The sequence below is a fragment of the Trichosurus vulpecula genome, chromosome 9 (genome assembly GCF_011100635.1).
Source record: "Trichosurus vulpecula isolate mTriVul1 chromosome 9, mTriVul1.pri, whole genome shotgun sequence".
In the NCBI taxonomy this organism is placed as follows: Eukaryota; Metazoa; Chordata; class Mammalia; order Diprotodontia; family Phalangeridae; genus Trichosurus; species Trichosurus vulpecula.
In genome coordinates, this window is record NC_050581.1 from 159430846 (window position 1) to 159575024 (window position 144179).

Below are 144179 nucleotides of genomic sequence, written 5' to 3' on the forward strand. Positions count from 1 at the left end.
CTACCCTCAAAATCAAAGGAGCTGCTAAATTTCAGTAAGAGATTAGCAGAAAAAGATACTTCTTACATTCAAGTTCATGGACGGGGCCCCTGATATCTGTACATGAACCCCTCAGAGATCTGTGGGCCTCTTTCTAAAAGAATTCTTGCACTGGATACTCTGTCCTCCCTTGTCTTCAAAGATGTCACCTTCTCAGAGTTTTCCTCCTGCCTTCCTATGTACCTTTGCAAACTACTTATCCTCTTCTCTACCTTTAATATGGGTGTGCCTGTCCCACACTCCTACTCCTGTTCCTTTGAGGATAATACGGGGGTCCATAGGTGAAGATAATTGCATATAATGTCAAATTCTTTCAATGTAATGATCAGTTTTGCTAAATAATTTTCTCTTCCTCTTTTTCTTTAAAAAAACTTTTTATTATAAAAAATGACTTTCTTTGAGGGAGAAGGGGAAGAAGAGAAATGTAGGTCATGTAAAACCAAAAGATAGCAATTAAATAAATTCTTAAAAAAAAAACAGGCTAGCCACAAACCACTTCACTTTGTTCTCACAATGACTTTCTTAAAAATTCAAATTACATCTAACATACTTCTTCAGCTCGTGTAGAAAACAGTGTGACAATAAATTGAGTGTTGGATTTGGCATACCACCTCTGACATTCACTAGCTCTGTAACCATGAGCAAGTCACTGAGCCATCCTAAGCCTCAGCCTCCTCATCCATAAGATGCATATAATAGTAGTATCTACCTAAGAGGCTTGTGGTGAGGTTCAAATGAGCTAATGTATATAAAGCACTCTACAAAGTATTATATTTTGTGGTTGTTCAGTCATTTCAGTTGTGTCCAACTCTTCTTAATTCCATTTGGGATTTTCTTGGCAAAGATACTGAAGTAGTTTGCCATTTGCTTCTCCAGCTCATTTTGCAGATGAGAAAACTGAGGCAAACAGGGTGAAGTGACTTGCCCAGGGTCACATAGCTAGTCAATGTCTGAGTCCAGATTTGAACTCAGGAAGATGAGTCTTCCTGACTTCAGGCCTGGAACTCTATGCCCTATGGCACCACTCAGCTGCCCCACAGTTCTGTATAAATGTCAGTTGTTCAATCTAATTCGTTTTATTCTAATTCGTATTTATTTATGAACATTGAAATCTTTTTTCAAAAAAAAAATCTCATTTTCTCTTTTCTAACAAACCTGGGTGACAGAGTCACAAGTCAACCCTGCCTCATGCACCTAGCTTGAAAGTGGGCATCCCCAACCTAGGACGGTGTTCAAGCAACTTTTATTGAATAATGTACACAAAAGAAATATGATCCTGTTGGAAAGGCCCTATAAGAATGCAGTGCCGTTACCATTAGTCATTTTTCAATTAGTATAATGTGTCATCCTTAGCCAAAGTGGTAAAAGACAAGATTCCAGAGGACCATGAAATTGCATTTTTGCACACTGTGTTTTAAACACTGCCAACACCATCCATTACCACTATAGCATTAGGTGGCTAAGCCTTTAAAGGACGACAGCATTACAAAGAATGAAGCAATAGTGGTCTCTTGTGGGAGAACACTGTATTTGCCACTGAAATGAAACACACACACACACACACACACACACACACACACACATACGACAGTCCGAGCTGTCTAAATCACAAGAACATGGAACAACAGGATAATCATTGATTTAGACCTGGAAAGCATCTTGGAAGCCATCGAGTCCAGGCCTTGCATTTTCCAAAAGATGAAATTTAGGCCCAGGAAGGTTCAGTGTCTTGCCCAAGGTCATATAGGTAATAAGGGTCCAAGCAAAGAACCTAGTCTTGACTCCAAAGCTAGTAAGGGGTCTCTTACTTTTATACAATTCTTTACCTCCCCTTTCTCCCTGCTCTTTCCCCCTTTTTTTTTCCCTTCCCCTTCCTCTTTCCTTTCCTCTTCCCCTTCCCTTCTTTTTCTTTTCTTTTTTATCACCTAGGCTAGAAATCTAATGACCACTCACTAACCCAATCCCACTACTGATCAGCACGGGCATTTTGACCTGCTATTTTCCAATCTAGGCCATTCACCCCTTTTTAAGCCAGGATTCACCATATTAATGCCAGACTTAATATGGATACTGGATTGGCTTCAGCCCTTAATACAAGCTCAGAATTCCTGAGCTTAAGTGATCTACCATCCTCCAGGATTACTGAGGTGGGCCCTATTTCCACATTTCTACCCATATGATAAAAGTGACCAATTTGATGATTAGGCCTTTTGCTGACTGGTATATTTATCCCTCCAGACAAAATAAAGGGCCATTCAAAACCATTAGTATTGGTGAATCTGTCTTCAGGTAATCAGGATAGATAAATCCCTAGTCAAGCGGTATTTCAATCCAATTTGATTCAAAGCCATTTAACAAGTATAAGATTTGTGTATATAAATCATGGTTCAAATGAAGCATGGAGCACCCTGGTAAACCATCTCAGCAGACCAGCTAAACCAGATTGAGAATACCGACAGGCCTAAAACCTGTCTGTGAGTTAGTTAGGGGCAGTTGGTCTACCCCAAGCATGTAAAAACTTCCCCTGGCAGAATGGGCAGATGAAAACAATTTGTTGCAATAGCCACATAGGCAGCTGAAGCAGGTTCTGTGGAGCACTTAGAGCTTGGTTAGACATTGAAGTCAGCAAGGCCATCACTCCATCAGCGCCTTCACCAGTCACCCTGACTTTTGTCTTGCCCCTGGACATTGGTGATTCTGCAAGAGAGAGTGAGGCTGAAAACTTTGTACAATTCTGCCTCACTTAAATCTGATACATGTGCAAGTCAAGACATCACTCCATGATATCACTAACATTCTTCAAAAACAAAGGACCAACAGCAATAGCTCAAGCAAGAAATAATCATTTAAGACAGGAGAACAGATGGCATAATGTCTGGCACATAATAAGAGCTTAATAAATGGTTGTTAAGTGACTGACTGACAGATTATATGGCCAGGGAGAAAACAGAAAAAAGAAAAGAGAAAAAAAGCCCAAGGAGAGAGCATTGGGGGACACCCTCTCCCCTCAGAAGAAAGGAAAAAAATGATGCATCATCGGATACTGAAAAGATGGAGAACCAAGAAAGAGCAGTGTCATGGGAGTAGGAAGAGAACCCTTCAAGGAATGTAGGTTAGTAACAGTGCAATATGCTGAAAAGTCATCCAAGAGGGTAAGGACTTGAATTTAGCAATTAGGAGGATAAAACAATGAATTCATGAGTATTCAATAACTATAAACATAGAAATAAAGGTACATTAATAACAACAAATCCCAGCATAAATATACAGAAAAAAAAGTTTAAAGAGGAAGGGGTGCCATGGAAACAGATGTTTTTTAAATTAATATACACAAATTTATACATTAAAATATATAACAAATTTAGAAGATCTATGCAGACTCTTTTTATAATCTTTTGTTTCATTTTATTTTTTTTTATTTAATGGGTTGTTTCAAAATCATGATTTTTTAAAAAGGGTGAGTCTGATCAATACTATTGTGTGGGAGTGTGGAATAATAGATGGACAGTCCTAGTGCTCTACTGGGATTCTCCAAATATAAAATGCTCTAAAGAAAAGTCCCCAGCTTACTTGGTTGACCCTTTGTGGAGGAACTGTGGAAGAATATAGACAAAAAGGCATGAATCAGCTGAGAACTAGACCACCAAAGCAGATCTCGGATCCATGGAAGCCCTAAAATAAAGGGCTTAAATTTTTTTCCCCTTATCCACTTTTTTCCTTGATTATAGTTGTAGATACTCATCCTTGGCAATGAAAGCTAAAATTAAATTCTTAATAAAAATATATTATTGAAGACCTTGTAGTGAGAAGTTCCTGAAAAGGGGTGAGAATGGAAACCAAGGAGAATGCTGGTGAGGGAAGCAAGGCATAGAGTATAGACTGTTTTCTCTAGAAGTTTTGCAGTAAAAAGAGAGAGATTGAGTGACCACAGGAGGGGATAGTACAAACAGGCAACATGGTGAAGCACAAAGAAAACCAAATGTGGCACCAGAGGATCTGGGTTCAAATCCCCTACTTATTACCTGAATGACCTCAGGGGAGTCATTTATCCTCTCTGTGCATCTAAAGTTTCCACATTCATGAAATGATGGAATAGGACTCAACGGCCACTGAGGTCCCTTCTGGTTCTTAGCCACTATGACCCTAGGAATTCGGAATCTGAGGGTCTAGATTTGGTTCTGGCTCTGTCAGTTAAAACCTAGGGGACCTTGATCACTGGACTTCTTTAGGCTTCAGGTTCTTCCTCTGTAAAATGAGGAGGTGGGACCAGATGACTTCTACTACTCCTTGCAGCTCTAAGCCTTCACTCTAGTCAGAAGTTTTTATTTCTTATTTTTTTTTTTAGGAGAGAGAAGACCTGAACATATTTATAGGCAGCGGGAAAGCAGTCAGTAAGAAAGAAGAAATTAAAGATGAGGGGATGGGGTAGGGTTGAGGAGTGGAAGCAATGGCAGATGAAGCAAGGGCTCAGAAGAGGTGGGAAAGGATGGGATCAGGAGCCACACATAGAGTTAGCCTTAGCCAGGAAGAGAGCCACCTCTTCTTCTAAGACTGAAGAGAAAAGGATAGGTCGGGTCATAAGGAGGTTACCTTTTCTACCTTGTTGCATACTGTGAAGACAATGGGTCACTTTTCATATACCCCGAGCCCTAATCTAAGGCCTTGCCCATGGTAGATGTAGTAGTCTGTTGACTCCAGCCAAAGTGTATAACAGAGGAAAAAAAGAAGATAGATGATGGGTGGCTTCAGCGTTCTCAGTAAAGTGAGAGATGGATCATTTACTAAGAATGGAGGCTGCTATTGTTCCAATAGTGGTCATTACTACTGATCTGTCCAGCCTCTCAAGGATTATGATAGGGCAAGAAAGAAGAGTGAAGCAACTGCCCCCACGCATATGGCCCAGGAAGAGGCCATCTCCAAATGACTTTGCCAACCACCAATTTTCCTGTCCCTCATCCATTTCTCTGGTCAACTGGAACTCTCAGTCTCATGGTTAGTAAATTCCCCAACTCTCTGTCTCTTTGTGTCTGTGTCTGTGTGTGCCCTATAAACTCATTGAGTCCATAAATTAAGAAACTGAGGCCCAGAGAGATAAAATTAGTAAATATGTGGGGGAGGATTTGAACTTCAGCAAGCCCAGCACCCTAAGCACTATACCACACTGCCCCTCTCCATGGATTGAACACATGGAAAGGAAACATTGAGAGAGATTTAAGGTCTCTGCCATAATCCCAGTAAGAATCTTGGGCCAGGCCAAGGCCACAGTACTAGCAGTAGTGATAGCAGCACCTCCTGGGCAAGAATGGCTCCCATTTTCCTAAACCCTCTGAGGGCTGAAAGATCTTATTTAAGATAACAGAAAAGGAAAACCCCGGTTTGGGAGGATGGGGTATGCGAAGGGACAACCTGCTACTGTAGGTTCAAGAATGCAATTGTGCAGAAGTCATCTACATTCACCATATCAGGGAGGCAGTCTGGTACAATGAATAAGAACACGGGCTCTGGAATCAGGCTTGGGTTCAAATTCCAGCTTTGCCACTCACTATCTGTCTCCTTGGAGAAGTCCTTTTTGCTATCCCCAGGCCTTAGTTTCCATCCTTGTAAAATGAAGTGGTTGAATTTGATGACTTGTAACGTTGACTTTCAGTTCCAAGTTTGTAATCATAGCTTAAGTATTCACTTGGCTTTGTTTCTGTAAACATAAACTCATGATGTTCAGCCAAGGGGAGTAGGTGGATTGTTAAGGTCCCTTCCAATTCTAAGATCTGAGGCCATCCAGTCCAAACCACAGCAGAACAAGACACCATTCTTTAAAATGTCTGTCAAGTGTTCATCCAGTCACTGCTTAAAGATCTCCAATGATGGGGTAATTTACCACCTCCTGAGCCAGCCAGCCTTTTCTACTTTTGGACAGCTCTTACTGATGGCAAACTTCTCCTTATGTCTGAGTCCTTTTTCAGCTAGAAGGCTTCCTGGTTTCATCTTGGTGCATTTAAATGATTTCCCAGGATTTGGAGTCAGACAGAGTTTACTTAAATGAGTCAAAGAGGGTGGGGGTAGGTGGGTGGGAATGGAGGGAAACATGACATTTTCATCCATAATGAATAGAGCAAAACTAAATTCTTGGCCAGGACTGGCTTCTGGGGACTCTTTAGACAGCCAACTCAGGGCTGTGACTATTACCTCCTTTTATGATAGATTTTTCTCACTATCATTTAGCTAGAAGTCATTTCTAGTATCTCAGGGGTTCTTCTCCACTACTCATTTTTCCCCTCATAGAGCCTCATTAGGACTAGTTAATTTATCAGTTTGACTCAATTCATAAATCTCTGCCACTCCCTTTGAAGACCAGACTTGTTTAATCAATCTCTAGGAAACTTGAAATTATATCATGTAACCAGATTCATGAGAGAACAAAATTCCCATATAAATGAATGCATAAAGAGCATTCAAATAAACAATTCTATCGTTTATTAACTTTTCAGGAAAATTATACAGGGTGTCCCAAAAGTCTTAGGGCTGTTTTAGAATATTGAGGTTTTAATAGCTATTATTCCTGTTATTTGGACACCCTGTATTTCAAAGTACCACATCACGATACAGCTTCCTGACATTGAAGAATGTCAGGATATTCTTCAAAGAATACATCTTTGAGGCCCAAGCACTTCAGAGAGCAACTTTGGTTTCATATTCCCAGAACACAGGTTCAGCCAGAGCTATAACCAGGATGGGGTAGCCCATCATGGAAAAGCCATCGGGGAGACCATCTGGTATCATGAGAATACAGGCTCTGGAATTAGAAAGCCAGGCTTCAAATCCCAGCTTTGTCAGGTCTTTCCTAGATGCTGACATGGGTTTGGGTAGGATTTGGGGAAGAAGGTAGGACCCAGGAAACGGTGAAGGAGCAGGGTCATAGGTCAGCAGAGGCCAAAGGGCAAAGTGAGAAAGCTACCCTTTTTCAAAACGTAACCATACAATACCATCACCACCCTATCTTCCTCTGTATGCCCTAATGGCTTTTGTCCCCAGTCTCTAGTGATATCTCTGGGTGAAGCTATTGGCTAAACTGCCCTCTAAAGAGCCCTCAAGGAGACAACTCGACCCTGGCAGCTTTTTTGATGGGAACTATATAAAGGCAAGCTCATTTTCAATTTTGGAGGTCAGTAACATGACTATGTTTTGCGCCCACAAGATGAGAAGCAGGTCCTCAAGTACTGCAAGGGGCTGGGGTTAGGTTGTGGTGGGAAGACGAACACTGATGTAGCCTCACTGATTCAATGGGAGGCATGTCGGATTTACAGCCACAGAACCTGGGTCTGAACGCTGCCTCTGCCAGTTACCAAGTCACTGCACTCCCCTAGGCCTGTTTCCTCATTTAGGAGGTTGGTCTACATAACCTTTAAGGTGTTTCTCATTTCTATGACCTTGTAATCATTCTCTAAGGTTCATGGCATTGACTTACCTGAGATGAAGTGAGGAGCTAGACAGAGGGTTCAGCGTCCCGCCACCTTGACAGGTATGGTAACTGAGGCCCAGAGGCATCAACTTACCCAAGTGGCCACAGCGGGATGTGAATCCAGATTCTCCAACTCTTAATCAGGCCCAGGGTATCCCCCAATGCAAAACTTAAGCTAGGGCCATTGATGGCAAGAAAAATTAACCCAATCATTTACGCTGAATAGAAACCAACAGGCCTCCTACTCTGGGTGGGGCTCTGTAAGCCAGAATGTTTAATTAGGCAGGCTGCTCTATTTCACCCTATTCCATATTACCAACCAAAATTTTCCTGGAAAGGGGAAGGATCTGTCATTCGCAGAGCTGGAAGCACCAGGCTTACTTCTTCTTTGCAGGAAACTAGGTCAGAATAATTGCAACCAGCTGAAAGGAAGTGAACTCAGGTGCCAACCTCAGAGAAACATTCTTTTCTTCCCTCACAATGAAGGGCTCCATTTTCGAGGAGTCAGTAACAGGGCTAAAGAACCAGACCTCAGAGATCTAGTCAAACGCCAATGATGAAGCAGCATGGTGTTGGGGAGAAGGCTCTGGCATTGGAATCTGTTTCAGGTACTTACAAGCACTCAGACTTTAGGTCAGGTATCTAACCTCTCTGGCTCTTGCTTGCCTTATCTGTAAAAGCAGGAAGTCGGACCTGGGGCTTTTCTTAGGCCCCTTCAAGCTCTATGAGACCTTATTTTATGAATGAGGAAGACAGAGCACAAAGGTGTGAAGTAATTTCTTTACCCAGGACCAACAGTGACAGAAACAGGTCTTCTGATTCTGGAGAATGTCAGTGTAGGATACTTGGAGTCAGCAACTCTCACTTCTGCCAGTTCCTGGCACATAATAAATGTATATTGATTGATTCTGACCCTGCTTTTAACCCTAATTCCAACCTTGCTTCAATATCTCACACACATGCATGCATGCAACAAAAAAAAGGTGACAACTAAAAAACAATCTTTTAATGAAAATTGTAAAAATTCTAATAAATTTCAAAGAGCAAGATATTCATTAGGATATTTATAAAAGAACATTTGGTCCTCTTACAAAACAAAAAAGCTCCCCTTTAATTTAAATCTATTTCTTATTTACATAGATTAAACATATCATTTATAGTTGCAAATTATATTGCACATTACAGAGTGAGAAGCACAACAGACCTGTATATTCCAACAAGTCGCCCCAGCCGTTTTCAATTCTCAGTTTTGCAAAAACAAACTTGCTTTTCTAGTGCATAATAAATAAAAATGTGCCCTATGTTTTGCTATTTAAAAACAAAAACACACCTTCCAAAATCCTTCCACCCTACCTCTCTCACCTCTAAGGATCAAGAGTTGAGGAATGGGGCTGACTTGGGAAGTGCCATGGCTACCTGACATTTGACCAAATTCACATTCATTTCAAGTGTGGTCACTCTTCAAGGCCTGCTCCATGGCCTGACTGGTGACCAGTTTATACCCAATTTGATCTCATCTTAGTTGGCTTGCTTGTCACTTATGGTAGGGATCACAGGACTGACCGAGCCTCTTACTTCTAGGAGGGCCCCTCAACTGCAAATCAGAGGCACAATGGTGGGAGTCAGAAGACTGGAGACAGAGGAGAGATGGTTATTGCAACCATGATGGGACAGCTCCTTGGACCTAGCAACAGACTTTCAAACCTTCGATTAAAAAAAAAATACACCCTGGAATGCTTAAGTAGAAAAGATGCAAGACATTGCACTCACAGCACAACACGAAGGAAGACTTTAAAATTCACCAGTAACTGCAGCTGGGATGATAGGCAAGGCTACCTTATACCCCTCCCACACCCACTCCTGATAGGGGAGAAAAAAATCACTTATTGGTACTGTTAAACTATTTGTATTAAAACATCCAAATTAAATAACTACTAAAGCTTTCCTTCAAATGGAACTGCATATATATTTCTTTAATCATTAGTTGTTTTGTGTGTGTGTGGCTTTGTTTTTTTTTTAGAGAAATTAGCTAAAGGTTTCAAAACACCTACATCCTAGTGCACTGTGAAAACCAAGAGATTAAGGGAGGCCACTACTTTAAGCAATTTGGAGGCAGATGGCAGCATGAGGCCCCCTGGCAATATTTGATATTAGGAAAGTTGATGGCACTAAGGGAAAGTCTGAAAGTGCAGTGAACCCTAACTTAAGGTCAATGCTGGAAGACACCTTTAAAAACTATAAAGAAATTTTTTTTCCCCAAAAATTTGGGGAGGTCTGACTTTGGTCATGTTTTTGATGTACAATAACTGTACACTATAATGCTTTCGGACTTTGGACAGAGACATTTACAAAACACTTACGGATGACCAATTGACTGCCCCCTGCTTCAGAAACATTGTATGCCACACAATCAGCATCACCATATGCAGATGACACACAATGATATCAATCCTCTCTGTGGCCAAATAAGCAAGAAAATGTCCTCTCTCTTACCTTTCTTCTGCCTTCTGAGAGCTACCTTTCACTGATGATACAGTGAAGTAGCAAGGTTAGTGACCATCGCAAAGCTGGGGGCAGCATTGTTTTTATTGGCTTGTACTGGCACTGATGAAAGTGGAAAATGAAAAGTTTACCCACACTCACACCTCATTAATATTGCCTCTTTTAAAAAAAAAAATCTAAATTCTAATAACAAACCAGTGACCCTATGCACCACAACTGATGCCTTCCCAGATTAATATTTGGGCCTAAACACCTAGTTAGGTAGGACATTTGGGCTTGGGTAGAGCTAAAACAATTGGGGTTTTCATGAAGCCACTCACCAATCCTCAATAACACTTATGTACAAAGGTGCAGTCCTGGGAGCTGTTTCAGGATTGGAGCAGTATGTCCCTGAGTTGCATAAATAGCTCAACAGAGGAGTGGATCATGATGCCAGGCACAGATTCCAACACCAGGAGAAGAAAAGAGGTGATAGACATGCTAGGGGAAAGGAAGACATGCAGAACAGAGGACTGGAAGAGGATGTTACATGACTGTCTCCCCACTTTGCCATGGAAACCTGGGATGCAGAAGGGACAAACCCAGAGGAAGAGAAAGTTGTCTACTCTGGTTCCTACCCAGATAATACACACTATCTGCTCCTCCTCAATGCCATAAAGGTTTTATCTTAAAGTTGGCTGGAGAAGGCAATGTGTGGGAGTAAACGTGGAAAAGGAAGGAGGAGTTAATTATAGAAAGTCAAGGAAGACTTTTTTTTAAAGCACAGTATAATGAATGAATGCTCTATCTACACAGCAAATAACTGTAGATAGCGATTCAGAACAGAATAAGGTTTTTGAAAATTAAACAGTGAAAAGAGCAAAACATTTTATGTTCCTGCTTTTAAAAAAAAGTGTATCCTACATAGTAGCAAAGAGTTTTAAAATAAGCTGACAGGTTTCTGAACCACATTATTAAAAATATCCAAGAGCTGAACCTTACATCTAATTTAAGAAAATTTAAACCCCTAAAACTTATAAAACTTATTCCCCCCAAAAAAGGAATGAAAAATACCCCAGTTGGTTGATAAATGTCAGGATTGGGATACCCTTTGGGAAAAGGGTAACAAAAATCTGAAGTGGCAGCAGTGACTAGGCAGGAAATACCAAGCAAGGTTGAAGTTCACTGTGTCTGATGGGCCCAGATCACAACCTCTGATGGTAATACAGTTTTCAGATCAGCTATTAGAGTTCATTTCTAGTTTGAGTTCGCTAATAACAAGTGTGAATCAATCCATGAAGGAAAAACACTACCACCAGAGTTTTTTGTTTTTTCCTAACAAGAGGAGGTTTTCACTTACTTCGCTGAAATGAAATATTGAAAGGTCCATGCTGTCCTTTTTCCCACCACCACTACCAAAAGTCATTCCTAAGGAATAACAATCTATCCATTTTTTCACTGTTTTATTCCAGCCCTACCTAGTTCTATGCTAACACCATGAGATCCTAACACAAACTGAGCCTGCTAAAAAGTAGAAGCAGCTTAGATTTTCAGTGACCCAGAATTGAGTCATCATAAGGCACTGACTAAAAACTTGGGCAGGAAAAATGCCCAAACCATGTAAGAGTATCATCCTGGTCATTTTCTCTCCTCATCTCCATTCAATGAGCACTAGAGATGAAATCGAACAACCAAAAAAAGGGGCGGGGGGAGATTTTTTAACCCAAACATGGTCAGGATCAAGAAGCATGGCCAGCAAGCATGACAACAATTGAAGCACTTGAAATCATGAAAAGCCCGGGAGGAGCACTAAGCAGTTCTGCTCTACCCAAAAGTTCTGAGACTACCGGAGTTCTTCTGGAGAGTCCATGTTACATTAGATTTTAAAACAAGGTAATTTCTTAGTTCCATGATATGATCCTTCAGAAGCTATTGGCTGAATTCAGACATGGCAGTAATGATCAGTGAGGGTTACTCGGTACACTGGTGGCAAAAGATGGATTTTCTTTTCTTTAAAAATAAACGTAATCCAAAAGCAGGACCACACAATGGCTTACTGATGAGCTAGGAGACAACCTAACCATTCCACAAGAGAAAATACTGCTGTTTCAAGAAAAGAAGTGAACCCAGTAAACCCTTCTGCAGCGGGATCTTAACCATAACCCCACTTCAAAGAGGTAGCGCCAGCCTCTATAACAACAGGCAGCCACTCCTCAATACTGGCCTTCACGAGCAGTCTACTGTAAAATCAGAGTCATCACTTCAGCTTTGCTCAGTGATGACTGTGTTCAATAAAGGGACAATCTATCAGCTACTCTTGATTTCAAATCTTAATAAAGAAATACAGGGGACCAATTTTGGTTGTGTTTTGAACTGGAGAGAATAATTAAAATATGCAAGAACAGAAAGCAAGTACGTTGCTGGCCAGACCTGCCATCATCATCATTATTCATGGCCAGACTTATAGTCCTTCTTCCACTTCAGTTAGAACTTTGTATTTGTTTGTTTAAAAGTCACCATACAAGGTGATAGCTCAAATCAGGCCGACCATCTGATCAATCTGTCTCATGTAGACACTCTTGAGGGGCAGAGAATACCTTCTCTCGTCGGGAATACGATTGCACTAGAAAGAAAAGAAAATTTTGGGGAAAATTAATGCTTGAATTCCAATCCCTGGCCCACCATTTGCATGTAGCATGACTGGCTATGAATTCCTACCCTTTAGTACAAAGAATCTATGGAAGAGGCAGCTAATGTACTGGACAGTGTAAAATGACGTCATAAAATATAACCTGAAAGGGATTTTTGAGAAAATTTAAGTCCAATTCCTTTGTTCCAGAAATAAGGAGACTTAAGGCTCAGAAAGCTCAGCTTCTCCAAATCACACAACTGTAGTTGGTGGCACAACTGGGCAGAGAGACTGGTTCTCTGACTCCACAATAAATCCTAGAATTTGAGATGGTAACTTAATTGTCTAAAAACACCCCTCCAACCCTACCACCGCCTATACTGGAATCCTGTTTCAAGTCTCTTCCTTTTGCCACACTGATATTCACAGGGCTAATCAAACACTAGAAATTGTGTGCTGAAAGCATTTTAAACAGCTATTTTGGAGAAAAGAAAAGGACAAAGCACAGGGTCCATCCTACAGGGTCCCACCCACAGGGTAGAACTGTCTCCTCTAAAGTTTTCAATACATAACATGGTTCAGATAAATAATCCCAAACACCTAGTATTGGCATTATTCTGACAAATAGGATTTTTCTGTTGGGAGATGGTGAAGAGATGAGACAGAGACATTCAGAACAGAGTAGAATTAAATGATTCTGTGAAACTCTGGTTTAGGCTGATTTTAGAGGCTGCCCCACCAAAAAAGACTAATTCCACCTTCAGTGAAATATTAATGGCAACCATATTAAGTCCTGCCTTGCTCCCATCAGAACCTCACATTGCTTAGTAAAGCATAGTTTTAAAACTGGTTTATCATACCAAACAGCCAAACCTGAAAACACCCACCTCCAATTTAAAATTCCAATTAATAGTAATTGCTTCCCTGTCCCTCCCTCCTCCCACCTCCTTAATAACTGGTCATCACCAGTATTTTTTCCACCTTCTAACCTCACTCTTTTAAAAATGCTTACATTTGGGGCAAATAGGTGGCGCAGTTAGTAGAGCACCGGCCCTGGAGTTAGGAGGACCTGAGTTCAAATCCAGCCTCAGACACTTGACATATTTACTAGCTGTGTGACCTTGGGCAAGTCACTTAACCCCAATTGCCCTGCCTTCCCCCCTGAAAAAAAAAAAAGTAAAATAAAAATGCTTACATTTAGGCTTGAATTGATAACTTTTAACTCCAAAGGTTTGGGTCTAGGCACATGTTTTTCTTCCTGGTGCTCCCCTCCCTCTTCTGAAAGGGATTTTTTCCAAGGAGAGTTCCGAAGATGTTTGTCCACAGACACGATATGTCCTTCAGTAGTAAACATGTATCTGTTTCCAGACTGGTGCACTGGATTCTCTTCATCAAACAACTAGGGAGGGAAAGGAACATGATGCAATCCTCAGGCAGAAAGCCATATCCCCAGAACTGACTTAGGTGCAAGACTTCCTCCCTGAACAATCACTTAAAGAAAAGGGGCTTTTAGGAAAGGATAGTAGCAATAGAAATGTACCACTGAATATGTCTGCTCTTAGTGTATAGCACTGTAGTTTTATAATAGAAGGGGAGGACAATCTGGAGTTGGTCATTTATAGGGAGGAGAAGGAGACATGACATGCTGGCTAATCATAAGGAATTCACTGAAGGTGATCAGTTTGACCAAGGGCATTGGAGACTCAGAACTCTCAGACACAGAATCTTAGGGATGGAAATGATTTCGAGTTCAATTCAACTCAACAAACTCAGGCCCCTGTGTACCAAGCACTGTACTAGGTGATCTTGTGATTCAGTTAGTAGAGAAGACCTTCCCTACACACACACACACACACACACACACAAATACCAATGACAAAAGCTGATTAATACTAACTACATCACAGAGATGGCAAGCAAAGTGCCATACGAAGTTTGGGGAAGGAAAAGATCAATAATTTGGAAAGGAACAGGAGAAAGATGAATAAAAGGGAAGATTTCTTGAAGGAGACAGTTGAATTAATTTGAATACATGGGATATGCAGCAAGAGTACACAGAATATCATAAGCAAAGATACAAAGGCAAAACAATACAAGTTTATATCAAGTTCTTCAGTCTAGTTAAGCGTGCAGAGAATGAAGAGGAGAGTGGTAAAAAAGAAAGCAGAAAAAAATGAAGTGGTCATTAAGCCAAAGAGTTTGATGTTTATCACTTGGCAATTAGGATCTAAAGAAGGGCTTTGAGCAAAGCAGTAGCATGATCAGATTCATGCAGAAGGACAGCCAAGTGAAAAAGTTTCACCAGGAGAAACAATAGAGCTAGGATGGCTGATCAAGTGGTTACTGCAACAGTGGTAATGACAACCTACATTCTGACAGCAGCAGTGGGAACAGGGAGGAAGGGATGCAGGCAAGCTGTTTCAGAGATGGAATCTACATGATTTAGTAAATGATTACAGAAAAGAGGTGAAGGAAAGAGAAAAGTAAAAGATAACACCAAGGTTTTGAACATGGGAGACTGGGCAGTACAGTGACAGAAATGATCACATAGTAAGGATTAACAGGTTTAAGGAGAAAGATAAGCATGATTGTGGACATGTCCACAGGACAATCAAATAGAGATGCATGTCGTTGATGGTAGGGGTGCAGAGCTCAGGCGATGGGTCCAACTTGGAAATCAGATATTGAGGTTAAGTAGCCATGGGAGAGACAAGATTGCCAAGGGAGAGAAGGAGGGGAGGAAAAGAGGGCACAGGCACACAATTCAGAGCTGGAAGCAATCTTGGAGGTCATATGGTTCAAGCCCCTCTATTTAGACTATAAGGAATTGAGACCCAAAGAAGAAAGTAGCCTGCCCAAGGTCACAGAGGTACTAACTACGAACCTGCACTCTGATCCCAAATGCAGTACTCTTAACCACTACCCCAAACTATGTTTTCAGGACTTACTGGAGAATGCACACACCAAAAGGTAACAGACAAGCAGCAAAGGAGAATCGATACGAAGGAGCATCCAAGAGGAGAGAGCAGCCAGCCTCAAATGCTGCCAAGAGGTCAGTGAGGATAAAGACTGCAGGATAAAGCCATCAGAGTTGGGCACCTGGCCACTTTGCCAGAGGGATAGGAATGTAAAGCAGATTTTAAAGTGTGGAGGAAGACAAAGCATCAGAAAGAGAGATCTTTTTCCAAGAAGCTTATCAGTAAAGAGGAAGACAGACAAGTTAGATTGTGACACAGGGGCCAACGGAAGACTCTTTAGGATTAGAGAAACCTCGGTACATTTGCAGGTATGAGAAGAAGCCAATAAAGGACATGTTTAAAAGAAAAGTATTGAGTGAGAGGAAGGGGAAGATAGCTGGAAAAATATTCCAGAAGAGGAAAAAGGCATGTGTTCAAGGCATAGACAGAAGGTAAGCCACCAACATGAAAATTCTGTCATCATGCACATTTACCTCACTGAACTGATGAGACACTAGAGGCTCAGAAAGGATAAGCTGTTTGATAGAGATGATCAAGTTAATTTGGGGAAGAGCCAGAACTAGCACCTAGTGTTCCAAATTCTTGGTCCAGTGAATTTAATTCACAAGTATGCACGTGTGTGCGTGTTCCTTTTTTTCAAGCTGTCATGGCTACATGATTAGCATATCCACATGCAGCTCTACACCAACACAGCTGCTAAGTGCCAGCATTTGGACTTGGCCTCAGATTTCCTGAATCCAGGGTATCTCACTTGTTCATATGTAAAGACAAAACCCATGAAAATCCACTGCTCTTTAATTCCTCTGAACCCTGGTACCACTGCCTCGGTTACGGTTTCTTGAGCAAGGGACTACAACACTGTTAGGCTTGGAAGACATTCTTGGTGTGTGCCCGTCCTGGATGTCCTCACTCCATTATTTTCTGTAAAATAACAATGGGAGTGGAGATGGTGGAAATCACAGTAGAAAGACAGAAGAAGGGGTGTGTGTGTGTGTGTGTGTGTGTGTGTGTGTATGTGTATGCACACGTGCGCATGTGTTCAAGTCGTACCTCTGACTTAACCACTCACTAGCTACTAGCTGTGTGACCCTGGGCAAGTCTCAGTTTCCCTATCTGTAAAATGGGAATAATAATAATAGCATTTTCCCAGGGTTGCTGTGAGGATAAAATGAGGCAAAATTTATAAAGCATTCTGCAAAGCTTAAAGCATTATATAAATGCTACCTATTATTATGCTGTATGGGGGGGGGGGGAATAAGGGAGAAGGAACAGTTATAAAGTAGAAAATATACCTGGATAAATGGATGGCTGGAGTGTATGACCCCAACAAGTTTAAAGATGGGCCAGGAACCAAACCAATGTCACAAACACTGCTCTAAGCTTTATTGAAAATGCTGTCATTAAGTGAATCACTTGAATGCAATACCTACCAGATACAAGTATTTACAGGTCTCACTCAGGAAGAAACTTTCCATCCGGTCCTCTTTTGATTTGTCTATGACATGATGTAATGTAGCATAACCACATCTGCAAAAGAATTGTGCTTTTAATCATTCTCTCTACGTAACTAGTAAGATAAATTTCCTAGATATAGTCTTCTAAGAGACTACTAACCAGACTCCACACAACCACATGAGCTTAAATACTCTCTACTCTTGTTTTGAAAGGGCAGTAAACACACTAATGGGCTAATCTAATGCCAATGGAATGTTCTGCAATACAGACAAGACCTGGTTTCATTTTTGGCCTCAATTCTTAACTGTAGTAACAAAAGACAATTTTAAGAATTTTTTTAAAAGCCACCTAGAATTTGATTGAGGAACAGTAATTAGGCTATAATTGGTAGCAGGTTATAACTTGCAAAGTAGTTACCAACAGCAAGATGATGCTATCATTGCAATCTGAAAGTTTACAAACTAGAACTGGAGACTTTACACCATGGGATCTTAGAGTAGGCAAGTACCTTCGAGGTCAACAAGCTCATGTTAAAGAGAAAAACTGAAGCTCACTTGTCCAAGGTCACAAAACCAATTGATTATGGAGCCTATATTAGAACCCAGGCCCCCCAACCCCTCATGCTGTGCTCTTTCAAAGACACTGCCTGCCTCCCCTTTTATTTGCAAATGCAATATAAAACAACATTTCACAAAACAACTTAAAACAGGGCCCAAAAGTGGCCAACAAAGAGAAAGGAAGGAACTTTAAAACTGACTTGACTTTTGTATACTTTTCCAGGCTCTGAAGAATATCCATTCCTACATGGAGATAAAAGGGATTCTTGGTTGCCTAAAAAGAACAAAAAAATAAAATAAAATAAAAGGAACATAATCTAGCAAAAGAAATAGAAAAATCACTTTAAAACATATATCAGAAAGCCTAGAGCATTGAGTAGGGAGATACTAATGCTGATCAAAGGAAGGTAGGCACAGAACAAAATTAATGTTTTGGGGTACTTCAACAATATGGAAGAATTAGGAAAAATTCATTTTTTTATATATCACCCTAATCCACATCTATAGTCTGTTTTGTTTACGTTTTCAATGGTCTCAGAACATCTTGCTCCAGGGATATTGACTTCTGGTCTCTGGTGAGCATAAAGTCAGGGTCAAAGATAAAAACACAACAATGCTGAAACACTCACTCCTCACCAGCACAGGGCAATGGCAGGAGCTGGGCCTTCGTTACCTTAAAGGCCAAACCCAGGTTCTACTTCTCTTTAAACAACTGGGAAAATAAGAAGCAGACAGAATGAACACTTTTTGCCTCCATCTCTGACCCGCCCCCAAAAAAAGTACACAATCAAGCTCTGTTGACAACGAGAACCAGACTTTCCAAGTAAGCTTAAAACCAGGCTCTGCTAGAACTCAGAATCACCAAATTTTGGTGTCAGGAGATCTTAGAGATCATCTTATCCTCAACATTTCCTCAGCAGTTTCCAGAAAAAAAGCCTCCTAGACACATCTGGTTGAGTGCTTTCACCACTAAATTACTATATTTATACCAAGGAACAAGCAGTTATTTTTCTAGTCATTAAAGTTGCAAACCACAAGTCCTATTGAATTCAGACACACATGTCATTTGGTGTCAAAAATGGTACCTCTCCTGTCATTAAATCATGCAGATCCAGAAGTTGCGGTAAAGAATTTGAGAAATGCTGTTTTTAAAATGTCAGGGATGTACTGGACAATGATTTAAGTTTGAAAAAGTTAAGAACAGAAATGAGAAAAAAGGGAATGGAGAGAAAAGATCTAAAAACCGAAAGGCAATAAAAATGACACAAAAGAGGAAAAAAACAGACCAATGCCAAGACCGTCAGTTAAAAATTTATACCTTCACCTTTTACTTATCACAAATGTTATTTTTAAAATTAAAAAAATTCAAAAAAATTAAGGGAATGGTGTGGTCATCTTAAAAAATTAAGACTGCTTTTCTTTCTGTTAATAAGTTCATACCCCATACCAGGCATAGGGAATCTGAGGCCTCGAGGCCACATGTGGCCCTCTAGGTCCTCAAGTGCAGCCCTTTGAATCCAAACTTGAGAGAACAAATTTGTTCTGTGAAGTTTGGATTCAAAGGGCCGCACTTAAGGGCCTAGAGGGCCTCAAGGCCTAAGGTTCCCCACCCAAGCTCCAAACCATTACATCAATCGCTACCCTCTCCTCTTCCTTGGTTTCTCCTCTTTCTTCCACCAGGGGAAAAACAGCCAGGATTCCACAGGTGCTGCCAGCTGGACCTGAAGCAACCACAGGCTCACTTTCTCCATGGCTTAAGTAGTGAGCTTTAAGAATGTGTATATCCTCAGGGAAATGTATACGAATGTAACACACTGGATTAAAACTGTAGCAAGGAGTGACATTTCATAATGAAGACTTCACTCTCAGCAACAATGTAATAACTTCCAAAGAAGCACTGCATCTATCTTTATACAAGGTTCCTAGTGTATTTCTGAAGTTTTATGAGAGGGTTTGCACAAAGAGAGGCACACTGATGTGTTGTGGGTGGAGCTCTGAATTTGGATAACTGTTTTGGAACCATTCTGCAAGCAAAGTGACTAAAGGCCTATGCCCTTTAACTCAAAGATTTTACTATTAGGCATACTTCCCAAGAAGGTCATTAATAAAACACAAAGTACTCACTTACAACAAAATATTTCTAGCATCACTTTTTGTGGTAGCAAAGAATTAGAAATAAAGTAGATGCCCACCAACTGGATGCAATAGAATAGTACTGTGCTGTAAGAAATGATAAATGTGCTAAATACAGAAGCACAGTGACACCTACACGAACGGATGATGGGTGAAGTAAACAGAACCAAGAAAACAATGTACACGACTACAACAATGCAAAATGTAAGGAACAATCATAAAACAATGTAAAATGAATGTTCTAGAAGTACAAAGACTAGGCATAGCACCCAAAATGAAATGAAAAGATAGCTTCCCTCGCTATTTTGCAAATGTGGAATTACTTTGCACAATACACATTACATGCATTTTACATGTGTGGAACATTGCACATGTTTTCATATATTTTAAATGTATTGGTTTTTCTTGCTGATTCTTCTTTCTCTCTTTTCCTTAAAAAAAAAATATTATGTAAGATGGTTCTCTGGGAGAGGGAGAAGAGATTTAAAGGGGAAATTTACGTGAAGTTAAAACAAAAAATTTCAATAACTTTTAATAAAAGAAAAAAAGATTTAAATGAAAACATCAAACAGGAATCCTCTAGGTTTCCTTTACAATAAAGGACACAAGAAAGTAAAAATGAATTCTCTGTCTGAAAACCTATCTCATGCTAGAAGACAATAATGTGGTTTTTTTGTTCAGTGTACAACAAATATTTGCTGAGGGCCAAATTTCCATGTTAAGTACTTGGTGCTCTGTAAATATTTATGGGTATGTGTATTTATATTGCAGTGTATACATACATACATACATACATATATATACACATATACACACACACACATACATATATACACACATCACATGCACATATGTACGCACATGCACATATATATACACACACACATACACATATGTATAGACACACACATGTGTGAATATATATAACAAGTCTGTAGTTCTGTGAGAGGAACTCTTTCCATCTATCCAGTTAAGCTTCAGAGAGTTACCTAAGACACATAAAAGTTAATTTGTCCAGGGTCAAAAAGTCTACATTTCAGAGTCTAAATATGAACCTAGACCTTTCTTGATTCCAAGTTCAGCCTTCATCCACTATAATATACTGTTCTTGTTCTCTCTCTCTACATATATATGTATATATGAATATCTATACATGTATGTGTTTGTATAGATATACATACACACATATACATACATGCATATATAATCCTGTATTATAAAACATATGCTCATTATAAATTATAAATATTTAAAATACAATCATATATTATATAATAATTATATTGAATATCTATCATACCATGAATATTTTCTGTATATTTACTTACACACACATATTATGTAACCCCAGACTTAATGCAAGTCACTTAAACCTCTTACTAAGACGATAACATACAGTCACAGCAGTTGTGGACTTGCATTCATAGAGGGAGTTTCCTAAATGAACAAAGCCCCAGGCCAGACCATACATATTTAGGTAATATTTTTACATGTCTACTAGACAGACATGTAAATGTGAACACATAAGCACATATATTTTTCCCTACTCTCAAATGAACTTGCATACCTGGTAAAGGAGATAGGTTGATTCCACCAGCTCTGGCCTCAGAGGGTAAAAGAGAACGTCAGGGGCCTGTAGTTGCCAGTTGTATCGCTCTGGGAGGGCACCATATCGCTTCCAGATGGCATAATAAAAGGCATGAAGGCAGATGGCATCTTCCACATCCCCTATTAATACCTAGAGAAAAGATTGAAAGGTAATTTGATGGTCACTTCTCCCAAGGAGAAAGCTCTTCACCCCAATTCAACAGGATTGATTTTCTACTCTTTAAACTTTACTATAGCTCATCTATAGACATGACTGGAAACATGCTGGCAATGAGGAAACTAGGCTGGACATCTGAGCAAATAGAATTGTTTGGCCTGTGCATGCTCATTTCATTAAAGAGTTTCAAATAGGAAGGCCAGGAAGTTTTCAGAGGTTCTATAAATGAATGGAGAACCATCTCAATTGCCTGTTACTGGAAGAATTCAAAAATTACTTCAGACTAGCCTGTGGAGTACATTTTTGTGCTTATCTAAGGTGAGAGCACTGGCCATTGCTGGAGGGGGTCATTTCAAACAATTGCTCTTCTGGACTAAGGAGAACTAAGAAGCTATCTAGTTTCTCTGCTCAGTTCCTTTCTGATGACAGGTGGCTTTGCCACAATTGATTCTCAGAGCCTGTCTACACAAAGTTGCCTCCACTCAAGCCTCCCTAGAAGCTCAGATTGGGGCATTCCAGCTGCAAAGAGCTTCCAAAGAGAGTGTGTGAGAGAGACAGATGCTTCACTATGTGCTTTAAAGACAAATAGCAACAGCACATCATCAACAGAGACTTGCCTTTCAGAAGTAGCAACAGAACACTCCATCAAGGACTCACATGAATGGACAAGGAAGCAAGCCGGCCATGCACTGCAAGTGAGAGACAACTGACCTATGACCCAAATACTGAACTAGACAGTAGGAAAGAAACCTGAGGAAGGCTTCTAGCAAGCTGAATGGATCCTCTATGGAGGATCTGCAGAAAGACAGCGACAAGATTTGCTTAGGATGATAACCTGAGGGGGGTCCAGGGTCAAGATTGGTCCTGGAAATAGGCAAACTCACACCAAGGAGATCTTCTGTTGTTGTTAACTAGACCTGTGATTTCCTCTATGGACAGAGCTCCCAGTGAGAAACTCCCTCCACCAATCAATACAGATATGCACCGACTCTGAAACTGGAGTCTTAGAGAATCTTCTAGAGCACTTGTCCCAGTTGACAGTGACAGCCTATGGCACAGTGGGACTCAACCCGAAGTCTCCCTGACTTTGTGCAGCTAGAAAGCCACTATGCTACAGAACCAGCACAAAGTGACAGGGACAACGGGGACTGTCTTCAAGTTCTGCCTTAGATAGGCTGGCCACTGAAAATCAAGGACCATAAAGCAAAACCTACTTTAAAGGCAACTCACTGTTTTCAAGTAGAACAGGAACAAATATACACCTGGCACATAGTAAGTGCTTAATAAATGCTTGTTTAATTAATTAACAGGTAGCATTAGACTCATAGAATCTCAAGCGTTGAAAGGAATCATAGAAGCCAGATTGTCCACCCCGCTGTCCAACAGAGGCCTCTGGGGCCTTCTCATCTTGGCTGACCACTCCCAGGGATAGGTAACTTACAACCACCCTTATGGGGCAGCTACGGTGCTTCCATATATCTGTGCTGAAATCTTCCTTCCTTTACCATTCACCCATAATTCTGAATGACTCTGCCTACAAGCCAAAGTACTCCAAATATATGAAGAGTGATCATGCCCCTGCGAATTGACTGTCCAGAGGTGAGCACTAAAAACTCTGTCTTCTGTGGAGATGCTATTCAAGCTGGCACAATCTCACAATGTTTACACACCTATGACAATATGACCAAAGATCTGGTAAATCTAATTATCCAGATCTCATTACCTTGTACATTCTAGAAATTCTCCTATCTCCTCTCAGCTCCCAAACACATTGGGCAGAGTCCGGCAAATTAGATCACCTGAACTTTAAATGATGTCCAATTTTGTCTCACCCAAAACAGAACAGCTGGACCCAGATCTCATTCTTTAACTGCCTACTTTGTCAACTCTGAGCAGTAACTACTGCTTCTCCCTTGCCCCAGCGTCCAGCTGCTAGAACTATAGAGCTAAGGGGCTATGAGGACAGTATCAGGGCCAAGCACGAAGTGTCTCAAATTTATTTCAGAGACAAAGAAACTTTTAGTTTACCTGTTTGATGTTATCTGTATTTATCCCTTTTCTACTGGTGCAACTAAAGATCCAGCTACATTTGAGAGAAAGCAATTCATAAAAAAACATTTTTGAGCTCCCCCCACTCCAAGTTGCATCTGAAAAATATTAGCTTCCAAACCCTTAGTCAGTGCAAGGACATAGCCTCAGACAAACCAAGGCCTGGGAAAGACCTTAATTTAGAAAGGCTAAGGTCACACCCCTGCATCCCAAGCCACTGCCAGTCATCTTGACTAATATCTTGCCACTGGACTGCAATGACTCTGGAGGAGAGAGAGAGGCTGATGACTTTGCATAGTTCTGCTTCACTTAAATCAAATTCGAGCCAAGACATCGCCCTTGTGATGCCACTGGTCTCTTTGAGAACAAAGGACAAAAACCAAAACAACAGCTTCCAAACTGATCTGTGTTTGTTATTCCAGTTGTGACTCATTCTTAGACACAAGCGATTGCCTATAAAGGTTGCAAAAAATAAAAAAGACCCTAAACAGGCCCTAAACAATTCTCAAAGGTCATTTTCCTGCTGGGGGCATCAAATTAGTACAAGAAAGGACAAAACCAAAACAAGGAGCATTCTCTATTCCAGAAGGTGGCATTACCTTCTTTTCTTAGAGAACTTAACAAACGTACCTGCAATCCAGGAAAAAAAGCTTGCAGAGAATCAATCCAGGTATTCATCAACTGGCCACTGAACATGTTCACATTCACATATAGTGGAGGGTCTCCTTCACCTTCATTACAAGCTTCCCGGCTACAAATTGAAACAAAGCAGAAAGTACTTTGATAGGCCCCACAATTTCTGAAGGGATACAATGTTTAACTTATCTACCCTTTTCTTTTAAAAAATGTATCCTTTTGAAGATAACTTTCATTTCTGGCTATAATTACTTTCTCTAGAGAAAGGAATTCAGTATAATGCAAATCCAAATTGGACTTTACCCAAGGAGGCTTGATTAATGAAGGTTCTCTTTTCAGGAGGCCTGGGGTTCTAGCTCATTAAACCATGGGCCTGGGTCCAGTCCTGGCTTCTCTAAATCTCAAGTTTCCTCATATCTAAAAATTCTAGAGTTGAAAGAAGACCTACCATATGTACCTAATAAACACTTCCTGAATTGAATGTAATCATCCAGGCCCCATGGCATGGACCCAAAGAATATGCTCTGGGAGTAGTATAGGATACTGAACTGGAGGTCAGAAAACCTGAGCTGTAGTTCAGGTTCCTGAACAAATGAACTCTGTGACCTTGAGAAAGTAATTCCACATCTGCGGGCCTCTTAATTTCCTCATCTATAAAAAGAGGGGGTGGACAATATCATCACTAAGTGCCCTTCCAACTCTGAAATGCTATAACTCTATGACTGCCTAAGCAAAGCTCAAGTTTATTTCCACTTTTTTCCCTCCCACAAACAAAAACTACCAATCCTAGTCTGCTATGGCATCATATCCAAATAAAGTGATTTAAGAGGGAGCTCCTACAATGCCAGAGATAAATACATTATGAGCCTAAGAAAACCTTGAGCACCACACAGCAGATTGCGGAGTCAGCCAGAGTCCAGACAAAACACTCTACATGGCCAAGAAAGACTCAAGGAAGAAAGCCATTACAGCATGGAAGGGGAAGGGAATAAGCATTGATACAGCAACTACTATGTGCCAGGAACTGTGCTAAGCACTTCACAAATATTACAAGTCAGTTATGTCCTCCACAGCAATAATCTCCTGACCTGTTGGACCCATATAATAAGCAATAAGTAACTGTGTACTAGAGAAAGAGAAAATGTGATAGATCATCTAGATAAGCAATGAAAATTACCTGAACTAATCTTTAGCAGCAGTACAAAGGCAAAAAGACCAAAAGGGGTGTCAAGTGTAGAAATGGAAAGAGGTGGGGAAAGGGAGGAGGAGCGGAAAGAAAAAAAAAGAAAAGAAAGAGGAAAAGGCAAGGGGAAAAGGCAAAGGAATGGGAAGGGGGAAAGGAAGGGGGAAAAGGAAGGGGAAGAGGATGAGCAAGCTGAAAGGGGGTGGGCAAGAGGAAACAGAAATGGAAGGGGAAAGAGGTGGCCAAGGGGAGGAAAGAACACAAACAGCTTGAAATCTGCAAGGCAATTTAGAATACCGCTCACTTATTTTTGCAATGGCCAAAAGAACTGAGTGTTAGACACACATACCCTCTTCTTAAATAGTTCTGAATACTCCGATAGGCAGCATTAAACATCTCTAGGTCATCATCTTCTCCAAAGAGAATGTAAGATTTCAAGAGGTATTCATAGAAGGAATCCAATCCAGCACCAAGGCCACTCTGCTTTCCAACCCAGTGGCCTGTTTGGATATTCACAACATTCCCTGCAAAAATACACAGCATGGGACATTTCAAGGTTCCATTACTCAATTCTTCTACCTCTCAACCACACACTGTCATCCGACTCATTGGGGTAATCCTAATTTGTAGCCAGTGAGAGAAGGGGGAAAACCTTGGTTGTTAAATTTTAATTCAGCATGTCACAGGGCAATAAACACTAAATTAGGGGTAAAAGGACCTAGGTTTAAAATCTAGCTCTGCTACTTGTGTGACCTTGGGCAAGTCACAACCTCTCTGGATTTCAATTTCTTCATAACAGACCAGATGACATCTGAGGTCTATTACAATTTTAAACTCAGATCTGAAGTCTCCTATGAGACTCCCAATTCTCAACTCTTCGGAGCAAAAGAAAAGTACCAAATCATCTGTCCCATCAGGCTATGCCAATACAGATGATGGGGGAGAAAGAAGGGGGCAAAGGGACAATTATGAAGCACAAGGTGACTAATTTTTTTTTCAATGATTAGCTATAGTTCACAAGTCTTCAGGTCAAGGATGACAAATATTTTACAATACAAAGAATAAAATTAGAAACAAAACCCATTTCGAAACTCTACCTTGACCTCTTAGACTACAAAATACACACACACACACACACACACACACACACACACACACACACACACACCCCTTTCAGATTTAATTCAGTCTAGTACTTGAGGTTTGGGTTTTTCGCCAGAGGGAGACACCCCTGCCACTGCCAGTATATGTTTAAAACCTAATTTTGGACATGCAGAAAATTCCCTCAGAGGCACTTCTTTTTATAGTGTCCTCACTTATGAGTCATTATGATTTATTTTTTAAAAGGAATGTGCTCAGAGACATCACTTCAGAAGACAGTCTTGACAGATCCCTCAGCCATACTCAAGGCAAAAGTTCAAGGGGAAAGGAACCAAAGGGGAATCTAAATGGATCCTTACTCCTGAGATTCCAATGGTCTGAGGAGGAGGTGCAGAGAGAAAAAAGAATGGGGAAGTCAAAGGCATTAGAGGAAAGGAAGAGCAGTCACCGCACCTAGGAGCCCAGTGTCATTGCTGCGCAGATTCCAAAGGGCCTTCACTGCCCGTCTGGCCACCCACTCAAACGTTGAGTCCCCCAGCAGCCGGCTAAGAATCCCAAACTCCACCAGCAAGGAGCCAGCACCTGCTGTACATGTCTCATTATTGCTGTCAGGAGGGACGCCGCTCTTGAGATTCACCTGGAGACAGAACAGTACAGGGGCTGAGTGGGCAAGGCCACTCAACAAGATTGTGAAGAATGCAACAGAAAATTGCTAGAAGGCCCTGATCAGCTACAAGTCCCTGAAATCCACTTGCGTGGCCTCCTGAAACAGCAATCTCTGCATACCAAGCAACTCTCAGCAAGATCAGTACCCACACCATGATACTAAGTTAGTAAGAAAACTTGAACCTCTTGTCCCTTGTGGGATTACATGTCCCTGGCACCCACCTGCATCCTCTACCCAGTTCTGGTAAATCTACTTTATTTTGCATAAAGGAATATTCTTGGTGTGTTTGTACCTACTCCTAGAGAGGGCCTCGACTATTCTTAGCCCTACTGGAAAGCACCCTCTTTACAGGTGGTTCAGCCACCTCTAGCCAGAACAGGCATAGGACCCCTGGAGATCATGGGTATACCCAGAGAAGGGGATGGCTTGGTATCACACATGACTGCACTCCTTTCCCTCTAAGTATGACTATGTTACTTTGGATATTTCTGTCCTTGCTGCTTATTTCCTTGAGGCTGCTGGCTGTGCCCAGACTCTAGCGCCGGGGCCCCTTCCTCTTCCCCTGACCTCACCCTGCTAATAAACTGCTTGCTGAAGTATCAGCCTGGCAAGTCAAGTTTTCTTTTAACAGGAATCCTGCACCCCTCCAGACTTTTCCAGGAACATTTGCCTACAGCCCTGAGTCAAATGAGAATGATTGTCACTAGGAATATGTACAAAGCAGGGAGAGGTCCCAAAAAGGAAGTTAATGAGAATTCTAGATTTCTATGTTATTAATGAAAGGCTAGGAAAATCAATATAGTGCCACTTGCTAAACTACATCACTGCAGATCTGGTGGATTTCTATAGCTACAGTGACTCTAAGCATATAGGTCCAAGACAAAAAAGAGTTATAAAATCACCAAGAATTTACAGGGTGTTATTGCAATGCTTTAAACTTACTCCCATGTACATCCAACGACACTTTATTTCATCATCAGCCAGGTTCTAGGCTCTGGCAGAACTCCTCACCACCCCCAGGGCCTGACTCACCCCCCAGAGGAAGCAGCTCACAGCTGTAATGCTACAAGGATAGTTCTCATATTTAAATCAGCACTGAGGCAGTGGATCTACTAGACTGTGGAAACCACATTTGAAAGACACTACCCTTAAGGCCTTAGTTTCCATATCTGTAAAAGGAGGAAGTCAGACCACATGGCCTCTAACCTCAGTTTTAAATCTGTGATCTTTTGAACTCACTTAGCAACCTTCACCTAGAACCTAGTGCATGCAGGAGTATGCTAAGAGGGTCTAGTCTAGAACAATAAGAGACTGAAATCAAGATCCCTGTCCCAGGAAACCTATTACCTAGTGAAAGATACACAGTCACATGAAGTGACTAAGGGACATCCACAAGCAATGCAGGCAAGCTTAAACTGTAATATTTGGAGGGAAAATTTCCAAGATATATTATTCCCTAACTATCCCATCCCCTACTCTGCTCTCCAGCTCCTCCACCACCACCCTGCAAAAAAAAAAAAAAAAGTTTTCAAGGAGTAGAAAGAATGTTACATTACATAGAAAATCTGAAGACCCAATGCAAAGGGGTTCACCTACCCGAGGATAGGGAATTCCAGTTTTTGTATTTTCAAAGGCAGGGAGCAATCTCAATGCCAGATCCCGAGCCATATGCAACAATTCATTATCATAATCTTTAATTGTCATGTCACCAAAGGGCTGTTTGGAGTCAGTTATTATTCTATGGGCAGAAAGGAGACTTCCAAGGACCCTATTGTGAAAAAGAAAAAAAGCAAAGACACTCATGTTACACCTGTGAATATACTTAAAACCCAAAAGAACTAGGCCTCAGTTTCATTATCTGTAAAATAGTTAGACTGGATGATGTCTACACTCCCATGGTGAAATCAGAATGGCAGAAGGCTGTATTTTTTATAGAACACGCGCAGGGTATGACCTGGAATCAGAGGAATGCACTTGGCCACCACCTCTGGACACCCATTTCAGTCCTAATGAGACACAACGCATTCTTGCTGATCTAAGTCACTCAAGTGGAGAAAAGCTGTTTCATGGGTAGGTCACTTCAAAGAATACAAAGTGCCCTGTTAATCCTGATCATTTACATAAATGACATTGACCCACCTTAACGGGTTCCAATTACTGCCAGGACCAAACAACAAGCATTTAAGTGACTATACTCCAGGCACAGTGCTAGGTACTAGAATCAAATATAAAGAATGAAGCAATCCCTGCTCACAAGGAGCTTACAATCTAACAGGGAGACAACAAATACATATGTAAGTGTATACAGAATAAGTAGAAAGAAATACAAATAAACATGAAACAGTTAGATGAGGGGGAGAGTAGAAAGGAATACAAATAAACATGAAACAGTTAGATGAGGGGGAGGGGGTATCAAGAAAGGCTTCACACAGAAGGTTGTGCTTGAGCTAGGTCTCAAAGGAAGAGAAAGATTATACAGGGCAGAAGTGAGGGGAGAGGCATTCCAGGCACAGAAGACAGTGCAGGGCTAGGCAGTGGAATGCTATATATAAAGAATAGAGAGGTCAGTTTGGCTGGAAAAGGAAATAATATCTAATGAAGCTAGAAACACAGGCTGGGGTCAGACTGTGAAGGGCTTTAAAAGACAAAAAGAGGAATTTATATTTATCCTGGGAGTAAAATGCAACCACTGGGGTAGAGAGGATAAGGGAGTGGCATGGCTAGATCCGGGCAGCTGGGTGAAAGACAAGCGGGCAAAAAGCAGGGGGGAACTTGAGGCAAGAAAACCAACGGGACAGCTATTGCCACAATCAAAAAGAGTCATGATAAGTGCCTGAACTAAGGTGGCTGCTGTGTCAGTGGAGAGAAGGGATAAGAGGGGAGAGGCTTGTAAAGACAGGGATGGCAAGATCTGATAACTGACTGGATATGTGGAAAAGTGAGAAGTCGAGGATAATGCTAAGGTTATAAACCTGGGAGACTGGACAGCAACAGGGAAGTTTGGAAAAGGTGATGGTTTAGGAGGAAAGTTAATGAGTTTAGTTTTGAACATGTTGAATTTAAGATGTCTTTAAGACATGTCCAGCTGGCAATTCCTGATGAAGGTCTGAAGCTCAGGGGAGAGACTGAGGCTGGATCGATTTATCTGTGAGTCAGCACATAGAGAAGATAGTCAAACTTATGGGAGCAGATGATGTTATGATATGTGAAAGTATGGCAAGAGAAGGGGAAGAGAAGAGGGTTTAGGATAGACCTTGGAGCACGCAAAGAAGCAACAAGATATGGAAGAAAAATCAGCAAGAGAGACTAAGAAGAAAAAGTCACATGAGAAGAAAAAAAACCAGGAGTGAATAGAATAGTGTGATAAAATTCTAAAGAGATGGTACTCAGAAGGTTTGTCAAATATAGCACATAGTTCTAGAAGAATGAGGACTCAGAAAAAGTCATCAGATTTGGCAACTACCAGATCACAGAAAAAATCATTTCAGCTGAGTTTTGAAGTTAGAAGCCAGGTTACAAAGGACTGTTGAGAAGTGAGTGAGAGAAGACGTGGAGGCCATGAGCATAGACAGCTTTCTTCCTAGGAGTTTGATCAGGAAAGGGAGGAAAAGTATGGAACAATAACTTAACAGGATAGTTAAGGTTTTTAAGAACTAGTGAAGGTTTCTCAAGGTGGGGGAAGACCTGGAGAGGTTTGAAGGCCATAGAGAAGGACAGAAGTTGAAGACAAGATTAGAGAAAGGGGATGATTAACTCACAGGTGAGGAAAGAGGAGTAGAGGAAAGGTCAGAGTAGACACCGAGAAGGGCTTGGAATAGCTTGAACGAAGTGAGGTAGGAAATCAGTTAGGGAAGAATAAAAGGATTGCCTGCTGGAGTGAGAGCTCAGATGAAGCTGGGTTACAACAAGTAATAAGGTGCCCAAGTGAACAGAGGTGTGTGATTTCCTCCTACTCTGTTCTCCAGCACATTACAAATAGGAGCAGAGGAGGTAGATAGCTGGGATGGAGCAAGGGATGAGCAGCAACAGGACAAGGGGTCAAACAGACAAGGGGCAGAGAGACTTGGGAGTTGATGACAGGGTGGAACTGAAAAGGTTAACTACAGGATTGAGAGCTGGGGAAGAGAATGAAGGAAAGTGAAGTCAAAGCAGGGGGAGTGGCCTGATGAAACAACAGAGAGAGGAGAGACAGAGGCATAAGAAAGAGGAAATGATAGCTACAATCAGACAGAGGAATGTCGGGAGGTCTTGATAAAGGAAGTGAAGGACACTCCTGGGTGAGGCTGAGATCCAAGGTCTGACCACACACACGGGTGGCTGAAGTGAGATGACACAAGATTAAGGCCATGGAAAAGGACTGTGGGATTAAGAAGGTCATGGGGATTAAGGAGATTTAGTGAGTCTGAGGGAGCATCAATATGAATGCCAAAGTGCCCCAATAAATGGGAAGAAATAGTAGAGGATAATACTCAATCTTTTTTATTAAAATACTCCTAGTGTGAGCAATAAAATTTATCTCCACTGAAGCGCTAACATATTTCCCCAAAACTTAAATTCCTCCTCTTTGGGAAGATTTAGACATCCAAGAAAAACAGAACTATGTAGTCAACTAAAAGAAGCCTCCATCACCCAGGGCCCACCTAGGGAGGCTGGTTTGTCTGAGAAGCAGTCAGTATCCTCCTAACCACTTCGGCTGAGCAGCCATGAGAAGGGGAGAGGAGAAATGAAAAAGTGACTTCTGAGGAGATAGGTGTTTCCTAAGTTAACTTAGCCCTGTTAACTTAACTTCTAAGTTAACTTAGCCATTAGCCCAGTGATTTCTCAGAATGGGTCTCCCTATGACAAAAATAAAAAGGGTACTTGAAGTTAAAAAATAACAACTCAGCTTCTAGCACTACATATAAGGAAAAGCAGGTCCACAGTCTGTAGTACTTCTTAAAGATAAAGAAGGTGATACACAGAGAGGATTCCCTGCTCTCAGGCTCGCAAAGGCCTGGGTCCAAAAGGCCACAGGCTGGGGGCCAGACCAAGCTCTGAAGCAACAAGAGACGTGTCCCTTTGCTTCTGTTGAAACTCAATTTCCTCAACTGTGAAATGGGGATTTTAATACTTGTCTACTGGCCAGGACTATCATACAGAAATATCTTTGTAAGCCTTAGAGCACTAGAAAAATGAGTTATTATCATGAAAGGAAAACAAGACTGGTCATCGAGGGAAACAATCTAAATCTGGCAATTCTAGAATGAAGTAAACATTTTTTCTTTAAAAAGCAAACAAAAAACATTCTTCTAATCCCATATTTAGCTAGTTTGAAATTTTTTGCTTACCACTTGTCTAAGTTATATGACCTTTGGGTCACTTCAAAATAAGGCAGCAAGGTGGCACAGTGGTTACAGCACTGGGTCTGGAGTCAGTAAGTCTTAAGTTCAAATCCAGCCTCAGACACTGTGTGACTCTGGGCAAGTCACTTAACTGCTGTTTGCCTCAGTTCCCAACTGTAAGATGGGGATAATAATAGTATCTACTTCCCAGGGTTGCAGTGAAGATCAAATGAGATAATATTTGTAAAAGGGCTTAGCACAGTGTCTGGCACACAGTAGGTACTCTATAAATGCTTGTTTCCTGCCCCTTCCCTTCCCATCCATTCACCCCTTCAATTAGGGGCACCTTTCATTCTACACACAAAAAAATTTCCTCAGTCTTGTTTATGATTACCTGATTGTAGCCTCAAAGACTTGGACTGTGGAGTCTTTGTCAAATGAAACTGTGTTGATCACTAATTTCACTGCCTTCTGGAACTCTGATGAATTTCCCATTATCTTGAAAGAGGAACATAAAACATTAAAACCACTTAAATTGAAATGGAGGCTGCAGATGTTTTAGACAGTTGGACTACTCCCACATAAGCATCTGGATGTGGTGTTGCAATCCACCCAGGCAAAAACAAGAAACCAAGAACTGCAAAAGGTCCCATTTATGTAATGTGTCCTATCAAAAAGCAAATTTATCCTCTTGGGGAACCCAAGTCCCCTTCCCAAAAGACAAAAGCATAAAATTACTCTCCCTTCCCACTCACCCATTCCCTCCTACTCAAGGTCAGTCCCATCAAAAATCTTACTATCTTGCTCATTTCTCTACAAATAAATGTATAGGTTATGTCTACAGGATGCCAAATATCTGGCTTATGATATTAGAGACAATTATCTCAAAGAATGAGTGAATTTAAAAAACTTTTTATCTAGACATACAGACATCATGAGGAACAGTCAGTTTGGTGTTTCATGTTGTTTGTTTGTTTGGTTGGGTTTTTTGCATACAAATCCAAATACCTAACTCCTTTTCTTAAAGAGTAACCTATGGCAGTCATTTCATGTTGGTATGAAATGAATGGAAACCAATTCACTTTACTAAGAATGTCATGACATACATCAAGGGTGTTACAAACCTAAAAATCTACAGACATATTCTTTTTGATTCTGGAATCTGGCAGTATAGCAGGCAGAGCAGTGGGACACAGTCAAAGGGCTTAGGTTAACGTGGAACAAGTAACGTGGCCTTTTTCAGTTTCCTCATCTGTGAGACGTAGATAGTGATACTTGTGTTACCTATCACGCAGGGTTACGAGAGATGAGTGCTCTGTAAACGCTAATGCCCAGAGTTGTGAACCTCAAAATGTCATATGTGAGTTGTTACTGCTGTTGTTTTGTATTACTGTCTACTTCTAATTCAAGACAACCATCTTCTCCTCCATAAACTTTTCCACCTCTTCCTTTGATTCAAGCCAGAAAAATGACTGTTCTTTTCTCAGTTTTCATTCCCGCAATATTGTTAAAGTCAAATTGAAATGAATCTCTGTGGAAGGATATTGACTAAGAAAACCATAAAGTAACATTATCTTTGTTGCACTGTATTTGTATTTATTTGTTAAACATTTCCCACTGGCTCTTTAATCAGGTTCAGGCTGCACTCAGACCTGCAAGGAGCTGAATCTGGTAACTCTGCTTGACAGAACCTGTACCATCTATTTTAATCTTATTTTACAGATGAGGAAGCTGACTCCCTCCAAAAAGGGAAGTGGCTTGTCCAAGGTCACATCACTAGGAAGTGGCAGAGTCAGGATTTGAACACAGGTCTCCTGCTTCCCAGTCCCATGCACTTTCCACATCAAAATCAAAGAGAAACCATCTTTAATTATCCATGCCACTGCTTTGGTCCATTGTCCCAGAAAACAAGGAATTAGAATCAGAACCCAGGCCCCCAACTCCCAGTGCTTCATTCTTTCCCTCTCTTTAAGGACTGTGCAGCACATTGAACATTGCTGCAGTGTCTAGAGGACCCCCGACCCCCACAACTCATCTGCGGCATTCCTATGACATAATGGTTACAGACTATTTAACACACCACAGATAAGGATCAGCTCAACAGTGAAAATGCACCTGCAAAACAAGGATTATTTTAAACATTTAAAGTCCAAGTCTTCTACAAAGAAAGCCACCCAATGAAGAGTCTTTTTTTTCAAAGGGATAACTTTTCTAAGCAAATGCAGATAGCTAGAGAATGAAGAATCTTAGCATGAGGACTCAAACTCAGAATTGCTCATCTGGATGAGTCATCATCCCAGGGGAAGTTCTGGGTGGCACCTCCCCTATAAATCACTTTTCAGACAGCCAAAATCAGATGAAAACGAAGGCCACGGGAAGTCACAAGGGCCCAAAAACAAGTAACCTTTGGGTGGGCTTGGCTGGGGAAAGAAGAGGTTCAATAAGTGCTTAAAACATATCGTTTTTAAAAGTGTATGTCTTTCTCCCTTCCCCTCCACAATGATAACATCTACATAATAATAGCTAGCATTTATAAAGCACCTACTATGTGCCAGGCACTGTGGTAAGCACTTCACAAATATATTCTTATTAGACGCTCATTACAACCCTAGAAGGTAGGTACTACTATCATCCCTATTTTACAGATGAGGAAACTGAGGATAACAAAAGATTAAGTGACTTGCCCAGGATGACACAGCTAGTAGGTGTCTAAGGTGGGTTTTGAATTCAGGTCTTCCTGACTCCAGGCCCTGTACTCTATCCACTACACTACCTAAATGCCCTATTTAATCAATTCTCTATGGCTAGGAGGCACAATGGAAAGAGTGCCGGACCTGGAGTTACAAAGACTCATCTTCCTGAGTTCAAATATGGCCTCAGACACTTTCTAGTTGTGTGACCCTGGGCAAGTCACTTCACCCTGTCTGCCTCACTTGGAAAATGAGCTGGAGAAGGAACGGCAAACCACTCCAGTATCTTTGCCAAGAAAACCCCAAATGGGGTCATGGAGGGTCAGATACGACTAAAATAACTCAACAACGACATACTTATATCATTAAATCCTCACAATAAACCTAAAAGGTATCACCCTCATTTTCTTTTTTTATAGAGACTGAGGCTCAGAAAGGCTAATGCAGCTGCTTTGGTCACCCAGAGGCACACTCTAACTCTCTGATTCTCAAAGTTCTCCTGACTCTCACTATCAAGTTGCCCTCTCCAACCACCAACCTCTCTAGCGTCAGCAGTAACTGCCCAGTTTTGTATCTTCTATTCTATTCGTGTGTGTGTGTGCGCGCACGCATGCATGCATGCTGGAAGGGAAGGCAGCAAGCTCTGGATAATGAATGGCTCAGAGTCACCGTTAACTTTAAAAGACACAAAACTGTAATTGTCATGGGTACACTGGTTCCGTAAAGGATGGTGAACAGGAGTGAAGGAGGATAAGAGCTGGGGCAGGGAGGGCCCCTGCTAACTAAGCTAGAGGAGAGCAAATGAGTCAACAAAAAGATTCCAAATTCTTCCAATCCCCCCACCTGGCTGGATACTGAACAACTTTCCCCCAAGCTTACTCAGCCCAAACAGCTTCTAGCACACCCCCTGAGGCCTAGGAGTAAATGAGTTTAAACTGTGAGACTAGATCAAAGGAAGAACTTTCTGATCCTAAATGATAACAAAACAGGAAATGACACTTTGGCTTTCAGATGGCAAACTATTCCTGGAAACCATGTCAGAAAGCAATCCAGCTTCAGAAAATAGGCTGAGAAGGTGGGAAACCCTGTTTGCTTTCCTTTCCCCTATTAAAACATCTCTGCTACTATATCACCATAAGAGGTGAGGCCTGCCTGGATAGGATCCCGTCAGTCTCAGACACGGTCCTGCCAAATTCAAGATCATAGGGGTTTGTCCACTTGTCTGTTAACAAGGGCTAGCTCCTCATATAATTTTGAAAACTGGAAGAAAAGTCTTTCCTTAGTGCTTTCTTATCAAAGCACAAAACAGGTGAGCTAAGAGAAAAGGGTGCTCCCTCAAAACCTAGTCTATTTAGTTTTTAGCATGTTCCCATATTCTCCTCCCCTCTGAAAAACCAGCTATTTATTTTCCCATTTTCTCAATTCCCAAAGAGAGTGACAATCTGAATGCATTATCTAACACTGCTACCTCGTGTAGCTGTCACCTAGGTTGTTTTCTTCTTATGCATAAGATATCCTCTGGGAAGAAATAATGAAGGTGCTATTGCAAACCAACACCTTAGAGATTTTTTTTAAGTACTTAAGTTAGTCACTTACTGCAAGTGTGTCCAAGGCATCGACCAGGGTTAATGAATAGTTTCCTAGAACATCGTTGATGTTCAGATTCGAACTGAAACAGAAACAAAGTTGAAAGTTGTAAGAGTCAATAGTACCTTACATTCATACAGGGACTTACGTTTTCACAGATTATCTCATTTGATAAGCACAACAACCCAGTAGGGCCAAGAGTGAAAGTACTATTGCCTCCTTTTCACAGATAAAAGAAACTAGGGCTCAAAAGAATTAACTGACTTGCCCAAGAACACAAAGCTGGAAAGCAACAAGACTCCAATCCCAGGCTTCTGACAAAAAGAATGTTTTGTTTTGTTTTTCCAGTTGGTCCATCCCGCATCAAGTTAAGCTAGGTACTTCAAAACAAAGACCCAAAACTACAGGTTTCTTCTTGACAGGCATCAGGTTAAGTTCACAGTACTAAATATTTCTAATATGACAGTGTCCATACCAGCAGTACTCACAGTTACTCAACTCTGGAGCCATATTTGAAGGCTGGTGGAAAGAACACTAGACAGCGAGTTAGGAGACTAGCAATCTTGTAGTTCCACGTCTCTCACTATCCCTCTTTGTGAACTGGACTAATCATTGGGTCTCAGTTTCCTTATCTGTAAAACAAAAATGACTGGACTAGGTCTCCTCTACCTCTAAAATCCTATGATTCATCATTACTACATGTCTATTATATTCTCTAATCTAGTATAATATTCAAATCAGAAAATTAGATGTCCCTAGCTAGTTACACATGAAAGAACCATTTTCTGTCACTGTCATTTGGGTATCACTATTCCACATTTTGATTTCTGGCATGAACACAACAAAACCTCACTGCTGTTTCATCCAGAGTGACACCATTATTCTTTTTATGCAGATTTTTTCGAATAGTGGCTAAGTAGAGATACGGGTATTAGGCTATTGCTGGAGCACCCCCCCCCCCAAGTGGGTAAGGTATGAGGCTTAATAAACATTTGCTGATGGCGGTAAAGATGATCTAGTAGCTCTGGTTTTCCTTCATTCCCTTTTCTACTTGCTTATTCCTAGATACTGCTGGAGAACAGGAGGTCTCATCTACTGATACAGATACCCCCATCTACTTATGCGTACTGCAGACTATAATTCACTCACTTTGTTATTCTCTGCTCTTCTTGTCCACATCCTCCCAAAAATCTTCCATTAAAAAATTACCACACACACACTGAATGCCTTCTTCTAAGCCTTTCGCCATCCCATGGGGACCTACAGAGCCTCAAGTGTTCATCTTTTAACCCTGCATCTCTCTACAGGACCAGCTAATCTTTGTTTCTAACCATCATAGGTTTCCCTGATGAGTTGAAGGGTCACTAAAGTCCTCCTTTGGTGCCCCATTAGGATACAGGGGTGGGGAACCTTCACCTCGAGTCCACATGTGGCCTTCTAGGTCCTCAAGTGCAGCCCTTTGACTGAATCCAAACTTCTTTGGATTTGTTCTGTAAAGTTTGAATCCAGTCAAAGGACTGAATTTGAGGGCCTAGAGGGCTACATGTAGCCTCAAGGCCACAGGTTCCTGATCCTGGGTTCTCAAAAGTAATGCCAGCAGAGCACGAAGTCTGATTAAGTGACTTGCCTAATGTCACACAGGTAGTAAGTGATAGCAGGGTTTCAAATTGAGGTTTTCTGACTCTAAGACTCAACACTTTTCATTGTATCAAAGATCAAATGAAAAAAGCTGGCAGTTTTGGTGTACCACAAGCAGAACACAAATCGAAAGAGTGATACAGCAGCCAAAAGCAAAACTAAACTAATGCAATCTTAGGCTGCATTAATAGAAATGTCTCGTGTCACCAAAGTTAAAGAACAAATCCCTCCTCTGGGTTAAAGATCAATGTTTTCTGAATATGTACTTTGTGGGGGGCTTAGGGTTATGGTAGAGACACTGGGAGTTGGTTGGAAGTGTCTGTAACGTCAGAACAGAATGCATTCGCTTGGTAGTGTTCAGCAGGAGGGAAGCAAGAGTTCCCCTGGCTGCCCCTTACTCTGATCAGGCCACATTTAAACTACGGATGTCCAGGCTTAAGCACCACATTATATGAAGGATTCAAAGGGTGGGGATCAAAATGGTCAGAAACCATTTTTATCTGAGAATAAGCTGAAGGAAATGAGAGGGTTTAGAATGGGGAAGAACTCTTGGAGTAGAGAAGGAGGTTTGTGTTGAAATAGTTAAAGGGCTGCTATGTGGAAGTGGAAGAAAAGACTTGGGGGAGTTATAAGAATGCAGATTCTGATACAATCAACAGCCCTGTGATTCTATGGGAGGAGGGAGTGATCCTTCCACCAAAGTAGATCACAGACCCTCTGCCTTAGGTGCGGCTCTTCCTGTCTGTTTTTATGTCTTCAGTCATGTGTTGGGTTTGCTTCATGAGATGGCAAACACTTTAAAGGGCAAGAACCTGATCATCTATTTCTGCTGTACAGATTCTCAACTACACACCTGCAGGAAGTGCATGGCCTCCATTGATGTTATTAACTGACTAAACTGTTAGAATTTGGAATTGGGTTTGCGACTTAATTACAGTGACAGTGTGTGAACTTTTATAGCATTCAAATTTGTTTCAGTTTTTAATGGTGCTTTGTCTTTGTATCCAGTGTTTAGCACAGTGCCTGCAAATACTAATTTAGGGTTATATCATTTTATTTGTGTGTGTGTATATATATATGTGTGTGTGTGTGTATGTATATATATGTATATATGTGTACACATATATACACACACATATATACATATACACATATATGTAAAATTTTATAAATGCCTGTTGACTTGAAAAAGAGAAAAACCTTTGTTTCCAATTGAAAAATAATTTTGAATAATTTGTCATCTTAATGAGCACTGATGAACAAATAGATCCTCAGCCTCAACAGTCATGCAGAGGAGGGTTCAAGGCCAACCAGGTACATATACTGTCCCTATGTCCCTTGGCCAGTCACTTAATCTTTGGGTGCCCTAGGCGGCACCCCAAAACAAGAAATTACAGAAAACATGCCAATCTGTTAAAAGAGTTCTCTAGGCATGGGAGTTCCTAAGGCTGATGAAAACACTTTCAGTCCAAAACCAACAAAAATCAACCAATAAAACTGAGAGCTTTCAATGTTAGATGTTTGGCACAAAGCATTAAGCAGCAGGGGCTGGGATAAATATGGGCATGTTAGAAATAGTCTCCTGGTCTCAAGTGGCTGTAAGCAAGGAGACAAAACAATAAGGAACCCACTGAAGAACATAAGGAAATATACAATTAGTTCTTAAAATACATGGTCCTGGGACTCATTAGGAGCAGTCAGGGAGGGGCATCAGGGAAAAACTGGATGAACTGAGTTTTGAAGGCTGAAGAGCACTAGGTAGGTGTACAGAGGAGTGGGGAAGACATCCCAGGCAAGGAAACAATCCTAAGGAAGGCAGGACACTGAGTGTAAAGGGACCGTCATCCATCCTAAGACCTGAACAAGAATCCTCCTTCTGCCACAGCTTGAAGACTTCAGGTCTCTGAGGTGGTCCTTTCTATTTCTGGACAGCTCTCATTGTAGGAAATATTTCATTACGTTAAACAGAAACCTGCTTTTAATATGCATTTTTCACCTATGGTTCCTAATTCTGCCCTTTGGAGACAAGCGGAACAAATGTAATCCCTCTTCAAATACTTTGAAGAACACAATTATGGCCCTTAAAAAAAATAGCACTGTGTTGGGGGAGGGAAGAGAGCATAATTCACATACTATGATGATCAGCAATGGACTTACAAATAACAATCTGCATAATTTGCACTAGACTACAGCAAAGCGTCCAGAAGGACTATTTCTGTATCCAACTCAAACAGAAGCATAAAAACAAACTTTGTGACAAGTGCTCAGTAGCCCCAGTACCTGACATGGCACTTGAATGAATGCATTAAGGATCCATGATTTATGAGTCGTGGAGAGAGAGCGGCTCTGGTTCAAATCCTGCTTCTGATACTTAATACCTCAGTGATCTTGGGTCACTTGCCTCCCTGGGCCTTAGCTTCCTCAACTATAAAATGAGGAGAAGGCTGGACAAGATGCTTCTGAGGTCTCTTCCAAGCTCAAAACACATGATCCTATGACTTAGTCTTCAGGAATTGACAAAGGCTGAAAACTCTCTGTGGCCAACTCAGTAAAAAACCTGCAACTAACATGAATCTCAGCAAGCCTTTCCAGAGTAGCAGCTCCTACCTAATTTACGCTTCAGGAACCTAGGCAGCCAACAAGTCCTCTGTTTTTTTTTTTCAATTTATTTTTTATTTTTAGTTTACAACACTCAGTTCCACAAGTTTTTGAGTTCCAAATTTTCTCCCTCCCTCCCCCCCCAAGATGGCATGTAATCCAATATACAATCTACATATACTTTCACATTAAACTTATTTACCTTTGGTGGGGGGGGGAGTTTTGATTAATGGGGCCATTCCTTGATTAACTTCTTAAAGAGGTCTATTCACTGAATGGGCATTACCTCACTCAAAGTGAAAACCTGAAAAGACCTTAGCCTGAAAGGGCCAGGGTCTCAAAAATGTATCCTGGGTCACCTCCAGTCATCCTGGTAAACATCAGACCACTGGCCCCAGATGGCTCTGGAGAAGAAAGTGAGGCTGGTGACCTTGCACAGCCCTCCTTCACATAAATCAAAGTCAACTGCAAGTCATGTCATCATTTCCCTGATGTCATGGTCCTCTTTGAGAACGAGGGACAAACACAACCTGTGAGAAGCCTCTGCCTCTGCCTTCTCCCCTTGCTCCATTTCCATAGCTAAAGGCTGCCTCCTTAACTTCCAGTTTACTGGCTAGATTTCTTTCTCAAAAACCAAGCCATAAGGTAGAGCCAAGATGACGGGTGGAAAGCAGGGACTTGCTCAAGCTCTCCCCTAAATCCCTCCAAACACCTGTAAAAAATTGCTCTGAACAAATTCTAGAGCTGCAGAACCCACGAAATAGCAGAGGGAAGCAGGTCTCCAGACCAGGACAGCCTGGATAGTCACTGGGAAGGGTCTATCACACAGTACTGGCAGCGGAGCACAGACCAGCATGGTTGTGCCAGGACAGACCAGACCCGGAGTCAGCCCAGAGAAGGCCTTGGGGCCATAAATCACTGAGCTGTAGCAGTTACCAGACTTCTCAACCCACAAACGCCAGAGACCTTGGAGTAGGTTAGTGGGTAATCTGCTAGATCGGGTTAGAGATCGGTTTAGCCCCAGCCCTGGGGGTGGAGGAGGTGGTGTGGAGGTGGAGCTCTAGCTTCCAGAGTCCCTGGCTCACACAGTGGGAGGAATCAAGCAGCAGACCAGATCGGGAGTACAGGACTTGCTCTGCCCTGCTTGAATCTGGGTCACAATCCTGGCTGTCGGTTCTTGGGGGAGGAGGAGCACTACTGTGGCAGAGCTTGAGGCAACAGTGGGGTAGAAGTAGCTCTGAAAACAGCAGTGCAGCCCCTAAAGCTTGGGACAAAACACTCTCTACTCTACAAGCAGTCATACCCTGACAAAAAGCTCAAAGGTCAAGTAGCTGGCTGGGAACATGGCCAGGCAGCGAAAAAGGATGCAGATTCAGACTCAGACTCACACTCTAGAATGTTTTTTTGGTGACAAAGAAGATCAAAACATACAGCCAGAAGAAGTCAACAAAGTCAAAGAGCCTACATCAAAAGCCTCCAAGAAAAATATGAATGGGTCTCAGGCCATGGAAAAGCTCAAAAAGGATTTGGAAAAGCAAGTAAGAGAAGTAGAGGAAAAATTGGTTAGAGAAATGAGAGAGATGCAAGAAAACCATGAAAAACAAGTCAATGACTTGCTAAAGGAAACCCAAAAAAATACTGAAGAAAATAACACCTTAAAAAATAGACTAACTCAAATGGCAAAAGAGCTCCAAAAAGCCAATGAGGAGAAGAATGCCTTGAAAGGCACAATTAGCCAGATGGAAAAGGAGGTCCAAAAGACCACTGAAGAAAATACTGCCTTAAAAATTAGATTGGAGCAAGTAGAAGCTAGTGACGTTATGAGAAATTGAGATATTATAAAACAGAACCATCAAGATATTATAAAACAGAACCAAATGAATGAAAAAATGGAAGACAATGTGAAATATCTCATTGGAAAGACCACTGACCTGGAGAATAGATCCAGGAGAGAGAATTTAAAAATTATTGGACTACCTGAAAGCCATGATCAAAAAAATAGCCTAGATATCATCTTTCAAGAAATTATCAAGGAAAACTGCCCTGATATTCTAGAACCAGAGGGTAAAATAGAAATTGAAAGGATCCACAGATCACCTCCTGAAAAAGATCCCAAAAAGAAAACTCCTAGGAATATTGTTGCCAAATTCCAGAGTTCCCAGATCAAGGAGAAAATACTGCAAGCAGCCAGAAAGAATTGTGGAAACACAATCAGGATAATACAAGATCTAGCAGCTTCAATTCCAAGGGCTTGGAATATGATATTCCAAAGGTCAAAGGAGCTAGGATTAAAACCAAGAAACACCTACCCAGCAAAACTGAGTATCATGCTCCAAGGCAAAATATGGACTTTCAATAAAATAGAGGACTTTCAAGCTTTCTCAGTGAAAAGACCAGAACTGAATAGAAAATTTGACTTTCAAACACAAGAATCAAGAGAAACATGAAAAGGTAAACAAGATAGAGAAATCATAAAGGACTTACTAAAGTTGAACTGTTTTGTTTACATTGCTACATAGAAAGATGATGTGTATAATTCATGAGCCCTTTCTCAGTATTAGGGTAGTTGAAGGGAATATACATATATATAGACAGAGGGCACAGGGTGAGTTGAATATGAAGGGATGATATCTAAAAAATAAAATCAAATTAAGGGATGAGAGAGGAATATACTGAGAGAGGGAGAAAGGGAGAGATAGAATGGGGTAAATTATCTTGCATAAAAGTGGCAAGAAAAAGCAGTTCTGTTGGAAGGGAAAAGGGGGCAGGTGAGGGAGAATGAGTGAATCTTGCTCTCATCGGATTTGACTTGAGGAGGGAATAACATACACACTCAATTGGGTATCTTACCCCACAGAAAAGTAGAGGGAAGGGGATAAAAAAGGGGGGATAATAGAAGGGAGGGCAGATAGGGGGAGGAGGTAATCAAAAGCAAACACTTTTGAAAAGGGACACGGTCAAGGGAGAAAATTGAATAAAGGGAGACAGGATAAGATGGAGGGAAATATAGTTGGTCTTTCACAACATGATTATTGTGGAAGTGTTTTACATAATGATACATGGGTAGCCTATGTTGAATTGCTTGCCCTCTTAGAGAGGGTGGGTGGGAAGGGAAGAGGGGAGAGTTTTAAAATCAGATGCTCAAAAATAATCAGATGCTCAAAAAAAAGTTGTTTTTGCATGCAACTGAGAAATAAGATATATAGGGAATGGGGCATAGAAATCTATTCTGTCCTACAAGAAAGTAAGGGGAAAGGGGATGGGGTGGGGGGAGTGGGGTGAAAGAAGGGAGAGCTGACTAGGGAATGGGGCAATCAGAATATATGCCATCTTGGAGTGGAAGGGGAGGGTAGAAATGGGGAGAAAATTTGTAACTCAAACTCTTGTGGTAATCAATGTTGAAAACTAAAATATTAAATAATAAAATAATTGTTAAGGAAAAAAAAACCAAGCCTTAAACCCAGTTCACTGGGGAGCACAGACTAGACAATAGGTCCCTGCCGGCCTAGCACAGAGTGAATGTAGATACCAAATAGTAACAATGTCTCCATGGGCCAGGGACCCTGAGGGGCTTACCCTCCCAGTTAAGATTTTTTTTTTTTTGGAGTTTGGATTAAAGGGGCCATCCCTTGATTAACTTCTTAAAGAGGCCCATTCATTGAATGGGCATTACCTCACTCAAAGTGAAAACCTGAAAAGACCTTAGCCTGAAAGACCAGGGTCTCAAAATTCATCCTGGGTCATCTCCAGCCATCCTGGTGAATATCAGGCCACTGGATCCCGATGGCTCTGGAGGAGAAAGTGAGGCTGGTGACCTTGCACAGCCCTCCCTCACTCAAATCAAAGTCAACTGCAAGTCATGCCAGCATTTCCCTGACGCCATGGTCCTCTATGAGAAGGAAGAACAAATACAAACTTATTTACACAATAGTCAAGTTATAAGGAAGAACTATAGCCAATGGAATGAACCGTGAGAAAGAAGAAACAAAACCAAAAAAAGAAGAAATAAAAGAGAGCAAATAAGTCCTTTCATTGTTAAAGGCAGTTCATGTTTGTTTAACTGAATGTATACCTATGTGTGTTAAGAATCAGGTGAAATGGAAACGTTCTTTGTTAAATGGTTAGGGGTTATTTACTTAATACTGACCCTTCCATTCTCCCTAACTCTGGCAGATAAACATAGAAAATGGTAAGCCATAAATGCAGTAACAGATTTTTAAGAGAGATTGTGTTTAACTTTGTGCCTAAATGCTGTTGTTTGTTAGTCAGTCGTGTCTTCATGATCCCATGGACCATAAATTCCATGGGGTTTTCTTGGCAAAGACACTGGAGTAGTTGCCATTTCCTTCTCCAGTGGCTTAAGGCAAACAGAGGTTAAATGATTTGCCCAGGGTCATATAGCTAGTAAGTGTCTGAGGTCAAATTTGAACTTGGGACTTCTTGACTCCAGGCACAGGATTCTATCCAACATAGCTGCTTCTATATTATTGTTCTTTTAAATTACTTTTAAGTTAAACAGAACAAATTCTAGGTAACAGCTGTGTGCACCTTAAGAAAAATATGAAGCCCTATTACTGGAACACAAACATGCCCTTTTTGGGAGGAGGGAGGGATTCTGGATAGCCCTATATTGAACCTCAGTCCCCCCCACAAAAGTCTAAATGCTTGTCTCAGAGGCAAGTTTTTAAAAGGATCAGTAATGAGATAAAGGAAGGAGCTTCCATTACTCCGATCATATGACTGCATGCAAAGACTGGCATTCTTTTAAATGAAGAAATGGAGAAGAGAACTCCAGCCTATTTTGGAGACAGTTGTTTGACCATGTAATGTCAACACTACTAAAAATTATACCACAAGCTAAGCAATTGCCCCTTAAAAAAAAACAAAAACAAAGATAACCACTTTATGGGTCAATAGAACTATTCTTCCCAACAGGCTATAAGTAATCCACGATACTGATACATAATCATATAATCTTAAAGACCACAGAACATTTCAGCTTTTAAAAACCTTGGAGATGATGGAATGTTTGACCTGATATATGAGACCTCAGAGACCTAAGTCCAACACTCTCATTTTACATATCAAGAAACTGAGTGCCAAGGAGGTTACTGGCTTGCTCAAACATTACTCAACTGGCAAAACCTGGACCAGAATGCAAGGATTCTAAATTTATTTAATACTGATCTATAATTTCCCACTCCCTCTCTATCCATTTTATCGCCCCCAAAATTCTATCTGATCTTTTCTGCAAAAAGTGGGGGGAGGGAGAATGTTACCGAGGTATTCTGCTTCTTAAGAGTAGGGACTTTAGTTTTTTGCGTTGTAAACTACCCCCTTATGCCCCAGCCTAGAGCATACAGTCCCTGGCATGTAGCAGGGGTTTAATAAATGCTTGTTGATGGAATGAATGATATCCTACTGAGATAAAGGTCCAGATCAGAAAGTTTATCAAGTCAATACATATTTGCTCTGGGCCCGCAAATGCATCCATCAGCCAAAACCTCACCCCAACTTAAAAGAGGTAAGTCTCCAGAGATTTCAACAAAACACATTAAAGTTCTATCTAGTCTCTCCACACTCTCATCACCGGGAACTGAAAATGTTAGCACATTTCACTACTAGTTCCTTTCCTTTTATGGGAGGTCAGAAGGGAAATAACATATTTGACATTAAAAACAAAACATTCATTTTGGCCACTGGGGGGAAAAGTTTCTTTCCATTTGCCTACTACCCCCTCCACCCAAAAAAGTGAGAGAAAAGTTAAAACCTAGGATGATGCATTTGAATAAGACAAGAAAAATAATTTCGTTTCTCTACGCCATTTTCCTTTCTCTCTGAGAGCCAAAAATACTTTGGAATGTCTTGTTGCTTTGAAGTCATCATGGAATTAAAAAATAACTCTTAATAACAATTCAAGTGGTTAATTTTTAGATAACCAAAAAAAGTTTAAAGCCAACTTCTCTGGAATGAATGGACTGCACAAAAAGGGGATTCTGGCTGGTTCCACTTTATTTTTCCAACTCAGGAGATTAGAAAATGTGTTAATTCCAAACCTACAACGATTCAACATTGGCACAGGCTCCACAGACATCTCAAAAGCAGCAGGCAGCATCAGCCTATCCCTCAGATCTCACTGGAGAATACAGTTAAAAGGAACATCCTCAGCAATCCATAAAAAAGTAGCACCTTCTCACCACTAACTTGGACAACTTACTGGGGATGGCAATGCCGCTAAGAGAGACCTAGAATGGCCTTTGCATTCTTGGACTTTGGTGTTAGCGGTAATGAACCATGAACACCCAGCTCCAAAAGGGTAACAATCAAGAGTTAGCCTCTCTCCCCTCTCTGTGTTCCACCATATGGCACATGGGGATGCGATCTAAGAAGGCGGTTTTTAGGCAAGCCTGGTGCCAAAATTCTAACCCTCTGACCCATGTGGAGGTCTCAATTTTCTTCTAACTTGTAGTGTCAGAGTCCAGAGTACCAACTAGGAGCCTGGTCCTGGGAAAGACCCAGTTCACATCATCCCAGGGCTGACTCATCACACCCCTCACCGCCACCCTAGGAGTCTCCGAAGGAAAACTAGGTCCTCACCCTGCCAGAAGACTGGACTTAGATAGGGTCACGCTCCCCGGGGGAGGGATTCAGTCCAATCTGGGGGCAAGGGAGCTTCCCACCTCCCTAGTTTTCCGGGAGCCATGAAAATAGGTAGGAAACGAGGGCTATTTTATGGGAGAGAGGTTTGGCTGGGGTTTTAAAATACTATGTAGGGACGCCCCTTAGGTCGGGTGGGAAGGTACTCGTACCCGCTGCCCCGAGGATCGCCAAGGAGGCTCTCAGTGCCCCTACCTGGGCAGTCCGCGCTGCGGCCGGAGAGCCGGAGGGTTGGTCCCTCACTGCCAGGTCCCCCCGACCCCCGGACGTCCCAAGTCCCTTCCGGTGCCCCCCGACCCCCGCGTACTCACGGGTCCCCGCGGTCCGGCCCCCGGCCCCGGCAGTGGATGGGGTTAAGCTCGTCCTCGGGGAAGGCGTGCGCCATGTAGTTGTCGTAGCCGAAGGCGAACATGCCCCGGGCCAGGTCGCGCATCTGCGCCCGCAGCTGCGGGGGGAAGGCGCCGCTGTAGCGCCGCTCGTACTCATCGCCCCCCGCGCCCCGGGCCCGGCCGCCCAGCAGCGACGCCCAGTATGACTTAGGGCACACGCCCGGAGCCGGCGGCCCCGGGCTCCGCTCGGGCCGAAGCCGCCGCCCCGCCTGCGCCCGCCGCGGAGGAGCCAGCGGCAGCGGGCGCGGACCCCGGAACCCCGGCGCCTCCAGCCAGGAGGGCTGCGCGGAGGAGGCGGCCTCGGCGCGGCCCTCGGGGCCCCTCAGGTACTGGAAGCCGAAGCTGATGGGGAAGCGCTGATAGAAGCCCAAGCTGGGGCCCAGGCCGAAGACAAGCCAGAGGGCGCCGTGGAGGCCGAGCCGCAGCAGCAGCAGCCCCAGGACCAGCGACTTCCATTGCATGGTGGCCCGGGCTCCGCGGGCATTCTCCCCGAACGCGGGGCCTCCCCGCCGGCCCAGCGAGCGAGCGAGCGGCGGACAGACGGGCGGACCGAGAGAGCGAGCGAGCGACGGACGCAGCCGGCCACCGACCCACCGAGCCTCGAGCTGAGCCGCCTGCCCGCCCGACGGCGCCGCAGCCACTTCCCCTTTAAGGGGCTCCCCCGTGACGAACCAGGAACTGGCGCGCGTAAGGCCTCCCGGCCCAGCCCTCGCCCAACGCCCGCCCCCGGGGGTCTGGCCCCGCCGCGGGGGAGGCGGGGCCCGACAGGGGATTCCCTCCGGTTTCATAGGCCCGGCCGAAAGTCAGTAGCCCCTGCCAGATCCCGCCCCCTTAAAGGGCAGAGCCGCCGAGAGGGGCGGGGTGGAATGCGGGTACTGGGTTGTCGTGGCAAGTTGTGACCACTCGGGAACTTCCGACCAATGGCAGCCGGGCGGGTGGAGGCACGCCCCAGCCTATCTGCTCCGGGCTCCGGGGCGCCCGGGACGCCCCGCCCGAGGTTGAATAGGCAGGCGCCTGCATCTGGGCAAGGCTAACCACCTTAACATTGCAGCATCACCTTAGGATCAGAAACGGAGAGCTGGAACTCCCCCAGGTTGACAGAGGAGGAAACTGAGGCCCAAAGGTCTAGTGGCTTGCCCAAAGTCATCCACGCAAGTTAAGAGGCAGAGTCGGGATTTGAGTTCGCACGTGCTGGAGCCCCCAGTGCCTGCCTCCTCTGCCTTCCCAAGCTCTGGGAGGCTCCACCCGATCGGTGATGTGCCGGCGTCGGATCCTCCCCCATCTGTCCCCATTTCAACAGGATCCTTCCCTTCTCTGTTGTAGATCAGGGCCCGAGGGAATTGAACAAGAGGGAGGGAGGGGCTGGGGGGGGGGGGGTCGCACGTGGAAGGGGGTACTTGGGCGAGTGGAATCTGGGCAAGACGATGAAAAACTGGGTAACTATTCTCATCCAGAAGCAGGACGGTGAACATTTCACCCTGTTCCCATCAGCCCTTCAATGTTTAATAATACTCCCACTGCCGCGCCCAGCTTGTTCCCTCCCCCCATCGCCCACTTCAACAGTAAATGCCGACAATACTCATACATCCCTTGAGATTTGCAAAGTACAAGTGTATCTCGTGTTTCTCACATAACCCCTGTTGTATAATGGTTCAGTCGTTTTCAGGCGTGTCCGACGTTTGTGACCCCATTTGGGGTTTTCTTGGCAAAGACACTTAAGTAGTTGGCCATTTCCTTCTCCCGCTCATTTTACAGATGAGGAACTAAGGCAAGTAGGTGACTTGCCCAGAGTCACACAGCTAGTGTCTGGGGCCGCATTTGAACTCAGGTCCTCTGCGACACTGTATCCACTGCACCACCTGCTACTAGTATTCCTCTTTTATGGGGGAATAGAGAGAGGTTAAATGATTTGCCCAGAGCTAGAGTGCAAGGCAAGATACTTAGAGCCCAGGTTTTCCAGACTCTAAATTCAACACTTTAACAACTTTGCCACAGACACATCCTATGATAGGACAAAGATCAGGGCTGAATCTGTGATTCCATTGATCTTGGAGGAAAATCTCTATATCACTTCAATAGCCTTCTGGTTGGTCTGCTCTCCACAAAAATCTCCCCACCCCCTTCCAATCCATTCTCCATTCATCTGTCAGTGAACTTCCCAGCTCTCACTCCCCTATTCAATAAACTCCAGTGAGTCCCGAATACCTCCAAGACCAAATATAAAATCCTCTGAGAGGCATTTAAGGCCCTTCAAACCCTGCCACCCCTTCTCTCTCTCTCTCTCTCTCTCTCTCACACACACACACACACACACACACACACACACACACACACACACACACCATACCAGGTACTTAATAGGTGTTTAGGGGCTGATTGAGGTCAGTAACTCTACAACTTATATCTTAGAGAGCTGCCAGAACTCTGAAAAGTTTAGTTGACTTGTGCAGGGTCACAGAGCCCTTATGTCAGAGGCAAGAGTCAAAGGCCATGTTCTCAGCTGCAAAGCAGATGGAAGGCAAAGCAGATAAAGGGAGAAGGGGAAAGGCTGATCATTTGTACAGAGTACACTATGTGCCAGGCACTGTGCTTAAACACTTTACAATTATTATCTTCATTTGATCCACACAACCCTGACAGGGAGGTGCTATAATTATCCCCATTTTACAGTTGAGGAAACTGAGGCAAGAAGAGGTTAAAGGTAGCCCTGTCACAAGGCTAGTGACTGAAGCTAGATTTGAACTCCGGTCTTCCTGATTCCAGATCCTGACAAGCTACATAGTACTAGGCAAACCTTAAAGCCTTTATGTTAGCTATTATTACTGCCCTGGGTCAGCCATCTGCTATGCCATGGATTTCCCTACAATAAGACACTAAATTGAAATCTTGGATTGCTCTGTCATTCCTATATTCTCCATGCTTGCCTATCCAAATATGGCTACTTAGCACCGCAGCCCTCTCTCACTCAAATCAAAGTCAACTGCAAGTCATGTCATCATCTCCCTAATGTCATGGTCCTCTTCAAAAACAAAAGACCAACACAACAACCACAACTTAGCACCCACCGGTAGAAAGAGCATTCCCTTTGGAACCTTTGGAATCTAGGTTCGATTCCCAATTCTTCGAGGGTGTAGACTTGGGCGGGCCACTTATTATCTCTTTATGCCTGTTCCCTTGTCAGTAATATGAAAAGGCTCAACTAGATGATCTATATCTAAGATCAAATATGTGAAGCTAAATACTTTTAAAAATAAGAATAGAGCTCAGAAGATACAAATGACACTTAAGTTATGTTAAGAGAGAGTCACTTAACAACATATTTATTAATCTTTTATTTTGTGCCAGGCAGAAGGCTAACATGGGGGAATTTGTGCTGGACCAAGTCAGACTAGCTGCATTAACTAGCTACATGAGTTTGGGGAAGTCACTGTGATTCTCAAGTTTCTCTTTCAGCAGAATCAGGCTGTTAAACTCGTGTGTCCCTCAGGTCTCCTCCAGTCCTCCTTTAGGACTCTTAACCATGTGTACCCACCACCCAAGGGGCCAGAAAGGCTGCAGAGGTGGGAGACGAAAGGGATCCCAGAACCCTAGCCTGCAAACTGAAGTGGTGATTACAAGAGAAACAATGGGGTGTGGTATGGTACACATCCAGTCCCACCCTTGAGGTCAAGGGCTCCTTAGCTACATAGGATTGGCAGTAGGGCAAAGCAAATTCTTCTGTGGATTCTGTCATGGCCATTATAGTCCCACAATAAAGCACGGCTTACTAAACACCAGCTAAGTGCACACCACTCCCTCTAGAAACCTGGTCCTGCTGACTTATTACACATCAGAGGCCCTTGACCCTGGATTTGCAGGTTCTATCCCTGCTAGAATTAGTAAGGCCAGGGATTTTAAAGTGCATCATTATACCTTTTGCTGGATGCTTTATCATGTGACTTTAACTGCAACTTAAAATTTATATAGCATCCAAGAGAGACACAGCAGCTGTATACACTAATAACACAAAGCCTATCCTCACTAGAGGGCCAAGCTCTAAACTGTATCATCATGAAAAGAACACTGGATTTGCAATAGGAGGACCCAGCTTTGGATTCTATTGCTATTTTTGTGACCTTGGGCAAATCACTTTAGTATCTCAGGTACTCAGTTTCTTTATCTGTAAAAAGAAGGGGATGGATCAGTTGATCTTTAAGTCCCCTCTCAGCTCTAAATCTTATGCTTATTCAAAATTGAATAGCAGAAATATTTTTCATATGTAAGTCATAACGGTTGGTTACTTTCCTTAAGAAAAAAAAACTAGCACAACGTGGCACAACTTTAACTAGGTACTACCTCAAAATTTAGGTTCAAAGTCAGAATATACTGGCTTCTGAAACTGAAGCCAACAAGAATCATTTTCTAAAATGGATTATAATTAGCCATATGTTATTTGACCAGGAGAGGGTATTATTTTACAAAAAAAGAAACTGAGACTAAACAATCTGTTCAAGTCATCAAAAAAGGCAGAAAAATGGCAGAACCAAAACTAGAACCCAAGTAACAACCACCACAATGGTTAATAATAATAGCTAGCATTTGTATGGCACCTACTATATGCCAGGCACTGTGCTTTTCAAGTATTAGCTCATCTGATCCTTATAACCCTGGGGTGTAGGTGCTATAATGATCCCCACCTTAGAGCTGAGAAAACTGAGGGAAACAGATGAAATGACTTGCCCATTGTCACACAGCTAGTAAATGCCTAAGGCTGGACTTGAACCCAGTTCTTTCTAAATTTAGCTTTGTGGGAGAACACAGGTATAAATGCTAATCATGGAATGCACTATCCAAAGAATATACCAACTGGTGGAGCCAGAGAACCCTGGTCATTAGAATAATATTCTCTACAATGCAGTGGCAATGATTCTGAAGGCTTTCCAACAGAACCTAGTTCAAGCATCCTCATAAGATCACCCAACCCCTCTGGTTTAGAGCCCATGCTCACCGAACAGCCCTCAGACAGCTAATTCAGCTTACCAGGAAGCTAATACCAGAACTAGGACATAGCTGCTAGCCAGGGTACACCAGCCAGTAGAAAGGTATGTCCAAACTGTAAACATGTATCTCTCTGAATGCTAGTTTGAGCTCATGAACTTGGGTAGCACAAATCCGTTCCTAAGAGCTTGATTATAAAGATCCCGGACCCATGTTAACACCATCCAGACTGTGTTTTCAGGCAGCGCCCAACAGTCCCAAGCATCTTCAATTCAATATACAAGGATTAAAATTCATCCAACCGGAAGAAAAGGGGATCAGTTCTGATTAAATGAGATAAAATATTTAGACACACTGCAAACCTTAGCACTCTTTACAAATACTGTTAAATATTGTTACCGTTGTTACACTTTTTTCATTCACTGTAAAAAATGTGAATGATAAGCTCCTTTACACTACTTTCTACAAAAGTGCCAAGGAGATTACAGCAAGCACACCAATAAGAGTACCTGGCATTTGGCAGGCTCTATGCAAACGATAACTATTATTAATATTATTGCAGAATGGCTGGTAGATAATTAGTGCTTAGTTACCACGTAGCATTAATGGAGAGGGGTTAAGTAGGTGGATTCCCTGGCCTTAATTTGAGTGGTGAGGAAGAACCCAAAAAGTTCACTGGGTAAAAGCAACACACCATTCTCTCTCTCTCTCTCTCTCTCTCTCTCTCACACACACACACACACACACACACACACACACACTCTCACACACTTTAAATGATGGCTAAATACTTTAAAAGAAATCGGGTAAACTTTTGTTGAAGAACATAGGTATAAGTGCTAATCACTTTAGATGCTGAAACAGGAGTGCTATATAATTGTGACTTGCTGTAAAACATTTAGGAATGGCAGAGTTTACAAGGTTACAAAAGACCTAGCTGAACCAGTCATGGTAGACAACGCCTTGAGTTAGAGTCCATTGTCTACTGTCCATATTACAAACACAAATCTATGCTTCTCCTCTTTGATATTTTGAAATGAAGCATTTTCTTACCCATTTTTCCAGGACCATCTCAAAAGGTGAGGGTGTGGGTCAAATGTATTCTTCAGAAACTGCAGTCTCCCTTTTGTACTCACTTTCTTCCATCTTGTAAGTTAATGGGCTCAGGTCATTTGAAAACTAACTATATGTTACAGATCTCTGCTATGGGTTAGCAAATTACTTACAGAAAAACAATGCCAACATTAAAGATGTTCAAATCTAGCAAGTAAATTAAACATCCATTAAATATCCACAAACCCAGTTAAAGTATTACACAATAAATAAAGACTTGTGAGTGTCCACCACCCTTTTACCTGTTAGGGTTTAAAGCTAGATACATTTAAATAAAGCAGCCTAGGTAACTGCTTGGGTTTTTCTTTTTAAATCCCTACAAAGTGAAAAGAAATTAAACTTCTTAAAACAAGTGGCTTACTCTTATTTTCTGCCCTGGGACATAATACAAATGTCACTAGGGAAATTAATATAGCTTACCTGGAAAATAAACTTTGAAACTATAGAATTTCAGAACTACGTCCTCTGAGGGTCACCTTGTTTAACTCTCTCATCTTACAGTACGGAAATTAATGCCTAGGATGGGTTCACTGCATGGAATACTGGATGAAACACTGGCTTTGGAGGCAGGGAGCCTCAGATACAAAGTAGCTGTTGAAGGCTGAGCAAGTCACAACCTCCCTGGGCCTCACTTTCCTCATCTGTAAAGATAATAGCACCTACCTCAAAATAGATGCTGTGTGTAGAGGGCTTGTCAGACCTGAAAGCCCTACACTTACACGAGCTATTTTCTAGAAATACTCAAGATCAGAACCAAAACCCAGGTTTCCCTCCTCCTAGTCCAAGAGCTCCTACTCTATATAAATCATCCTGGTGCCTTAAGATTTTAAGAATCAGCCTTTCTTCCTAAGCATATTAACAGATGTGTCTTCTTGATAAACTCACGGCTGTTTCATTTCTCTAGTCATTTCCCCACTGCTGATCCCCAGAGAGTCAGTTGAGGATCAGCTTCAAGTCGCTACATGCCTGAGCACTCAAAAGAGGTATTTATATACCATAATGGCTTGTTTTATGAGTAAAAATCTGTTTAGGTTCCAAATGGAGATGGCTGCATGGTTGGTTGATCATACTAAGATTATGCCCAGCAAATACATACCTACGTGCAGTTGCTGCTGACACTAAAAAACTTTGTTTCTATTTACAAGCATTAGCTGCTTCTCTGTTACTCTAAATATGTCAGGTGACTAGTTTCATGACTTTAAATAGCATTCGCTAAGTAGCAACAAGTACTGAAAACATCTAGTTTTAAACAATTGCCAATTCCAAATAAGAAATGAATAGGGGACAACATTTACTATTTATTAGCAAACACCTGCAGTGAAGTGTCCATGTCGCTTTGTGAGGCTCGTCAGACAGGTTAAGCTCCCACGATGGAGTAGGAGGCATCTCAGTTAGTCCAGGGGAACCCGAATTTTGTATGTGTCGCGGGGTTGTTGTGACAATAAAATAGTATCTGTAAAGTATTTTGCAAACCTCAAAGCACAACATAAACTCTAGCAGTTACTATTATTGTGGACCCCTTTGGGAATCTGGGGTTTAAAATAGTTGAAGGAAAAGTCCTAGATTGCAGCTAAAGATGGGAGAGGGAGATGAGGCACATTTTCCATCCAAGTCCATAGACCCCCTTCCCCCAAATCTATACACGGACCCATGTGGTGGGGGGGAGGTCCATGGACCCCACATTAAGAACTTCTCATGTAGTCCAAACCATTCAGTTCACAGGTAAGAGCATTTCCTGATTCAAAGTCACAATAATGATACATACATAACAGAGAATAGCAACAGCCTGAAAAAAGAATCACAGTATCAGTTTAGTGGGTTATGTATTTTAAAAGGTTTATTTCAATTTTTATTTGCCTACAACCCAATTTCTTGGAGGGCTAACAATCTTTCCAACCCTGGATCTCTGGACCTTGTGTTAACCGTGTCTTTACATCTTTTCTTCAATAAAGTCAGCATCTTCCATCATGATTCACATTTTGAACAATTCAGCAAGTTAAAATTGCTAATACAACCCTTGAAAAGCAAGTTTATTGAATTAAGCTGAGAAGTGCAATAAACAGACAGATGCATCCACCTAAATAAAAAATTCACTTATTTACAAAGTTCAGTAACTGTAAGTTTTCACATGCAAAGGTTAATAAATGCACAGGGAAACAGTTGGTACTAGTAGTGTCTGGATGCCTCAAAATGCTGAAAAGCAATGATTTCGACACAAACACTTCAAGTTCGGCTATAGGTCAGTTAATAAAATGTGACCTGGTCCCCACATAGAGATTCACGCATTTTAGTTCAGTTTCCTCCTTTTAGGCACAAGCAAGTTGCTAAATTAACTGTCGCAACTCATAGTGAACATTAAAGATGTTCAACTATAGCAGCAAGTTAATATCCCCATATCTAACAGAACCCCCACCCCCACCCTGCCAAAATCATCCGGGAAATATGCAACATGCTTTAAGGAAAAAAAAAGAAAAAGGACAATTTCATAAAGCCCCAATTTTTTTCTTTAAAAAAAATGTAAATGGAGAGAAACCAAGTAGTGTCTGTGCAACATGGTGCAGTAGTTTGTACAGAATATTAAGGCCATGGCAGTCTATAAATTAAAACGGGTACTCGTTAAAAGAAGTCATTGTTGACCACACTTTGAGTGCTCAACGATTTTGGAAATGCACTGTCTATATTTAAGTGCTGCTAAAAAAAAATCACACACAGTGTGAGGCAACACATAAGCAGGTGTACCAGAGAGTTTTATCTCCTACAGTGGTCTACATCAATATTTTACGAATGAACCAGAATTAACATGTGTCCCTTTAAATATACGGAGATCACTAAGCTACAAAAACATGTCCATTTTTCATTTTAACCCACCCATCTCTATCTTATAGAAGTGAATCAATTAACAGGATCAATTAATCAGCTCTCTTGTGCTTAGACACTTCTGTCTCATACATCCTACAACCTGTCCACATAGCGCATGATTACATTACAAAAGCAAGCAGGTCTAGAGTTGTCACAATAACCAAGATGTCTAGGGGAACCAGGCAGAGTGGTGCCAGGCCTGAAATCAGTAAGAGAGACAAAACACGACAGTTTTTATAGGTATCTTTTGTGCTGAAAGTTCTATTATGACTGGATATAAAAATTCAATAGTTTGAGTCATGCAGCAGCACTGACTTAATGACATGGAGATAGAAAAACATACAGGGCTTTGAACAAAGTGACATTCTTCATAAGTTTTATTATTTGACTGGAATGCTCTAAACCCTTGAAAGTTTTTGAGAAAGTCAATTCCCATCCCCTTAAAAAAGTGTTAAACCAAAAAAAAGATACAAGTAATGATCTGGACAGCTACAAAACAGCATGCCTTAGTTTCTCCCACATCATCCCACCACTATGTACGTGGCTATTAAGCATCACCAGAAAGTAGTTCATTTCTAAAAATCCCTGGGTAAGATCTCACCAGTAGAGAACAGAAATGGTGACATTGACCTAATAGAGCCTTTTGTGCCCCCTTTTCAGACAATTTCCATTTCTATGGCTTAAAAATATACATTTCACATGCATGTGTGAGATAAGACAAAGAAACAATAGGCTTCTATCCCACAGGAGTCAGGCTTAAAGGGTTTCTAAATACTGTAGGTGGTGCTAGAATCCTCATGCTGTCTCAGTATCAAGCTACTGAAATCTAATTAAATATCATAAACACTTGCTGAAAATCAATATAAAATTCTGGCCAGAATGACCCAAATTGAAATATGCAATTTCCTTGATTTAAGATGGTCAAGGCTGCTTCAACAGCTCTGTGTGCTGTTTGTGACAAGCCTTTTTGTGCTGACTTTATCATGACAACTCTAGGTGATGCTTTGTGACAGGTGAAGGATACACGTCTCCAGCAGCGCACAGGAGAAATTAACTCAGACAAAAGGCCATTTCTTGGATGTAGGAAGGACCATATTCTGGGTAGCACGTCAGAGGAACGGACGACAAGTCTGGGATCACAGCCAGCGGGGTGGGGGGAGGGGCTCCAGGGGCTGAAGACCTCAGCTTCTTCTAGATTTCGAATGCTGAATAAGCCACTGAAGCGTGATGTCTAAGGGGACAAAGGGAAAATGGTAGTAAGATTAGCGACTGCTAAATAAAACCCTGAAAGGAGAATGCAAAGTACAAGGAGAGCATCAGAACAGAGTAACAATCTCTCAATGACATAAAATCAAATCTAAATTAACTAGAACATCTGAACCCAACTTTTAGAACAATAAAGCAAAATAACATTGGAAATCATGACTGGGAGACACTCCTAACACTTCACCAGAAGTCATTTTCCAAAGCCTTACTGTATCAAGGAAGTGAGGTCAGCCTGTTTGACCTGTTTTTGTTTTTGTTTTTTGAGGCAATCAGGGTTAAGTGACTTACCCAGAGGCACATAGCTAGGAAGTGTCTGAGGCGACATTTGAACTCAGGTCCTCCGGATTTCAGAGCCAGTGCCCTATCCACTGCGCCACCTAGCTGCCGCCATGACCTACTCTTGCGGAAGCTCTTTGGGATTACTACTTGTTTTTCTAGATGTTTGATAGCTATCCCCTTAATAAGACATTATGAAATTATGCCAGGGGCCTACAGTCTGGAGGGCCTATTCTTTCCCCTTTCTGGCAAGTTAGGAAATTTAGCCTTTTCAATCCTGCAGCATATTTTTTTACAATCTTTCAAATATCAACAGCAGTATCTCAATAGTCACATATCCAAATTACTTCAATATCCTAACAAGTAGCTATGTTCTACCAGGTAGAGATATGTTCAGAGGTGAATAAATACAAAACAAATACAAAATATGTTGAAGGAAGAGGGAATAGGGCAGGAATAACAGGAAAAAACCTCACAGAGCTTCTCTATGTTCTAGATGTTGCAGGAGGTCCAAAGCCAAGACTTGGGTTGTTGCAGAGCCCAAATGCAGAATATATACATCAAACAGTAAAGCAAGGAGGATATCTCCTAAAGACTAAGAGCCAAACACTTCATTGTCCAAAATTAAGCACAATCACTATCCCCTGTGAAAGGGTACCCAATAATGGGTATTATCTGTGACTCCAAGCTCTCAAAATAGGATCCTGCTTACTGAGCTCTAACTCAATGGCTCCATGGATGCACTTGGGCTCTTTGATGGTACAGGCAAACAGGCTGTGAATAAGACTTGAGTGAGCTCCAAAATGTTACTTAAGAATCCATACAATGCAAGACTCTGAATTCCCATTTAAGGGACACATTGAGTCACCCAGGTTTTATTGAGCACCTGCTTCGGCTACATCCTTGGCACTCAGCACTAATTCAAGGTGGGATCATGGGCAAACACCCTGGGTTCAAGTCCTACCTGCCTATGTCAGTCAACAAGCATTTTATTAAATGCCTACTAAGTACCAGGCACTGGGCTAAGTGCTTAGGCAGGTCATTTTCCCTTCATGGGCCTCAATTTCTTCACCAATAAAATGAGGGAGTTGCATGAGGTGTATTCTGAAGTCCCTTCCAGCTAGAGATCTGATCCTATGATCTACAAAATGATGGGGTAGAATTAAATGACCACTAAGGTCCCTCTCCACTTCCAGGTACCTACAGGCTTATATTCAATCAAGCAGAATATTTAAGTGAACAGAACACTTCATGCCCTAATCATGTAGGAGAAACAGAAAGTTAAAATCTTGGTGATCAATAATCAATGCATACTAGATAAAGTCAAAGTTACGGTTTAGATAGGTGAATGTTTTCAAAGGTCTTAGACATTCAACTGGTAATTATACAAAACTATCTGTCCTATTCAACAGCTACAATAGGTCATTGAGGTATAAAAGTGGCAACCTAGAATCTTAACAATTAAGGAGTGGGGCAAGACTACATTAGTGAAATGTCTGAATTTAGCTGCTTTTCAATTGTTTTAACCCACACTTATAAACACTGAACACACAAGTAAGATGGACTCCTAACCTGAGAGGAGAATAAGAAAAGTCATCAAGATATATATCTCTTTGTTTATGAAAGCTAGTAAGAAATAGTACTCCAAGGATGAGTTTGTTATCCCAGAAATAAGCCATTAAAGACCAGGATTTGGAAAAATGGTACTGTTAACATTCTCATAGGAAAGAACCAACCTAAATCCATGAAAAATGATGAGCCACTATAAAATTAAAGCATGTTATTAAAGCAAGCTGAAATGAGGAATAAGAATGATAGTATGGTGACAAATGCAGAGACCAACCATTATGCTGATACGGAACAGCAATGGGAATGAGAGTGCATTTAAGAATGTGGGTGCTTCTCTGGCATTACCCCAAGGGAAAGAAGTGTCCTAACCAGTCAACATAAGTACTTCAGACAACTCATGAGATATTTTTCAAGAGAAATAAAATGACATTCTTATTTATAAAGAAGCCCTAAAGCAAGTATTAATTTGCTGAGGCCCTAAGTGAATTCAAACAAAGTTTCTGAAATGCAAAAATTAGGGATCAGACAAACCTGACTCCACAAACACCAAAGCATACTATAACTTGTAAAGCATTTTCACATAGGCTATCATATGTGATACCCTGAACAATCCTGAAGATTAAAGATGAGAAGGGATAGAGAAAGTAAAAAAGGAAGAAATGAGAGAAAAAGCTCAAACTTCCCTAAAAGCTACAAAGCAAGGCTAACAAATCATCTCTGAACCGTTTCTGAAACACTATACATTCATACTTTTGTTTATTAAATAATCCTTCAACAGATTAGTTTAAGTGACTGAATATCAGACAGAAGTGATTATTCAAGTACATTAAAGCTAATGGGTATTTCTAGCTTCTGGCTCCAAAAGAATGCTAATATATTATAGCAATATACTCAGTTTTAGCGAGTGAAAAATTTTTATAGGGCCTCCTGACCAGTCTTTATAAACTACTACTTCAATAGTACCATTTTAATACACAACACAACTGGATACCAGCACCAAAAAGATTACTACAATAAATATCATGCAACACCTAGCTGCATGGCTTTACTGAGTTAATCTCTTTAAATAGTTGGAAAGAAAGTCTAGTGTCAAGGGGCTTAAAGTCACTCTTCGTCACGGAGGAAAAAAACAGTACACTTTTAGAGTCCCTTCACCTATAACGAGGAAGGAGAAAAGTTCGAAAACAAATAGCAAATAATTCTGTAAGAAATGCTAGACATTACTTACCTATATTATCCTTTTCTTTGCAAGAAATTGAATAGCAGCAAATTTCTCTGTCTTGAATAGCAGAGAGATTCCTAGAAAAGACAAAATTTAGAAATAAATTTGTGTTTAAGAACTGGCCAATTTTGTTTCGGTACTTGTGCTAAATGGAATTAAGACAATGGCTATAACCACCACTAAATACATATAAGCATCTATGATATCTCCAACAGGCTGAGGATTTTCAGCTACAAGGAGAAAACCACTGCAAATGCTGAATAAATCTAGAGTTCTAAACAATTAAAAGAGTATGCAAAATATGCAAGAGAACAAATCATGAAATATGAATGAAATAGCACTGTGCTCAAAAAAATGAAAAATATGGGGAATTCAGAGAAATCAGCAAAGATGTGTATGAATTGATACAGAGCAATGAAAGCAGAACCAGAAGAATATACTTAATTACTAAAATAAATGAAAACAACACGCAAAGGAAGCCAAAGTTAACTTAATGGCAATTAAGCACTAGTGTCAGGTTCACAAATGACAAATCTCAACAGCTTCTTTTCAAAAGACTGGTAGAAAATGTTATTAGATGTGGTCAATTTTATTTAATTCTTTTGCTGTTTTCAAGGGAACAGTTCTATGATGGTGAAGAAAAAAATGTCAAGAGTTGACTTGCTAAAATAACTATCAACAAAAGTATGCAATATAAGTGAATTTGGTACAAAAGAAAATCCCTTTCACATTGTCAAAAAACATACATTTTTTCAATTAGTTGTTTCTCATCCAAGGCATTAGGCAAGTCTCTCTTGTTTCCAAGTACTAGCACCTTTAAAAAGAAAGGGGAAAGGTCAAATGTTAATAAAAGTAACTTAAGGATCGAGTCAACAAAGATTACCAACTTCCACAGAACTTGATACTTAGAAATGTTCAACTAGAACCCATCTTAACCCTCCTGATACATGATGAGAGTCCTAGTACATCAAGGGTGAGACACTTTCACATGGCAGGTTAAGAACTGATTCCTACCAAATGACTCTAAAATTATGTTCTATTCTCTGCATTCTGCTTGTAATAAAATTCACTTAGGAATTTTTCATAAAAATCAACAAAATCAAGCTATTTTAGGCAAACCTAGAAATGTAAATGCTAATAACTTTCTAATCTATACATATCTACTATACAGAATGTGTATATGCATACCTGTGCATGGATACACACACACACACACACTCTCTCTCTCCTAATGCCTAAGTTAGAATAATCAAAAACATATGGCAGCCAACCACAACTGGAATCTTCAGCGAGAATATGAAGAACTCAACTCACTGCTGCCTCCAAACACTTCCTATTGTAGAACACACTCAGCAAACACAACTCCTTTGAAGTTCATTCTATTCAAACATACCACGAAATTCAGTCCCGACATCCCAGCCATAACATTTCCTCCCTCCTTTCTTAGGAAGGTCAATGCCTAGCTCAGTCTCCCTTTTGACCACAAGTCCTACCCTCAGAACAGAGGACTCTGAACATGCATGTTGATGTTTCCTCAAATACTCAACTTCCCAGTTCTTCAACTTTCCAACTCCCATGATGTGTTCTCTCCACGTTGGCTACATACAAAAACAGTCATACCCTTGATCTTGCCATCACCCACAAGTGTTCCTCTTTCACACTGAAGAGTTCCATAATTTCTTTATCCAATCATTATTTTTTATCCTTTCATCTTGTCCTAAAATTATTCCTAAACCTATTATTCATCTTCACCATCACCTCTAATCCTCCCATGTCTCAGTAAATTCCCAGACCGTGCTCTGGCTATACTCTCCTTCTTTCCCAATCATGAACTATTAAACAAGTAGCTGACCAAAACAACTTTATACTAACCTCTGAGGGAATCAGGACAGCAAGTTGTGGGAAGTGAGTGAACCACACCAACTCCCCTTGGTAACTCCCTCAACTAAGGACTTTACCCTCATACTTTCACAAAATTGAGACAATTCACCATGAGTTCCTTCTTCTCTGTTCATTTCACATCTGGCTAATATCATTCTCCACTGACTTTTTCACTTGTCTCTGAAGTGCCCCTTCCCCTTCCAAGGCCAATCCCTCCACATATACTCCTAATCCCATCTTCTCCAGCAGATTGCCTCCACTAACACCCCTTCTCTAATCTTTCATTCCTCTCCATCTACTTGTTTTTTCCCTGCTGCCTACAAACACAGGTCTTCCTCATCCCTCAGAAAACTTCACTGCAACCTAATAATAACCCTGTTAGCTATCAACTTGACTTCCATTTCTCATTGTCTCCTAAGCCTTCCAAAATCTTGATTCTGATCTACTCAACTGAAATTACTCTCTCTGATGTTACCAAGTTGCCAAACCAAATATCCTCTCCCTCACTCCTGATTCTTCTTGAGCTCGCTGTAGCATCTGACACCATTATCACCTCTTTTTCCTAGACACTCTCCTCTCAGGGTTCTACTCCTACCTCTCTGACCACTCCTTAACAATTTTCTTTGCTAAATCTTCACCAATATCACACATATTAATTGTGGTTATGCTCCCAGTCTACTCCCCTTTTGTTTCAATAATCTCTTACTTTAAGTTCTTATGCTCCCAGAGTCAAGAGAGTCAATTACCTCTATCCAAATGTTACCCAAATCAACAGATCTAGTCGAAACTCTTTCCTAAGTTCCAGTCCCACATCACCAATTGCCTATTGGACATCTCAAACTGGATATCCAATAGGGAGCTCAAATTCAATGTGTCTAAATCATAACTCATTATTTTCCCCCAAAAACCCACCCTTCTTCAAAACTTCCCCACTTCTATCAAGTACATCACCTTCCTTCAGTCCCCCCAGGTTCAAAACCCTGAACGTCATCCTCAACTCCTTACTCTCTCACTTACCTTACATATACAGTCAGTTTACCTAATCTTCTCATTTCTTTCACCACATCTCTCATACCTAAACCTTCTTTCCGCTCCCAGAGTCACTACCCTAGTGAAGGCCCTTATCACCTCTCACCTGACAACTGCAATAGCCTACTCACTGGTCCCCCTGCCTCAAGTCTTTCTTCATTCCAATCCATCCCTACACAGCTGCCAAAATGACTGGCGTGAAACACAGTACTGAAGAATTCATCCTCCTACTCAATAGTCTGCAGAGGTTCCCTATTACCTCTAGAACCAAATATATAAAATTGACATTTGAAGTTCTTCAGAATCTGATCCCTTCCTATCCTCTAGTTCCCTTCTATAGTATTCCATTCTATGTATTCTAGAGAATTCAAAGAGAACTAGCTACCATTTCCAGGCTTTTGCACCAGATGTTCCCCATCCTTGCCTGAAACAGGATTTTTACTGAACCGGTCTCTAACCTGAGAATGATGAAACAACAGGCCAGAGACAAAGTGCCAGTAATCAGGTAGTCATTTAATTAATTAGTTTCATTATAAGGAACAGATCTGCAAATCAGGAGTTCTCCTGATCAGAATTCCACTTTGCTGAAGTGAAAACAGGCATTATATACGTAAAACATAATGGGAAGGGAGGGGGAAGGTAGATTACAGACAATCGTTCCCAGGGCCAGAGTGGTTTCCTATGACCAGCCCACAAATCCCACAATCACTAAGGTACAGGTGTCCTGAAGTTCTGTGGGAACAATAATGTTCAAGTCTTTAGGGGTCATTACTTGGTGGGTCACAGGACCAGAGTTCTGTGACGGGAAAAGGTTCTACAGTCTTTGATTCGCTTCACTTCAGGTACGCAGGCAGAAACATGCCAGTGATTGTGAGTGCTGTCAGAGTTTTGATTTATCATTTCAAGCTGCACTGTAAGTCTGACTCACAAGAGAGACAATTCTAAAAAATCTATTAGTATATTCATTACATATATCATATGGATTATTATAAAAATCATAATTCTCTTCACACCTGGAATCTCATCCCTCCTCACTTCTACCCTCTTAAGTTTCACTGGATTCCTTCAAGAGCCAGTTCAAATCCCACCTGGTGCCAAAGGCCTCTCCCCAAGCTGCTAGTGCCTTCCCCTCTCAAGTTACTCTGCATCTATTCTGCAGATACCTTGTACATGCCCATTTACATACATGTTGTCTTTCCCATTAGAATGAGAACAGGTACTATTTTTACCTTTGTTTGTATCCTAATCTTAGCACAGTACCTGGCACACAGTAAGTGCTTAATAAATATTACATGCTTGTCATTTGTCATATTGTCATTTGCAACAGTATTAGTTATTTTACATTCAAAATTTATAGCCTGGACTATAGAGGCTCCTCCTCTACTGACTCCATTCTCTTTTTCCTTCCCAGGCTACAGCTGCCCTTTTAAGCTACACACAAAGAAGACAGAAGAAGGATGACAAGATCAGAGGTGGGAGAAACCTGACACTCAAATCCAAATCCAATTCAGACCATCCTGACTGACTTGCTCCCCTTAAGCTCTCATCTCCTGCTCATTCAGACATGCCTAAGCCTCTTGTGCCACAGAACTTCATGCCTAGAAGGTCCTTCCTACTGGCACATCTTCTATAGTGAACTCTCAAAATATAAAGTTCCTCAAACCCAAGCCTTTTCTGTGAAGGCTTTATTTACCTTACAACAGATTTTCAAGTTTGTGCTCCGCCCCATATCAACACAGACTACTCTTCACACCCAAAGTGCCCTTATCTACACTTGTCTCTAACCAACACATTAGGTAAACTTGGGACCACCCCTTGGCTTAATTCAGTCACATATTTCTATGTGCCTGTCTCGTAGGACACAGCCCCAACAGCCTCTCACTCACATGTCCTTTATTTGTGGCCAGGTTAACTCCTATCTAAATTGGAAGCTTTGAGTGCAGGGATGGTACTTAATTTGTTTCTACTGTCTCCTTCAGCACCCAAAGTGGGCATGTAACAAATGTTAGCTGAAGGAAACTGACAAAATTCTACCATGCCTGATTATGCGGATTCAGAAGCAGCGAATCTGACAGCAAGAGCGGGGCCATTCCTCCATGCTGTCATGTGTGACAGCTGACAAGGAACACACCAGTGCTGCCTATCACAGCTCTCCTACTGTCTTACAGTCCTCCTATTGTGTAATGGAAGATGAGAGTTATTTTCATGATTTCAACATGTAACGGCATACAAGTCATGAATATGGTTCCTAAAGTCAAATACAAACCAGTCTCATTTCATTGTATTCACACCTTATATTTTAAGCAACAGCTTCTCCCCTTCCTAAAGATCTATCTCCAGTTCAAATGTGAACTGTACTAATTATAATCAAAAAGCAAACTTCTCAGACTTACTGGAATGCCTTGTAACTGTGGTTTGTCCAGAAGGTTATGTAGTTCATTCCGAGAAGCTTCGATCTTTTCACGATCTGCAGCATCCACCATGTAACTTAAAAGTTGAGGGCAAAATTCCTTAATAATCATATTTAAGAGTCTCGTTTTCTTAAAAAATGGTCCTATAGTTCAACTTCACACCAAACTATTCAGGGTAGGGGGAAGGGGATGGAGAGGGAGAATAGACCAGACTAGGACTGCCCAGAGAAGGGAAGAGCCAGGACAAAAACCTCATCTTGAAGAAAGATTTCGTTAGTAACAGTAATAATAGCTAGCATTTTTATAGTGCCTACTATGTGCCAGGCACTATGTTAAGTGCTTTTCAACTTTGCAAGATAGGAACTATTATTATCATCCCTATTTCACAGTTGAGGAAACTGAGGTAGACAGATTAAGTGACTTGCCCAAGGTTCCACAGCTAGGAAGTATCTGGGGCTGAACCAGAACTCGAATCTTCTTGACTCCAGGTCTGGCACTCTATCTACTCCAACACCTGGATGCCTGTCAGATTTAGCACCCTCAGGGATACTTATATTCACCCAATTAGTGGCAGTTAAGGTCATAGTTGTCATTTAAAGTTTTTAATACATAGTTTTCTTTAAAAATGAAATATAATAAAAAGCCATGCTTTTATTTTAAATTTTCAAAATCAATTAAAATGAATTTTTAAAAAACTTAGCGGTCCCTACCTTGGATAGGAAAAAAAAAAAAAAAGAGGAAAAATCCCTCTTTCCAATGGACTTGTAAACTCCTTAGAAGGAAAGACTGTTTCATTCTTTGTGTCTCCAGGGCCCAGCCCAGCATAGAGTAAGTACTTGGACACACAGAAGGTACTTACTAAATGCTTGCTGATTGAGTCCAAAGCTACAATGAATTTTTCCAAGAGAATAAACTGGAAAGATCCCCCTGACCCCACCCCACTTACACAATCGCATTGACTCCTCTGCAGTATCGTTCCCACATGCTTCGGAATCGTGGCTGACCTCCTATGTCCCAAATCTTTAAACCAAAAAAAGACAATTTTTTATGAGGAACATTTCAAGTAATAGAGAGAAGATGGGAAAAATTTTAGAAGCATTTCCCAGTTTCTTAGGAAAGACAACTTCATCCCACTCCTCCCAAAAAACAACTTATTTGCAAGTTATATGAACACAGTAAAACACCAGATATAATAGCTTTATCAACCAAGACTTATAATGGGCTCTTAACCAAGTAGGACACCAAGAATTCATATTGTTAGCATTTCTAAAACAGGTCCTAAAGGATTCTGCCTTCTAAATCAAAGATTAATTTCAATCATTTTGAACCTTAATTCTTTGAAAAAATATTATTAACCAGAACATACCACTGAAATCACATTAAATCATATTCATATTACATTAACAATATCTGAGGGTTTACTATCCCATTCACTGATATGGATATGAGTACAAGTACTTTCAGGTTTATTAAAGCACATACAGTATAATGACAGCTCCACCAAACACAAACAGGAAACCTGAATCTCAGGCAAAAACCTGTATTGATTTGTTAGAAGTTGTATTTATATAGGCTGTCCCACCATTCTTTGACAGCTTCATATTTAACTGCATCTCACACCTGCCAATTTCTTCCCCATCAATGTTTCTATGCAGCACAACTGCACTTCAAAGTATTTTAGCACTCAGTAAGCGTGAAAACTCATAAGATTTCTTATAGATTGATTTCCCCTGGTGCATTTGACTCCAATCCCATATTGTCCCAAAAGGTGAAAAGCAATTGGCAACATTTGAATCTCACAAATAAAGCGGCTGTGCATGCCCACAAGGAAGGTGGGTAGCCCAAGAGGCAGCTTTCCAACCGAAAATTTTAGAAGATGTGACCACAAAAATAAGAGGCAAACAAACTAGAATAGAGATCAGAAGACAGTGTCATGTGTCCTAAACATAGTGATTCAATTCCATGTATTAAGTGCCTACTAGGTACAAGGAAATAGGGGCAGAAAGATGGCTAAGGAAAGGAAAGGGAGAGAAGAAAAGGGAATAAGGCAATGTGCTGTGCACTGTGCTAATAAGCACTTTATAAAATTATCTCACTTAGTCCTCACATTGGTCCCTCACCTTGGGAATTAGGGAGTTATAATAATCGCGTTATTATCCCCATTTCACAGATGAGGAAACTGAGGCAAAGGGGGGTGAATTGAATTGCCCAGGGTCACACATCTAGTAAGTGCTTAAACATACATTATGCACCAACCACATTCCACAGCAGGATAAAAGATGCACACAAGCAAATGCAAAGTATATACAAAGTAATAAAAGAGTGATTTCAAGAGGAAGAGTACATCAACTCACACTGAAGGTCTCACCTGAAGGGTAACACTTAAGCTATCCCCTGAAAGAAGCCAGAGATTCTACAGAGTAAGGGCAAGGAAGAAGCATATACAAGGACGGGGAAAGAAAGGAGACACACAGCAAGGCATCAAGGCAAGAGATGGACTGCACCATATAAGAACAGTTTAAATAGAACAAAGAATGCAAAATGGGGAATAATATGAAATAAAAACGGAAAAGGAGGTGGGACCCCAATTGTGAAGGCCTCTAAATGTTAGACAGAGGAGTTTGCATTTTATCCTAGAACAAAGAGGGAAGTACTGGAGATTTCTGAGTAGAAAGCTGATATGGCCAGATGTGTTCTAGACATACCAATATGGCAGCAATGTGGAGGATGAATTAGAAAGGAGACTAGAGGTCCCCATTAGGAGACAAATTAAATAGTACCATGGCAGGATAAGTGCTGGAAAGAAGAGGGAGGTTGTGTGAGTGGAAAAGAGATAATGTAGAAGTTATGGTCAAAGCAGGAGTGAGCAGTAGAAGTCTTGACAACTGATGGAGAGGTCAAGGAAGATGTAACAGTAAAGCCTGACTGCAAGATTATGGCCCAAGAGGACTACAGGAATGGTGGGAGAGTCGTCCGAAATAGGGAAGTGGGGCAGAGGTATGGGCTTTGAGAGAAGCAGGAGCTCCATTTTAGACATGCTGAGTACAAGGAATTGTGCAAGGCCAGAAGGATATAAAGACAAAAATGAAAATGTGACTAAGCACAAAGAAGGCAGAGAGGCCAAGGCAGATGGTTTGAGGAAATCTAAAGACAGAGCGATTGCTGTTGGCATAGAGGATCAGTAGCTTCTTCATTAAAGAGGCAGCACAGGAACTGACTATAAGAGGTGCATATATGGAGGGCAATGGAGGACAGGGCCCAGTTCCCACCAGGCACAGAAGAGGCCATGAGCAGAGGCACAGAGAAGATATCACAACATCGTCGATCTAGAGCTGTAAAAGACCTGAAGAGAAGTCCGGAAAGCAATGTCAAATAGAGCTAGGTGACACAGACTACTTGAACAAAGAGCAGTTCGAAGGAAGTTGGGAAAGGTCAACAGGAGCCAAATTGTGGAAGATTTTAGCTGATTAAGATCATTAATTCTGGCAACAGAACATCAATAAAGGGGTTTTTTTGTAGGGTTTTTTTTTTTAAATTGCGATTAGAACAATATATTCAGAAGCTGACTGGGTAGGGTATGGATGATGGATTGGAGACGAGATAGACTAGAGGCAAGAAGACCAGTAAAGAGGCTGTAACAAAATCCTAGGAAAAAAAGATATGAAAGCCTGAACTAGGATGATTCAGTGGGAATGGAAAAAAGAGAAGAGAATATTTGCAGAAGCAGATTAGAAAGAACTTGGCAATTGTTTAAAAGAAAGGAGGATAAAGAAGAGGAAACAGTTTTTTGTTGGGGCAGGGAGTTTAAATGGAGGTTGTGAGCTCGGGTTATGGGACTGGGAGAACAGTGACAACAATAATGGAAAAAAACTAGCATGAGAAGAACAAGATTTCAAGAGCTAAAGATGGCCCATCTAGTTTTGGACTTATCTTTGAGAATTAAAGTGTCAATGGGATATCCAGGCAGAGCTATTCGACTGTGAACTCTGAGGGGGAAGTGATAAAGATTTGAGAGTCAACTCTACAATGCAACAACTGAAGCCAAGAGAATAAAAGAGATCTCACCAAGAAATAAAGAGGATGAGGCACAAGCAAAATCATCTGCTCAGATGTATGCAAACCTCACCATCTCCAGAACCACTACAATCCCACCTAAGACTCACTTTTCCACTCCACCCCAGTGACCACCCATTCCCCACCTGGTGATTCCAGAGAAATGCGTCCTGTAATTCTAAATCACAGGAATTTGGGACACATGTACCCACAGAAACATGTTAACATTATAAAAGCAGCAATTAGGTTTTAGAGCACTACTACTACTTACTATAAGCAGTGGTGGCCTGGCCACTTAGATAGCTTTTATAAGACTGAAACTTGAATTACATTTTCCAATGAGCAACTGATTTAAAGCTTTTGAAATATAACCTACCTATAATTTGGAGACTTCTAGGATTAAAGGGAAAAAAACAAAACACCTCCCCCCAAATCTAAATTATAATGACCAGGGAATCTACGTATAACACAGTGTGATTTTTACATACCTTTATTGTGACGTTACCTTTAGTTACTTTCCTCATGTTAAAGCCCACTGTTGGGATCATATCTTCACTGAACTGACCTGACTGAATAAAAGGAAAACTATGTATTAGACAAATCTGAATTTATACAGATTATCTAAGCATTAAAAGCTTCCTTCAACCCATCATTCTACATCTGAAATTGTTCTTGGTAATACACAACAACAATATCAGTTTTGTTTCAAAAACAACACTTTTCATAATCACTTGTTTAAGACTGTTATGTCATTAAAAACCCACTTAGAGAAGGAAATGAAATATTATAGAGATCAGTTATCTTTTCTAAGACTGGCCTGGTGCCAGGTACAAAATTCTGCCATAGTTCTATGACATACCACAAGAGAAACAAAAAAGCTGGTAGATAAATGAATGGTGTCCCATTTGATTGACATTATTAATAATTGACATTTGTTGTTGTTCAGTCCTTTGTCATGTCTGACTTTTCACGACCCCATTTGGAGTTTTCCTGGCAGAGATACTGGTATGGTTTGCCATTTCCTTCTCCAGCTCATTTTTACAGATGAGGAACTAAGGCAAAGAGAGTTCAGTGACTTGCCCAGGACCACACAGGTAGTAAGTGTCTGAGGCCACATTTGAATTCAGGAAGATGAGCCTTCCTGACTCCAGGCCCAGTTCTCGATCCACTTTGCCACCTGGATGTCCTAATGATTGACTTTAGCCAAAGCCAATAATATCTTTTCTGTAGCTATGCATACTGCCTGACAATGTGCAAAAGGCTTTAGACCTGGGAGTGAAGAGACCTAAGATCAAGTCCTGACACTTGTTAGTTATGCGGTCTCCACATCTGTAAAACTGGGGAGATGTATATATTACTGACCTCATAGGTCTTATAACTTGTGAAATGCTATACGAACATATCTCAAATCCCCATATGGTCCTAGGATACACTGAATTTCTTGTTACCAGTCAAATTCCATTAGCACAACCTCCAAAAGATTATTCTAATTCTTCTATCACCCCCTGGCCAATTCTGGGAAATCTTTGTCATGCTACCATATTCTAATTATATAACATTAGTTTTCAAAGCACTTTCACACACATCCTATTTGAGATGCACAACATGCCTACAATGTAGGCAAAAGAGGCACTATCCCCATTTTATAGAATAGGAAGATCCACAAGGGCTAGGAACCCAAGGTCACAGGGCTGATAACCAGCAAAGCTAGGACAGGAATCCAGGTCTTCTGACTTGACTCAATCCTCATATAGCATGTCACCATAACAACTGTGGTAACTGGTCTAGATTGGTGTCCCTTTCTCAAGTCTCTGCCCTAATTTATCATCCACACACCTGCCCAAGTGATTTTCCAAAAATATAGGTATATCCATATGAATTCCTCTAAGGGTTTCTTATTACCTCTGGGATTTCCGCCGGCAAATATTCCTCTGGCATTTCAAGCCCTTCACAACCTGGTCCCATCTACCTTTCCAGCCTTACTACAACAGTCCCCTTCATTCATGTTAGGATCTAGTTAACCTTGCCTCCTAGCTGCTCTTCATACATGACAATCCATCTTCTGATGCTGTCTCTATACCTCTGCGCAATGCACAGATTATATCCCATTCCTGGAATGCATCCTCTCTTCATTTCCACATCTTGATTTCTTTCAAACACAACTTCTAACATGATGCCTTTCCTGATCCCCTGATTGCTAATACCACCTCTCCCTCCCTTTAAAATTTTGTTTATACAACTAAGGATAACATATACATATATGTATACAGGTATGTATGTATGTATAAGCATACATATGTCTCCCCTAATAGAATGTAGGCTCCTTGAGGGCAGGGATCTCATCATTTGTCTTTGTAATCCCAAAACCTAGCAGGTACATAATAAATGCTTGCTGATTGATTGGATCTGTAATTGAAAAGAATGGAGAAAATAAAAGGTATATATAGTTCTCATTTACCTAGCATAATAAAGGAATGCTTGAGATTTGATGCTATCCCAAGAAAATATATAATCAGATATGAGTTGGTCAAGTACAAAGGATAAAAAATGGACAGCCCAAGTAACTCAGTGATGCAAATGAAATACAAAAAAGCCGAGAAAAAGACCTCTACCAATTTGTATTAAAAAACATAAACAACCCATATATACCAAAGCAGCAATGATTGCAATAGCAAAGAACTAGAAACAAAATACACGTCCTCCAACTGGGGAATTGTTAAACCTATTTATGGCACATGAATTAAATGGATATTCCACAGACAGTAAAACTGCATGAAATTCACCACAGACATGGGAGGATTCATGAACTGATGCAAAGTGAAGTAAGCAAACCCCAGAAAATAAACTCGATGATTACAATCATATAGATGAAAGAACAGTAGAAACAGCAAAAATCCAAACTGAACACAATGTAATTAGAATTATAAAGTTTAGCCCCACAGACCAGATACGAGAATGTACTCCCCCTCTCTTCTTTGTGTGAGTGGGGAATCATGGAGGCAGAAAACATATGTGCTGATTAGCTTTACTGACTGATACTACTTTCTTCTTTATTTTTTTCTAATTTAAAAAAATAAAGAGAATGGTCAAGAATCAAAAGATTTGATAAGGTATGGACAGGTTGAGATCCAAACCAATGGAGGAAAATCTCAAGTGTAATAAGAGCACAAATTTAACTAAAATAATGTTCAATGTCAGTATCTTATTGCACTCAGTAGGCATAATCCAGTGGCAACACTCTAATGCGCTACTTATCAGAGAGTCCAGGACATCAGCTAAACACACTTATCAGAACTGCATCTAAGGGGAACTCTCAACTGCCTTCTCAGCTGCCCAAAGCTCTTTTTTCACTTCCTATTAAACTGCACAGATACAGACAATACAGGTATTGCACAATGACAGTCATATTTATTGGTCAGATGACCTTCCTGGTTCTCATCCCTGTTATAGATAGTTGTAATTTGCCATTGGAAAAAAAAGTTATATTTTTAGCAAAACCTTTCCCTGTGTCAATTTTGAAGGTTTAATAGCTAATATATGCCAATAATTTTAGAAGTGGGAAATAATTTGGTTTCATAAATAATAAATTGCCTAATCACTTGGAGAAATCATTTCCGCTTACATAAGGTGGTCTTAAACTTCCTTTTGTTTGTATCTAGAACTCTCCCCCACCACTATCACCATCACCACCACACACATAGTCAAAATGACTCTCCAGTCTCCCAAATCTATATGTCAAATTAATGTACTGTTGGTGGATCTGTCAAATGGTCCACTTCTTTGGGAAAGCACTTTGGAATTATATGAGCAAAGTGACAAACTTGGTCATACCCTTTAACATAGTGATCCCACTGCTAAGTTTATACCCTGAGCACAAAAAGACTTTCTGTAAAGCTAGACAGAGTAGAACTCTAAAACAGCAAAAAGCTTCAAGAACCATGTGTCCAACAATTTGACAATAACTAAATAAGTTTTAATATAGGAATGTTATGGAACACTACTATACCATAAGAAATCATGGGTGGGGATGGAGCCAAGATGGCGGCTGGAAAGCAGGGACTTGCCTAGGGCTCTCCCCCAGGACCCTCCAAACACCTATAAAAAATGGCTCTGAACAAATTCTAGAACGGCAGAACCCACAAAATAGCAGAGGCAAGCAGGGCTCCAGCCCAGGACAGCCTGGATGGTCGCTGGGTAAGGACTATCGCACAGAGCTGGGAGTGGAGCAGAGACCAGCATGGGCTATGCCCAGACCAGCCAGGCGGAACAGGCGTAGCTCCTTAAATCAGTTGCCAGACTGCTCAACCCACAAACACCAAAGACAACAGAGAATGTTAGTGGGAAAAACTGCTGGGGACAGAGTGAAAGAAGTTCTCAGTCAGCCACCACCCTGGGAGCAGCAGAGGAGGTGCAGCTACAGAACTACAACTGCACTTGCTTCTGGCCCCAGGCCCACCTGGTGGGAGGAATTAAGTGACGGGTCAGAGCAGGAGTGCAGAGCCTGCTCAGATCTGAGTGCAATCTGGGTTAGCAGTTCTTGGGGAAGGAGGTACACTGGTGTGGAGCACTTGCTGTGTAGAAATATCTCTGAAAACAACAGCACAGCCCCTCAAGCTTGGGACAAAGTACTCTCTACTCTACAAGCAGTCATACCCTGGCGAAAAAATCAAGGGTCAAGTAGTTGGCTGGGAACATGGCCAGGCAGCAAAAACGGATGCAGATTCAGACTCAGACTTTAGAATCTTTCTTTGGTGACAAAGAAGACCAAAACATACAGCCACAAGAAGTCAACAAAGTCAAAGAGCCTACATCAAAAGCTTCCAAGAAAAGCATGAACTGGTCTCAGGCCACGGAAGAGCTCAAAAAGGATTTGGAAAAGCAAGTTAGAGAAGTAGAGGAAAAATTGGGAAGAGAAATGAGAGTGATACAAGAAAACCATGAAAAACAAGTCAATGACTTGCTAAAGGAGACCCAAAAAAATACTGAAGAAAATAACACCTTAAAAAATAGACTAACTCCAAAAAGCCAACGAGGAGAAGAATGCCTTGAAAGGCAGAATTACCCAAATGGAAAAGGAGGTCCAAAAGACCACTGAAGAAAATACTACCTTAAAAATTAGATTGGAGCAAGTGGAAGCTAGTGATTTTATGAGAAATCAAGATTTTATAAAACAGAACCAAAGGAATGAAAAAAAATGGAAGACAAGGTGAAATATCTCATTGGAAAAACCACTGACCTGGAAAACAGATCCAGGAGAGAGAATTTAAAAATTATTGGACTACCTGAAAGTCATGATCAAAAAAAGAGCCTAGATATACTCTTTCAAGAAATTATCAAGGAGAACTGCCCTGATATTCTAGACCCAGAGGGTAAAATAGAAATTGAAAGAATCCACAGATCGCCTCCTGAAAAAGATCCCAAAAAGAAAACTCCTAGGAATATCGTCACCAAATTTCAGAGCTCCCAGATCAAGGAGAAAATACTGCAAGCAGCCAGAAAGAAACAATTTGAGTATTGTGGAAACACAATCAGGATAACACTAGCTCTAGCAGCTTCAACATTAAGGTATTGAAGGGCTTGGAATATGATATTCCAGAGGTCAATGGAGCTAGGATTAAAACCAAGAATCACCTACCCAGCAAAACTGAGTATAATGCTCCAAGGCAAAATATGGACTTTCAAGCTTTCTCAGTGAAAACCAGAGCTGAATAGAAAATTTGACTTTCAAACACAAGAAAGGTAAACAAGAAAGAGAAATCATAAGGGACTCACTAAAGTTGAACTGTTTTGTTTACATTCCTACATGGAAAGATGATGTGTATAATTCATGAGACCTCAGTATTAGGGTAGCTGAAGGGAATATACATATATATATATATATGTGTGTGTGTGTGTGTGTGTGTGTACGTATACACATATATATATGTGTGTGTGTGTGTGTATATATATATACACACACACACACACACATATATATATATATATAGACAGAGGGCACAGGGTGAGTTGAATATGAAGGGATGATATCTAAAAAAATAAAATCAAATTAAGGGATGAGAGAGGAATATATTGAGAGAGGGAGAAAGGGAAAGATAGAATGGGGTAAATTATCTCGCATAAAAGTGGCAAGAAAAAGCAGTTCTGTAGGAAGGGAAGAGGGGGCAGGTAAGGGGGAATGAGTGAATCTTGCTCTCATCGGATACGACCTGAGGAGGGAATAACATACACACTCAATTGGGTATCTTACCCCACAGGAAAGAAAGAAGAAGGAGATAAAAAAGGGGGCACAATAGAAGGTAGGGCAGATAGGGGGAACAGGTAATCAAAAGCAAACACTTTCGAAAAGGGACAGGGTCAAGGGAGAAAATTCAATAAAGGGGGATAGGATAGGAAGGAGCAAAATATAGTTGGTCTTTCACAACAAGAGTATTGTGGAAGGGTTTTGCATAATGATACACATGTGGCCTATGTTGAATTGCTTGCCTTCTTAGGGAGGGTGGGTGGGCAGGGAAGAGGGGAGAGAATTTGGAACTCAAAGTTTTAAAAGCAGATGTTCAAAAGAAAAAGTTTTTGCTTGCAACTAGGAAATAAGATATACAAGCAATGGGGCATAGAAATCTGTCTTGCCTTATGGTAAGGGAAAACGGGATGGGGGGGAGTGGGGTGAAAGAAGGGAGGACTGACTGGGGAATGGGGCAATCAGAATATATGCCATCTTGCAGTGGGGGGGAGGGTAGAAATGGGGAGAAAATTTGTAATTCAAACTCTTGTGAAAATCAATACTGAAAACTAAAAATATTAAATAAATAATAAAAGTAATAATTTATTTTAAACTTTTTTAAAAATCATGAGCGAAGAATTTTTTTAAATGTGTAAAACCTTTATAAAGTGATGCCAAGTGAAGAAAGTACAGTCCAAACAACGCACCCTATATGTAAAATTAATGTTAATCAGCAACAAAACATGTCAAACTTATTTGAATTAAAGCAAACACTCTTCCGCTTAAGAAGCAAGAAATTACAAAAGCGAAAGACTACATATACTATCATCCACAACTATTTATTTATGCTGTTTTTCTTTTCAAGATATATACCTTGTTTTAGGTTTGTGAGTTCTAGGATTGATTACTGGTATCAAAACAATCTATCAACTTTTTCTATGATATTATTAGTATAGAAAATCTACTCTTACCAACACCCCTTTGTAAGAATCTTGGAAATAAATTAAGGAAGAAATAGAGCATGAAAAATTTCTAAGTTATGATCCCCAGACACTTCCTTCACATTATTATACTGTCATGAAATTAGATAATTTCCTCCTCTAACCAAATATTATTATGTGAAAGATAAAAGTGACTTTGAAATTATCTGTGCTAACAATGGCATGCACAAGTATAAAAATTCAGAAGCTAAGTTACATTTGTTCTTGCAAAGCTTCAAGAATTTACTAAATTGTTTCAAAAGAATCCTGTGGTACCATGGAAAAGGGGGTGGCCTTGGAATCAAGAAAGTTGGGTTTAAACCTCAACTCCTGACAGGGAAAAGCCCTCTGGCTCATCAGGTGACTTAACTTGCTTTGTATCTCAGTTTCCTTGGGTTTTTTTTTTTAGATGCTTTGGATTCCCAATTGATCATGCACTCAATGCAGCTTCTGAGGCTGAAACAAAACAAAGTATGGATCAATTCTCTGCTGCTTGTGCTAATTTTGACCTAACAACTAACACCAAGGAAACACACGTGCTCCACCAGCCAGCACCACACCATCCACATTTGGAATCATGAGTTACATCAAATGCAGAAGTTTTGGATACTGTGGATAAGTTCACTTGCCTTGGCAATATTCTTTCCTCCATCTATGACCACGTGATGATGAGGTTGACATTGCCAGAGCTAGCAGGGTTTGGGAGGCTCAGAAGGGAAGTATGGGAGAGAAGAGGTATCAGACTGCCTACCAAACTGAAGGTCTACAAAGCCTTTGTGCTGACTTCATGAAACCTGGACAGTATGCCATCACCATGCCAGGAAACTGAACCACTTCCATCTGAATTGTCTTAGGAAGACTCTGAAGATCACCTGGCAGGATAAGGTACCAGACACCAAGGTCCTGTCAAACTTTCAAACTCTACAGCAGGAAGCACAGCTCCAGTGGCCTGGCCACATTGTTAGAGTTCCAAACATACATCTGCCTAAAAGATTATTTTACGGAGACCTCACACAAGGCAAGCACTGACATGGAGGTCAGAATAAGAACATTTTATACATGAACAATCTTCTCAAGGTCTCTCTGCAGAACTCTGGAACCAACTGTGTGACAGGGAAGACACTGGCAAAGGATTATCCAGCATGGCTCACCTGCATCAAAGAAAACTATGAGCAAAGTAAAATTACAATAGTTCAAAAGAAACATGAGATGCGCAAATTTAGAGGCATCTCCACTCCAAATGTTCATGTGGATATCTGTGCCCAGCCTGTGGCAAAAGCCTTCCAAGTTCACGTCCATCTGATCAGCTACAAGGGACACACTGTACCTTGACTCCAACATAGTGATGTCATTTTGGTCCTCTTTGAGAATGAAGGACAACAACCAACCAAAGGGCTCTCAATTTTTAACAAAACTAACATTGCCAATAAGATAGCCACATGGCTTTAAAAAATAATTTTTGTGGCAAAATTTAGGCTGAGACTGCTCAATCTTAAAATTTATTCCTTTGACATTAAGCTATTGAACTGCATTTAAGAGATTAAAAGATTAAAATGCTGCTAGGCAGACATTGCTGTAGTCTGATGCCCTAATACAGGCTTCACATTGCACTACAACTTGAGCTCACTCTCACCTGAAGATCTACTAACAAAAAAATGCAATCAATGTCTGAAAAGCCTTAATGATAGTACAGAAAATAGTCACTTTTAGTAATAAGACATTTAAATAGTAGTCTGTTTTATCAAGGATTTTACATTCATTTTGAGGCTCAAAGGTTATTCATCCAAGGTCAAAAAACTATGAAGTCGCAGAACTGTGACTAACCATAATTTTTGGACTACAAATCCTACACTTTTCTTACCCTGTGACAATAACTGTCATTCAGATCCACTAAGATGTTTCTGGTACTTGACTCTGAATACATCTGACTTAATGTCCCTCCTAAGAGTAGTTAAAAACCAATTCAAAGGTAGTCTAGGTTTCATAATATTTAACTTCAGGAAGCAGAGATGTTCTTTCTAGTACAAAAAGTGTTAAGCATCAAATAGATTACTAAATTAGTAGCAACATACTAGATTTTAAGCTCCAATTTTTTTTTTATCTCCCACAGAACCAGGCATAACTAAGTGCTTGATAAATTGGTGGGATGAATATCTAACCCTTGTGGCTGATAACAGGTCATTTACAGTTTTTCTTTTGGATCACACCATAGATTTTATCTTGTAGGGAGATCCCGGGAAAGGATTACCTAGACTGATCAGATCAGCCCCTACTCTGCAATTTATAGTTTTAGCAAGTTGCCTAGGGGCACTAGGTCCCACTGACAGTATGTATCAAAGACTGAAACCCAAGTCTTCCTGCCACAGAGGTCGAGGATGACTTCTGGCTTACTATCTGTTCCAAACTGCCTCTCATTTGTTCTTTAATAGGGACAGACCTCTTTATCTAGCACTTTGTTCTTGCAAACAGGTCATCCCAAGTCTGATTAAAACAACTCTTGCAATGGATTACTAATGTTTACCAAAATCAGCATGAATCCAACGTCTCCATTCCAACTCTGCATTCCATCTCCACCTTGGTGACTACACAAGCAGTGCCACATTCCTGGAATGCATACACTCCTTCTTCTCCACCTTAGAATCCTTAGTTTCCATCAAAAGTCAACTAAGACGTCATTCTCAAACTGTACTGCATTTCTTTATCTGCTGGGGTGGCATATGCTCAGTGCTTGGCACATACCAGGCACTTGGCTAGACTGGGAACTAAAGAACCTTGTCAAATTCCAACTCGGCTCCTTCCTACCTGTATGATCCCATCTCAATGAGCTTCAGTCTTCTTATCCATAAAATACAAGAATTGGATTGGAGGATTTCTATGGTCCCTTCTAGTTCTAAAACCTATGTTTATCTAAGTATTTAATTCCAGATTCAATGAGATTAAATATATTTTAACATAATATAAGGCTACTTCATCAGTTAAGACTCAAGTTATCCAATAATTTGTCAATGGTCTCTATAGACAGTGATTACACATTTACAATAACTGTTAGTATTTATAAGTGATCTAAATATTGCTTTTTAGCACAGTCAGTAGTTTTCCTGCAATTTGGACACCATTACTGCAGAAAGGGATATCTAGGAGAGAGGAACATTTAGTATATGACTGGTTTCTTGATTACTAGCCCTTAAAAAACATCATTACTTGGTAGGCCAAACTTCTGGGGATGAGCCTCTACACACTTAATTCAACAAACACTGCTCTCCCCACTTGAAGCCAAAAACAAGTTTTCTGCATCTGACTGAAGATTAGCAAGATTTGCATAAAAGTGAACACAGACTGGTGAAGCCTTGTGCTATATGAGGACCTCCCATCCACTAATATTCCTTAATCCTGAGCCCTTAGCACACTCTACTACTACATATTTTGTGAAGTCATGGTTTTCCCCTAAGAAGAAAGTCCACTAAGTTTTATTACAATGAATAGATTATTTTTAATGGATTACTTATACCACATAAGTGTATGAAATGTAAAACTTCACATCTAATTTTTTCAATATAGGCTGAGTTATCTTCGTCATAAGCCTGTTTAATGAAATAAACAGTTCACTAATAAATGCCTGGAGCTATAAACTCCCAAAGATTTTAAAAGTTTATATTCAAAAGCCATGGGCAACATGCAGTTATCAGCAAGTTGGAGAATACAGAGCAGATAAAAATAAACAATATAAAATCATGTCTTCAGGACTCCAAACAACCCTCAGATTGTAAGGTCAGAACAATTCACTAGTCTCTGGACAATAATCACTGTGAAAGTGTTCTTTTTTCCCCTTCTATCATGAGTACTATCCTCCCATTATAACATGTAAACAAGCACAAATCTGAGGCAGCTAGGTGACACAGTGAGTAGAGCACTGGCTCTAGAATCAGGAAGACCTGAGTTCAAATCCAATCTCAGACATTTGACACACTTCTAGCTAGCTGTGTGACCTTGGGGAAGTCACTTAACCCCAACTGCCCTGCCTTCTCCTCCTCCAAGAAGACAAAAAAATAAAAATAAAACAAAAAAAGCACAAATTCTAATTAAAATTGCAATCTGTACCATGGCTATGGATTTCAAGCCAAGACCAACATAAAACAGAATAAAAGCAGCCTAGTTTCCACTGAGAGCTGTTAGAGCAAGCTAAATGCTAAAGGAAGACACAGTTAAAATTTATCTTAATTCCTTTTACAGTAAAAGTAGAAAGGATAAAAGATCTAGAGCTGAAAAGAACCTAAGAGGCAATCTAGCCCATCTTTTTCACTTTATGAATGAGGGTGGTTAAATGATCTGTCACACAAGAAGTAAGCATCAGAGGCAGGATCAGAATCCAGGTCCTCTGACACCAGAGCTCTCTCTAATACCATCTAACCAACCTAACTCTTTTTTAGGTGTATCTTAAAGTCAAGAAGAAGGACTAAGTGTGCTGAAATGAATACAAAAATTTTCTTCCAATGTCTCCTCATGGAATGGAGGTGACTTATCGTTTCTTTAAAGCTATGTTAACAGAACACAAGATCCAAAGAGTTACTATCAAGCCAAAAAGGCAAGGGCTGATCAAACCAAGTTTAGCAAGATTCATCACTTCAGGATAATGAATTTTCAGTCCCAACAGCTCTGAAAAATCATTTAACATGTGTGTGTGTGTGTGTGTCTATGTGTGTGTGTGTTGGCAGAGAGGGGGTTACATCAGTGAGATTAGCCACACCAATGAAACCACAGATCCTTGAAATCAAAGCACTCTGAAAAAAAGCTCCAAGTAAATGTGTATTATTATAATTATTATTATCACTTAATTATAATTTGGTACCAGAGAGTAATGGCGAACTCTTCAATATCTGTACCTGCTTATTTGAGATCACTCATTAATTCCACATGTATTTTGCTCTGGATAGGGATAAGACTGCTGAGTACCAAGTACTCAAGAAGAAAGTTCCAAAACTCCAATGTCCAAGGGAGATAGTAGGAGATATACTTCCCTTATATCAGAAAGCATATTAACAGTATTTCCCTAACAACATTTGTTAATTCTCAGGAAGTGGGTTGGGGGGTGGAGCCAAGATGGCAGCTGGAAAGCAGGTATTAGCATGAGCTCCCCAGAGGCAGCAAAGGTGGGGCAGCTACAGAACTACAGCTGCAGTTGCTTCTGGCCCCAGGCCCACCTGGTGGGAGGAATTAAGTGGCAGATCAGAGCAGTGGCAGATCAGAGCAGAGCCTGATGAAGGTCTAAGTCCAGTCCAGGTTGGGGGTTCTTGGGGAAGGAGGAGTGCTGATGCGGCAGACCTGGTGCATCCCCCCCAAGCTTGGAATATAGTTCTCTTTACTCTACAAGCAGTCACACCCCGCTGAAAAACTCAAGGGTCAAGTAAGTTGGCTGGGAACATGGCCAGGCAGTGAAAACGCACCCAGATTCAGTCTCAGATTTTGGAATCTTTCTTTGGTGACAAAGAAGACCAAAACATACAGCCACAAGAAGTCAACAAAGTCAAAGAGCCTACAACAAAAGCCTCCAAGAAAAACATGAACTGATCTCAGGCCACGGAAGAGCTCAAAAAGGATTTGGAAAAGCAAGTTAGAGAAGTAGAGGAAAAACTGGGAAGAGAAATGAGAAGAATGCGAGAAAACCATGAAAAACAAGTCAATGACTTGCTAAAGGAGACCCAAAAAAATACTGAAAAATATACTGAGGAAAACAACACCTTAAAAAATAGACTAACTCAAATGGCAAAAGAGCTCCAAAAAGCCAATGAGGAGAAGAATGCCTTGAAAGGCACAATTAGCCAAATGGAAAAGGAGCTCCAAAAGACCACTGAAGAAAATACTACCTTAAAAATTAGATTGGAGCAAGTGGAAGCTAGTGATTTTATGAGAAATCAAGATTTTATAAAACAGAACCAAAGGAATGAAAAAGTGGAAGACAATGTGAAATATCTCATTGGAAAAACCACTGACCTGGAAAACAGATCCAGGAGAGAGAATTTAAAAATTACTGGACTACCTGAAAGTCATGATCAAAAAAAGAGCCTAGATATCATCTTTCAAGAAATTATGAAGGAGAACTGTCCTGATATTCTAGAGCCACAGGGCAAAATAGAAATTGAAAGAATCCACCGATCGCCTCCTCAAATAGATCCCAAAAAGAAAACTCCTAGGAATATTGTGACCAAATTCCAGAGCTCCCTGATCGAGGAGAAAATACTGCAAGCAGCCAGAAAGAAACAATTTGAGTATTGTGGAAACACAATCAGAATAACCCAAGATCTAGCAGCTTCTACATTAAGAGATCGAAGGGCTTGGAATACGATATTCTGGAGGTCAATGGAGCTAGGATTAAAACCAAGAATCACCTACCCAGCAAAACTGAGTATCATGCTTCAAGGCAAAATATGGACTTTCAATAAAATAGAGGACTTTCAAGCTTTCTCAGTGAAAAGACCAGAGCTGAATAGAAAATTTGACTTTCAAACACAAGAATCAAGAGAAGCATGAAAAGGTAATCAAGAAAAAGAACAAGAAAAAGAAATTGCAAGGGACTTACTAAAGTTGAACTGTTTTGTTCACATTCCTACATAGAAAGATGATGTGCATGATTCATGAGACCTCAGTATTAGGGTAGCTGAAGGGAATATGCATATATATGTGTGTGTGCGTATGTGTGTGTGTGTATGTTTATGTATATATATGTATGTGTGTGTATGTATATATGTATGTGTATATATAGAGAGAGACAGAGAGAGAGAGAGCGCGGGCGCAGGGTGAGTTGATGATGAAGGGAAGATATCTAAAAGAAATAAAATCAAATTAAGGGATAAGAGAGGAATATATTGAGAGAGGGAGAAAGGGAGAGATAGAATGGGGTAAATTATCTTGCATAAAAGTGGCAAGAAAAAGCAGTTCTGTAGGAAGAGAAGAGAAGGCAGGTGAGGGGGAATGAGTGAATCTTGCTCTCATCAGATTTGACCTGAGGAGGGAATACCATACATACTCAATTGGGTAACTTACCCCACAGGAAAGAAGGAGATAAAAGATAAAAAAGTGGGGGGGGATGATAGAAGGGAGGGCAGATGGAGGTGGAGGTAATCAAAAACAAACACTTTTGAAAAGGGACAGGGTCAAGGGAGAAAATTCAATAAAGGGGGATAGGTTAGGAAGGAGCAAAATATAGTTAGTCTTTCACAACATGAGTATTGTGGAAGGGTTATACATAATGATACACATGTGGCCTATGTTGAATTGCTTGACTTCTTAGGGAGGGTGGGTGGGAAGGGAAGAGGGGAGATAATGTGGAACTCAAAGTTTTAAAAACAGATGTTCAAAAACAAACAAAAAAAAAGTTTTTGCATGCAACTAGAAAATAAGATACACAGGCAATGGGGCATAGAAGTTTATCTTGCCCTACAAGAAAGGAAGGGAAAAGGGGATGGGAGGGGAGTGGGGTGACAGAAGGGAGGGCTGAATGGGGAACAGGGCAACCAGAATATACGCCATCTTGGAGTGGGGGGGAGGGTAGAAATGGGGAGAAAATTTGTAATTCAAACTCTTGTGAAAATCAATGCTGAAAACTAAATATATTAAATTTAAAAAAATTAATGTTTGTTGAATTGAAAAAAAAAAACAATTCTCAGGAAGTGTTTACTATAGTACCTTTCAGGTAGAGATACAGGAATGGTAGCCTACATCTCTACCCCACTCCCCATTACTGAATTACCAAAGATGAGAGATCCTTCCGATCATGAACCTCATTCTATACAGAGTATTCATTCATTCATTCAACAAGCATTTATTAATCATCTTCTATGTGCTAGGCACTGAAGATAAAGATAAAAGGCAATACTTGAGCTCAGGGAGTTTACAATCTTTTGAATGTAACAAAAGATGGAGGGGAGTAGGAAGGAAGAGAGGGAAGGAGGGAGAAAGGAAAAAACAAAGGAAGAATACAAAAATTTTGTCATAATACTACTCATTAGTTTCATTCGGTGTAAAACAAATCTGTATTATCAGGGAAGTTTAATAACTTCCCTGATAATAATAATAATAAATAAGCTAACAAAAGGCTTTCAACTATAAATGAGTTTGTTCTACATGATTTCATTCTTTAACTTGATAATTATAAAATTTAATAACCTTTATTAAAATAAAAGGACTTTATTCATGGTCCCTAAGGACAACATTATGAAAAGGATACAATACTGATAAATTTATATGTGTGTGTATATAAATGTATGTATGTATGTATGTATGTATGTATGTATGTATGTAGGCAACTAGGTAGCTCAAGGCCTGGAGTCAGAAAGACCTGAATACAAAACCTGGCCTTAGACATTTACTAGGTGTGTGACTCTGGACAAGTCACTTAACCTCTCTTTGCCTCAGTTTCTTTATCTGAAGAATGGGAATAATAATAGCACTTACCTCCCAGGGTACTTGTGAGGATCAAATGAGAAAATAATGATAAAACACTCAGCCTACTGCCTGGCAATAGCAAGCACTGTTGTTTGGCCTTCATTTTTGCAGAGGACCAATGACAGGGTGATGTCTTGTCTTGTGCATGAATTGGATTTAAGTGAGGCAGATTTGCACAGTCATCAGCTTCTCTCCTGCAGTCATCAAAGTGCAGTCAAGTAGGAGCTATATAAATGTTAGCCATGATTATTACTAATATCATATATTGGCAATATTTGACATAAAAACACAAAGTTCTTCACTTTGTCCTCTGGCAATTGCTGGGACTACTGCTTGCAAAGCCCACCATCTCTTATGATTCCTACTTCTCAACTGAACACATACAACTGTTTGAACTCAATTGAGATGGCTTTCCAAATCCTAGCACAATTTGTTTGCTGCTTCTACTTTCCATAGCACCACCATATTTGTAGGTTAAGTTTAATTGGAAGACAGCTTAGAAAAGATTATTTCTTGAACAGTTACATTTTGCTGCTAACTAGCTTTTAATAAAAAAAAAAAGAAAACCAACATGTAAGCCTTGCTCAATATCCATGCAAGACAATTAACCACTGTTACTCAAAGCAGTCTAGGATCTATTCACTGATCATCCCACCTGGCACGGACATAGCTCATAGGTATAGAGGAGGAAATCTCTAAAGGGGATGACTGTGGTATCTTTAAGTCCAGCGAGAATTGACACAGACCTGGGAATGACTTGTCATCGGGAACCCACAGGTAAAGTAAGCACATATGTGCAGCACCCTTCAAATTTTTATAGCTTTCTCTATCCTCAATAATAAAAATCTGACATGACTGACATGACCTGTGAAGGATTTACCCCCTTCCCTTTTCAGGGCCACGAGCTCCCAAGAAGGACTCCAATTCCCCCAAGCTCTGCCATTCCTTATTTATTTCCCTTTCTGCCCAACAACCTTTCAAGGTAGTTACTAATTTATGTATTTTTTTTAATTGTAACTGTTCAGTTTCATTACTGTGTATAGCCTATTCGAATAGGGACATGTGATTTTAAGTAAAATTCATTTGTTTAACAGATTTAAATGTCATCAATATTTTATACAATTTTTCTTTCAATATCCTCAGAGAGTAGGATACTTTGTCTTCTCTCAAAACTACTCCATTCAGGTCAGAACAACGTGTATAATGACAATAGTGTAAAACGACAATGTTTAAAGATTTTAGAACTCTAAACAATGCCATGGCCAATCTTGCTTACAAAAGACTGAAGATGAACTGTTTCCTTCCCCGTGAGAGAAAGGTGCAGAATGAGGCACACATTTCAGACAGAGATATTTTTTGCAAACAAAGGAAGATTTTTGGTATGTGGTGGTTTTCTGTAATTTTTTGAGGCAATGAGGAAGTCATAGCAAGGAATGCAGAGGGAGGCAGGAGAAAGCGATATTGATAATAAAAAAAAGGGCATTAACAGTATTTTTTAAATTCACAGAAAATAATAGAAGTTCAGAAGAAGTCAGAAAACAGTGCGAAATGTTGGTAATGCCATATCAAACTAAATATAAACACTTTTTTAAAAACAGGCTGTTCATAAGAGATTCACAGATTCACATACAATCCTCATTCTGTTCTTTATATGCGGAAATGTGAATGTCTGATGATTTTTTGTCAACTTTATTATTATAAAAAATGAACATTTAAAAAAAAGGAAAATGAAAAAAACCTCAGCACCATGGATAGGTTGTGGTATATCCAATACCCAAACTAATTCTTGGTCTTTTCTGACAATGAAGTACTTATTAAAGAAAAAGCTGAAAGTAATACAATATAGCTTATAGGTCCCCCACCCCTAAACAAGGGAAACAAACTATAGTACTTAACCAATGGGCTTCATATAGTCTCTCATCTAGAGCTCCCTTCAAACCTTTGTGAATTTTCAACTACTGCTCCCATATCTCTAATACTGTAGCTCTCTGCTCCAGTGATTTTTAAAACTTGTAAAGGCAAGCCACTCTCAAATTTAACTCCCTTATTTGTTACTATCACACAGAATGTTTCCAGACGCCACTTCAAAATGTTTCAGAAATACTATTTACTTGATTGTGTATTATTATGTTTCAATTATTAAAATCCACTGTTTTCATGAATTGTTTGAGTAGAAATGGCTGCCTTCACACAGTCACACTTCCTAGAGTTATAAGGCAGTACCTAAAGCTATCTCTGAACATTCTTATGATTTTCTTACTCCGACCTAGAAGACACAGACACTCAACAGGCATGTCCAACACATGGCCCCACAACATTCAAGAGTGCAGCCTAAAGCAGGTTAAACTGTAATTTGGAAATAGTTAACAAAATAAAGAAAACTACAAAAAAATATAGATAATGTTACATTTTAAAATAAAAATCATAAAATTGTCTTTGCATTTTTATAAGTACAGAAATGAATAATTTATTATCATGTTAGCATTGATGGGTATGGCAATTATTGATCTTAAAGAAATGATTTTCTCCTCTCAAATATCTAATTGCTATTGGTAATTTTAGAAGAGGCAGGGAGGTAGGAGAAGGGGGTGAGGAGGGGATCTGTGATAATTTGGTGGTTGGCTGGGAGGAAGCTTGGGGAGGAAAGATGGGGAAAGTTCAGCATGGCACGTATCAGATTAGGGCAGAAATCTGCAGCATTCATAACCTAACTTACAAGCGCATGAGCAAAGTGACAAAACATCATAAATTGTCTTAGAGTTCACAGCTAAACTACTCTTTTTGCAAATCGTAATCTGATTTTGGTGGAAAATGCAGAAAAGGGCTTATTACAAGGAGCTTTGTGATATTTTAATAATTGAAGAGTTATTAGTGAAAAGTAGAAATGTCCATTTTCCTTTGCATAGTAGCTGTTATTGTAGCACTGGATATTACATATTTTCATTTGACTAAGCACCTTGCAGCAGTACTGTGCAGAGGTATGGATCCTCCTGCGAAGCACTGAAGCATGGAGTGGGGGAGGCAGCCTTCGTTTTCAAGTGGAAGTTTCATTCACTAGCAAAGTGTAATGTTGTTCTGGAGTTAGTATGGAAACTAAGCAGAGAAGAAGCTGTCATTTCTGAAAAGTAGAAGTGAAAATCAACATGCATGAGGCAGTCCTTCCTCTTTTTCCACAGCTGCTATCCTGTTAGCAGGCTTTACCTCTCTCGTGGACCAACCACATGGAATCAACAGTCATTCACATTCTGAAACTCACTCCCTCACATGCCACCTACTCATGTAAATTCCAACCTTCAGGTTCTTCTAAGCACAGTTTATGCAGATGACCTATAGGTTTGATCCACGGACCAATGAAATCCATTCTATGTTAAATAGCATGCAGGAAATGACATTTTGTTGCTTTCATATTCAAAGGGCTTCACTACATTTAAAAAGGGTTAAGAGAAAGAATCTTTAACTACAACTTATATAAGGTAAGAAAGCTATACATTTATTTATAATTAGAAATATAAAATTATAAATTATTTGTTTTAAAATTTATTTTAATTTTTACTTTACAGGAAGGGTATACATCATATCTCATTCTAAGAGCAGCAAGAAAAGATCCATACAAGAAGAAAACAGAATTTTTCAGACAAGTTGGGAGCTAGATATTTCTTTTCTGAAGTAGAAAACAAGATTTTATGTTTAATTGGAAGACACATTATTAGTATCTGCAAGGACTATAATTTAAAATGCCACCATGACATACACTGGTCTGAGTATGATCAATACTTGGGTACAATAAGAGAAATTAAGAAATTTAAAATCTACACTTCAAAAACAACAAATTTACAAAAATCTAGTAAGATAGCAAGAGTGTGGCACATTAGTCAGAGCTAGTTATGTTATTTCAGATTTCATAACTAAATATTCAAAGTGTTTTAGCGAAGGCGATTTTGTAAAGGAATGTATGGTGAAAGCCATTAATATTCTTTGTACCAAAAAAAAATTTTCAGAGTATTTTATTATCATGAAACACTGGTACAGAAAGAATTAATGAAATTGCCACTGACATCATGGAAAACTTAAATCAAAATTGGAAAATTGCCTGACTTTTTCAATTGTGGTCCAAGTATTAAAGACTTGACACACAAGTAGTCATATTTCTTTGAGCATGTGACAAAAATCTCACTGTGAGTGAAGAATTGTTTGAGATTTTTCTCTTAATGCTACAACAGGTGAAGATATTTTAAAGAAAGTATGTGGACTTGTAGAAAAGTATAATCTTCCATCATCGAAACTAATGTGTGTGGCGATGGTACAGCAGCAATGACAGAGAAGACAAATGGATTCACAGCTCAATTACTGGCTAAGCTGAATGAAATTGCTCCTGATAGTCAGTTCCACCATGTTCACTGCATTATACACCAGGAAATGGTGCATTCAAAAGAAGGGAAAATGGAAAATGTGCTCAAGTTTTTAAAAACAGTAAATTTTATAGGTTCTCTAGGATTGAATCAATGACAGTTTTCTTCATTACTCTTGGAAACTGAAAGTGAGCAGGAAGGTTTATTTTATCATACAGAAGTTGGCTGGCTTTGCTGTAATCAGGTTTTGAAGCAATTTTGGCAACTTCACTATGAAATCAAAATGTTTTTAGAACTGAAAAGGGAGTTACCAGAATACTTTATAATAAGGATTGTTCTCAAGATTTGGTTTTCATTGTAAATATTATGGGGCACTTAAATGAGTTGAATTGAAAACATCCGGATCAAAATCAGGCTGTAATACTTATAAATGGCTGCATGAAAGCATTTAGCTAACACTTGGTCTTTGGGAAAAGAAACTAAAATTTTTTTATTTGACTAATATTCTTATATGTAAAAATTATCAAGAGTGATTTGTGTCTTGTAATTTCAACAAGTGCCTCACATATTCAGGAATTACTATTTGAATATAAAAGGAAATATGAAGGATTTGAATGTGTGAAAATAATTGTTTACTATTAATTATCTTTTAATGTTGAGAATGAAGAGTAACATTCAAAAAGAACTTGTTGAAATTCAATGTAGCGGTGCTAAAAGAAAAGTATAATGAAGTTGGCGTTTCAGATTTTTATTCTTACTTGCCAAGACATTTTGTTGAAATGTGTATGTTTGCTGCAAGAATCCTGGCAATGTGCTCAGTAGCATATACCTAAGGGAGCAGTTGTTTTCATCCCTGAAAAATATTAAAACTTCATATAGGTAAGATTATCAAATCAGCATTTATTATCCATACTGAAAATTGCATTTGATGAAAATACAGTCTTTGAAAACTGAGGAATAAAACAGTTTCTGGCAACAGATGCCAAGTTTCTAGCAAACAATATTAAACTAAATTTGAATCTTCTTGTAGTGATATAATTTGTAATAATTTTGAATCTTTTTTATACTAAAACAACATTGTATGTTTCTTTTTTATCTGTAACTAGTTCCTACCTGATTTGTATGCATGTAATAAACATAAATACCCATAAATATTGCAAAAAAATTATCTAATCAGAATAATATCTAATATTTATGTAGAGCTTACAGTGCACCAGGCACTGTGCTAAGCACTGTAAAATGAGTCTCATTTGGCCCCATAATAACCCTGAGAGGTAGGTGCTATTATTATCCCCATTTTACTGATGAGGAACCTAAGACAAACAAGTTAAGGGACTCAGCCAGAGTCACACAGCTAGTAAGATCTGAGACCCAATTGGAACTCAGGTCTTCCTTACTCCAGGCCAGGTGCTCTATCCAGCTAGCTGCTCCTATAACATTATAATAATATCTATTCATTAACATATAACCTAATGGTATTAAGCTGTCCCATAGTAATAAGAATATTGTATATATTAGTTTTAGCTAATTCCCATCTAATAATGTAACATATTAATAAAAAATAAATATATAAACATGTGATTTCCAAAATCAATAGGCAGCCTGCCTTCAGGGAGAGATCCTTATTTGTGGTTTAGTGGCCTCCATTTTTTTATTGGAGTTTGACATCACTGCTGATAAAAGGCAGTCAGAAGGGTCACTCAGGGACCATCTAGTCCACAATGAGATACATGACAGAAGTGGCTTGTTACCCACACTCTGCATGAAGATCTATCTCCAAGAAAAAGGAAGGCACCACCTTTGCAGGAATACTATACTAGCTTTTGACAGCTGTAACTGTTAAAATTCTTTTCCTGACATCAAGCCTAAATTTATCTCTCAAACCTTTATCTATTAATCCTAGTTCTGCCCTCTAGAACCAAAAAGAACAAATCTGCTTAATCTCTCCTCCAGAGAGCTCTTCAAATACCTGAAGATGTTTCTCTGTACCTCCACTACCCTCCCTCAGTGTCCCAGGGCTTCATCTTCTCCAGGCCAAACACATCCCAGTTTCTTCAACCAGTTCTCAAAAGACATGGACTCAAGGTCTTTGACCATCCTGGTTGCCTTCCTTTGGAGACTCCAGCTTGCCAATATTGTTTTTAAACTGTGGCACCCTGAAATGAACAAGCCACATGAAGGTGGAGGACAGTGGGACGATCAACTCCCCATTCCTGGAACCTCTGCCTCTCAGAGCATTGTTCGCTTTTTAGGCTCCAACATCATATCGTTGACTTGTGTTGAGCTTGCAATCCACTAAAACTTTCAGATCTTTTTCAAAATAATGGCTAATCGTGCAATCGCAGAACTGATTTTTTAGCCCAATTGTAAGACTTTACATTTATCCCAATGATTTCATCTTAATAGATTCTACACTGCCAAGTCCTTTTGGATCTGTCACCCCTGTATTAGCTATACCAACAAATTAGGTAGTATGCCATCTATACATTTATTCAGGTCATTGATTAAAATGTTAAACAACATAGGACCAAGCACAAACTCCTTAGGTACTCCACTGGAGACCTCCTGCCATGTTGACATTAACTCATTTACAAGTGCTTTCTGAATCTAGCACTCCAACCAGCTCTGGACCCTTCTAACTGAATGATCTAATCTAGTGGTCTCCAAAGTAGAGACCTTGGCGGGGTCGCTTACTAACCCAATGAGGTGGGTGATCAACTACTCAGAGGATGTGAAGACAGGTCATATTTCACCCTTAAAGCCAATCAAGGGTTTGTCTTTTCAATAACCGTCCATTCTCTACCTTCCCCCTCACTTCCAAATTTTCTATGGATTCACTAAGTATTGGACTTTCAAGGAAGGAAGAGCATAAGTTAATTTGACCTAGCTACTTCCAGGAAGTGCCCAAGCAAATTTCTATCCTCCCACCCCCACCCCAGTGTCCCCACATCTGCCCCTAGATCACAACAGTGGCAGGCTCTGCACTGTGGCACAAGCGCTTGTAAGTCAATCCCCTCACACTTTTTTTCATTTTTCAATGAGAATAGGTAGCACAGAATGAATAAATGAAGATGGGTAGCAATTCTATTATTACCTTTCCCAAAAAACCCAACCCTCTTGTGGAATTTCCTATTTTCTTAGAGGAAATCACCATCTTTCCAATATCCCAGGATCTCAACATGCTCCTTATTCCTGACTCTTCTCTCAACTGAAACTGCTCTCTTCAAAGCTACCAATCTCTTAGTTGCCAAATCGAATAGCCTTTTCTCAATCTGCATACTTCCTGACCTCTGAGCAGTATTAACCCACTCTCTCCCCTTGGATACTTCCTGTCTCTACTGCTCTTTTGGTCTTCCTACCTTGTCTGACCACTCCTTCTCAGTCCCCTTTGCTGCATGGTCATCCATATTGCGTCCTCTAACCATGAATGGACTCCAAGTCTCTATCCTGAGTCTTCTCACTATAGACTCTCTCTCTCTTGCTTACTTCATCAGCTCCCAGGGATTTAATTACGATCTCAATACTGTTGATTCCAGACCTATGTATCTAGACCTAATCTTTCTCCTGAATTCCAGTCTCACATCACAAACTGCCTAATTGACATTTCACACTGGATACAGGAGGGGAAAGATGGACAAGGGAGGGGACAGCAAAAGCATTTAAAGCTCCTACTATGTGCCAGGCACTGTGCTAAGTGCTTTACAAAGAGTATCGCATTTGATCTTTACAACAACCCCTGAGAAGAAGGTGCTTTATTATCTCCATTTTACAGATGAGGAAATGGAGGCAGCTGTCAAGCAAGTAACTTGCCCAGGGTCACCCAGCTCACACATGTCAGAGACAGGATTTGAATTTAGGTTTTCCTGACTCTAGTTCCAGTGTTCAAACTCAACAAGCTCAAAAAACTCACTACTCTTCTCTCCTCCCAAATACCACTCTTCTAAACTTCCCTGTTATTGATGAGCATACCAACATCCAGGCTTGTAACCTTTTACCCTAGATTCCTCACCTTCCTTCTTCTAATCAGTTGCCAAATCTTGTCATTTCTACCTCTCCAATGGCTTTCACATACCTCCGCTCTACTCCCAAAGCTGCCACCCCGGTTCAGGGCCTCTTTGCCTCTCACCTGCACTACCGTAAAAGTCACCTAATTGGTCTTCCTGATTCAAGGTGCTCTCCACTCCAATCTCATCCTACACACAGCTGCCAAAGTGATTTTCCTAAAGCACAAATCTAACTATGTAATCTCCTGACTTAATATACTTCAGCAATGATTTCAACTTATCTGTTTTAATTTCAGTTTTCTTTAAGCTTTACGGCATGCAAACAATCATAAATAAGTAAGTACATATATACTGGTGTTGTTTGCAAAACTTTTTACTGATATACACAAAAAGTTCAGAGACCACTGATCTCATCCATAGCTCTCTCTCTTCTCCACAAAAACAGTATGAGCTACTTTATCAATGCTTTGCCAAAATCTAGGTCAACTATCTCCACAGGATTTTCCATGTCTACTAATTTAATAATCTTGTTAAAAAAGGAAATGAGGTTAGTCTAGCTTGACCATTTCTTGACAAAGACAGAGTGGCTATTCATAATAATTACTACTTCCTTTTCTAAATGTTTGCCAACCATCTTTTTAATGATATGTTTTAGAATTTTCCCTGGAATCAAAGCCTAGCTGGCCAATAGTCTGTGGACTCTGTTCTCTCTCTTTTTTTTTTTTTAAAAACACTGGGACATATGTCCTTCTCCGCTCTTATATTAGCTCTCTCACTTTCTGTGACCTTTCAGCTATCACTATCAGCAGCTCAGGGCTTTCAGTCCCTGACATTATGGTTCCCCTGGGCCAGGTGACGGCAAGGGCAGTTAGGGGCTCTTATTATCTCTCCTTTCTCATCTTCAGTATCACCCCTTGCTAGTAATCTTTGTTCAGTTACTTTCAGGACAAAAGTAATTCTTCCTGGCAAAAAAACAGAAGCAAGAACAGGGAAGTTCAACCTTCTCTTTACCGCTGGTAATCATCAGTCCATGGAGCCCCCCAAGCTCCTCTCTAGTCTGATCCTTCTCACAAGCCAGCCTTAAAAATCCTTTTGTATTGCCTTCAGCATCCATGCCAGCCTCAGCTCCTACTGAGATCCAGCACTGCTAACACAACATTTACAGGGCACATTCTTAAGACCTGTTTTCTTTTACATGCTTTGGCTCCATCCTCAGGACATTTTTTTTAAACCCAAATTGGTTGGTCAATTCCCTGTGTATCTGCATCAGTCTTGCCAGAAAATTCCCATTGTTCTTCCTCATTAGAATTCAGTGCAATTTATGAAACATCAAGAATGCCTCTTTCATCATTAGCTCAGTTCCATCACTTTGTCTTAGATTGGTTTTGTGACCTAAGGGAGCTAAGACCCTTACATATATATCCAAAGCCACACAATGAGAGGTGGCCCAGCATGGTGGATAGAAAGCAGGCCTCAGAGTCAGGAAGATGTGGGTTCAAATCCTACCTCCAGCACATACCGTTATATGACTATGGATAAATCACGCAACCGCTGGGTGCTCGGTGGAAGTTACAAAGAAGTAAATTCTCTAAGGATCAAAGTTACAACCTAAATTGGTGATAGGAGTTTCCTCATCTGGAAGGTTCACCATATCAATGAAATGAAAGATTCCAGAGGTTTCCATTCTATTTACACAATGAAGAGAAACCATCTTATGTTATTAAATAAGAGTCACAGTTCTATGACAATTAAGAATTCTCAGTAGCTTAATACTGCATTCCACTTTGAATCACTGAAACAAATCATCTCAGAACAAATCAGCAGCCTTTCTGTCAGGTAGAAAGCTGGTTAACATAATTCAGCTACCAATATACACAAAAATCCACACTTCCCAAACCCACCCCATCCTCCAAAAGCTATGTTGCCATAAATGTAAGAATTTACTAATGAGGAAGCACTGAAAATTAAAGTAGGAAATGTGGATTTTTAAGAGTTAGTACAACCCTCATGAGACTTGGAGTATTTGGATGCCACCAAAAGCCAAATGAAATTACAGACAGACAAGTTAAAAATATAAAGGATATAATCCATGAATAGTCACAATCAATTTTTGAACTGTGTAATTCATTACATTTGTGAGTTTAATGTATCAAATGATAAAAACTAGAATATGCAAACACAAGTCCCGAGCTGCTCCTCTCTAGGTAACCACTTAAAACAAAGGTCACTGTTCTCAGTGGGCACATGACCTCTAAGACCACAGGCAAATCAAACTGTCACCTCCAAGACCCTAGGGCAGAATCAGATCACGAAAACTAAGCCAGGGCACTTTAACTCAGCTCTAAATGCACATGTGGGCAGGCTAAATGACAAGAAACACTGTCAACAGTGTCACAGTCAATAAGGGTACAGTTATAGGGGAGTTAAACCAAATGCTTTACAGTAACTGGTTACAGCATGGGCTGGCTCTTTTTAAGCAGTAACAGAATGCACAAAGGAATGGCAGGAAGCAGCTTTAAGGAGCCAGAGCAATTAAATAGAAGACCACAAACAAACCAAATATAAAAAAGACTAGGGATCACACAACAATCTTTCCAGCTAACTAGGACCAAATGCTAAGGTGATCAGTGCTATGATCTGAGTAGAAGGAAAATAAGGAAATGTAGGATATCAAAATACAAAGACCTAAGACTTAAAGAAATTCAGACAGCCTTTAAGTCTAAAATAGACAAATACATCAAAATGGTCTTCTGTGAAAGGATAGTATCCAAATTCAAGCTCGCCTCATGTTTCATGGATGATACAACTATTTTTATTAAAATCTAATTTAAAAAGTCTAGCAAGCCTGCAAGAAAATGAGTTGTGTTAAGTCTATAGTCTTCAGAGGCAGCTAGGTGGCACAAGGGATAAAACGCTAGGGGCAGAAAGGCCTAAGCTCAAATGTGACCCCAGACATACTAGCAGTGTGACCGTAGGCAAGTCACTCCACCTGTCTGCCTCAAGTGTCCTCATCTCTAAAATGGGGATAATATCACCCACCTCCCACAGTTTTTGTGAGGATAAAATGAGATAATGTTTAAGTGCTCTGTAAATCTTAAAGAACTATAAAATGATTATTATTGTTATCATCTTTATCTAGCATTTCTGAGGAATACAATTTAATGACCTCTTCAGTCGGTCTTCATTTTTGGCCACAGACAAATGTGGCTCTAAGTCATTAAGTATCAGCAATCTGATCATTCAAGAAGATGCTCCCTTCACTGAGAAAGGGAACACCTAGAACTCATAGGCCCTGCCCCCTGGAAGGGTCTTATGCAGAAGATAGCCCAAAAACTGTTACATTTTTCCAACCAGGTTTTCCATTGGGTATTTAAAAAAAAACTCTCCCCACAGAGGGACACTGAGTCACCCAACATTTAGGGTGGTAGTCCCACTGGCCCAGTTTATCATCAGGTACTTACCATGGGCCCAAAAATGAGAAGTCTGGGCCCAGGATGATACACAGCTGGGCTGCCAGCTTCAGAGCCAGCAATGGCTGCACCTACTAACACAGGGGTCTGCTAATTGACACCACTTCCTCAGCAGACTTCAGTAAATTTCACTCTATTATGCAGCCCTAAACATCTCAAGTAAATCATTTCCTGTACTCTGAAACAAAAATGGTGAGTGGTAAGCCAATCAGACTAACACATATTAGGTCAATAACTCACACACGAAGAACTTTTTTTTAAGCCACTGGATGGACAATGAAATCCACTGACCTTCTTTCGAGGGTCAATATGGGAAAGAAATACAGATAGAAGTAAGTCTCATAGGGATGTGTGAGTGAGGCTGTGGATACAAGCATGGTACCTGGAGTCAGGAAGACCTGATTTCAAATATGACCACAGGCAGGCATTTATAAGCTGTGTGACCCTGGCCAAGATACTTTACCTCTGGCTGCTTCAGTTTTCCCACCTATAAAATGGAGATAACATGACCTCCTTGTTGTGAGGATCAGATGAGATCATATTTTAAAAGCTCTCTGCAAACACTGAAGGACTATATAGGAATACTAGCCATCTCACCTCTCCTGGTTTCTTTTCTAATATATGCCATTTTAAAAGGATATAAATGCTATCAATTTGCACAAGTATACTGCAAATACAAAATTCACTTTAACTGAGAAAAAAAAAGAGGACTCTAATCACAGGATTTAATTCAGAACTTAAACTCCAAGGACAGACAACAGGGAATATAAGCTAGAAAGGGTAGACAACAGACATTCATGCTGTCCTGTATTCTAGCTTTTCTCCCTGCAAACTAGAGAGATTTATTTAGGCAAAGGGTGTAGAGACTCTGAAGGTTTAAAAGTATAAAATATTTGCTGCCTCCTGAAGAGTCTCACAACTTTCAACCTGACAATTTATGTATGCTTGGTTGGAAATGGGGCTTTATCAGTAGTTTAATAACAGGCATTTCTACAGTGATTTAGGATTTGTGAAGCAATATTTACACACACACACGCACGCACCCTGCTCAAGCATATATACAAACACACATATTTCCTTTGAGTCCTCCAAATTATCCTTTGACCTTTGTATTACAAGTATCATTTTTGGACGAAGAACTGAGGCTGGGTTTTAGCGACTTTCCTATGAGCACATGGCTACTATGTATCTTCAATACGTCAAAGATGTATAACTTCATTTATGTGGTTAATTTTTTCCATTAAGGCAAATCTCATCCTCTCCACACCTTAGTATACTGTCTCCATGAATTGCTGTTGCCTTTTTGATGGAGAGCCTCTCCAGCCTTGGCCAGACTGACTCCTTGACAACAAACTCAGAGGCCCGGCCCGGCCCAGCCACGTCATCTGCTCTCACAGCACACCCTTCAATTACCCAAGCTCACCTACACGGGATGCTGGGGCACTACTGGAATTAGGCTTTAACACAAAGGCTTCATCAGGAACACTACAAAAATACAAAGGTTGCTGAGATCTATTCAGTATTCCAGGAAATAGCTGTTTCGAGAGGTGATGTTTTTTTTTTTCCCAATAAAATCTCAACATTATTCTCTTAGCAAAAGTTATGCTTCTGTCAAAAACAAATACAAAAGCCCACTTCTCTGGAGAATCTAAATTCTACAGGTTCAGCAAAGTACCTCCGAGTGCCTTCCTCTTCTTTCAGTGCAGACTCTGAAATACAGTCCACCTTAGGCACTGCTGTTGGCACAAAAACATTTGTTAAATATGAAAGTTAGCCAAATTTCACTTCATCCTAGCTCCCCTTTAAGAAAGATGTGCTGGTCTCAGGGGTAGTGTCAAAAATTACACACAGTATTGATACTGTGAGGAATCTAGGATTTTATTGATAAATAGATTTTTCTACTTCTTCCCAACAATGCCAAATGAGCATAAGTCCTCCAATTGAAGTTATTATTCATAAAATCTTAATTAGCTGGATTATCAATTATTTACAAATGAAGCTTGAGGGTTAGAGCTTAAATCACTTTTCCTAAATCCTTACAACTAGCCGATGGAAAAATGAGAATTTTCTACAATCCTACTTCAATTCAGGGAAAATATTCATTAAAACAAGTAATTATTGTAATAGTACATCTTCCAATAATAAGTATATCAAGTCTTATTTCATCCTCTAAGATAATCAAATTCAATGTATAATTATGTACCTCACACAAATTACTACAACCTTGAAATATAATTTGTCTCTCTTTTACATATTACCTAGTGTTAGGTTTATGCATGTTCACAAATTTCTGAACGAAAAATAAAGCAAAATAATCCAATTCATAAACCTAAAAGATAAATGCATTTCAAAAAAAAAAAAAAACAACCTAAACTGTCAAATGTTCTCTGCTCAGGAGAATCCAAATGATTCTCATTATTGTTCCATGTTTTCCAAATATATCCTCACAGAATCTGCACATGTTCAAATTTTAAGGCTCAAGATAAAAATTCCTACGTCCTTAAAGCAACTCTATTTTAACTAGCAAAAAAGCTTTCAATGAGAGCTAGCAAGTATCTTTGCCAATCACCTTGTAATGCTATAGAAATTAGGTTATGGCAATGCAGGCTCTTCAGTGTTAAAGGGCATTTTTCATCCCTCCATGTGAAGAGAAACTTCCAAATGCAAAGAGAGATCTAGTATCTGAAGCCTCTTTCACCAGAAGTTATTTAAAGAAGGAAGGAGAACAGCAAAATAGGGTTATTTTTAAAAGAATACAAAAACTGATTTTTAAATTAAAAACAAAACCAAAAAGTCCTGTCCACTGCAGGACATCAAAAGGAGTATCATCTTGTTGAAAAAGTCTGGTCAAATGCTGAAATCAGATCCATACGCAAGAGCCATATCTAATTTAAGAAACAGTGTAAGCTTAACAGCATAACAAAATGGAGTGCTTGTGTGTTTACTTAAAGAAACTGATACTTGAACCTAAAAACTTTAACCCAAAACAAGATTTTAATGCAGGTTGAAATATACCTTGGGAAGTAGTATCTAAATCTATCTAAATTACTATCGAAAGTGTGTCATTTAAATCTAAATGCTTCTGCACATAAGTCCATGTTGTTCCTCAATTCAGAAGAGAAATACTTTTTACTTACTATGTTTCCAGTCCCAATGTATTAATTTATTTGTAGTGTCAAATGCAACAATCAAGTAATAATCTAGCACCAATTAAAAATAACCAGCGCTTCAATGTTTTTTTTTATCACATGATGTGGGAACTTCCTCGAGTGCTACACATTACAATACATCCATGTCTTCTCATCCTCTTCAGGTCCTTTGTTAAATCCTCCATAGTAGATTCGCCCAACATGCTGGGTGTTCTACCTCTAGATCTCTCTATTTTGTCAGGATACCAATGGAGTACACAGGCTGTCCAGCGGGCTCCCTCCTTTTCAGGTTGTACAGATCTCAGCAATCTTTTGACATTCTTTCTGATGTACAATTCTTCAGTGGTAACATTATACAGCTTGTTTATTGCCTACCATGAATCTCTCCAACGCCACTCATGGACCCATAATTTAATCCTTTCAGAGATTGTGGTATTGCAAGATTCCCAATCATATGACATCACTCAAGTATGGTGAATGAAAGATTGGCTTAATAATCCCAAATATTTTCAGAAATCAAGTCTGCTTTGTGAAACTGCTGGAAATTCATCAAAAACTACAGATGCTCTTACTATAGATCCCCATATCAGTGTGATGCTCCAGCCTCCACCAAACAGTATAAGGTCAGGTAATGGATGAAGAGAATAAGGAGGAACTAATATAGTCTAGTCTACTAATAATTTTAAAACCAATTAATGCTAATATAGTACCACAACAATTAGGAAAAAAAAATAAGTTATATTTACACAGATTGCCTGCCAGTTAACAAAGGAAAAAAATATGTTCCATTTTATATCCCTAGTCTTATTAGTAATAAGCTTTAGAAGAACCAATTTAACACAGAAGAGGGATATTCTCTATAAATTCAAAAATAAGTCACTGCTCCGCTACTGGGCTTTCTCCCAGGAAAATGAGCAAATTTTACCCTATAATTCAAAAGTGCACAATGGCAAATCTAGTATAACTTTATAAGAGCGAAATCTACTCAATCATCTAAATGACCAAATTTCCTAATTACCAATTTTATTTCCTATAGAAGTCCTATGAATTTTTAATAGATGTTCAACGGATGATCTACTTAATGTGATTTGGGGCAACTTACAATGTACAACAGGCTATGAAATAATCTCCTTAAGGAAGGTAATAACTCTCAATGCAATAAAGGCCATTTTTTAAAAATTCAGACCTTTGATTTCACTCATAAGCTAGAAAACATGTCAACACAAAAGATAAGCCAGTAGATGAATAAAACTGAGCAAAGCCCCTCAGGAACAAGGGCTGTATCAGTCCTGCTTTGTCTTCCCAGCACATCCAGCAGTGGGGCACATACAAAAGCAGAGTGAGATATTTTCTGTCAATGCTGAAGGAAGCTCAAAGATAAGTGACATGGTCCTTGCCTTCAAGGAGCTTCTACTCTAGGACAGAAATGGGCAAATGAAAAAAAATAACTATAATGTGAAATAAGAGAACAGTGCATACAACAAGCATTGAGAGGCAACATGGTGGAGGCTGGATCAAAACCTAGGTCAGAATCCTGGCTTTGCAGCTCAGTTGGGGCGAATCGCTTTCCATGTCCAGGCCTAAATGTGCCCAAATGTATAATCAGAAGAGTTGGCCTAGGACAGGCCTTCTTAACTTCTCTTGGGTAAAGTACCCCTTTGCAAGTCTGGTGAAGCCTAAGGATGCTTTCTCAGATTTTTTTTAAATGCATAAAAGAAAATACAAAGGAAATCAATTACATTGAAGCAGTTATCAAAATATTGAAAAAACAAGTTGCTGGGCCACAGGTTAAGAACCCCTGCACTAGAGGAACTCTAAGCTTTCTTCCAGCTCTATACATGTTCCCCTAATTACTAAGAGAGTTCCAAGGAGGAAGACAACTTGTGGCTGGGGGTTCCTAGAGCTCCTCACTGCAGACTCCGGCATACCCAAAAGTAACAACATCTGAACCTCTAGCATAAACCAACTGCATCTTACACTCCATCGATATTCCACTCTTTAGTTTCCTCTAGATTTGTACATGTCACTTAACAGGGATGTTCCTTTAAAAATTACTTTTATCATTTTTTCGATAAAAAAACTGAACTATTCAATTTAATTGTTGCTTTAAGGAGATAAAGGTTAACACAGTAACTCTAACAGGAACTACCTATTCTCTTCCTTAAATCCTTTGACATTGGCCTCTCTAGGCTTCCCACTAACTGTTAATCGAAGGATTTGAAACATCTAGATTTAACATGCTACAGAGATTCTAATAAGCAGTACCTAAGGGTGTAGAGAGCAGCTAGGTGATAGAGCAGATAGAGCATCAGGCCTGGAAGGAAGACTTGAGTTCAAATGCAGCCTCAGACACTAGCTGTGTGACTCTTCTAAAGTCACTTAACCCGGTCTGCCTCAGTTTCCTCATCTGTAAAATGAGCTGGAGAAGGAAATGGCAAAACATTCCAGTATCTTGGGCAAGGAGACCCCAAATGGGGTCATGAAGTGTCAGATACAACTGAAACAACTGAACAACAACAAAAGGGTTTAGAAAGCAATCCATTACATCAATTAGTTTGTGTACTGAGCTAACACTTCACACAGTATGTTTCTTTAGCACAAAAGCAAAAACAGAAATGTCATATCATTTCAGTCAAAGTCCACTGATACAGAATGTCTGAAGGCCAATGAAGAAAGACCAATCTTGATAGTTCAAATTCAGCTAGAGCCGCAGACTCAAAGGAAACTTTTGCCAAGATCACCTTTTAACACCAATACTATCAAAGTGCTAAGGGAGATACAAATGAAAGATTATAGAATTTCTAGGGTGCACAAAGCTCTCATTAAACACACACTTCATAAGGAATTTGTGAACCCCATAAACTTCCTAATAATACAAGAATTCTAATTAAATGGAGATTACTCAACATACATCACACACATCACACTGTAAACAGAGCACATGATGTATTGGGCAATAACTGCTTAAACAGAAGACTTTGCATAGCCTTTGAGTTTAGGAGTCTTTCATGCCTTAATACCTTCATTAGGAAATGCAGAGATCAATAAAACTTTTCTCTGTATAGAGGGAAAATGACTGGACTACATGTGTAAAAATTTCAGTTTTTAAATTCTTAGTTTCCTAAGTTTAGAATCTCCTTCTAACTCAGAGGTTCTTAACTTAGGGTCTGTTAACTTCTTATTTGCTTTTTTTTTTTTAAATAACTATTTCAATATAATTGGTTTCCCTTTGCGACCCTATGTATTTTATGCATTTAAAAACATAATTCTGTGGAGGGATCCCCTAGGCTTCATCAAATTTCCAGAGGGGTCCATGACACACAAAAAAGTTAAGAAACCCTGCTCTAACTATATTAATGCCTTGTCTTTAAAATCAGTGGTAAGCGTTATGAGTATTTCATCTTCACAAAAAAAAAATCATTAATTTTATTTAAAGGATTACCAATTAAAACAACATTATTTTGCTTTGGCTGAAAGCTGATTTGGAAGTTTAATGACTTCAAAATGACAATTAGCTTCAACTAAAGCATGTTAGTCTTGTGAGAAGCAAGTAATTAATGCAGGATTGATGCACTGGATTAAACATTCAATTTTCACTGATGACATATTATGGTCTAAACATCTGTATTTAAGTCTGAAGTCTAAAAATTAAACTTTTTAAAAATCATAGAACGGACATAGATTCCTAAAGTTATTTTCAAATGTCTGAAAGACCACATAAATTGTTTTACTAAGTAAAAAAATTATCCTTTGAAAGAAAAGTTCTAAAATTAATTCTTGATATTAAATTTCACACTTAACATGAAGTTTAATAAATCTCCTTTTCTAAAGAAAAAAATATTACTATGAGCTAAAGTTACAGTCCAGATTTTATCTCAGAACATTGTACATCATTAGCACAACACCGATAGCATTCAATTGATTTTACTTGCAGAATTCCAACTTCATTCTAGAGGTTCTGAAATACTGTAAAATGCTCTTCTGTAAAAGTACAGGATACCATTAGGTGACAACCAATCAGCCAGAAAAAGGCAACTGAGAACTGAAAAAGGAGTGATTCCCTGAATGTTTTTCTAAAACTGTCCTGCTTTTATATGAAATACCTATGCAGAATATCACCAGCACTCATAAAAAAATGTCTTCAGAGGTATAAGCAGCTTTCTTAAGATTTCCAAAGGTTAGCTGCTACTTTGGCAAAAAACTATCACATGAGTAATATGTCTTTCTACAAAGGATTACAAAATAAACTCCAATTTTCATCTGTTACAATCAAAACAAAGTTAGGATGATCGGAAGAGCCAAAAAAGGAGTAATCTGTTTTCAGCCGGCCTAAAGCTTCATCTTCTTTTCATCACATTTAAATTTTGTGCAACTGTTAGTCTTCTAAGTAACTTAAATGTTTACTCATTTGAATGGCATTAAGATATAGATATATATAAAGAGAGAGAGATGTACAATAAACAGTGGTGATTATTTCAAATTTTAAAAGTAACTTTTATCAGTATAAAATAAATTTTTAAAAAGTGTGAGCACTACTCCTGCTGGCAACAGTAATTCCCTCAAAGGAACTCCTATTGTTGGGTTTTAAGAATTTCCTTCATATATTGAAAGGCTATGCTTTAATTTCAGCTAGATGCTATATGTGAATTCACTAAGTGTTAGTCTTTGCAGTAATGTGGTAATGGGAATGATTAAGAGTCACAGGTTACCTAGCTTCTTCAACATAGGAGAGGAACTACTGAATCATTCTTGTTGCCAAACCAGTTGAGCAGCTTGGGTTCTGTCAAATGGCGATTTCTAAAGCCTGCTGAAAAGTGCCAGGTCTACTACTGTTTCCTTCAAGATCTTTCCAAAGCTCAAATACCTGGCCACTGGGATCCAATGACCCTAACTTCTCAACCCTATGTGAAGGATAACAAACCACATTTATTCCTGTATCTTTTCCCCCCAAAATCATAAACTTCACAACAAGTATTCTTCCATTCATAAATAGAATCAACACTAAATAGACATCACAACTGCTCCTATATAACTCCCAGGGGCTGCTGCTCCTAGAGGAACCCATCCGAAAGCAGCGGGATGACACCAAGGGCCTGAATGCCCGGGCAGGCCCCACCTACACTCCCTCCTCCCCCTCCCCCGGGACAGCACAATCCCGGACCCACACCCTCTTCCTCCAGCAAACCGACGACAATCACATTTCTGGAGATACGAATTTCGCAGATTTTTTTATCTTCCTCGTCGTGACAAACGATTTCCACGAGAGCTGAAACCTTTAAACCCTTGCATTTACTGACCCAGTATTTTTACTGGCATTCTCTTCCCTCCTCATCTCTGACTCCTGGCCTCCCGGCCTCCCTTCAAGTTCCAGCTAAAACCCCCTTTTTACAGGAAGCCTTTCTCGATCCCCCCTTAAAGCTAGTGCCCTCCCTCCGTTAATTACCCCAATTTACCTAGTCTCTATCACATATACACAGTTATTTGCTAGCGCAATTATGCTAGCATTACCCCCCGCCCCACCCCCATTAGACGTGGGCACAGTCTTTGTAGCTCCTCCTCAGCACAGGGGGTAGATGGCACATAGTAGGCGCTTAATAAACGTAGAGCCTGACTGCCAGCATCCCACCCCCACTCCCACAGGCCCTAGAGGATGACAGCCCCTGACGTTAAGTGGGAGAGCACGAGGATTAAAGGGACGCGGGGGCTGGCCCGTGCGGGTGTGTTGCGGAAAGAAGATCCCCCCGTTAGCATCTACTTTCAGTAAGCGCCTACTAACATGCTGGGCGTTGGACCCGGGCTTCTCTCGGCCTGGCCGGAATGGCCACCTACGGGGCGGGGGGAGGAGGGGCCCGCCCAGTGTCCACCGCCCTCCCCGGGGGGCCTGGCGGGGCGCTCACCGCGATGACATTGACGAAGGTGGTCTTGCCCGAGTACTGCAGCCCCACCAACGTCAGCTCCATCTCCTCCTTCCAGAAGAGCGAGCGGAACCAGTCCAGGAGCCGGGAGATGAGCGCCAGCATGATGGCGGGGGCGGGCGGCTTCCACGCAAGCGACACGGACCCCCCACGCCAACGGCTCGGCCGGCCCCGGGGAGCGACGCGGACGGGGACAGGGACGGGGACACAGACACACACACAGGGATACGCGCTGAGGCGGCGGCGGCGGCCGGAGCCAGGAAGCCGAGAGAGCGGTCATATGACTCGGCCTCCACTCCACGCCCCACCGGCCTGCACGCACGGCAAGAGCGGCACGCCCGCGCCGGCGCTCTTGCCTCGGAGCCCACAGCGCCCCTGCCGGACAGTCAGTTGCGGGAGGCCCGAAAGTCGTCCTGCGCGCCCCGCCCCGCCCCTCGGAGAGCGTCATAGCGCGAGCTCCTGTCAATCATCCCATCTTAACTCCCGCAGAGAGAGGTGTAGCTCACTTGGTTCCTGCACCCCTTCCTTTTATGCTGTTGGAGGAGGAGGGGAAGGAGGTCCAGCAAGCAAAACTGCCCAGTACTCTTCCTAAGAGTAGTAGTGCAGCGTCAGAGGCTATGCCCAGTTAAGTAACTTTGGGGACATTATTCCAAATTGCATGCCAGAAGAGCAACGCCAGTGGACGTGGCCGGTGTGACTATGAATATTTGTTACAAGGTTTTCTTTTTCGATTTTTTTGCTGGGGGGGTGAGGGAGGCGGGGAGAGGGGGAGAGAAGGGAAGACTTAGGAAAGTAAAAAATTAATGTTTGCTAACTGAAAAAAATAAAGTGCCCCCCCCCAAGTAATTCCTTGTTAACAAAAGATATTATGGAGAAATGGCGGGGGATACCATCAATGAAATGAAAAAAAGAATATAGGGCTGTTTCCCACATTTATATAGTGCTTTAGGGTTCCCAAAGTTATGCTATTTATTTGCAGTTGTAAATTATGTTATTAATCATTTGTAAAGTTAAGTTATTTAATATACTGTTTGTTTGCAGTTGTATTATTTATTTGCAAAGTTATGCTTTATATTATGTTTATTTGCATAATTATGTTATGTGCTATTTCATTTCATCCTCACAGCAATCCAGTGAGATAGAGTGCCATTATGATCCGCATTTTGCAGATGAGGAAACTGAGGTTCAAAGAGATTAAGTGATTTGCTCAAGGTCATTCACACAGCTAGTAAGTGTCTAAGGCAGGATTTAAATCAGGCCTTCTTGACTCGGACTCCACAGCTCTATGCACTATGCCATCTAGCTGCCACTAAAATGTACTGGACTGGATGATATTCTGACTTCAAATGCCAGGGCTACCTACCTCTCCACCCCGCCACCTCCCCACCAAGGTAATTATGAAAGAATCCCATAAATTCACAAAACTTCAGTTTCCTTGTAAAAATGGGGAATGATTATGTTTGTACTGAGAATTAGCATAGCATATTGAATAGAGAACAAGTCTTGATGTAAGGACCTCGGGTCCTGTCCTATCTCTTGAAAAATCCTGACTGTGTGACCATTTCCTAGACAACTCTCTAAGGTGCCTGATTACAGAAGAATTACAGATTTCCATGAGGGAAAGGAGTTTCCACATCAGGAATATGGAACTGATGAAATCACAGGTCTGGATTCCACACTTCCCTGCCCCTCAAAAAAAAGAAAAAAACCTCAATCCCAACCCCTCCAAAATGCTCACCATTCTCTACTTCATGGGGTTGTTGTCTCAAAAGTGTTTTGCAAACTTTAAAGGGCCATGGCAACTAGTGATTGATCTCGTCAAGATATTTGGAGATACCATGTTTTCGAGAGCTAAGGCCCAGCAAGCAGGCTATGCTGTGAGCTTGGCATAACAACAATCCTTTGCATTCTGGATAATCCCACCATCTGGCAAAGTGTATCACTTTGACCAGCACCAGGTGTTCACTGAGGGATTTATGATTTTCATATTAATCAATGATTGTTTAGATTTGTTTGGAGCTCCCCCTATTTCCCAGGGACCTGAGAACCAGAAGCAGGCTACGTGCTGTAGTGTAAAGCCAGCCATCACATCTTCTGACATGCTCACAATCCCTGTTTCTTATAACTGTCATGATAGTGCCAGATACAGCATTCCTATTCCTGCCATGCTGACTCCCACTGAATGACCACAAGGCTCATCAACCCTTAAGACTTGAAACAATTACCTTGAGAACTGTTCTCACAGGCCTGCTGTGGGAATTGTTTACTCAAGACCTAAGAATGATTATGTTGTGGTCCAGGCCCTTTGTGGTATATAAGCCCTACCCCTGCCCCAGCAAGTTAAACCCTCCTTCTCAGGAAGGTGGACTTCCGCTTGCAAGCATTTACTTCACTCTGAAATTAATTAAACTTCTGTTTGATTCCTAACTCTCCTGTCTCTAGCCTGCTCTTTTCAGTTCCAGCCACCCACAGCTTAGAGACGAATTCCAGTCTGGTTGAGATTACTTGGTGTCAGAAGTGGGATTGGATGGAACCAAGCCAAGTAGACTTTCCTATACCAGTGAGAGTGGACTAGACACTAGTCAACTAGAGATTTCACCAGAGTCTGACCTCCTCACCCCACTCCCCGCCTCATCTGCCTATCTTTGTTCCTGTTCCAATCCTCTGGGCTCAAGCTTTGATTGAGCTCACCCTTCTTTATGAGGAAAACTCCAAGACCTCCACTGTGTCTCCATTTGTTTCAGGTCTCTCTGGCTGCTCTGCATGCCTCTGTAAAATTAAAGCCTCTCTGTGTGTCTCTGTAAAATTGCAACTGTGTGTCTAACTGCACGCCTCAAAAAACCTGTGTCCCTCTGCTGAACCGGTTCTGTTTGTATAGGTCTTGTCATTTTGTCTGTGCCTGTATCTCTGTGTTTATAAAATATCTGTGTTGTGTTTGTGTTATGAGCTAGATTCTGTTACCTTGAAAGATTTAAAATGCAGCAAGCCATAAAAATTTCTGAGGGCTATAGCCAGGGAGTTTAGAATACTGGGAGAGAATAATTAATTTTCATATTTGAAGTAAAAGTTCCAGTAAGTAGGACTAACCTCCCACTTTAGGCTTTCTGAGAGAGATTAGGTTATAACAAAAGAGAAAGAAAAAAAAAACCTGTAAATCATTTTTTTTCTGTTATTTCAACATTGGCCAAGTTGGAATAACAGAAATAAAGTCAGATTGTCAAACTTGTGGAACTGCTAACAAAATCTTGATAGATTAAGGAGTTTGGAAATGAATCATTTTAAGATTGCAGGGGAGAACTTCTGAGACTTTGGGGTAATTCTAAGAACTCACTCTCTTCTGGATATCTTAGTTAGTTTGGAGGTACCACTCTATAGAATTTGTTTTAAGGAAAATGAAAATCATTTCTAAATAGAATTTGCCTTTCCTTCAGGAAAAGTACAAGGCACAAGGTACCAAGACTTTGCTCTTGTTTCCTAAAAGGAAGGAGCAAGACGGAATGAAGCAGTGTATGGAAAGGCCGTGCAAACTTTAAAGGGCCATAGTTTTAGAGTCATGAGACTTGGGTTCAAATTTTAACTCCCAGGGCAGTTAGGGGGTGAAGTGGATAGAGCACCAGCTCTGAAGTCAGGAGGCCCTGAGTTTAAATCCAACCTCAGACGCTAGCTGTGTGACCCTGGGCAAGTCACTTAACTCTGCTTGCCTTCCTCCCCACCCCCCCTCAAAAAACACTTTTTTTTTACTCCCCTGTTTGAATTTCTGTGAGACATTGGGAAAGTCACCCAACCTCTCTAGGCCCAAGTTTCCACATCTGTGAAATGAAGGGATCGGAACTAAACAATTTGTAAAGTCCCTTCCTTTTCTAAATCTATCCTGTGATTCATTCAATTTAACACCTATACTAACTACATGGATATAAGCAGGTGCCACCCTCAAGGAGGTACTGAGGGAAATCAATTCTTAATTAATGCCAGCATCCCAGTTTATTTTTTTTCTTAAAGGAGATGACTAATTATGAATTGTTGATCAATCAGTGAAGGTTCATCAAAGTATCCATTGCTGAACTTATTAACTAAATGTAGGTGTTAATGTTGGAATGGACATTAGATTCTACCTAGTCCAATCCCATCATTTTGTAGATAAAAACTGAAGCCCAGATTTGTCCAAAGTCACACGGGTGATGAGTATTAGAGCTGGAATTTGAAATTAAGTTCTTGAATTCCAAGTCCAGGGCTCTTTCCACTACCATCTGCTGCAAATTTAACACATATTCATTATAGTATCACAGAATTTTTTAGAGTTGGAAGCAGGAGTGTGCTGGTTAATGTTTAACAACCAGCTCTCTGGAGAATAAAATGCATCCAGGACGCACTTTTAAGTTGAATCTGCTTTATCAACATTTTCTCCATCACTTTCTTAAGTCTGGACAACCAAAAAAACAATAAATCAAGCCCTGATTTGTAGTATTCACCATTTCAGGGGTGTAAATGCTCACACTGAATATTTAACAATGGTCTCTTGAGAATTAGCTCCAGCGCACTGTTGTTTGTAAAGGATCTTGATGGCCCACCTATCCCATACGGACCATACTGATAAAGGAATTTCTACTAGAATGTACAGAACAGGCCTCCAATAAGAGGAGCCTCACAAGTTCCCAAGGTGACCTTGTACTCATTGTTAGGAAGTTTTTCTTGACATCAAACCCTTTACAGCATCCAGTCTTGCTCATCCACTCTTGCTCTGAGTCCTTCCCTGTCGGACCAAGCAGAACAAATCCAATCCCCCCACCATATGAAATCTTCAGTATGTTTAGCACTTCCCTAGGCACTGGGGAACTATCCAACATCCACCATTAAATCTGTTTCCTTTTAGCCCTTCTTAAAAGAAATAGAAGGGGGCAGGGGGACTGTAACAATTCTGTATGTGTGCTTAATTATGTATGAGAGTGTTACATATTAATATATATTGCTAGGTCATAAATAAAAGTGCTTTGGTAAAAATCCTGCTCAGATGTGTTATTGAGATTGGGAGGTGCTCTGGGTTCTTGCAGGTATGCTAGAGGAGCCCAAGTTCTGGGCTCCAGCTTACTGGAAAGGCTGTTAACACCTACCTAAACAGATGATGAGGCTATGGGCCTGCCTGGCATAGTGGGAAACTGAATTTGGGGCTAAAGGACTTGGGTATGAATCCAGGGTCTGCTACTTATTATGTAATGGGGGAGAGGAGTGGATGCAGGCACAGAGCTCCTGGGAAAGTGTTTAAGAAATGGCTAAGGTGCTTTCTCATGGTGACGATATGTAAAAGAAGTCCCTTATGGAGCATGTGTAGACATTCCTCTGCACTTGGGGGAGAGGAAGCTCTTTGACTGGCTACAGAGGCATTCAAAAAGGCCTATTAGCTTCAGTCATTGCCTCTTGGGCCTCCTTTGTATTGGGGAGATCCCACTGACTCCTTCACTCACCAGATCCAATGAGAAACTCTGCCATCGGGGAGAGGTGCTTAGCGCAGGTCCTTAATAAATGTTGACTGACTGGAGACCTCAAGGGCCCCAGAAACAGGCCTCAGAACTTTGGCCTCTACGTTTGTGGTTTTTTTCCATTCTAGGTCAAGGGAATGTAGGCTCCACTCTCTTGGGAGCTGTGAAAAGACTAGAGAAAAGACTACACTAAAAAAATAAATCTTTTCATTAAAGGGATTTGTTCTATAAAGTTTGGATTCAGTAAAAGGGCCACATGTGGCCTCGAGGCCGCAGGTTCCCCATCTGGGACTAGAAGCCTCAATTTCCTGGAAATCCAGGATTCCCAATGCCCCGTGGAACAAGGAGCAACCTTTAGGAGTGACTCCAGGCCAGCAATAGCCAAGGTGAAGACTCATCAGACAGAGATGCCCCCTTTAGGCATAATCTTGATGGGGCCAATGCTATGTAGGAACTGAGCTAAGCTAAGCCTACTTCCCCAGAGACGAATATGCTGCAGGGGAGAGTATGCCCAAGGTCTTGGAAGGGGAATGCTTGTACTTTAGTTCTTTGAAGTAAAGGAGATATAAAAGTCAATCATTGTAAAGCATTTAAAAGTAACTGTGGCATCAATTCCTAATAATGCCAGGGTATAGGGGTTCAAGTTGATAGCAGCAGAGAATAGAGAACCCTTGACTCCTCGGGCTACCCTAGAGCCCTGAAGGGTGGGATGGAGCAGGCCTGGCTCTAGGAAAGAAGAACTACACCTTTGTGCCTATGTGACCTTGGCAAAGTCACCAAGCTCCCATGAATCTCAGTTTACTAATCTACAAGGTGAAAAGATTAGACTAGCCCTTCAAGCTCTGAATCCTATATAACCCTGTGTCTCTGGTAGTGAGTGCAAAAAGGAACCAGCAGGAAGATGGTACTATTAAGTAATGACCAACCTAGTTAACTACAAAGAGGTTCAAGAGATTCATTATTTCAGCCATGGAGATCCAGACTTATAGACTACTTAGAATGTCTACATGTGCCCATCACGAATGCTTTCTTCAAAAACAGATTCATGAGGTGATAGACCCGGTGGGATTCTAATGACATCATGAAAAATGAAATTGAAATTGACTGTCTTAACAGACAGAAAGTGGCAGGTTAAAGACACAGCTATCATTTCAGAATCATCTGCCTATGCAATCAGATCTTTGGCTGGTTTGTTTAAATATCAAAGTAAATGGAAAATTGGAAGAAAGAATCACGATAACAAGAAATTGTTTGCAATTATGGGAGCTCCAACTTGATCTGTTTAAACAAGCACTCTCTATTTGCAGTGGCAAAAAAGTTAGAAATCAGCTATGTGTCCAACAACTGGGGAATGGTAGAATAAATCGTGGTTTCTGAATGTAATAAAATATTATTGTTACCCTAAGAAAAAATAAATGTGAAAAAATTTCAAGAAATGGGAAAATTTGTCTGAATCAATTTGGAGGGAGGACAGCAGATATAAAAGGACATCTAAACTGACTACATTATGTCAACAAAGACAACATTAAATAAAGATAAAAATCAGAATAAATATTATGGTACAAACATGTTTCTTTTAACAAACAGAAAATGACAAAAGAGAGGAGCTCAGAATGTGGATTAGGGCCAGCATTGGAATTAATATGTCCTGCCTTCAGGTCCTCCTCTGACACACATTAACTGGGCCATGAGCTAGCTGCTGAAACACTCATTGCATCGGGTGGACTCTCTTAAGACTGTAAGTTACAAATGCATCAATGGAGAGTTTCTTATACAGGCGAGATAACAGATTCAGACCCAAAAAAATGCAAAAGTGTACTGTTTTGTGTGCTACCAGTCACAAGGGGTTTATGGGTGTTCAGGAAGACTCGTACCTTTGGTGTGAGGGCTGCTGAGCCCTTTTCAGGCACATTTCCCACCTTTTAGTGTCCATCTGGTCACCCAACTCTTTTTCCTAGCTCTCTTTAGGCTCCCGCCAAACTTTCACTTGTTCTCCATACTCTGCCTACCAGAGCTCCCCTCAATTGCCAGGAGTTGGTCATTGTTCCACACAATCCCAATTTTCTGTTCTCCACACTTTTTACCTCTTATAGCTCCGTTCATTTGTTGTCTTCTAGAACTCTGCCTGGGTTCTGCATACAGGTAGGCACTCATTAACTGTAGGCTGAATGGAGAAACTACATGGTGTAGGGCTAGGGCTCTACTTTGGGAATCAGCACAACTTGGGTTCAAATCCCGATTTGGACACTTTAGCCATGTGACTCTAGGCAAGTCTTTTAAACTCTCTGGGCCTCAGTTGCTTCATCTGTAAATTGTATCTTGACAGATTCTGCGGTCTGCTCTGGCTCTAAGACTATTATCTCATAAATTAAATTAAGTCACCACTCTCCAGCATATGGCATTTTTCACTTTCCCCACGAGAACAGCTCTCTAGCAGCTGGTCCGTGCGGAATAATTACTTTGGAATGTGTCCATAGTTCCCAAACACCCCCAGAGTGCTTCCATTCCATTGCTTTTGTCACTCAGGTCCCAAAGCACTTGCCCTCCAACTCTGAGAGTCTCTAAGGAATCTGGGAATGTTCTTCTTGAGCTGCTCAAATGAGTACTTATCTTCAAAGTGACGTAAATCGGTGCCTTCTGCCTCCTCTGTCCTCTAGTACTTGGATGGTGTGATATATCCTCCCCTTGTAATCAGTATCCTACCCCCTGTAGGTCTCAGAGTTTAGGGGAGCACCCTCAATCTCTCTCCATTTCTCCCTCCATCCTAGGCATCCCTTGGGACAGCTGGGCTGAGTTATTGAAATTACTGCAGATCTGCTTCTCCAAAAAGGGAAAGGGAGGGGCAGAGACACTTGTTTCCAAGAAGAGCTGTGTTTGGGAGAGAAAAATTGTGTATTCCTTGATATAGAAACAACATGAAAAATTCAATCAGACAGTAGTACAACCAGAAAAGATGAGTCAGTTATATAACTGGAGATTATCGATGTACATCCCGCATGATCCACTGGTATACACAATAATGTAAAAAGATTTGGAAGAAGGCCCTGCCATCTGGGTGGACCCCCTGTGAAAGGTTCATAGAAGTATATGGACAAGTGCATTCAGGATAAAAACACATGGGTGGGTTCTGATCTGCATCCTCAGAGGAAACACATCAATAAGATCACATATCCATCAGGTTTTATACATGTACATATGTAAACATGCACTCGTATACATATACATAGTTATATATTTATACAGTATACATATATTGACTAATGTATATACCAAATATATATTGATTCCTATGAGAATCAACAAATACATAAATATGCATTTATAATTATCACATGTTAGCATTATGCTAGGTGCTAAGGACGCCAAGGCTAAACAAAATTGTCCCCTCCTTCAAAGTACATGTATAAGCACATTCAAGATGCATACAACATGGATCTAAGGTAATTTTGGGGAGGAGGGAGAGACATGAGGAGCTGGTAAGATCAAAGAAGGCCTCATGCAGAAGGTGGTACCTGAGCTGAGATTTGAAATAAATGAGGGATTCTAAGAGGTGAAGGGATGAAGGGAAAGCATGGATGGGGGCGGGGGGGTGATGGGAAGGGAGGGAGTGAACAAAGGTACATGCTGAATTCAAACATTTATGTGGAAGATGTGCATGCCTTAAATGTAAGTGAAACTTTGACAGGTTCTATAGATGAATAATGAACCGGACCCAGAGTTTAGTAGGAAGATGGGATTTGGCTGGATCGAATTTGAGAAACTGAGCAGAGCAATCCATTTAGTGTTTGCAAATTACTTGCTATCATAAAAGTCTTTTCCTGATGATATCATGTGGCTACAAAGAGTGGACTGCTACAATCTCACAAGAACCAAGATCACCAGCAAATCAGTGGGCAATGGAATAGTTTATGGAAGGCATAAGTAGATTGTAGCTTGCTACCGGGAGTGGCTCACAGCCAAGAAGACCAACAAAAGATCAGCTATTCATGTATCAAAATGAGAGCTTACAGATGCCCAGCCAGAGCAGTAGGCCAGAATTACATTGAGATCTTAAAAGGAACAGAGGAAGGCCTCTGTGTATTCTCTATGGCAGATTTTTTGAAAAGTAACATCCTTTTGCAAGACCCTGGAAGTTACCATTCTTACCCAATTGGGAGGAGAGGAGGTTAACACAAGATGAGGATTGGGTGGGAGAGAGGGGAGGGGTGTCATGTACAAAGCGGAGATTTGAGGGACGAGGTGGGGGAGGGAAAAGGAAGGGAGGAGAGGAGGGCAGAGGACAGGAGAGGAAATGGGAAAGGTAGTCGGAGGTCCCACACAAGCAGCACAACTATGGCAGCCGGCTGGCCACAACATCTGCAGTTCCCTTCTTCAAGACCATAAGAGGCTAAGTAGACAAGAAGAGAAATGCATGCCTTTTTTTTAAATCACGAAATGAATTGCTGAAAGAAAAACAGACAGAAGGAATGAGGAATTAGTGTTTCTTATTCCTCCCTGTCTTCCACTTAATTGCATTATATTGCTGTACTAAAGAATACATTTGATGGATTTAATATTATTTCTTAGAAATGACTGTGGTTGACCCTGCTACTTGGTCTGCCTTTGTTGGTTGGAGGCATGAGGGTACAGTGGGACAGTGGGAGCCACACAGGAAAGGGTCACCCCTCAGCCCACTGTTAGAGAGCTTTTGCTCCCTAAGTGTGGTCATAAGAATGATCCACTTCATAGCTACACTTCCAAGTGCAGAATCAATATGAATGAAGGCTATTTTTAAAAAAATAAATAAATCTGCCCCATATTATAGGGGCCTAATAGTAACCAAGGAGTAAAGAAAGAATAAAAAGGCATAGAGAGGTCACAATGTATATTATTGAAAGAAGTGTTCCCATAGTTGACATCAAACATTCATTAATGTATTCACATTCATTAATTTATCTAAATTCATTATTGTATCTAAATTAATGTATCAAAGACCCAACTATCTTGGGAACAGGAGAGAGAAGGAGGCAGATTGGGAAGTAGAGGCACCCATATTCCCCGCAAACACCACAATAAAGTCTTTAAAATGTTCTAGAACAGTGATAAAACAAACAAAAAATGAATCTGCTATCAAATCTTCCATCCTATCCAAATCTGCACATAAAGTCTGTCAGAATCCTGTGGAAATCCAGAGCAGAGACAAAGCAGGGGAGAAGGAGGTCACACTGCAAAGAAGGCTGGTCCCACAGACAGGATGGTGGCCCCAGAGCCCCATAGAAGACAAGCCCTGAGCAGCACAGGGAACTTCCAAGGCCCCAGATGCAGCAGGAGATGGGCCCAGGACAGCATCTAGGCAGCCGAAGCTACCAAGCATCCAGGAGCAAGAGGGAGATGGACAGAAGAAATACAATCCTTTGTGTTATCTCTGCACGTCACTGATGTTTTCTTAAATTGCTAGCAAGGGCCTTGTTGGACTCTGAGCCAAATGCCTGCAGAGGCCAGGCAGTTAATAAATGCTTGGGGATTATGAAAGCTGTGAGGTGGGGGTATGTGGGACAGAAGCCAGGTACTGGGCCCCCTACCTAAACCCTGGGGAGAGGGCTGAGAGGTTATACCGTGCTTTTCTTAGGAAGCACCATAGAATGTTAGAGCCTGAAGAGAATTTAGAGGTGATAGGTACTGCATAAATGCTTATTGATTACATAATCTTGTCCAATTCTCTGATTTTGCAGATGAGGAAACAGGATGAGAGACATTTCAAACCTGAGGATCTAAGATGACCAACTCCTCAAGGACATAGACCATTCCCATATATCCTAATCTCCATGGTGCCCAGCTCAAATGCGTACTTAATTAGTGGGTTGCTTGATTGATTGAAACCAAGAAATCTTGGATCTCAAGCCTCTCAGTTCGTTTGCCCTATCCAAGGTAACAGGGGCTCTGGCTAAAGAACAAATCGTGTTTGACATATCCCATGTGGTCTTACAGACATGATGTCATCCTAATGGCATCTTAAAGGGGCAGCCCATGTAACTTTTTGCCAGCATGACTCTGCAACTTGCTAAATGCTAAGGTGCTAAAATGTTTTATTAATCAGGTCAGCACTTTCTGAATTAGTGTCAACCCCTAGTTGACTATAGCTACCGTATCAACTACAACCTAGACTCATGGCCCTTTGCCAGGAGTTGTTACACTTTTAAAAGAAAGTATGGTATTTCAGAAAAATTAGGGGAGAGCAAGAAACTTTACAAGTGGCAGATACTAAAAGGGGTGGGTAGGTGTTAAATGAATGAAATAATAATAGATTTAGAGGTTTCTTTCTCTTATTTTCAGTCTCTTCCTGTCTACTGACTCTTTACTTAATGCCTACAAACATGTCTATGTCTTCCCTGTCAAAATATTTTGGAGATACCCTGTTTCCCCAAGCTAAGGCCCAGCAAACAGGCTGTGCACTGAGCTTGGCATAACAACAATGCTTTGTGCTCAGGATGATATCACCCTGTAGCAAAGTACACTGCTTGGACCAGCATCAGCTGTTCACTGAGGGATTTAGCTCCCCCTATTTCCCAGGGCCGTCTAGAACATATTCACAATCCCTGCTGCCTGTCACTGACAGGTACTGCACTCCTGTTCCTGTCACAGAACTCTGGTTCTGTGCCCTGCAGGGTGGGCATGACCCCCAAGACTTGTGAAAATACTGTTCCCCCAACTCTTGTGGGAAAATATGACCCACCTTTAGTCCAGCATGTTAAGCCCTCCTTCTTAGGCGAGAGGTTGGGGGTGGGGGGAACTTCCATATGCATGCACCATTTTCCTCACTCTGAACACTGAAATTAATTAAACTTCTGTTTTGTGTCCCGACTTTCCTGTCTCTGGCCCACTCTGTTTGTTTGACTCGGGTCACTCACAGGTTAGAAGCTGATTCTGGTCTGGTTGACACGGCCATCCTTAAAAAAAAACCCTCATTTGATCTTTCCATCCTCACAGTTGTCCTAGATCTCTTCTGTCCTTTGTAGCTAAACTCCATGAAAAGGCCATCTACAATACATACCTCCACTGTCTCTCCTCTCACTTTCTGCTTAATCCTTTACAACATGGCTTCCAACCTCATCATCCCTCCAAAACTGGTCTCTCCAAAGTTACCAGTGATGTCTTAGTAGCCAAACCCAGTGGCCTTTTCTCAATCCTCATTCTTCTTGACCTCTGTGCAGCCTTTGACACTGTTGATTACTCTCTCCTCCTTGATAGTCTCTTCTTTCTAAGTTCTCCAGACACCACTTTCTGCTGCGTCTCCTATCTGAGCCCTTCCTCTCAGCCTCTTTTGTTAGATCCTCATCCATATTGCAGCCTCTAACCATAAGTGTCCCTTAGGGCTCTGTCCTGGGCCCTCTTCTCTTCTAGTTCTATACTTTACTTGGTGATCTCAATCAGCTCCCATGGGTTTAATTACCATCACTAGATTAATAATTGTTGAATCTACCTATCCTGCCCAAACTGTCTGCTGGCTTCCAGTCCCACATCTCCAACGGCCTCTCAGACATCTCTACTGGATGTCCAGCAGACATATTAAACTCAATATGTCAAAAAATAGAACTCATCATCTTTCCCTCTAAACCCTCCCCACCCAAATGTCCTTATTAGAGTCAAGGTCAGCCCATCCTCCCAATCCCTCAGGTTCACAACCTAGGAGTCATCCTCAGCTATTCATTATCACTCACCCCAGCCTCATCATCCAATCATTACCAAGGCTTGTTGATTTCACCTTCTTAAACTTCTCTCTTCTTACATAGCCACACCCCTGGTGCATCACCTCATGTCTGAACTATTGCAATGGCCTGCTGATGGGTCTGCCTGCTTCAAGTCCCACTCCAATCCATCCTCCATTCAGTGGCCAAATGTTTCAACAACCTGACTAGCAGCTATTGTGGGGGTGAAAGCCCAACAACAAGAATGCTACCAGCACCCAGAAAGCTGCCAACGCACTGCAAAAGCCAGGTTCTTTTGATCTGCTTAACTAAGGAAAGCAAGGTTAAGGGGTTGACAAGCTTACTTTAGTTCAGCATACAAATATCATTCACTTAGTTCAGGGGAAGAGACCAGCACACTGAACTTCAGAGCAAATTACAAACATCAGTAGACAGACCAAGTACAGATTCATAGTTACCAACATCTAGATTCAGCCCGGGAGCTCAGAACAAGGGCTAGCCCAGAGTCACGTGCGCCACCACTGCTGTGGGTAAGAGCTCCAAAGAAGAGACAGCCAACCCCTGGTTTTATATCTTTTTCAGGGTCAGGGGTGAGTCACACATGCATCACACCCATGTGACCTAGAATGTGACAAAGAGGTGACTTAAACCCACATGGTCTAAAAGCCTCTGCCATCCCATACATGTAAACTAGGTCCTACCTGGAGTTAGCCCCAACTTGGGCGCCACCTTATTTGCCAATCCACACCCACATAGGTTTTACACCTAATAGGGGTTTGGGCTTGGGGCTTAGCACGTAGTAAGACTCAATGAAATACACTGAATTACTCAAAGCAAACAAAAGCCAAACTCTTCAAGGGCACTTGTTGAACTAAGTGCTAAGGAGCCCATTTGGCTTACCAACACACCAAATTGTTTTCCTAAAGTGAAAGTCCAACCATGTTGGCCCCACCCCCTACTCAATAAACTCCAGTGGATCCCTATTACCTCCAGAATAAAAAACAAAAATCTTCTGCTTGACATTCAAAGCCCTTCATAATCTAGCTTCCTCTTACTTTCCAGTCTTTTTACACCTTACTCCACAACAGGTACTCTTCTATCCAGTGACACTGACCTTCCAGCTGTTCCATGAATAAGACACTTCATTTTTCAGCATTTTCTCTGGCCTGGAATCCTCTGCCTCTTCAACTCTACCTACTGGCTTCCCTGGCTTCCTTTAAAGCCTCCATGAAGTCCCTACAGGAAGCCTTCCCAAGCCCCTCTTAATTCTACTGACTTCCTTCTGTTAGTGATTTCTTATTTATCCAGTATATAGATTGTACATATTTGTTTGCATACTGTCTCCCCCATTAGCTTGTGAGCTCCTCGAGGGGAGGGACTGTCTTTTGCATTTTTTTGTGTCCCCAGGGCTTAGCACAGTGTCTGGCACATAGTATAGGGGCTTAATAAATGCTTATTAACTGCCTGACAAACTAGAAGTGGAAGGGACCTTAGCTGTTCAATCATTTCAGTCATGTCTGACTCTCTGTGACCTCATTTGGGGTTTTCTTGGCAAGAGATATTGAAGTGGTTTGCCATTTCCTTCTCTAGCTCATTTTATAGATTAGGAAACTGAGGCGAACAGGTTAAGTGGTTTGCCCAAGGTCACACAGTGGTAAGTATCTGAGGCCAGATTCGAACTCACAAAAATGAGTCTTCCTGATTCCAGGCCCAGCACTCTATGCACCTCGGAGCCACCTAGCTGCCCTAGAAGGGCATCAAGGGCACCAAGTGCAACCCCCACATTTTACAGATAAGGAAAGCAAGACTCACTCATCCACAATCACACAAGCAGGAAGTGGCAGGGCTGGGAATGGAACCCTGGTCCTCTGAATGAACTATGCTTCCTCCTAATACAATTTTTGCAATATTGCGGCAGTCATGTTACAACTGTAACAAGGTATTGTAACAATATGGTATAATAGTATTGTATTATTGTAACAATAAGTGTAATAGGCTTCTAAAGACTCTTTGGGGTCCCAATTCTAATTCTCACAAGCCTTCATTTCAATCTGTAAGTCAGTTAGCAAGCATTTACTAAGTGCCAGATTCCACACTAACATTTTCCACCCTCCCCTACAGTCCCATCAGCCACATACAGCTTGACAGTAAATGCCACAGAAGAACACTTTATTATAAAAAATAATAAAAGGCAAATAACAACAAAAATACCCTAAGAAGCAAATACTCTTCCATCAACCCATTCCCTTCCCCATCTACTTTTCTCTAGGTTGCTATCTAAGACTTCCCCACTCTCCTTGTTTGTTTTTTTCCATCACAACAGGACAGGGACCCAATCAGTTTTGCCACTTTCTTTTTTTGGAGAGAGGAAGTTAGGGTAATTGGGGTTAAATGACTTGCCCAAGGTCACACAGCTAGTGTGTCAAGTATTTGAGGTTGGATTTGAACTCAGGTCCTCCTGACTCCAGGGCCAGTGCTCTACTCACTGTGCCACCTAGCTGACCCAGTTTTGCCACTTTCTAATGAACCCTTGGGTCTCCTAAGGACTCACCAGCTAGTATATTGGGCCTGGAGTCAAGTAGACCTTTGTGATGATATGATATGATATGATATGATATGATATGATATGATATGATATTATATTATATTATATTATATTATATTATATTATATTATATTATATTATATTATATTATATTATATTATATTATATTATATTATATTATATTATATTATATTATATTATATTAGTTATATTATATTAGTTATATTATTATACATTAGAGCTACTCCACTTTTTTTCTAAGGGATTCTTGCCCACAGTTAGTGATCACCTGAATTAAATTCACCCATTCCTGTCCAATGACACCCAAGATGCCAATGTTTAATCTTTCCATCTCCTGTTTGTCCATATCCAGCTTACCTTGGTTCATACATCTCCTATTCCTGGTTCCTATGCAATATTGATGTTTACAGCATCGGACTTTTCTTTCATCACCTGACGCATGTGCAGCTGAGCTTCCTTTGAGCTTTAGCCCAGTTGCTTCATTAGTGCCAAATTGCCAACATCTGCTAGATTATGGAGAAAGCAAGGGAGTTCCAGAGAAACATCTAGAAAAACATTGACTACGCTAAAAAGCTTTTGACTGTGTAGGTTACAACAAAATGTGACAAGTCCTCAAAGAGATGGGAGCTTCAGATCATTTTACTTGTTCCCTGAGGAATCTGTATGTGAAGCAACAAGAAGCAACAGGTTAAGACTGAACATGGAATGACTGACTGGTTTGAGATTGGAAAAGGAGTATAATAAGCCTTTATTTTGTCATCTTATTTCTTTAACTTCTATGCAGAGTGCATTACAGGAAATGCCAGGCTAGGTGAACCAAAAGCTGGAATTAAGATTGCCGGGAGAAATATCAACAATCTCAGATATGCAGATAATGCCCCTCTGATGGCAGAAAGTGAAGAATTAATAAGCCTCTTGATGAGGGTGAAAGAGAAGAGAAGAAAAAGCTGGCTTGAAGCTTAACATAAAAAAAAAAAAACCTAAGACGTTCACAACTGGTCCCATCACTTCCTGGCAAATAGAGAGAGAAGAAATGTAAGCAGTGTCAGATTTTATATTCTTGGACTCAAAGATCACTGCAGATGGCAACTGCAGCCATGAAATTAAAAGATGCTTGCTCCTTGGAAGGAAAGCTATGGCAAATCTGGACAGCTTACTAAAAAGCAGAGACATCACCTTGCTGACAGAGGTCCTTGTAGTCAAAGCTATGGTTTTTCCAGTAGCAATGTATGTCTGGGAGAGTTGGACTATAAGGAAAGCTGAGTGCCACAGAATTGATGCTTTCAAATACTGGTGCTAGAAAAGACTTCTGAAAATCCCTTGGACAGAAAAATTAAATCCATCAATAGTTAAAGAAATTAATTCAGGCTATTCACTGGAAGGTCATATACTGAAGCTGAAGCTTCAAACAATGAGAAGACAGGACTCATTGAGAAAGACCCTGATGTTAGGAAAAATTAAAGGCAAAAGAAGAAAGGAACAGCAAAGGATGAGGTGGACCGATAGTGTTGTAGAAGCAATGAACATGAACCTAGACAGACTGTAGTAGATAGTGGAGGACAGAAGGGCCTGATATCCCATGGTCCATGGGGTCACGAAGAGTGAGACAGAACTGAACCACTGAACAACAACCTTTCTGGGTTATCATAAGGATCAAATGAGATATTTGTAAAGTGCTTAGCACAGTGCCTGACACATAGTAGGTGCTTAATTAGTATTTGTCCCCTTCCTTCTCCAAAATGATAAAGGAAGAAGATATCTATCTGAGAAAAGGTATCTCGGTCCCTCACAGGAGGAGTGGGGAACCATGCCATTGTTCCAGTGTTCACCAGCTTTCTCAGCATGTATTGTAGATGGATCAGAGCAACCCTGACTGCTCACCAGGCCTGGTTCCACCTGATTGCGTGGTTCCTTCCCTAGCTTCCAGCCACCTTGCTTTTATACCATTCCTATCTCTACAACTGGCATTGCAATGGGTTAGCTGTTGCTGCTGCTGCTGCTACAGCAAGTAAATGCCTCATTATCCAAAACCCCTGGAGACATAGTGCAAGTGAAAAGTCCCTAGCTGCAAGGCCATTTTTTCTTCTCCTTTCATTTCTCAAAGCAGCTAGATGGAACAGGAGGTGAAGAACTAGACTAGGGGTCAGAAGACCTGAGTTCAAATCCTTCCTCAATTACTGTGTGGCCCTTGTGCTTCTAGCTCCTGCCTCATTTTATTTAAATGAAAAAATAGGAGTAACCCTAGCCACTGTTGTTATGCGGATCAAAGGAGATATTATACATAAAGTGCTTTCCAAACCTTAGAGCTCTCTCTAGATATTTACCATTGTACAAGAGATCCTAGATTTAGAATCAGAAGGAAGCTAAAAGCCATCAAATTCACTTTCCAAGCAAGTTAACTTGCTGTTGAATTGAAGTAGCGTGAACAAAATTATTAAACAGAAAGACTTGCAGAGAGAGAGAGAGGAGAGAGGAAAGAGGAAAGAGGAGAGTGGAGAGAGAGAGAGAGAGGAGAGAGGAGAGAGGAAAGAGGAGAGAGGAAAGAGGAGAGAGGAGAGAGAGAGAGGAGAGAGGAGAGAGAGAGAGAGAGAGAGAGAGAGAGAGAGAGAGAGAGAGAGAGAAAGAGAGAGAGAGAGAGAGAGAGATGCCTGTGCATTTCATAGTTTAGTTTAAGCTGATGGATAAAGGGAAGCCTGCCAGGGCTTTGTCTGACAGGAAGTGAGTCAGAAATGCTATTATTAAGCTTAGCAGCATTGTCTGGGGTTCCTTGACAGGGTCTGTGTTCAGCATCCAGGCAGAATTCAAAGCCAGATGGGAGCTTTCTGTGGGAAAGGATAAGAAATGCCCAGAAAACCATGGCTGGTACAAATTAGCAGACTGGTGACCTGCCCTATGGGGGCTGTTGGAAGATAACTGTTTGAGAAAGAAAAAATAAAGTGGTTATTAACAAAATCTAGTTCCCCAAGTGGAAGCCAGGCAGTTGTAGGCTCTTTTCCAACAGTGTAATTCACAATTTTAAGAGTCCTCTGTGGCTTTTATAGTGACTTTGGCAGATTGTAGGGAAAGGAGTCGGGGGTGCAAAGGATTACCTAATTTTTCAACCATCTGCAACCCTTCAAGAAATCTTTGTTTTCAGATGGTTGCTCTCAGGAGCATAGTAGTAAACAAAAGAAACCAAAGACTGAGTCCCTACCTTCAAGAAACTTACAATCTTGAAAGAGAATTTTTTTAAAGTGCTGTTTCTATGTTCTTCATTGCTTTTTGGGTGACACCCTTCCCCCCCCCACCACCCAGCTTTAATATTTCAGATACTTTGGATACTGGAAGAATGTTGCTACTACAAAAAAGGACCTTCCTTTCAAAGAAAAGCTTGGGGTCATTAAGAGCACTGTGCAATGTATTAAAAAAAATTCAACCACTTACCTCTTTCTTTTCAGTTCTAGACCTACCTCATCCATTTGCAGAGTCAGGACAAAATATATAGGACTGATGGGTCACCTCTATGGGTTGTCCAACATCATAGTCTAGACAATAAGCATTCTTCATCTCTGTGGTTTTTCCATGTGGATAGTTAGGCCAAACTCTTTTCAGTGATTATAGATCTCATTTACAAGACTACAATATTCTTGAATTTGATAGTGACAGCATTCAAATGTAAATAGGGATTATAAATGGGAGGCTAGGTAGCTCACTGGATAGAGCATTGGACCTGAAATCAGGAAGACCTGGGCTCAAATCCAGTTTCAGACACTTACTAGCTGTGTGACCCTGGGCAAGTCACTTGACCTCCTTCATCTATAAAATGAGGATAGTAATTTCACCTACCTGTCAGGATTGCTATGAAGATAAAATGGCATGATATTTAATAAAGTTCTTCGCATACCTTAAAGTGCTAGCTATTATTAGTATTAGCTATTACTACATATGTACCCCTAGCATAGTGAATAATAATAAAAATAATAACTAACATTTCTATTGTATTTAGAAGTGTGCTAAGCACTTTAAAATTCCAAAGGAAGCACCTAAATGCTTGCTGATTGATTGGTTGGTTAATCATGGGGTCATAGATTTGGAGCCAGAAGGGACAGCAGAAGCCGAATCCAACTGCTTCATTTTACAGATGAGGAAACTAAAACACAGAAACATTATTAACCGTGAATTGTGCAAGAAAAGCCATGGAAAACAGATCACCAAAGAGGTATGTTACTGGAAAAAAGGTGGACTGCTTATGTGGCGAGAGGGAGGGATAACTCACGGACAGGCTAGATGCTATGGATGTCTATGGCCATGAGTTGAACAGGATGAGAGGGCATGGATTAGGCGTAACCTGCCTCATTGAAGAGAATGCCCACATCAACAAATTCCCCAATTCATCAAAAGTCTTATTTTATGCTAAAAAAAAAAGCCAAGGTACATTAATTTTCTTGGGTTTTTTAGTATATAGCTCTTCCTAGAAACAACTAATATATTTGCATTTACATACATTGCATTTCAGAGCTGGAACATTTCAGAGATCAAATGGTCTATTGTTTGTTGTTCAGTCACTTTAGTCATGTCCTACTCCTTGTGACCCCCTTTAGAGTTTTCTTGGCAAAGACAGATAAGGAAACAGAAGCAAACAGGGTAAAGTGACCTGCCCAGGGTCATACAGCTTGTAAGTGTCTGAGGTCAGATTTGAACTCAGGAAGATGAATCTTCCTGACTCTAGACTGGGCACACTATCCACTGTGCCACATAGTGGCCACATTTTCCATAGTAGCTACTTAGTAAAGTCACAGATTGGTTTAAAAAAAAATTGTGGATTCCAGTCCCTACCAGAGATTTTAAATTCCAACTCTTTCCCGCGATTTTAAAGGATTGTGCATATTTTCTTGTAAACAACAAAACTCTCTGGCATCCCCTTCTGTTTCCTCCCTGTCTCTGCAGAAACAAAACAAGGACTTCAAAAGGACAAACTTCAGTTTTTTATTCTCTCTCTGTCTCTCTGTCTCTGTCTCTCTATCTCCCTGTCTTTCTCTGTCTGTCTCTGTCTGTCTGTCTGTCTCTCTCCCTCTCTCAACACAGCAGACTTGTTTGTGGCCCAATAATTTGACTCATGTATCAGCTTTCCTAAAGAATCCAAATTCTGTTCTGATTCATTCTATTCTATTCTAATTCTGTTCTTGAGCTTTTGCTTAAATGGTGCAAAAGGTATTAAAATGGTATTTTTAAATGGTATTAAAAGATAAAATATGTTGATATTCTGGTCAGCCACAGTTAGTTAGACACATTGAATTTTGACTCAAGCATAGTGATGTCATTTTGGTCCTCTTCGAGAACGAAGGACAGAGGGCAGAGATAGTGTTTCTTTTTTTGTTTGTATCTCCGGTGCTTAATACAGTGCCTGGTATATGGTAGGCACATAATAAATTCCTATTGATTGATTGATTAGCTGTGTGGGGAGGGGAGAGGGGATGGAGATGCTTTAGTAATGAATCCTATGTTATTTTGAGTTAAATTTTCACTGGCTCACAGTCTTCTTACTGCAGAGATTCCAGGATTCTTTCAGAACCTCTGCCAAATAAGCTTGTCGGTGAAAGATTGCCTCACCCAATCACTGCATTTCTACGATCTCATGATCCTACAGTTCTGGCTTTTAGTCCATTTTCACACATCTGGCTTTGAGGCCAGATCTCTATCCAATATGCCATGATGCTTATGATATATATCCACATAATGATAATGCTAAATTATTATCAATAGCTATATTTAATTATATATTTGATATATTTATTACATAAAGCACAGATAAAATTTATTAATGAACATATTTCTTAATAAATTGTTATTAATAAATATATTAATAAACATGGAGAGTGTATAAAAGAGGTACAAATAAAGTACTTTAAACATTATTTTAATGTTTCAAAAGGACTGATAATAGTAACAATTATTGACATTTGCATAGAACTTTGAAGCTTGCAGAATGCTTTTGCATCGAATCCCATGAGGTGAATACTGTAGATCAATTAGTTAAAAAGCATTTGATAAGCACCTACTGTATACCAAGGATACACATATAAAGAATGAAACAACCCCGCTCACAAGGAGCATACTCAGTATTCTAAGGAGGAAGACAGCAGGCACAAATATAAAATATATTCATCCTAAATATAAAGATAAGAAACACAAAGTTGTTAAATAGAAGTAATTTGGGAGAAAGTGCACTAGCTGTTGGGGGACTACAAAAGTTTTCATGAAGAAAGTAGCTGAAGACAGGGAAACCAATTAGGAGGCTGTTGTAATAATCTATGCCCGAGGTGACAAGGTTCACCACTGCAGTAGTGGCTTTTGGAGCAGAGATAAGGGGTAGAGGTGGGAACAGCAAGATTTGGCAACTGTTTGGAAATGTGGGGTGGATGAGATGAAGAGCTGAGGGTGACAGAAAGATTATAAATCTAAGAGACTAGAAGAGTAGGGGCAACAGATAAAGGGAATTTTGAAGGGGTAAGGGAGGATGATGAGTTCTGTTTTCAACAGGTTGAGTTTGCAATGTCTCTGGGGCATCCAGTTTGAAACTTCCAATGGGCAGTTGGCAATACTAGTCTGAAGTTCAAGGGAGAAATTAGAGCTGGTTATATTGATCTATGAATCATCTGCATAGACATGCAAGCTGACTCTCAGGTCACTGACAGAGAGGGTAGAGGGAGAAGAGAAGCCATCTTAAGACAGAACCTTGGGGAAACACCTACAGAAGAATGATATAGATGATGAGTCAGCAAGGAAAACAGAGAAGGCATGGTCCTACAGGTAGGAGGAAATTCAGAAGAGAGTGGTGTCATGAAACCCTGGAGAGAAGGGAATATACAGGAAGAGGGGATGGTCGACAGTGTCAAATGAAAACATACTGAAGAGAATGAAGGCTAAGACAAGATCATCAGACTCAAGAGCACCAGGCTTAAAGTCAGGAAGTCCTAGGTTCAAATCTAGTCCCGGGGGGTAGTGCCCCATTGTTGGCAGCCCGAGCAGCCTCAGGGTTAGGGTAGGGCTTGGGGAGATAGTCAGAAAGCTTCCCTGGCCTCATGAACATCCCTCCATCTTCATTAGGGCCATCCTGAACCTCTGTCTCCTCTGCCAAGGCCTTGGCTTCTGATTCAGTGTAGCACGCACCCACCAAATGGCGATAAGCCAAGTAGTCCACGCTATGGCAGGAAGAGCACATCTGCTTATACACCTGGAAGCCCCGGCGAATGCTGCCATGGTCCAAGGAGGAGAGGAAGCCTCGGTGAGACCAGGCGTAGCTTGGTGGGTGCAGCTCTAGGTCACTGGCACCTACAGCAGTATGCAGAGCCACAGCAAGCCCTGCACCTCCCGCTGCCAGCATGCCCAGGGCTGACAGCACCACTTTCTGCCCCTCGAGAGGTTTGAGAATGAAGACACTGTGGCAGCCTGAGGCAGCCGTAGCACTAGAGTGCCGGGCCTAGCACCGGCCATCAGGACCCGGCCGTGGGCACGCTGAAGCCCCAGCACTGACAAGCGCTCCACAGCCCCGGACGCCTTCATCTCCGGCTTCCTCAACAACGCCGCCACCACCGTCCCGTGAGCCCACGCGGCCCCGGCCAAGGAAGGGAACCCTCGCCAGAGCAGCGCCGAGCTCGGGCCGACGCAACGGGGCGGGGCCTCCTAGCTATTATTATTATTGTCTGAAAAGAGCAGTTTCAGTTGAGCCTTTTGTGGCTTAATTCCTTGAGGTGGCTAAACCCTTGAGAAGGCTTTCTCCGCTTCTCCCCTCACTCTCATGGTAACTCTACAATCTGGTTTCCAACCTCATCATTCAACCCAGACTGCTCTCTCTAAATTTACCAATGATCTTTCAGATGTCAAAACCAATGGCCTTCTCTCAGTCTTCATGATCCTCAACTTCTCTTCAGCCTTGCCAGTGATGATCGCCCTCTCCTCTTTGTTATTCTTTTCTCTCTAGATTTTTGAGATACCACCGTCTCAGTTCTTCTCCTATCTGTGTGTCCACTCCTCAGGCTCCTCCCACTTGACCTTTATCTAGGTCACTGTGGCTGTCCCACAGGGCTCTGTCCTGGGCCCATCTTCTCTTCTTCCTCTATACTACTATACTTGGTGATCTCATGGGCTCCCGTGGATTTTCATCTCTATGCTAATGATTCTCTACTTATCTACTTAGCTTTCCCTAATCTCTCTGCTGACCTTCAGTCTCACATCTCCAACTGTCTATCAGATTTCTCTAAATGAGCAACCAGTAGATATCTCAAACTCAACATGTCCAAAACAGAACTCATTATATTTCCCCCTAAGCCTTCCTCCCCTCCAGACTTCCCTATTACTATCAAGGGCAACTCCATCCTCCTAGTCTCTCAGACTGGCAACCCAGATGCCATCTTTAACCTCTATACCTCACCCCCTCCCATATCTAATCTGTTACCAAGGCCTATAGATTGCAATGTCTCTTGAATATGCCCCCTTCTCTCCTCTTACACTGCTGCTATTCTAGTGCAGGACCCCATCACCTCATGCCCGGGCTGCTGAAATAGCTCCCTGGTGGGTCAGCCTTACCCAAGTCTCTCCCCACTGCAATCTATCCTCTTTTCAGCCAACAAAATGATTTTCCTAAAGTGAAGGTCTGCCAATGTTACCCTGTCCTCCCATCCTACTCAATAAACACCAGTATCTTCTTATCACCTTCAAGATCAAATATAAAATCCTCTTTTTGATATTCAAAGCCCTTTATCACTCAGCCCTCCAAGTACTACCACCTTTCCAGTCTTCTTACATTTTACACCCTCCTTCCCACCCCACCCCACCCCACCCCAGCACATACTCTTCTATCCAATAACATTAGCCTCCTTGCTATTCCTCAAATAAAACACTCCATATCTCAGCTCCAGGCATTTCTCTGGCTGTCTCCTATGCCTGGGATGAATGCCCTCCTCATCTCTGCCTCCTGGCTTCCCTGGCTTCCTTCAAGTCCCAGCTAAAATCCCATTTTCTTCAGAAAGCCTTTCCCAATCCCTCTTAATTCTAGTGCCTTCCCTCTGTTAGTTACTTCCTTATCCTGTACATAGCTTGCTTTATACATGATTGTTGGCAAGTTGTCTCTGCCATTATACTGTGAGTTGCTCAAGGGCAGCTAGGTGGTGAAGTGGATAGAGCACTGGGCCTGGAATCAGGAACACTCATCTTCCTAAGTTCCAATATGTATGGCCTCAGACATTTTCTAGCTGTATAACCCTGGGCAAGTCACTTAACCCTGTTTGCCTCAGTTTCCTCATCTGTAAAATGCTCTGGAGAAGGAAATAGCAAACCATTCCAGTACCTTTGCCAAGAAACCTTAAATGGGGTTACAAAGTGTTGGATACAACTCAAAAATGAATGAACAACAACAGTTCTCAAGGACGGGAATTGTCTTTTGTCTTTCTTTATATCACCAGCCTTAGCACAATTCCTGACACGTTGACCATTGATTGACTGGCCATTGACTGCCTGGAGATCAGAAACCACATTGCTAAAGGTTGAAAAGTGAGTGAGAAGGGAAGTGGAAGCAGCAAGTAGTGGTTGACTTTTTCTGGAATTTGTCTGAGAAAGCAAGGTGAGCTTTAAGAGGATAACTTGATTAGTTGAGATGTTCAGGTCTAGTGAAGTTGAGTTTTGTCTTTGAAGGCTAGGGAAGACTTGGGCCTGTTTGAAGGCAGGCTGGAAGGAAACCAATAGTTAGAGAGACATTACAGAATAGAAAGAGAGGAAGAATGATTGAAGTTGCAATCTGCTGGAAAAGGTGGAAGGGTATGGGGTCAAATACATATGTAGGGAAGTGAACCTTGGCAAGGAGAAGGGCCAGCATCATCGGAGACTGGGGAAGAGGGGAGAGTGCAGTATGATGTCAAGGAGCTTTGAGATGAATAGAATGGGAGAAGAGGGAGTTCTTGACAAATGATCTTAATTTTCTCAGTAAAGAGTCAAGGTCTTTAGCCAAGAGATGAGAGGGCAGGGTGAAATCTAGGAGGACTAAGGAAGGAAAAGGTTTGAGACAGTTTCTCTGGGAAGACAGTACTGAATCTGTAATCAGGAAGACCTAAGTTCAAACCCAGCCTCAGACACCAGTTGTGTGACCCTGGGTAAGTCACTTTACCTCAATGCTCTTATCAGTAAAATGGGGAATAATAGCACTTGCCTCCCAGGATTTTGTTAGGATCAAATGAAATATTTGTAGAATGCTTTGTAAATCTTAAAGTACTCCAGAAGTGCTAATTATTATTATTATTATCATCCTCCTTCACATCATCATCATCATCATCATCATCATCATCATTATTAGTATAGCATTATGTACACAGATAAGTAAATAAAATATAGGCAAAGTAATTTCAGGGGAGAGAAGTAGCAACAAGTGGAAGGCTCATCAAATGCTCCAAATAGCCACTTGAGTTGTGTCTTAAAAGAAGCAAGGGATTCCCAAAGGCAAAGGTGAGGGGGAAAGCATCCCAGGCATAGGGGACAGACACCCCGTGCAAATGATTTGGGAGCTGGAACATCCCCTGTGCTGGCTGAATTTATCCCCATTTTACTGACAAATGAGTAATAAATGAAGGCTGAGAGGGGTTTATTATCTTGTCTGTGGTCACACAGCAATTGTCAATAGGCAATATTTGAACCCCGATCTCCCTGATTCCAAGACCACCTCTGACCATTGTCACTGGACCTTAGGGAGTCAAATAGAAATATTGAGTGTCCAGGGCAAATTTTAGAGCATTATACACATACATGTTGTTATTTTATAAGTCAACAACATAGCAATATCTAAAGGTCTGCATTTGGCTTTCTTTACATCCTGAATGACCAGAGGTGAAATTGACATTTTTGTATTTTTCCATGTTTTATTTTTTAAATAACTGTTAGCCTGCTGGGACTATTTTTGCTGGTCTTTATATCCCCAGGCTTAACACAGTACCCAACACATAATAAAGGCTTTTAAAAAATGCTTTTTGACTAACTGTAATGAAAACTCCCATGGTATATAACTATCTCCCAAATATCAATACTAATATTGTGTAGGGTCAGGGAGAGGGGAGGGCAGGGAATTGATCAAAAAGCTAATTTCAAATGCTGCAAATTCAAAAGTAATTGGTTGGCTAATTGGCTAATTCTAAAGCTATTTAAGTATATCTTTGGTATGCAAGCTCCCACTCTCACTATTAGGTTGAATCCTCCGAAGGTGGTTGACTACTCTTTCCCTCAGGGATCTAGGGGTAACCCTCAGGGTTTGTGGCTTTGAATATTACTGCTCCTGAGCCTTCATCCAATGGATGTAGTCCCTACCTCCCCCATCTTTCAGCCAGTTTTTATCAATAAACTTTTACAAAAGGATATTTGCTCCAAAAGTATAGAAGGATAGAAGTTACAGAAACATCTCCCCTAAATTTGGGGGTGAGGGAGCTCATTCTTCTCTCTGTACCTGCTTGACCCTTGTAGAGAGGTGACACAAACTTAAAGCACAAAGGTAGAAAAGGACCCATCACTCTAATGCACATGTGTGGCCAATGGGCATTTGTAACTAACTCCACCTTGGGGGGTTCCTTTCTCCCTTTGAGGAGGTCCCACTGTCCCTCTGGAGGTGATATCAGTGATCTCCTCCTTACTCAACTAGGCTGGCTTCTCATGGGACTTAGCTACTGACGCTATAGACACTAATAGCTACCCATTTTGATTGCTGAGGGGACCCCTGATGACTCCTGTGATCTTTCAAGGTTACAATTTGCTTAGTTCCATCTTTGGATACTCATTCACCTAAATTCAGAAGAGAATAAACAGCAAAGAAACCACCATTATGCCTCAAAGCATTTGGTGACTCAATGGCAGAGGAGTGGGATAGTTATCTGACCTTCCTCTACTTGGTGCTCATAGTGAGCCTCCTCTCTTGAAAGCTGCCAAAGAAGAAAGGAAGACACAATCCATCTCCTCAAACCTTTGGAATGCACAATCAGTTCAGGCTTAGCCTCTCCTGGATCAGCTGTCCTTCTCACTCACCAGCCTCTTTAGCCAAGTTTACAAAGGACTTTCCTTACAACAACCCTATGAGCTAGGTAGTACAAGAATTCTCATCCCCATTTTGTAGATGATAAAACTGAGGCTCAGAGAGTTCCAGTTACCTATCCATATTCACATCCAGTAAGTTATAAGGACCAGAATATAAAATCGGCTCTTCTGACTCCAAGTCTAGTGTTTTTTCCATCACACCACACTGCCTTTCAATGAATCTTTTGGTGGAGGCAGCACTACTGTTATGAAAACTGTGGCAGATCCTACCAAGCTGGAAAAGCTATCAGGGCATGTCCGCTATCCAATGACTAGCTGAGCTAAGGACACAAAGGGTCATTCTCAAAGTAACTGGCTCTACATAATAAACCCTTTGGTCATGGCAACCCATTGTTTTCTCAGCACAAACAAATAGAAACACATTTCTATTATCTAGCTAATGCTGTCTGATCAGAGTGAGAAAGAAGGTACAGCCTCAGAGCTTGTAGGTCCATAAAAGCCAGCTCAAATAATCCATAGTAAAAATCAGATCGTCAAAGTTGATGACATGTGTACAGGTGACATTGCTCTGATTTTTATACCCAAGAAGACATCAATTTCACATCAAAGAACAAAAATACAAATCCAAAATACAATGGTGTGTGACCTCCAGAGTAGGGACTGTCTTTTGCCTTTCTTTATATTCCTTAACAGAAAGCCTGGAACAGAGCAGGTGCTTAAAACATCAATAAATTAGTCAATAAGCATGTATTCATACAATTAATACACGTTTATTGGCCACTCTTCTCACTCTGCCCCCCCCCCCAAAAAAAGGAGGGGGAACGTTAATAATTACACTACGTACTTCACAGGGTTGTTTTGAAGATCCATTGGATGGGGATGTAAAAGCACTTAGTGCCAGCCATGAAAGACTCTACAAATGTAAGCACATTTTAATTCCTTCTCTCTTATCATATATTAGAGAAGGAGGCAATGTCCTAGGAAATCCTTAATGAGATTACTCTCCAAGGAGCTAGGAGGAACTGCTTGTATTCTTGGAAGAGGTTATTGGGAAACAAATGAATAAGCAAATAGAGTCTGCATTTAATGAAATCACTGGATGTCAGAGGCAAAGGGCATCATTGTGTTTTCAGTGGAAAAAAATCACCGGGTTTCACATCAGAAGGCCAGGATTCAAATGCTGGTTCTGCCATTGTATGGCCTATGTGTGTAACCTCTGAAATTGTTCAGCCCTATGTGACCTTGAGTAGGTTTCAAAACCTCTCTGGGACTTCAGTTTTCTTATCTATAAAATAAAAGAGTTGGCTGCTAAGAGGCCTTCTGACTCTAAATTTATGATTGATTGTAGCACCATAGGGATTATCTAATCCAAACCCACCATTTTACAGACAGGGGATCTGAGACCCAAAAAGAGATAAGTGACTTGTCCAAAGTCACACAGGTAGTAAGTGGCAGAAGTGGGATTCAAACCAGGGGCTTTTACTGCCTAATCCAGTATGCTTTCTACTACACCACAGATAATAAAGTTAAGCAGACATTATCTTCTGAGTATTTCACTATGTGCATTAAAAACTGCCTTTCCCCGAGGAACTTACATCAACCTGAGAAAACAACATGCATGCATGCATAGATACATAATACATACATACACATACAAAATACATGCAAAGTACATACATCATACATACACATACAAAATACTTGCAAAGTAAACACAGATATTGCAGGGATAGGGCAGGAGTCACTACTAGCAAGGGTATCAGAAACAGTTTCACGGAGGAGGTGGCACTTAGTGGAGCTTTGAAAGAAGCTAGAAATGCTAAGAACTAAAGGTGAGGAAGCAGTACATTCCAGACATAGGGAACAGCATGTGCAAAGGCCGATGGAATATCACATATGAGAAACAAGTAGCCTAAGTAACCAGAAGTTGCCTGTACATGAAATATAGCACTAGCAGACTTGGGCTGGAAGTGAAGAAAATGAAAAAATGGAGAAAAATTGCTTTACTGATACATTTTGTTTTGATGCATCTATAATGATAGTTCATTTCCCAGGAGCAGGTTTTGACAGGATGTAAGGAAATCTCTATTTCTATTTTAAAACTTCTCTCTAAGTTTGTATGCATATATGTATGTATTTTAATGTATATTCTCTAAAAATATGTGATCCTTTTAAAAAGCAGGTTTTCTAACTTCCCAACAGAGCCTACTAGAGTGGCTAAAGAATAACCTTATACATTTTAGTGTGAATTCACTTTATGCAAGTTTGAACTTCAAAGGCTTGGAAAGGAAATAGAGGATTTGAGTGGCTTAAGAAATTGCCTGACTGGGAAAGGACAGTTGGAGGGACTATGAATATGGATGCTTATAAGAAGGTCATAATTTGTCTCTTTCCAGTTCAAAAAAAAAGGCCATTTGAGGGGAGAAAATTTTTGTGAAATAGGAAAAACCGATCTTTTTCATGCAAAGATAAGAAGGGAAAGTAGGATAAAGTCACATAAAATCTTTCCTTGTGTAACATCAGCTATTCCCTCCAACTTGTACTTTCAGAGAGAGATGGAGTCCCCACAGGATGATTACTACTCTCAGATTCTAATGAGAGTGGGTCTACATTACCCCATAAAATGGAGGCACACTTTCCCACAAATAGACATGCCATCCTTCTATGGGAAGATTGGGCAAAAATTTGGTAGTGAAGCATATAGTTAGAGAACACACATGATTAAGGCAGCTCATGCCCCCTGTATAGAGCCTCAATATTCTCTCTGTCTTCATGGAGGCCTCATGTTTCATGTCCCATCCCACTTCACCCCACCAGCACAGAATCTGTGCTGGGTAGATCACTCAGCTGGGCTCCTACAGCCTATACTTCTCTACTCCTTGACCGCAAATTGCCAAGGCTGGTCCACGCTTAAGTCTGTAAGCAAGGGTCTTATCTTTGCTGTCCAAGGCACTATTCCTTAAAACTGCTAGAATGTTGCTTCCTAGGTCCCTTTTTGTATAGCATGTGCCTAGGCATTCTAATGGATACATTGTCTCCAACTGGATGAATAACTCTATGGCTAGACATCATGACTGATGCAGGAGGGAAGAAAGAAAATCCCCTGACTCCTCTCACATAGACATAGGGTGTTTTCCATACAGCTGCTCTTGGCTTGTATTGTCCTACAAAACTGGCCAACACAACTCTTTAAGGGCCCTCAAGGCTGTGCCCATTGTTTTAAAGAAAAGTGTTCATACTCATTAAAAGGATAAAAAAGTGTTAGCATCTTTTTGTTGTTCAGTCATTTCAGTTGTGTCCAACTCTTTGTGACCCAATTGGGGTTTTTCTCAGCAAAAACACTGGAGTGGTTTGCTATTTTCTTCTGCAGCTCATTTACAGATGAGGAAACAAAGGCAAACAGAGGTAAATGGCTTGGGTCACACAATTAGTTACGTGTCTGAGGCCAGATGTGAATTCAGGTCTTCCTGACTCCAGGCCCAGCACTCTACCCACTGTGCCACCTAGTTGCCCCATGAGTATCTTATTAACATTTTAACACCTGATCCATCTGTAATTCAGCTGGTTGAGGGAAATCATTTGGTGTGGTAACTAATTCCCCTTCTTACACTAGAATTAGCAAAAAGTAATCCTAGATAAGTTATTTTCCTGGGGCAGCTAATATTCATTGCATATAATGCTTCACTATAAAAGCTTTAAGTCTGTCAGGAGCCAATGATACCTACAACATCTAATGAACTACGGTTACTGATTCTGTTTAAGAACTGCGTTTTTCTCATTTCCTTTCAGAGGCAATGAATAAAGTACAGACCTTTCAGACCAATTGGAGTCATATTTTCTCTCTGAATCAAGGACAGTATTCATGGGACTTTCTTTCCATTACACATATATACGATACAGTTCATTTTCATAGGGGATACAGTCTAGAGATGTACCAGGATAGAGAATTCCATGAAAACTGCACAAGACCCATTTATTAAAAGAGATTTGTTACTAGTGCAAAATTTCTTGGACAGATGGGTATGTTTCTTTTCAATACCCTCCTCTTTTTAATTTTTTTTTCAATTCAGTGAACCTAGGAAGAAAGCTTCTATTAGCTACTCTCACTTCAACACCTTGTAACTGATTATCTCCAACCAAAGAGGATTGCTCATCAACCTTTTAGAAAGGAAAATATATCTTGGCTCAGGGTATCTGACAGTAGCAGGAAGAGGGAAAATGCTGCAGGATTCATGTTGGGTTTGGGAGGAGACTGTTGAATCCATGATTTGTTGGTGTGAGTTGTGGATATTTGAAATGCTCAATCCTTAAGTCTGCCCAGTTTCTTCCCTTTGTGAATACTCTTCCTGTCACATGTCCCTAATTTTGCCTCCTATCCCTAATATAGCCTCTCTAGCTTCTTCGCTCATCAGCTATCAAATAGATATTGAATATGGGATGAGAATGTGACTCAAGGGATATCTCATATAGCAAGTGTCTTGCCTTTGTGAATTTAGAACTAATATTGCAGTACTCCAAGTCATTTAATATCCTTGAGAAATAAGCAGAACAGACCAAAGCACTGAGGAAATTGATTTCTCGGTACTTGAGAATAACTGGAAAGCCACTTAGGGGAACTTGAGCTCTCTTGAGCTATCCTAGACCCATGCAAGTAGCACAGACTTTTCATTAAACCCAGGGGGCTGGGAATTGTCTATAGAGCCAGTCTCTATGAGAAGGTTTCCAATACTTGGTGACTCATTTCAGACTTGTCCCCAGTTAGCAGATGGTGATAATGCCGTGACTTAATGATGTAGCTTGGTTAATCAGCACGGCATGTTTCCCCACTTCTCAGATGCTTATTTCTAAACATTATGTAAAAACCATGTTTTGACTACTTCTTTCTTGGTTGAGTCATAAGGAACTAGCTAGCATCCCGCCTGTGTGTTGGATCTCACCCTCATGTTGGGAAAATGAATTAAAACATGCTGATCTGAAAGTAAGAAAGGTTCATCAGCCTTCATTTTTTCATAGGTTTGGAAATGCCAAACTACTAAATGGATGCTAAACTAGAAGTTTGTGGTTGCAGTGATTTTCACAAGATTGTCACCTTTAATTGTATGTTTATCTATCTATATACATATGTATATTCATGTGTGTTTACAAATATATGAGTGTATGTGTGTGCATATATGTGTGTGTGCATGTGTGTATACACACATACCAAGCCTGCATAACATTCAGCCCTCGGGCTGCATATGGCCTGAGCTGCTTTCAAAAAATGTAGAGAAATGTAACTACAGCTGAGGTCATCCTCAGGCCCCAAGGCTGTTCTCAGAGTTAATAGGGCTCACTGGCCCTTTAAAAAGACATGATTAAGAGGCCTAATACCCTTAGGCAGGCCTCCACAACATACGGCCCTTGGGCCATATGTTGTACAGGGCCTGATGTATACATATAACCATGGAACTGTTGACCTGGCAAATAGTTGACATTTTTAGATTTGCAGTGTGTTATATATACATTATCTTATTTGCACCTTTCAGCAATGGGGGAGTAGGGGTGGGGGTAGATATTAGGATATTGTGATGCCCAGTTTATTGATGAAGAAACTGAGACTCAGAAAGGTTAAAACCATGGTCACCCAGCTCATACGGGCCAGAGACAGAATAAAAGCCTGGATCAGTGCTCTTTCCCCCAATCATGCTGTCTCTTCACAGGACCTGTTTCTTTGAATAATTTTGTATGACAGAAAGGTCATATACCCCCAAAATATTCATTGTATAACTTTTCTTTGCTTTTTTATTTTATTACACAGCATGTAAGTCTTAGCTATACAATGATTTAAAACTACAAATGGTGTCCACTTTAAATCCTAGGCACTTACACTATTTTCTTCAATAATTATTCCTCATTCATTCCCAAGCACAGTGGCATGAATAGCAGTTCTACCCAATTGAGGCAGTGCATTGAATTTTTTGTTTTTAGCAGGAAGATGATGGAGTGTATTTTTACCTTTCCTCTTTGACAGTGTGGTTTAGTCCTTGAGTTTTAATTCAGAGCAACGCAAATGCATAAAAATAAATTATTTTGGGATAAATACGGCATACAAGGATAAATATACATAAAAAGTTATCTGTCCCATCCCCATTGAACAAACTTTTAAAATAAGATAAAAATAAAGCCTTTAATACATAGCTACATAGTTGAGCTAAACAAATTCCCACATTGACCATGTCTAAAAATGTATCACTCTGTCTTCATTTTAAGTTCATCTTTTCTCTCCCAGGAGGTGAGTGCTATGTCTCATCTTCATTCTTTCAGATTCATGGTTTGCCATTGTGTTTATTAGCTCTAAAATCTTTCAGTTTTTTTTCTGTAGCATTGTTATCATTGTATAAATTGTTTTCCTAACTCTGCTCACTTTGCTCTGCATCAATTCATAGAGGTCATTGCAATTTCCTGTGAAACTGTCCATTTCATCATTTCCTATGGTGCAAAAATATGGTATTACAGTCGTTTACTACAGTTTGTTTAACCATTCCCCAATAGGAGGACATCTTGTTAGTTTCCAGTTTTTAGCTACCAGTAAAAACATTGTTATAAATATTTTTTGTACATTTTCCTCTTTCTTTGATCTCTTTGGGGTATAGTGGTATATGGCTGGGTATATAGCCACCCTGGTAATTGTATAGGCATAGTTCCAAATTCAATGTACCATTTGGGGGGGTAGCAAAAACTGGGAACAAAGTCAGTACTCAATGATTAGAAATAGGTAGATAAATTATTATATATAAATATAAATATATAAATATAAATATAAATAAATATATATAAATATAAATAAATTTATATAATATATATATAAATATAAATATAATATAAATTATATATAAATATAATATAAATAGAATATTAGTGCACTAAGAAGCAATGATGAATATGAAGATTTCAGAGAAATATGGGAAGATTTATGTAGACTAATACAGAATCGAAAAAGTAAAACCAGGAAAAATGGAAAGAACAGTAAAATGAAACTGAACACTGGGTAATTATCAGGACCAAGGTTGGTCCTGAAAAAGAATTGAGAAAATGCCCCTCCCTTCCTTTATTGCAAATGTGGACCATGTTTGTGGAATATTGCCTATACTGTCAGACACAGTCAATGTGATGTTTGGTTTTACTGAACTATTTTTTCTTTTTCCTTTTTAATTCTGGAATGCTTTCTAGGTAAGAGTGAAGGAGAAATATTCAGAAATTAATGTGAAATAAAAATGAAAGGCATCAATCAAAAAAATTTTAATAAAAAATGTTTTGTTTGGTATTCAGCCAAGATATAGTGTTTTGTTTTGTTGGGGATTTTTTTCCCCAAAAATGGGTGACTATGGGCTGATGGTGAGTAATTAACATTTCACACAATGAATGATTAAAAGCAAATCTTCTCTCCCTCCCCTCTTCTTCCATATACACATTTTAACCCCCCTCACCCTCACTTCATTTTGCCACTTGGTGATATCTCTTTCTTTGGCAGCTTTTTTTTCCCTCATCAACACTTTCAGGTAATATTATTGATGATAGTGGGTTGAACAAAATAGACTGGGGGTTAGGTAGGAATGAGGAGGAAATTACAAAATGCTAGATAAAGAGTTCCTGAGTTACTGTGCCTACTTCCCAATTTGGTGAAGTATCAGCCCATGTTCAAAGGATCACAGAGACATCAATTTAGAGCTGGGAAGTTATCATTTTGAATATAATCAGTCTTTTGGCCATGCTCACAGTGGGTAAGAGACTTAGGAGGAGGGACTCAATGCTGCTGGCAGAGTAAATTTAACTTCCCCTTGCAAAAGGGGATTGTGGGTAAGAAAAAAAGTCAACCAAGCAGGATGAAGAGATATGAATGCGGAAGCAGGGAGAGTGGGTAACTTCTGAAAGATTAGCCAAGAAGATATGTCAAAAAGTCTGAACTGTTCCTGTGCGAGGATCACAGCATAGTGAAAGGGCCAGGACCAGCAATCTATACCTCTAGAGGGGTGAGGGATGACTGAGGAACAGGACTGATCCCGAAACCCCTTCCACCTCCTAGGAAATCTGCTTATCCTTTTTTCACTTAGCTGGAAAATACAAGCTTATTAGTTACTTATCTGTACTTTTGATCCAGATTCTGTTCACCTACCACAAAACCCTATTGCATAGCAGAAATGCTAACCCAAGGACTTGGAGCTAATTTAGAACAGCTGGACAAAGAGGAGACACCAGTATTGGACTATACAAGTCTGGCAAAGAATTCATAATTCAGACACCCCTAAAAGTAAATTACAAGCTAGTAATGATGGGAGTCTGCAAAAGAGTAAAGTCAAGCATTTTCCTTCCTTTCCATTGCTTTCTTATTAGCAGCCCTTTGCCATGCCAGGCTTTGGGGGAAAAAAATCCATGCCCTGAGAGGAGAGGGACAGTGAATTGCTTGGAAGGGGAAAGCCATTCCCCTGAAACAGAATGAGCCTCTAGGGAAACCAGTTGTATGTGCAATGCTCAAGAGTTCCACTGGCTTAATGAATGATTGGTGGAGAGTCCAGCCTGCCTAGTTTGCCTGTATCACTTACAGCTTCCATATAGATAAGGAAACTTAAATTAAGCAAATTGCCCTTTGCTGGGATTTGAATCCAGATCCAATGACAGCAGCACTCTTTCCAAGGTGCCATATTGCTTCCAGTGTCTGTCCCAGTCACTATCCAGCCATGGTTGCAGTGGCTTTTGGAGACTTAGAGATTTCCACAGAAGAAGCAAACTGGACGATGATGCTAAAATCAATAAACATTTGGTGAAGCACATTAGAGCTCACAAAGGAAAAAGCAACTGAGATGAAACCCTCATGACAGTAGGAGACAATTGAAGGGCCTGGAGAGGGTACAATAGGATCACAGTCATCTGTCTGAAAAACAGGTAAAACCAAACCTCCAAAGAGACAGGTTTCATCCCTAACTTAGCCATAAGGGGGAGCCCAAGCCTTGGGTGAGATTAGAGGTTTTGGCAGGAAAATGGGCTCAACGATCATGAAAGAGGCATCCTCTAAAGTCCAGGGGTGGGGGAACCTGTGGCCTTGAGGCCATATGTGGCCTTCTAGGTCCTTGACTGCGGCTTTTTGACTAAGTTCGAGTTTTACAAAACAATCTTTTTATTATGGAGATTTGTTCTGTGAAGTTTGGTTTCAGTAAAAGGGCCACACTTGAGGATTTAGAGGGTCA

The 144179-nt window shown here is 40.7% G+C and overlaps 2 protein-coding genes and 1 pseudogene across 2 annotated transcripts; all 3 read right to left on the reverse strand.

Annotated features, from left to right (window-relative positions):
- Nucleotides 1–8479: 8479 nt before the first annotated feature.
- On the reverse strand, nucleotides 8480–48656 carry EDEM1 (ER degradation enhancing alpha-mannosidase like protein 1). Its single transcript, XM_036738142.1, has 12 exons — nucleotides 47932–48656; nucleotides 36737–36809; nucleotides 32845–32948; nucleotides 28726–28897; nucleotides 26916–27099; nucleotides 25711–25885; nucleotides 24173–24293; nucleotides 21296–21466; nucleotides 17796–17869; nucleotides 17014–17110; nucleotides 13801–14004; nucleotides 8480–12599 (listed from the first exon to the last, which is right to left on the reverse strand). Exons 1-12 carry the CDS (start codon nucleotides 48468–48470, stop codon nucleotides 12510–12512), a joined length of 2004 nt encoding a protein of 667 aa, XP_036594037.1. The 5' UTR covers nucleotides 48471–48656; the 3' UTR covers nucleotides 8480–12509.
- A 7258-nt stretch (nucleotides 48657–55914) lies between these two features.
- Nucleotides 55915–107614, reverse strand: ARL8B (ADP ribosylation factor like GTPase 8B). The gene is made up of 7 exons (XM_036738477.1): nucleotides 107174–107614; nucleotides 71154–71234; nucleotides 67559–67632; nucleotides 66595–66688; nucleotides 62038–62105; nucleotides 61298–61368; nucleotides 55915–58189 (listed from the first exon to the last, which is right to left on the reverse strand). The coding sequence occupies exons 1-7, from the start codon at nucleotides 107294–107296 to the stop codon at nucleotides 58140–58142; spliced, it is 561 nt and encodes a 186-aa protein (XP_036594372.1). The 5' UTR covers nucleotides 107297–107614; the 3' UTR covers nucleotides 55915–58139.
- A 22245-nt stretch (nucleotides 107615–129859) lies between these two features.
- On the reverse strand, nucleotides 129860–130458 carry LOC118832280 (annotated as a pseudogene).
- Between the last annotated feature and the right edge of the window lie 13721 nt (nucleotides 130459–144179).

Coding starts and splice junctions, on each gene's coding strand:
- EDEM1 (XM_036738142.1), bottom strand. CDS start 48,470: ATGCAATGGAAGTCGCTGGTCCTGGGGCTGCTGCTGCTGCGGCTCGGC. Junction 28,898..32,844: donor GTCTTTGAGGCTACAATCAG/GTAATCATAAAC, acceptor TTTTCACAATAG/GGTCCTTGGAAGTCTCCTTT. Junction 27,100..28,725: donor CTGGAATTCCCTATCCTCGG/GTAGGTGAACCC, acceptor TTCTGTCTCCAG/GTGAATCTCAAGAGCGGCGT.
- ARL8B (XM_036738477.1), bottom strand. CDS start 107,296: ATGCTGGCGCTCATCTCCCGGCTCCTGGACTGGTTCCGCTCGCTCTTC. Junction 62,106..66,594: donor CACAGTTACAAGGCATTCCA/GTAAGTCTGAGA, acceptor TTCTTTTTAAAG/GTGCTAGTACTTGGAAACAA. Junction 58,190..61,297: donor CAAAGAAAAGGATAATATAG/GTAAGTAATGTC, acceptor TTGTCCCCTTAG/ACATCACGCTTCAGTGGCTT.